Genomic DNA, 109,161 nt, shown 5'->3' with positions numbered 1-109,161 from the left:
GGTAGGCACAGACACCGACCCAGCCAGTGTGTGCTTGTGGGCCCCATTTTGTTTTCGCTCAGGCTAGTTGTACTAAAGGGGCTTTGGACCCCAATGGAGCTTTTGTAAAGGACAACACATGTTTTCTAAATGCAACCCATGCCAGCAAAGCAAGTTGGGTGCCTTAAGTAAGATATAGCTTGGTCTCAAATAGTTATTATAACAATAATTATTTGATGGTTTTACACATATAGTGCTTATATGGATCAAAATGTTTTCCTAATGTTGTTTTGGTTCAACCCTCTTATCGTGAGGTTACCACACAACACACAAGGGTTAGAAATAACTTTATCTCTTAATCTAAAATAATGCAACTCTGGTTGCTTTGTGCAGACTTTTTGCAGGTACAAAATGGTGCCATCTAATGAAAGTGTTTCGTAATGAACGTGCTAATTTGTAGAACCATGGGAAAACAATCAATGACTTAAAGGTTATTTTTTATATATTACTTAAAGTTTACTTATAGTTTACTCCACTAAATATTACCTATAAGATCACTTTGTTCTATTTTGGTTTAATCTGGGACGCTACTCATATCCCAGATTCAGTCCATGTTCAAACTTATATGTGTCCCATACATAAATGTAGGCTGGGTGTGAATGCAGTAAAGAGAAAAAGCCTATATATAAATGGGTTTTTTTTTTCAAGGTTTATTTTCTCTAAGTTTTTTTTCAAGTTTAATTGAAATTAAAGGGAGGGGAGAGTATTGTGTATTTTCCTGGCACATTGTTCAATTTTATAGCATGATCAAATAGCTATGTCATCTTCAGTTATTATAACAATGCTGTATATCAAACATAGCTTAAAAGAAATTTGACTTTGCAATTTAACGCCTTGAAATTGCGCCTCTGTCTCTTTAAGAATCTGTTCTTTCAGACACTCATCACAACAATGCTTCTCATTGTGTAATTTGTTGGACTGGAGTGTTGGACTGAAAAGTAGCTCGTATGATGAGCTCAGCAGACGTGCAGTTCCACTAGGTGTCTGCTATTGCTGCTGCTAATCTGAAGGATTTGAGTGGGGAAGCTGCAACTCCAAGGTGGAGCTGTGGGTAAATAGGCGGTCCGTCGTAAGATCAAGTGTGTAGGTGCCACCAAATGGTTGCCACTGGAAATGCAACACTCCAGGATGTTTTTGATGAGGGAATAACATTATATAAAACTCACAAAGTCAATTTTGCATAATACCTCTTGTTTAAGTTAAAGCCAGAAAAATGTAATGCAAGTTACTGATATCACAAAGCACCCATGTTGATATACACAAAGGTTTGTGATTCTGGGAGTAAAGGAGCCGAACAGGCTTACAAAGATTTAGTTCATTGCATGTAAATCCAGTCACTAAAATCAAACACAAGTTGCATTTTTAGTCATTTGTACACGTTTAATATACAGGGGATTACACAACAGTACAGAATAAACAAGATTGATAATGTCTTGATATCTGGGTTTTGGTGTGACTTGCATGGGTAAAGTTATGACCAGGTTAACTGGGCTGCTGGGACATTTATGTGGAGCACATTTCACCAAAATGAGTCTAATCTCTGATGCTTTCAGGGAACCGTTAGATGAAAACATTATCGCTATTTGCACTGAAGAGTCAGTAATGTGCAGAAACATCCAAGCTGTCTCCAGCTGTTTGATGCTGGGTGCTTGTATGTCAGGATTTGCTTCTCTCCATTTACGCTAAGGTCACAATGTTCTGTTCACAGCACTGAAAGCCTCTGCGCCGTATTGAGTGCTGCACTAAAAGAGCAGGCACTGTTTGAATTGGCATCTTCGAGCGAGAGGCAGACACAGTTCATTTAAGGTAAACTGCACCACATCCACCTGCTGGGCTGTTTGGAAAGGCTCCTCAGTTTAGACTAAATTTAATACAGTACATAGGAGCCAGAATCTTTCTAACAAATCAGAGAAAATATTTTCCTCAAGCAGGGGCATAATTCAGCAGTAAATGTAAATCTATCTCATTATCCACTTACTGGATTAATGGTTCAAAGTTGAAGGTTAAAGCTTTTACTGAGCTGCTGCAAATACTAATTTGCTCACTACCATTTAATAATAATAATAATAATAAAAAAAAGATTAAGCACTTCAGAGAGAACCTTATTTAATGCTTAAGCAAATGTTTGCAGTTCTCAAGAGAAAACAAGTGGCCCCCTATGCCATACACATATGGACTGATAGACATGTAGGAAGCTGAGATAAAGAACTCAATTTCAACCCAAATAGGACAGTCACTTGGGCTAAAAGTCCACTGAAGGATTAGGTAGAGAGTCCAGTCTACCTGAAACAATCCCATGGCTGCTACCACAGCCACCGTACTTCGATAGAAACCGTGACTCTTCCCTGGGTGGTGATCGGGGGATATGATATCATTGGCCGGTGTCACGGTATTTGTTCGGCCCAGGAGCACTACAATGGTCAAGCAGCTGGTAACCGTGACAATGATCAAGGGCAGCAGGTGGCACAGCAGCATGATGAGGTATTTGTACACACAGTTGAGGATGGGACAGTAATTCTCACCACACTGAAAGAAATCCGTAGGGCAGCCTCCTCTGTTTTCCGTCGCGTTTTCCACGGATCCTCGAAAAGTAATGGCAAACATCGGGAGACTGAGGAGGGCGGAGAGCGTCACGCAAACTCCACTCAACGTCCAAGCAGATGCAATGCTGTCCAGGCAAATCGGGAGGCTGCCCCTGTGGTCGACGTCTCTCAGCTTCTGGTAGCGGAAGATGCAGATGACGACGGTGAAGAGGATGCTGGCTATTTCACCAAAGGTAGTCATGAACTTAAGCAAGCGACACCACCAGGCACCGGTAGTGGTGAAAACAGTGTCAAGTATGATAACATGATAGACGTTTATGCTGACAATTTCCTCTAGGTTGAATGAAGCGAGTCCCAGTAGAAAGAGCTCAAAGGATTTTATGTGGGACACTCGGGTCTGGAAGATGAAAAGGATGAGGAAGATGTTACCCACAAGTCCTATGCATGAAACAAACAGTCTCAGGCCCAGGAGGTCGACAGAAAGGTGAGACATTGCTCAAAGTGTGCCGGATCCAACAAAATCTATCTTTTTGTCTGTGCTCTTCTCAAAGAAACGAGGCGATGAACTATCTTTCCTGCAAGAAGCAAAGTCATGAAATTAATTTCGTCACAACCTTGTTATCCAGTTCTCAAAGAGGGCAGGAATCTAGGTTTTTGATTGGCTGTGTTGATTATGAAGGCAGGGCAACAAGAGGCAGTTGGAAACACCAGAAGGCTGGGAGTAATTAAAGTCTTACCTCTGAGCTTTTCAACACTTCATCTAGAGACCAATGTCTGACTTTAGAGAGCAACATGTTTTTTCAGCTAACTAGTCTTAAAAAAAAAACTTGTTTATAGCACTTGACGTTTTCTGCTACCTTGACATTTCTCGTAAAAGTGACATAATACTTTACATGACAAAACATCCCCTATATATATATATATATATATATATATATATATATATATATATATATATATATATATATATTACACTTTTAACCTATCAAAAAGTGAACATGTGTTCTGTATTGCCCTGTGATACAGATGCCGCCTGTTCTGGTTGTATCCCACCTCCCACCCACGGACCATTTGGGATAGAAACTAGCCCCTCCACCAGTCTGCCTGGATAAAGCAGGTATTAGAAATGGATGGATTCAGCTTAATAGAAGCAGGTAACTCTTCCTAAATTTGTGGACATTTTCAAATTGAAAGAACCTGTTCGTTTTAAGTAGAAACATGAAACATTCTATGCTTCCTATAGGAATACAACACACACTTCCACTACGATATAATAGCTTGAACAGACAATAAGTTGTCCTGTGAGCTTGTAAGTTTTACTGAATAAAAGAGAATGGCAGTTTTACCGCACGTTCCCTTGTGTGTGCTGTTGTGAACAAACGGAGGAAGCACTTTAATGGGACAGGGGCTTCTGGACCCTTGGTGTTGGCGCAGGACCAGGTCATGTTCCAGCTTGTCTCTTTTTGCGTTTGGTACTGTCTTGTTAGTCTTCGTTTTCTTTAACTAAGCCCTGCATCCTGATTCAGCTTGATTGTGAATCCCAGAGAGCGCCTGTAACTAAGGAAAAGCTCCACACTGGCAGCAAGTTGGTAATCTGTGTGTGTTGCACAATGAGCCTGGACAGTGGAGGAAGTTGTAATCATTTTACCACAGGTTTAAACAATGGACTGTTATAAAAACTTGATACTACAATGATAAACTAAAGTATCTGTTACTTTGTATCATGCTTTAGTGTCTTTTTTCCCCTACCAAACATTTGATGGATTGTATTGACGGAAATGCCAACAGCCACGAGGTTGCTGCACAAATTGTTTCTAGGGTTGCAATCAAAAATTCATTTTGGGTGTTAATGTAAAAATTGAAATGCAAAGAAAATGTTCAGAGTTTTGTGCATTTAGGCAAAAAGAGTCAAAATCCAGATAGCCTATTTGGCAAAGCTAAATCCACAAAATAGCATCCTAAAAATTGATAATTCCTTGACACTATTCAATATTTTTCATTTTCTCCGACTTAAACATTTACTGACAAATGGGAAATATGTACTTCCTTTTACATTGCTAATCTGAAGCAGAAGTTACACATGACATTTTCTAAGTATCTGTTGAAATATTTAATTTGGTCTGAAACTGCTATGCTCCCACGTACACTTTAATAAAAATGTTAATCTGGAAAGCCATTATTAAATACATAGTTTGCTATTCAGCCACTGTAGAAGAAGTCACTGACTGATGGAAGGATTACATTTTTAATGACTGACTAATGAAAATAAAAGATGTCTTTGACTCTTATGATTATTTCTTACCTTTGTGGAGGCCAGTAAATAGCTTACTGTTGATGTTATTTAGGATTGTGACACAGCGTTACAGAAAGGACATAAATCAAATATATGATTTATTTTAATTTCACCAAGACAAATTCTCATAAGCCATCATATTTATAGATCATATTCTACAATAGCATACATAAATAAAAGCTTTAAGAAAACCCGCCATTATTTCCTCTTACCTAAATTTCAAGCAACAAACACCAAGATTACTAGACTATCCTCCAAAGTTATAGGCTGAATTGATTCTGAATCATCTTCTTTAGGAAGCAGCATCTCCAGATGAGGGAGCTCCTCGTTTTCTTCTAGTGAGTCCAGTCGTCTTATGAAGGATGCTCACTTTGGCTGCTTGGATCTCAGTTGCAAATTCAAAAGACAAATCGCAGATTGATTTTTGAAGTCTGTATCTTTCTTTAAACAACTGATAAATAAAAATGTAAAAAAACCCCAAAACTGCAGTGCGGTTTCCTACAGTTGCACTCATTTAAATATAGGCCTGTGTAGTTTTCTTGCTTTGTGTCTTGACAAACAATGTAAAACTCACACGAATAAGTCATAGTGAAAGTTGTAGTGATAAGCTGTCTGTTAGCGCCGCTGATGGTCTCGGTAAACCAGAAGCTCACATGGTGTGCTGGTGTTCATTCGTTAACGAGTTCCTAAAATGCTTGGGAAATCTATTGTTATCGATGGCACTGGTTTACAGCAAAAATGCACTGAGGTTGGGATTGATGTAATTCCCAGATCCAAGCTCTGTCTTGTGAGAAAATCGTGTAATCATCCAGGTTATTTAATGTTGACCTTTTGTGATTTCAAGTCATGGAGGATACCAGTCATTTCTAAAACCTCACATCTGGTCTCTATGACTGGAAAGAAAAACGTTTTAATATTGCTATGTTTTCTAGTTCCCCTCTTTGAATTGAAATATTGGAACAAAAATAACTTTTTATTTATATATTTATATGCACCTGTTTGTATATGGATCTGATGCACTGATCTACCCTGAATAGGCTCACCGGGGACCCCCTACGCTTGTAGGTTTTCGGGGTCTAAGCTGATGTAAAGTTGGCTTTCATTTCTGTTTGAGACACGCTGATGCCGCTGAGCTTCCTCATACCAAAAAAAAAAAAAACCCAAAACATTTCCAATTGACACGGCGCATCCTTCCCAGAAACTAAAGAGGGAAACCTATAGGGTCCGATGATACACTCACCCACCCGCCTGCGATGCCCCTTTAAAAACACACACCATGTTGCCATCACATGCTTCAGCTCGAGAGAAAAAAAGAAAAAGAAAAGTAGGCTGTTGATGTTCTGGTTGTTGCAAAATGAAACTCGCTTGTCACTTATATTTTTTAAAAGAAGCGCGTGAAGACCTTTTCTGTGGATTTCTGGGCTTCGCGCGGCAGGAAGCGGGACTCAGCCCACCCAGCCTGCCAGCCAGCCAGCCGTGTTGCACCGCCGCCGCCGCCGCCGCTAGTTGTTGTTCAGTAGCTGGTGCGCAAACTGAAAGCTGCGTGTTAATGCTAAGTGGCGGATATGAAGCGACGTGTGCCGACCTTCTTCGAAACGGGAACTCTTTAAAGGTTTTTTTTTGTCGGGAGAGTGGACGGGATAACGCGTGAGTTGGTGGGGGGGGAGGGAAACACCAGCAGAGCTCGGCTCTGGAGGGGAAGAGAGAAAGAGACAGAGGGGAGGAAAAAAAAGGAGTGTTGCCTTCTCTTCTCTTCTCTTCTCTCTTACGGGAACTACTCAGTTGCTGGCTCTTTTCAGCTGAGGCTGTCTCTCGAGTGGAGCTGCGAAACATCGCTGATATCTGAGCTAATTCCCTTTACCGGAGCTGCGTGGACAAAACCAGTCGGATGAGGGTTACCTTTATGCATAAATAAGGTGTTTATTTATTTATTTTTTCCCCCCTGACGCCTGCGAAAACAAGGAGAGGTAGTGGAGCCACATAAACCCACGTTCGGGTAAGTAGCGACTGCTCCACATTACCTTCCCTCTCGGCTGGGCTGCTTTATTTATTTGTTTGCTTTATTTGCCAGGATAAGGGTTGCGCGGCCAGTCTTGTGTATTTTCCTAAACAGTGATCGCAAGGGCAGATAATATCCAGGATGAAAGGGAGTCCAACAAGGTCAACTACTGGGACCCCAGCTACTCTGACTGATGTTTGGATCACCTGAAAGGATGCATGGCGTGTTTCCAGTTTTAATGTGTGTCTCTGCTTGTTGTTTGGTGGGTGGGTGTGTGGGCTGGTGGTAGGAAAGTATTGAGGTGGATAGGCGGTGCACGTTCACGTGGGATTGAAACTTTATGGTGCATATAGAGTGGTTTGTATAGAAGTATTGAACTCTTTCACATTTTGCCCCTCTCCAACCGCATACCTCAGCGTGTTTTATTGAGGTTTTTATATGATAGACCAACATAAAAATGGTGAAGTGGAAGGAAAATGATTCATTCGTTTCCTTCACAAATGAAATTGGACCAAAAAAATGATTTGTGTGTCAGAGACTCAGAGTGGTGGGGGGAAAAAAGTGTTTGCTCCCTTTCAGAGTTCTTTTTGCTTTTGGGCTTCTGTCGCTCTTAAACGTTTAAATATAAACACGAAACAGTTATCAAATTATGTAATAATGATGTAATTAAGAGACAAACTAAAAGTAATTCAGAGGCAGACATGCCGGTGTGCATCAGGTCATTGTCCTGGAGATGAAACTCGTGGTTCCAGCAATAACGTTTTCTCGAATTGTGAATAACGGGTGGAGACTTGAGTTACAACATCCCACCAATGTTTTGATGGAAAACGAGACCTTGCACGGGAATCTCTGGAATACGCATATTTGAAAACATTACGGCTCATTTGGTTAATAACAAAAACAACCCAAACCTGTTCCGAGGTAAATCAACCACATTCACCGAGACCCAAAAACTATCAATAAGTGTTCAGCTCAATTTGGAGTTGACAGAAATGAAAATAAAAACCCAAAATATGTACCTTACGTTAATTATTGTTTTTCTTGAAAACTGCATTATGGAAAACAAATACACTCTGTATCTTAGGGTGGAATTTGAAGCGACGCTAATGTTTTCGCATCGGCACTTTGTTGGTGGCATTTTCAGAGTGGGGTGTGCTCACTTATGTGACTCGCGTGGAGCCTTTAACGAGCCATTGTGAATCCACTGAACAAAAACCGGAGTAGCTGGATGCTGATTTAGCTCTCTTTGCTCAGGTGAATGAAGAGGCTTCATAAATGCCAGAGCAATTAGCCCACATTTTTAGTTTGTCTGTTCTGCCAGTGAGCTTATATAAACGGGTTGTGCTGTTACGAGAGATGACAGATAAAACCTCCGGGGGCCTCGGCTGATTCTCGGCACCGAGCGCAGAAAGTGATGTGTGGAGTTATTCCTTTTGATCACTTCGTTTTCTTTCCGGACTAAAACCGAGATGTGACCCAAGAGCTCTTTATCAGATCAGTCAAATCTAAAGACTACGTCTGCTGGTGTTCCCACTCTTTAGTCCTGCAAGAAAAATGCTTTGTCTGGTTTTTGTTGGCTGTTCCCTTTTGTGCAGTGACCACAGCAAATCGTCTGCCTCTCTCTCACTCCATCTCTGTCCTCCATCGAGCACAACCAGCTTCTTTTTAATAAAGCGAATTTAAAAATAGCATAAAAAGGAGTACAAATAAAACATATGAAACAGAAAAATCTGTAGATAGAGGGGAGTATGCACATTTTCACTCCATGAATCTGCCAGGTCTTTGAAAGCTCGCAGGTGAGGGTCACACTGGCTTGATTTGCGATTGATTATATGGCTATAAATCAGAATGGGGTTCGTCTTTGCAGGTATTTGACCCAATTGTTTTGTTACAGAGGGTAAGGAATGGAACTGACGGGCAGAACTTGCAAAAACTTAGCAAAGGCCCAAGAATCGAGCCCTGCGGGATCCCTTGAATGGCTTAATATGGTCACATTAATATTCTATCCTTAATCATTACATCCATAAACTTTCTCTGCAGCTACATTTTCAACCTGCTTTGTTAATTATGTCTGGCTTTCTCAGACATAATTAGGGAAAACAGAGTTGAAGTCCAAGGTACGGTTTGGTCTCTAACTGGGATAATAGCCAATGTGACTTTGCAAAACTCCAGTCAACTTTCAGTTTGTAAGCAGAACTGTATGACTGAATAAAAGGTTTAGTCTCGGTAAAGAAAGCTGGCAAGTGAATTATGGGAGAGAAAAGTAGAGAGAGAAAAAACATAGTTTAGGCTGATTGTGGACTTTTTAATTCAATTTTTTTGACTGATGTTGGGACATTTGAACATTTAACTACTGTGAGATGCCAAGACATATTTTGAGAAACAAAATGATTTTTGTGGAGCTGTTTAGGTCCAGAACTTATAATCAACAGGCATTGAAATTTCTTTTTGAACTGATTGTTGCTTAAGCTGTTCAGCTGCTCAGGATTACATATAGAAAATTGTGATGTGGGGGATAATGTATTCGATATGACGGCAATCTGCTTATTGCATAAATGCAATTTAATGCGATGTCAAATTCCATCCATCCATCCATCCATTTTCTGTGCACCCTTGTCCCTAATGGGGTCGGGAGGGTTGCTGGTGCCCATCTCCAGCTACGTTCCAGGCGGGAGGCGGGGTACACCCTGGACAGGTCGCCAGTCTGTCGCAGGGCAACACAAAGACATACAGGACAAACAACCATTCACACACAAACACACACCTAGGGAGAATTTAGATAGACCAATTAACCTAACAGTCATGTTTTTGGACTGTGGGAGGAAGCCGGAGTACCCGGAGAGAACCCACGCATGCACAGGGAGAACATGCAAACTCCATGCAGAAAGACCCCGGCCGGGAATCGAACCCAGGACCTTCTTGCTGCAAGGCAACAGTGCTACCAACTGCGCCACCGTGCAGCCCCGCGATGTCAAATTATTCTCCTAATTTCCAAATAGTTTAAATTGTAGATGATTAGGCGAGATTTTGACTGTTTCATTATTTTTATTTTAAAGTACAAACTAATACCAGAAGCATTTATGCTCCTTTTTTTATACACTGGAACAGCATTGTGTAAGCTGTCTAAAGCTAACAGACATTTTTTTTTTTAAACAGAAAAGTGTTGGCAAAATGTACTAAAGGATTAAAATTTTATGCTTACTGTCAATGAAATTTGACATTTCTGAGGAATTGTGGCAGTTTCAGCTATAATAGTGGCTAGACAAAGGTGCTTGAGGTGGATTTTGTGGTCCGTTAAGAAAAGGGTTTGACTTGTAAAGGAAATTTGCTCTTTTTTCTTTTTTTTGTTGGGGGGCAGAACATTTTCTACGTTAAAATTATGCATAATTAATCTTTTGTTGCCCTATAGCTGTTTTTAAATTAAGACCTTAGAGAGGTTTAATAGAAAATGATTATTTCTTTTGGTGGGGCTAACGAGAGAACCTTGGCATCATCCTTATTTTGCGATGTTGATTGTTTGATAAACCACGAACAGGTGATATCTACCACTTTATTTATGAATTGTGGGTCATACTTATATCCTCCCTCTTTTGAGAGGATATAATATGACGTAGACCTCTTCTAACTTCTAGTAACTGCAATTTTTCCAGTTCAATCTTCGCAATCAATCAGATTTGATGGAGAGCATCTGTGAAATGCACCTTTCAGGTTTTGTCACTTTTCTTCTATTTTGGATTTTGGTTTGACTGGGCCGTTGCTTTCATTTGTTTCTTGTTCTATTGAACACTAGAAGGTTATTATCCAGGGGTAACTTATGTTTAGTCCACAGTGGGCCAGTGTCCCACATTTTACATGTCACCCTGGGTCAAAACACCTTAATCAAGTGACCGGTAAACCTTGGTTTAGCTCCATCAATCTTCCCATCCACTTTGGCCATCTTCCTTCTCTTCACAGCTTCTTATATCTACATCAAGAGCATCTTTCACCATGGTGATGCTGTATTTTGGGTGATGTGTAGCGTTAGTTTCCACTAGACCAGGAACATTTTTGGTCTCATCTGACCAGATCTCCTTCTTGGACCTCATATGGCTTTCTTTCTCAAATTGTTCTAAAACTCTTGCATAAATTTCAGATTGCTGGAGTGCATGAATATTCGTCAATGCGCTACATTGTGTTGGTATGCCAAAACAAACAAAACAAAATCCAGTGAAATACAATGTCTGTTATTAAAATTGTCCTCCCTCCCTACGCCTTGTCGGACTCACTTATACCAGTTGTAAATTTAATTCATCTGAATTCTTTTGCTTCTCAAATCAGATTCCACAATGTAATTTGATAAACAAAGAAAATTAGCCAAAATGTAAAAAATGTGTTTGGAAAAACTATGTACAGTCTGACTACTTTCATTGGGGTTTCAAATGAAAAGCAGCAGTTAGTTAATAATTAAATGCTCCGTCATCAGGAGTGAGGATTTTGATAAACGCACGAGTTTTGTTAGGTTACTGATCATGTGTGCCACGCAATGCCAGGATGGATAGATTTAAGTTTCCTAATGTCACCTGCAAAGCCGTCTGTGTGACAGTTGAACTTTGGTCATGCAGCTGCACAGTTATTTCAAGCATAAGAGCATTTACCTGATTGAAATCCTGGAGTGGGACAGTAAATGAGCTGTGCACAAACAAGAGTGGGTCCAAAACTCCTCCACAACAAATTGGAAAAGTTATCTTAAATATGTGGTTTTCTGGACAGAAATCCATTTACTTAAGCCATTGCTGCTATAGGTGGCTAGCATGGCTTTTCTTTTTGGCTTTGTTTTTGTTTAATAAATAATGACAGGGCAGCCTTTGCTTTGTGTGAGTTGTCCTGATATTAAAACCCTGGAATCTGAAGAGTTTCAGCTCTTTTAGCATGACTTGTAAGTTCTTTTTTTGTTGTTTTTTTGCCAAATGTAGTTTTCAGAACCGATATGAAACAGGTTTACGTTGCACTGATCTTGGCAGGCCAACCCTGTGTCACACATCTTTGTTGTAGTTGAACATTAATCTTTCAGCGGTATTGCTTGCTGGCTTTTTCTTCACCACATAGTGAATCTTTACCAAATTTTCACTTTGAGCCAACAGACCGCACCCCATTTTACTGAGCTGTCATAAGTGTCGTAAAATTTAATGCGGAAGTCCTCTAATGACTCACGCCTAGGACCTGCCATTTAATAGCTGTACTGGACTAATGAGTGAGCCATAAAGACAATCTGCCAACACACAAATTCAAAGTTCAAATAAAATACAAAATAGTGTAATTAGAGTCGATTCTGACTTGTTATGTTAAAGGTATTTAACATGGGTTTATTTTTCATTTCATTTCCCCCAGCTTGTTGTATAGCTTTATAAACCTCAACGATAGTTTGGATTTGGCAGCTGTCCACATTTTTATCCATACAAGGTGGTTGAGAGATGTGGAGTACATATGGTGCAAAGGTCCTGGGTCATCCTTCATGTTGTTTCTATTTTGCTTTGAGATGGACTTTTTTTGTAAAGGGGTCTTTAAAGAGACCAAGTCATTTGTCATTTTGTCTACCGTATTATGAGGCTTATAGTAAGCACACCTCACTATAAGCCGCACCTACAAAGTAAAAAAAAACAGAAAAAACTGGAAATGTACATATATAAGCTGCTGGTATCTCCGCCGCTCTCGGTTTTCCATAAGGATGCAGGTTGGGTCCTTAATAAATCTGCTATTAAGGTAGCAGCCCTCCGTCTCCAACACCGAACCATGGATTCGTTCACGCCGAGCTTACGTGCAGCGGCTCTATTTTCCTCCTGAACTGCCAGATCGATAGACCTAAACTTAAAAACTGCATCATATGAACTTCTTCGTGTGGTTTCCATGGTTTGAGTTTGAAAACATTTCTCCGTCGTGCCTGCTGCTAGCATGTGCTTGTTCTAAGTGAAAATTTGTGTTTTCTTCTTTGGTTTCCAATTTTGACTTTCAATGATTCACTTCCTGCTAAAGAGCCCCCTGGTGGTTGGAAAACAAATCCACAGAAAAGCTGCACCGGGCCGTAAGCCACATGGTTCAAAGCGTGGGGAAAAAGTAGCGGCTTATGGTCCTAAAAATACGGTACATAAAACATATAAAAGAAAATGGCTTCTGTGTTCTTTGGAGGATATCGATGAAGTATTATGTTTCTATAGTTGTAGAGGCTCAAACAGCCATTGGAAGAGAGCCGATTGTATCACAGCTTTCTAATATAACGGTTTTACACAAAGAGCTTACATTTTCAATGCAACATTCGTTGATTGCAATTTCAGATGTCTCTTATTTCCCTCCTTAAATCTCAAATTTTCCTCAAAACCTGCCTTGTGGAGAGAAATGACCAACCTACTTTGGTTGCTAAGGCAACCTTGGGTTGCCAAGGCTGCTTCTTCTTGTCTGTCGATGTTGTCGCTGCCAGTTATGAATCAGATTTACACTGCCCTCTAATGGCAGCTACGACAAATAAAAATACAAATAAAAAAAAAAAGGTTTGCAATGTGGAGCTGTTGTCAGTCAGCAGTTCTCATGGTTAGACTTTGTTTGTTTGCCATCACCTGGATTAAATAAAACAAACGCACCCTAAAGAAGGCAGTAATTTGCTGTGACTATTACTAGGCAGAGTTAGCCTTTCCATCCTTATTTGAGCAAAAAGGAATTAGTGAGCAGATGATAGACTTGAGTGAGCAGATTTAAGTTGCAGAGGCAGGAAGTTTTGAGTCCAACAAGAAGAGTAAAAAAAAAACAAAGTGGAAGAAAGCTTTGATGAAAAGTGGTGCATATTTGTAAGCTAGAAGGATGTTTTAGACTGCTTGGGACGTTTAGATTGTGAGCAATAGAACATTTGACTCCGAAAACACGGACTGCTCTTAAATTAAAAATCTTTGTGTTTGGGGAGGGGACATTTTCAGTAAAACACCATCACTTCCATTAATAGTTCAGATTTTACTAAGACACAATGCATCTGGAAAGTATTTACTGCGCTTCACTTTTTCCACATTTTATGTTGGAGCCTTATTCCAAATCAAATTTAGCCAAATTAATCTGTTTCCTCATAACTCTACACACATCCTATTCGTCACACTCAGGACAATGTGGGGGGAAAAAAGAGCTTACAGCCTCAGTTTTTTTTTTACAGAGATTTTGCAAGCTTGGCTCACTTCGCCCATTCTTCCTTCGTGTTTCTCCTCCTCCATCAGGTTGGATGGGAAATGTCTGTGCAACTGTTATTGGATCTCTCCAGAGATGTTCAATCAGATTCAAAGCTGGACTCTGGCTCTGGATATTCACATAGTGGTTCTAGTGGGGGTTGGTATTGGCCTACTGATAATTCGTTCTCTTGACACCAAAAAAGTTCAATCTTTGTCTCTTAAGTCGTTTTGAAGTTCTCTTCTGTTCTGTTCAGAATGATGGCACTGGACCAAGTGTCTTTTTTAAAATTTTTTAATTAAGCAGTCATGTGGAGAGACTTTTTCCAACAAAATATGGTCTGGAATTATTGTTGAGGATACATTTGAAGCAGAATTGTTTTACTTTTAACTGCTGCCATCCATACCCACCAAGGTTTTTGCTTCAAGGATATAGCTATGTTTAAATAACTTTACATTAAGGTTTCTTCAGTAGCTGTCAGATATTTCATCCACCACTTTTATATTTTCTTTCAACTACTTGCTGGTGTTTGAGCAGCTCTGTACACAGACACCTCTTGATGAGGAGCAAGATTACTGTCACGGTTGCCTGATTTCATTGAGAAAAGATTTTTCTTATCCGTTTGCCCTTGTGCTCATTAAGTAAATCTGATTTCATCTGTCAAGCCCTCTTTTGCAGCTCCAGTTTTTACCTTGCGAGTGTTGGCAGCTGGCCTCTCGGTCATGTTCTTAACAGGGACGATACTGTGTTTTAGCTGTAATTTTGTAATTAACCTCCTGCGGCCTCTCTAGTATTAAAGCTCTGCTCCGATAGCGGAAGTTATGTTCATTGCCCTGCCAGGTCCGGGGGGCTTCAGCACTGTCACACCTGTGATGAGGTTCAGATCTGTAGGTGAGGTTAAACTGAGTCTGTTGGGCCAGAGATCCCTCTCTTAGACTTTGAGTCTTCCCTGGGTGTGTCACTTTTTTTGTGGCTTATGTGTCTTTGCTCTCCTTTGGGGGGGGGAGACACTACCTATTCTTCTTATAGTATACTCTCTGTAAGCTATAAACCTGGACTCTGATTTGCGTATTTCATGCCACCAAGTGGACAATTAGGAAAGACCCAGGACTCAAAGTAGACGTCTGCGTTTTGATTCCGTTTCGTCAAACGCCATTCTGAGTATTCTTGGGAGTTCTGTGATACGAAATGGTAATTCAGGTTTCAAATGAGCCGTTGTGAAATAACCAAACACTCAGACGAAGATTTTTATTTTTAGTATTTTTTCCGAGCAGATCTTTAGAAAAAGAGATTTGACGAAAGCATATGTCTACGGAGGCTGAGCAGCTGTTGCGAGTGTGGCGTACTTTGTCTCTATTAGCTGCTCTGACTGGTGGGAAATATGTTAATCAGAGTCAGTGACAGACTAAAGTAAGACTCTTAGCTTTGAACTGACTGCTCCTTACAAAATCTGTCTTGTCTGTATGAAACATCCTGCACCACTCTGTTTAATCAGTAGCTCTAAAAAGCTGCAGCGGCTGCATTTCAGCAGATTTTTAAAAAATACCTGAGTGCATAATCTGTAAATTATATTGGTATGATGTTTTTAAAAGGGCATTTATTTCTCCAATATGGACACTACTGTTGCTTTTCCTGCTTTAGCTGCATCGTTGGTTTACAGATCCTTTAAATCTGTCTGAGGTATCATAACTAGCACACTGCTGCTGATTTGTTTGAGAGGCAGCCCTATATTAATCTGAGCTTTGAAAAACATGAGTGAATTTTGACTTGTATAAAAGCACAGGTTTTTATACTTTTTATCTTTTGAAACCATTCCTAGATATCTGGGGGGGGGAAACGACAATCCCTTTTGGTCAAACGGCTCCTTAAAACCTGTCTAGCCGAGCAACTGCTTGAGGGCCTTCACATCAAATTTTAAAAGGTTAGGAACGCATAATTTCCCCCCCAAATTAACAGTTTTTACAATATTTTGTAAAAAATTTTAAAAAAGAATTGAGATTCTAAAAATGCTTTGGATGAATCTACACAGGCTTAATGAAAGAGAAACTTTCCAGAGTTTATGAAAACTTTCAACTGCTGGAAAAGATGAAGAATAGCTGCCTACTGTGTACATGACTAATTAGCCAGATATTAGGTTGTTATACCTGCATTAGTCCATAAAGAACAGAAGGAGAAAACGAGTAGCATTTTGTAAAATATTCAAACTTTTGTAATTTTACGCAAGGGTGCTCCACTGGTATTTTATTTTTGGTAAAAGAGTTACTGTTGCTTCATTGGACATATTTTTTCCTCAAAAATAGCTCAGAAGAAAAACAAGCTGGATTCTTCAGTAACAGGGACCACAACACAGACCTTTTTACCCTGGGCACCGGGGGCGCGCCTCTAACTATTGTAGTTTGATTTCGTTTGATCATGTTTGCTTCAGTTCGGGCTTCTAATTTATTGGAGAAAATGTGCTGTCATGCTGACCTTTTCACAGTGTCCTCTTCTTGTTAGAAGACCATTTTTTCCCATCTGTAGCATGCTTCTGCTCCCTTGTGCCAGTAGCTGCCTGCAGTGACAACACCATTACCTTCCTAATAAAACATAACCAATAGCTATTTCTAACCCTCTAAATATCAGTTGTTGCGGCAGAATGAGTCCCGAGTGTCATTTCTGTGGACTTGAATATTAAAAACAGACTGAGCTGTACAAAAAAATTGACATTCCGTTGACTTTTTCATGTGACTTATCTGCTCTTTTATAACCTCTTGTTATTAATAACCCTTCGAATTCACGACTCCAAGTTCGAGCCAGTTTCGGCAGCATCTTTCCCAGCAGGGGTTTAGGCACAGCGTGTCTGTGGTCCGGGCTTGTGGAAGACAGGAGCGTCTTTGACATGTGGCAGTTTAAGGAAGAAAAGAATGGATTCACCTGTGGGCTGAGGATGGGGGCTGATTGGATGCTATTTCCTCCTGATGCAGCACAGTTCGAAAACGTTGCAGCATGGGACAGGGTGTAATAGTCCTCTAATGATAGGATTCCGGCTCGCTCAGTATCTGGGCGGAAGACGGCGTCCAGACACAAATTGATGGTGTCTGTTGTAATGAAAAGGTAATGAAGCGTTTTGGCTGGCAAAGCCGGACATCCAGTTCAGTATTGTGCGAGTCCATCGCTAAATAAGCTGCGCTTTTAATGAGTGGATGGTTATCTCTTGTCTTTTCTTGTATATATAGTTGTGTTTGGTAAGCTTAGGTAACACCGTTCAGCAAACACTTAGTGCAATAACAATTTATCCACACACCGAGCGAGTCGGAATCCTATCATTCAGGATTTCTCTCTCGGTGTTAAAACAGTTATTTAGCCTTTCCAGTACAGCCGGACAAAAAAATAAATAAAACTGTCAACATTCCTATTTGGCTTTTTTTGGTTCGTTTTCTGAGGCATTTGGGCATCTCTATATTTACTTGGTGGATGAGCAGAGATACACAGAGAAAGATTGCTTACAAAGTTTTGCTGGAAATTGTGGAAAATGTCCCAGTTTCCATAGTTTCAGCGTTTTGTTCAGCTTCAACCGTTAGTGGCGGCTCATGGGGGAAAAAAGAAAATTCTTGGTGGGGCTGATGTGTCTATAAATTTCACCGCCTAGTCTAATACAAGCACTCAAATGAACAGTCGGAAAAATAACTACACTTCCACAGTGATAATTTCATTTCCTTCTCCAAATCAGCCAGTGTCACAGATTAAGTCGATAAAAAATTTAATAGACTCTATTTACTCTTTGGAAAGGAACGAAATGAAGCACAATACAATACTTGTGTCCTTGAGAAGTTTGTATCAAATGTATTATTTCAACTCAGGCTAACCAAATCAACTGTGTATGTGTGTGCATCTGATTCTGAGGTGAATGAAATGTTTCTGTGTGAGAGAGCGACTATGAAATGAGGTGTGTGTGTGTGTGTGTTTGGGTTCTGAGCTAGGTGTATTTCTGTGAAACAAAAGGGAGAGAGGGGGAGTGAGACAGAGTTGACACTGTTGTGAATACAAACTATGACAAGACAGATGCATTATTATTGCACAGTATAAACCAAAATAGTCTGAGAAAACGGGAAACATCTCCATGTGTTTTGACGTTGGAACAAAAAAGAAGCCTACGAATACAATTAATATAAAACCAGACTGCGTGTAATGGTACAACTGCTGAAGACCAAAGATGATGGCATTTAAAATGTTTTCAACAGCTCTGTCATCAATAACTAACATCAACAATCACTATCATCTGCAAAAGGATAGCTTCAGCTTCAATCGCGGGACTCATGAGTCCATGTGGACTGTTTCAATCAGCCTTAATGGAAGCGCAACATTCTGGTTCTCATTTTAATTTCCACTGAGGCCGCAGCCTACAAGCGCTCACCGTTTTAAACATTTACTGACTCTAATGTTTCCTTATGAACTCCCTAAAATTGTTAACAAGAATGTTTGGATGAAATAAAAATCACCTCTAACAGATACGCTGATAGGATTTGTGCTTGCTGTAGCGCCGGCGCCCAGATTGGGACTCAAGGTTGTTTGAGACGTATTTACAGTACTTGCTAACACTCTTGGCACCCCTGCTAAAGAAGTTAACCTTAGCCTTTAGAAAGTTTTTGTTTCGTGTCTGACCGGGTGTTTGTGAAAGAAAACCTCCTTCACAGTGCAGAGGTACTGGAGATGTGTTACAGTTTACTTTTTTGCATTGCTTTCTTTATATTTAGATCTCGGAAAAAGTGTTTACGGAGGTAGTTGATAAGATTAGCTATATTTGTTTTTTTAAAAGGTGAATACAGTCATTAAATGAAAAAATATCAACTATCTTTAAGTCAGATATTTGACGACAATTAATGGCAGACTTTTGGAAAACTGAGTCCAAATCCAACTCTATAATCAGTCAGACATGTAGAGTCAAGAAACCCTTTAAACAGAATCAGTCTTATAACGTGACGTAGGCTAAAACATCTCGAAAAGCAGCACACAAGGCCCTGGTCTAAAAAAAACAAACTGATGAAACAAGGTCTTTGGCATCTTTCAGTTCGGAAAAGTAACTTCTAAGGCTTTGGGACTCCAGCAAAACTCAGTGAGAATCATTATCCACAAGTGGAGCAAACATGAAACCGTGGGGAACCTCCTCATTAGAGACAGGCCCAGATTTACTCCAAGGAATAATGCACTGACAATGCATCCTCCTTTGCCTTCGTTAAGACCAGCGATTATCCTTGATCAGTTAGACGTAGAGACGGGACAAAAAGTGCTTCCAGGAGAGTCTCCAGTCCAAAACTACTGATGACCAAAAAGAAGACTAAAATGTTTCACATTCGCCAAAATAAAATCTGGTTTATACCCGCCACTTTTTGACTTTATGCTCAAGAACACTTGCGTTGCATAGCAAGCCCACAAACGAATGGCTAAAAGCACCCAACCACTAAACAAAAACGGTCCAAAGGTTTTGGAGTGACCTAGTCCAAGTCCAGATTTCTCCACAGTCAAGTAACGTTGTTACTTTTCCACAAATGACCAGGTCGATTTGGATAGCTGATTATTTTTGTCTAATCGTAAAATTAGTTAAATGCCCTAAAACAAAATAAAAGTGTGCGTGACAAAAAAAAAAAAAAGCAAAGACAGAAGAAATTTGTAAAGTCACAAACTCTGTTTCACAGCACCATAGCATCTTAAAACGTTCCTGTTCAGAGACCTACTTGCTTCGAGGCAAAAGCGCTGGCCCCCAAACCACTGTGCCGCTTTTGTTTTTATCTATTTATATGTTATAAAACGCCTAATTAGATCAGCTTCTGTAAAGAATTTGACATGTTGGTTCGTTGATGTTGCACAATGACAGAATCACTCAGACTGCTTCCCCCCCACAGCACTAAGAGCTCAGCCTACACTTTGTGGATCGAGTTTGAATTGATTCAGTCTGAATACGTTCAGGTTCATGCTGCGTGCGTATGCAGCTTGGCCCCTTCAGCGTGTCTGATTTTTCATCACAATGTTTTCCATTTCTAGTCTTGAAAGAGGTCTGGTGTCGGCATAAAGTGGCAAAGTGGCTGTGTCATTGATGGCGGGGTCTGATTCTTTCAGATTACATAAAAATTTGCCAAAAGGACAAAAAAAACGGCTTTTTCAGCATTTGTGGCAGGCTGGATGGAATATAATCAATGGCTGTATATTTTTAAGAGGTTACATATAAGATTTGGGGTTTAAAAAAAAGTGACGATTCAATAAAGATTAGTGCCACTCTGTTTCTAAAGTTCATTTTTGGCAGTCAAGATAAATATGTGTAAAATAAATTAACCTTTTACTGGATTAACATTGTAAATGTATTCAAATGGAGTGGAAATATGTTCAGAAATAACTGCATCCTAGGTGCACAAAGGAACATTACCACAGACCCTTCCTCCCAGCAGCTGTAAGAACAAAACCCAAAGGGTCTTCATAACTGCTGTTATTTGCACATCCCAGCTGTTTGCAAAATTTCTTCACTTCTTGTAAATGGTCTGTTGTTGATTTTAATCCACCGATATGTCCATGCACATCTTGCACATTTTTCTTCTCTAAATTAACCAAATCAGCTGCACAATACTTTTAGTTTGAGTATGCTGTTTTTAAATAGCTACACGATATTGTTTTTGTAGCTCCTGTGACGCCAGAATTTCACCACTGTGGGGAAAGAAAGCATATATCTCCTCTATTTCTATTCTGGTGCAGCAATTATCTGAACCCTTAAAAATGAGTGCAACTTTTATTATTATTGATATTGTATTGAACCTTTTCACATTTTTAAAATTAATAATCCATAAATGTTTGCCTTTGCATCAACAAATAAAACTTTTCATCCATATTGACAGTCAAGCAGAAAAACTCTGTTACTGTTGTACTAATGGTAATTTTCAGTAATTAACCTGTTTTACTTAAACTTATAAAGTTTTATATTGACTAAAAACTTAAGTGAAAGTGATATAATTTCATGAAGACTGTTTAAACTACAACATTTAAATGAGTAAAACCAGTGTTGTATAGTAACGAAGTAAAAATACTTCACTACTTTACTTAAGTATATTTTGGAGTACTTCATACTTTCCTGGAGTATGAAAATTTTTGATGACTTTCACTTTTACTTCACTATATTTCCGAACTTAATTGCGTACTTTTACTCCGATACATTTTCAATGTGTGGTTTAGTTACTCGTTACAAAAAAGCGAGAGAGAGAAACAAAGTGTTTTGACCCCACCTACTGATTAGCAAGTAGCAAGCAGGCTACCGAACAAAGTCCGGTAGCCTGCTTGCCTGGGCTTGTTCATCACCACCAATAGGATACACCTTCTTCTTCTTCTTTTCTATTATGGCGGATCACAAGCAACTTTAAGGTGCATACCGCCACCTACTGTACATGAGTGTGTAGAAGCATTACTTCACATCTATTAAATTCTATTTTTTAATTTTGTATTCTTAAGATAAATAAACAATGCTTTCCTTAATTTGTGAATATCTGTTATGTTTCCTTCATTTCCTAATATACCTTTAAGATTCCATTCATGCCCCATATTTCTAACTATTCTCTTTAATTCTTCCCTTTCGAGTTCATTTGACTTACAGTTCATCAAGATGTGTTCTACATTTTCTTTCTCTCCACATCTCTCACATTTATCATTATTTTTCCTCCCTATTGTATAAAGCATGTCATTTAAGTAGGTATGACCTACTCTTAATCTACTAATTATTATTTCTTCTCTTCTGTTTCGTTCATTAATGCTTCGAATTTGAACTGACTTTTGTACTTCATGTAATCTTCTTCCTTTCTTATCTTCATTCCACATTTTTTGCCATTTCTTGATTCTTTACTTTTAATTAGGATACACCTGTTTCGCTTCTCCCATTAAACACAAAGCAAGTCTCGCAATCAGTAGCAGTCACATGGAAATTCTATCTTACAAAAACTCCCCGTCCAACTTGAAGAAACACATCGAGGTAACTTCTTATGAAATGGTTATAATCCTCCTGTTTCAGTAACTATAGCTTGGTCACTAGGCACTACTGTGTTGTGAAATCTTGACCATAAATGAACTTTGTTTGGCATTGTTTCAGTTCCACACGTGGTGTATTTAGCTTAGGCCTAATGTTGACTGTATCAGGCTACCTAGACTCCTCTGTTCAAGGGGGACAGAAGCCATAGCGATAGCAATTTAGACTAAATTTAACGAATATAGGAAAGGCATGCAAGTTCAAAACCAGGTTTACAGATGCCAATAAGCTGCATTTCCCTCCCAATTCTTTTTTTCTTTTGCATAATGACCAGTTGTGTGCACCACCTACTGATTGTAGGATTGACTGATTTGTGAAGTAGAGTAATCGTAACAGCTCTTTTTCTTCATGTTGGCCGCATTTTCTGTACTATTTATTTTTCTCATTTTCAGCACTGACCTTACTTGAAGGGAAAACTTAAGGTTTACAAAAACTTTGTATTTTCTGTCCTGGAGGGTTTACTAAGAAGCTGGTTCAGTTGTAAAGCAGGTTAAGTTAACCTTGTGCTATTGGTAAAGCACCTAATTTTCTTAACTAAATGATGCCTGCAGGTATATCTATTAGCAGGTTTAATTTTGCCTGCACTTGGTTGGGTACATTATTTTAAGTGTATTTGACAAGTTTACCAAAATATAAAAAATGTCATTCAAACTGCATTTGCTTTGTTTTACTTTTTACTTGTACTTTTCATTACATTACTTGAGTACATCCATTTTTACAGTAATTTCCATACTTAAGTACAAGAAGTTTCAGATACTTTAAGACTTTAACTCAAGTAACATTTCAGTCAGTGACTTCGACTTTTACCAAAGTCATATTTTGGAGAGGTACTTGTACTTTTACTTGACTCTGAGATTTCAGTACTTTATACAACACTGAGTAAAACTGAAAGCCTTTCATTAAGGCTCACTTTATATGGAACATGCGTGAATTTTACGTCACACCTTCATTCATGTTGCGCACATTTTGAATGTTTTTGAATATGAATTTGAATAATAGAAGAGAAAGTCTGGCAGAATAAAACCAAGCAAATCTCACGTCATTATTTTTGAACACAGATTTGAAGATATCGGCTGAGATTCTAACAATGTTATAGGCGATAAAATTCCAATATTTCATCAATAGTGTTCATGGTTTTCCTAATCCCTAAAGTCCTAACCTCCAAAGTGCCACAAATTTAAAATAGTAATCCGTCTTTGTTTCACCTCTCCAAAAGTTTTGAACATCTTTTATAGCTTTTCATGTCTTGGATTTTACAGATGTTCGTTCAGTTTTAAGTCATTTAAAACAGGCCAATTAATGATTTGAGCCCCAAAAAAAGACACTTTATGCGAAACATTTACAATTTTGTGTCCGCACCAAACAAATGTAATGAAAAAATTCATTTTAAATTGCTCGTTGGACAAACGTAAAACATTTGTGAACATTTTGTGTCTGCGGTTGGTGTAAGGTTAACGCGTGGAGGAGAAAACGGGAATTTTTGTTTTATCCTGGAGAAGGATGAAACAGAAGAATGACAGTTGTTGGAGAATTTCTTATAAAATAGGAAAAAGTGAGAAAAATTGTTGTCTGTTTAGTTTGTGTGAAAAAGTTGAGGAAATTTAACTAAAACTGTATAACGTCATAACGTTCTGATTGTCACAAAGTACCTAAAAAGTACTATTTCAACGGTAAAAGTACAAAACTAAACAGAGAATCTAATAGAAAGCCTGGAAAACTCTATGAAATAATGGCTTCTTGGAAGCAAAGAGGAATTCATAGCTCCTGTAATTCTTATTATTTATTGCTATTTTTTTAGAACAGCAATGCAGTTTCCATTGGTGAAATTCTGGAACGAACAGATGCTCCATTCAGTTGACCAAAGATCTTATTCTGAAATTTTCCCACTGTTCTGCTTCCAACTGGGAGGTAAAACACTAAAATCAGATTTTATTTTCTATCCACAAAGCGCATCAAAACTACTAAATCTCTTCATTCTTGGGCTATAAACACATCAAACAGCTGAATTTTCTTTGATGTGCCTTTTATTTGAATGATAATTGGATAAGGGTTAGACACATATGCTTAGATGCAATAATGGGGATGACCTTGCAATTCCCTCTTCTTCTTCTTCTTCTTCTTCTTCTTCTTCTTCTTCTTCTTTTGGTTGGATTTCAAACAATATTGCCATCAAAGAAGCTGCATCACATTTTGTTTTCTCTCTTACTCGGAGCCGGAAGGGGTTTGCAGCTCTTGTGATCATTCTTGCAGCGCAAGACATGTTAGCAAAAGTGTGGAAAGAAAGAAAGAACTCGTTGAGTTTCGCTACATCAACACAGCAGTTGAATTTTCCTTTTACAGAAACTCGTCTTGGTTTGGAGATTTAGTCGTGGGATTTTTTTTGTTTTCGATGCCAGCTTATTGTCGCTCAAATTAAAGGGAACGGATTGGCCTTCATTAACGCTTACAGTAAAATAGCACTGCGCGGAGTTTCACACGCTGAGACACCAGGCGCCTTTAAATCTTCCATGCATCCACCACATGTGACACTGGTAACATAGGACTAAATGTGTTTTTCTCTGGACGTGTTTTCGACACTGGTGGTTGACTCTCAGTGGTTTGGTCGCGACGAAATGACAGGGTGAGGCTTTGTGTAGTTGTGCAGGGGGGCTTGGGGGGGAGAATGGCCTGATACCAATCATCCCATCATGTAGCGCAGCGCTAAATCGTGGAGAGGAACCGAGAAACCCGCACATATTTAGTTCCCCGTCGCCCCGCAACTCCTGACCCTGGAACAGCTGTTGGGTCGGTAAAGCTGGCGCGGTTGCCTTTAGATTAAGTTTCTGCCATTCTGCGGAAGCCCAACCAGGAAGAGCAAACATTCACACACACACACACACACACACACAAACAGGGGAAAGGGAGAGAGGGAGAGAGGGAGAAAAGATCTCGCAGGCAGCGCCACCGACCGTCCTCTCCGCTCCACTCCTCCCCAGCTCTCCCAGTTTGCGGAGCTCCGCCGCCGCACCAGTCCCGACTCCCTCCACCTCCACCGCCTCGCCTCCCTCCTTCCCTGCGGATTCGCTCGACGCTTTTTTTTCCTCCACTATTCCCCCCCACTCTCCTCCTCTGCCTTGTTAAAAAAAAAAAAAGAAGAAGAAGAAGGAGGAGGAAAGGGAAGGAGTTAACGCAGCTCGGTGTATCGCGTCGCTGTCTGGATGTTTGAAGTTGCTCCGACCGCCAGGAGCGGAGAGGAGTGGAGAGGAGCGGAGCGGAGCGCGGAGCCCATTTTTCCGCTTCGTGCAGCAGGAGCGACACACGGGGCTGCCGCTGCCGAGCTCCGCCAGGACCGCGACCGCACCAGCCGCCGTGTGAGTAATACTGAACCCGAACAATAATAAGTGTGAGACCAGAAGAGGGGCGACTGCCCTTTAGTTTGTGTGTGTTTTGGTAGAGCGCTCTCCTCCCCACCACCACCCCACCGTCCTCTCTCTAACCCGTATTTAGAGCCTTGCTGGCTACTTCAGATGGGCAGCTATGTCAGGCTGTACTGTACTCTCCATCCTGCTGTAGAACTGGGCCTGTGCGTCTGCACAATTTCCACACTCTAAATACAAACGTGTGAATGTCTGTGCCTTGTAGCCCAATCCGGATCAATGCTGCAGAGACAGACAGTCCCGGAGAAAACCGGAGCGGTGACCTAATGTTTCAGGTTCTTGCCTCCTCTGGGTTCAGGCTCGGTCGGTGTGTGTCAGGCGAGCCAGCCAGCCAGCCAGCCAGCGCGGCGGCTCGGGTTCAGCTCGCCTGGCACGGAAAATGTGAAGTAAGAAGCTCTCAGCAGCCTCACCTGGGCGGTTATTGATTTTTTTGATGCGTGCGTTGCGGGTGTTTGACGTGGCTCCACATGAAAGTCTGAAACTACCGGGCAGAACCGAGCAGATGAGGTTTACTTTCAGGTGTAATACTGGGTGATGATGAGGGTGGCGTGATAGCTGCCAACTGTTTTATGGTTATTGTTCTAGTCGTGCAAACTATTCTGAATATTTGGTGGCTTATCGCGCGTTTTTTCTTCTTTAATGAAACGGAAAAGTGATTTTTCTCTCACAATAAATGTTTTTAAAAAATTAATAAGAGGTAGAAGAAGGATTTAATCAGAGCCAAATATCTTCTAAAAACAAAAATCAATTCCAATATGGGCTGATTATGAATAATATGAGGTGACCCACAAACATCTGACTGTGAATGTCATGTTCTCTTGTCCTTCCTATTTTTAAGAATGGATCTCTCTGTCTGGTCATATTTGCATCTCAGGAAAAACAGAAGTCACGATTAGGAGCTCCTGGAAAGTCTCTGAACTCAAACCAAAGCTGATCTATCCAGGCTCCTTCACCACATCACAAACCTTTAACCTATTCCTTCACTAGCCACTCTTTAAGCTTAGCTTCACGTGCCTCACACTGGGAAAACCTGTCATCTGTTAAGTTAGACTGAAATTTACCGGCTACCATTAAAAATGCGATCTCTTAGGTGTTGCTACCTCACAAGACTGAGGTTTTTAAGGTTTGAACCGGCTACCAGCTGGGAAGAATCTGCTAGATCTCTTGGCCTGGCATTGGGTTCCTCTGAGCTCTTTTGGTTTCTGATTTCCACTCCAAAGACATAAATCAGACTGGGGCTCAAACCGCGACTCTTGATTTGATTCAGGCACAGGTGTGAGTGTGAGCAGGCTTGTCTTCCTTCGTCTCTGCTTTTCTTGGACTGCATCAACCATGGTTGGGCGATACCAAGCAATCCCCTACAGAACAACGGTCATGCACAGTATAGGAAGGATAGAAATGTAACCCAGAGCACCTAAAACTCATATTTGCTTTCAAAATGATGGAAGTGAGTAGCATGTCTGGTAGTAGGACAGACTTAAAATATCAAAATACACTTGCCAATTTCAATTTTAGGCATTAAAATGTCTTAGATTTTCCATAACACACTATAAAGTACATTTAGTCTGTCTTTCTTCTTTCATTGCTTTGTTTACTGTGAGAAACACACTGCCAGCCTTAATTTGCTCTCTGCTTTGTTTTTATGGAAATAGAAGTCCGGTGTTGTTATGCTATAAAAAACTACAAGACCCATGATGCACAGTAGGAAGCAGCTCTGCCAAAGGAATTTATTAATGTGTATTTAACCTTGTCTGTGAACCCGTGATGGTATTCTGCTCTTGAAAGTTGCTTATTGTAGTTTGTTTAAGGAATTCAAATTTAAAAAATATATATTCTTGGGGTCTTATCCTCTACTACCAGTAATTTTACTTTTGTGAGATTATATTGAATGTTAGAGTACGGGGATGTCAGAAATACTGCACTGTAAGAGGTCATCGCACACTTCCAATGTTTTAACGTTTTGACGCAACAAAACCACAGACTTTGATTTATTTTATATAGGATAAATAAATAAAAGTGCATAATTATGAAGCGTAATAAAAATATTTATAATAATGCCTAACCTGTCTGTTAGGCTGTGTCTTATCTGATTATTAGAGGTTTAAACTTGGGAAACTATTTTGTAATTTAGCTTTGCTTTAAACTTTTCTAAATATTTATCCATAACTTTCATGATAATGTTTAATCTTGTGTATTAAACCACTAACAAATATTTTTCAGATTATTTTTTCATGTGTAAAAATGTTGAAAACTGTGGTATCATTGTCCTAACTATCTGCTACCAAAGTTGGTGGTTGAGATATTTAAAAAATAAATGTAGATTTCAAACCAAAAATCTGCCATTGAAATTTCCATCCATCCATCCATCCATTTTCTGTTCACCCTTGTCCCTAATGGGGTCGGGAGGGTTGTTGGTGCCTATCTCCAGCTACGTTCCGGGCGAGAGGCGGGGTACACCCCGGACAGGTCGCCAGTCTGTCGCAGGGCAACACAAAGACATACAGGACAAACAACCATGTACACACACACTCACACCTAGGGAGAATTTAGAGAAACCAATTGACCTGACAGTCATGTTTTTGGACTGTGGGAGGAAGCCGGAGAACCCGGAGAGAACCCACGCATGCACAGGGAGAACATGCAAACTCCATGCAGAAAGACCCCGGCCGGGAATCGAACCCAGGACCTTCTTGCTGCAAGGCAACAGTGCTACCAACTGCGCCACTGTGCAGCCCATCCATTGAAATTTCTTTTTGCAATTTTCCAAATGGATTACTGTAGCTGGATTAGATTGTCAGTCTAAATTTAAATCACAATGGACTTAAATATCTTGAAAATGGTGTGAAATAAAACAATAAAAAGGCCTTTAAAAAGCCATCTCAAAGTTTTTCATTCATTCATATAAAGAACAGAATTACAGAGTTACTCAAAACATCTTCTCTCATTGAGTCGATACATGAATAATTGCTGTATTTTAAGTATTCTTTCCAGTCACAGTTTTGAATACTGTCCAAATTGTCGTTCAAAAACAGCAAACATACCAAATCCCATCTTCCTGCGTTTCTCTGCCTCCGTCTAGATTTAATCATTCACTTTCACTAAGTCCACATGTTCCTTTGGAAACTCTCCACCGCCTCCATCTATGGCACTTGTTACTTTCAGTGTCATTAATGCTTACGGCTTTCTGCCGGGGGGCCGGTCACAAGCGTAATCTGAGGGACGCTGATTTTATAAATGCAGATGATCTTTATTTTGCTCTTTTAAAACACCAGCATGCTTTTCCGTCCCCCGTTGCCTGGCAACCTCTACCTACACAGGACGGGGTCTGGGGAGCTCGACCAGGACTTGTTACCCTGACAAGAAAATGTTCCCTGATTGCTCTCCTTCTTAAGAACTTTGCTGTTATTAAAGCTGTGTGACCATGAGGTCATCTCGTGCAATCTGTGCGAAATGCGCACACACACACTGCATTTCTCCTCTCGCTTGTCAGAGTTTAGATGTATCTCTTGCTATCCCACTCCCACCCTCTGACTTCTAACTATAACTCTTATGTGGTTTATACTCCATATATCCTCTGTAGTCTCTCCTTTCCCCTGCTGTTGCTTCCTCTTTTGTTGAGTGAGAACTAACAAAGGGGTGTGCTGATTGATCGGTCAGCCATCTTTATTGGCAGATCTTTTATTTTGATCAATTTTTCTCTGAAAAGACTAACCAGAAGAGACAGTTGTGCTTTTCTACCAAAGCAGAACTGATTTATCTATATCTATTACAGTCTAAGGACACAATACAATGCAATCACTTTGCATGGGCGCTCTACAAGAGGTCAGTGTACCTGGGGATGCGTTTATGGGCAAACCCGTCGTTGTACGCAAACCGAAGACCCTTACTCAGCATGAGGCTGTTTCTTTTTGTGGCGCTTACAAACGAGATTTCAAGATGTAGTCATGGAGAAGGGGGGCGCCTTGTTCAAGAACCGTAGGGTTTCGCCTTTGCTTTCTGGTTCTGTTGGTGTCGTTAAGCCATGACTGCCGGGGTGGGACGACGCAGTTCACAGCTGAGTGCAAAGCAGCTGGGATGAGAGTCAGCAACGGTTCTCAGTGTGTGCTATATTGCAATATCAAACGACTGCTTGGATGCAATACTTATTAGGATATTATATTTCAAGTGTCACACTAGATATATTGATAATATGCTTCTCCAGACGGATGGACTCTGAACATATGTTTTTAATGGCTAAAACTCAGGGAGAGCGTTTGAAGCCGTAAACGCCTTGTATCCATTAATTTAATTTCCTTAAATTAGAATTTAAGGAAAATGTTAATAGTTGATTAGTTTTCACAGTACAATTCAATATGCAATGCAGTTGAAACCAGATGTTGGTATGCAGTTTTGTTTTGTTCTTCATTCTGGCATTAGGTCTGGCTAGACTTTCTCTGGACTCATTTTGCTGAGGATAATCGACTTCTCTCACCAGCTTCAGTCATTATTTTCACAAGGGGTTTTTCTTCTTTGCCCTTTTACTGGGGTTGATACACAAATTTCACACCAAAACACATTAATCTCTGAACAGAATACTGTCTGAATAGCATAATCACTGGAAGTTCCCGTGCTGTTATTTTGATCAGATCAAGTTGGCACCTTCAGAAATCTCGAAATTTGATAAACCGGACATGTGAAGACTTGTGGGTGTCCACAGTTTTCTGCTTGATATCTTTTTTTTCTTCTTTTCTTCTATGTAAAACTGGAAGCAGTTTGTTTGAAGGGCTGCATTAAATAAATATTGTTTTTTGTGTGTGAATCGATCAGGGGCAACCCTCCAATGCCAGGATGTCATTGTCTGTGCTCTCTCATCAGCTTTAAAGTCTGTTAATCTCATTGTATGTAAACATATCAGTTGGATTTTTCTGTCATTTAGCTCTTGAATTAAATGTTGCTAAATCTAACTGATCTGAAACAGAAAAGATTAGCCTGATGCAGTGGTTCCCAACGATTTTGTGGGCCCCGCTATGGAATACAATAAAATCCCCCTAAAAAAAGAAAAAAAAAAAATCAACTGTGCACACACATCGTTCAACCAGACATAAACCTACACACATATTTTGTTTTCAAACTCCACTGAAGTTTATTTCACACTTCAGGTTGCATCAAAACACTCTACAAACCAATATCTATATCTCTTTGCTATAACCCCTTATAGTCCATACATACATAGTCTTGTAAATAAATATTTATATCTTGTAGAGCACTTCTGGATAGATGCAAACTACATCTCGTTGCTTGTACTTGTGACAGTGCAATAACAATAAAGTTGAATTCTATTCTATTCTATCTTTACAGTGAAACACATTTTTTTTTTTCATCCATACTGCTTCCCGTTCCCCCTCCTGCAACGGCTCCCCTAGGGGCGGCGCCCCACACTTTGGGAACCGCTGGCCTGATGTAACCCAAGAACACGAGAAAAAAAAGTTCTAGTGTGTTTTTTTGTTTACTGTGTATGTACAATTCTGTAAAATCTCAATTTGAAGTGTTGAAATTAGTCACATGGGGGAAAAAATCGATGGTTTTAGTAAGTCTTGACTCTTGTTCCTTTTAACAGCTGCTACTGAAGTCATGGTGATTTTACTGTGCATCTCCGCTCTAATCATTTAGTTGAGCCTCCATCCTGGTAAGCACTTGAGTTCTGTTATGCACTGTGTAGGCTCAGTGTGCACATGTCATATTCAGGTCAGATGACGCAGATATAAACCATAGAAACCAGAAAATGTACACTCACGTAGTATTTTAAACACAGCAACCAGCAGATAGATGTCAAAACCAATATCAGATTCGGTTTAATTCTTCACCTCTGTGAAATTACAGCTTTTCATTTTTATTGCGTGAGCCGGCGGTGCATTACGCGTACAGTGTAGCGACGGCTACACGAGCTGACGGCAACCTGCTGCGCCACCATGAGTCCAACAGGCGGGGGTGACTCTCAAATCAATAATGGACAGATGTGGAGCCCAGATGTCTGTCACTTTCTCTTAATTCGCTGAACCTGAATGAGGAGACGGGATGGTTGACGCGCCGCCGGCTTTTGGCTTCAGATCCCATCATCGGATCACAGAGCAGTTTGAAGTTTCGTGTTTTGAACGTCTGACGCCGTTTGTCTTGAAGTAGCTGCTTGTGTGGATGCCGAGCGATGGAGTTTCAAACAAGACGGAGATGCAGAGGGACTGTTTTTACTCAACATTAGAGGAAAGTAGTTCAAGCACTATTTATTGGAGCCTCTTGTACAGATGGGTAAAAATACTTAAAATAAACTATTTCATTATAAAAGGATAACGTTGCAGTTACAATTGTAGAAAAATCCAACACTATAATTACTTTTTTCATGTGTGTAGGGACTGAGACGGCCAGGAAAGTAGATTAATTCTGTGTTTATCGATATCCATTCCTAATCCTCAATATATCTGAACAAGCAACTATAATTTTCCCAAATAACATACTTTAGCGATAGCTGGGAGATAATTTATACACTTTGTCTTTTCATCAAGACAACTCCAAAGTGATTTAAGTTTATTTTTATTAGCAATTCTGTGCTAACATTTGGTAAGAGAGAATTGCTCATAAACAACCTTGACCATGTTCCTGTGGTTTCATTGTATCTATCCCAGAGTTTCCCTCAGTGTATTGTAAGCCTGGTGGGCCTCCAGGCTTTACTTGTGCTCCCACCCGGCTTAGCATTACTTATTTATTTAAGTCTTTTTAAAATGTTTGCATTTTTTAAGAATTTATAGTTTCTGTTCAGGTATTAATTTTTCAATAACACATAACTATCAAGTGATATTTTCAAATTTTCTATCAACTTTAAAAAAAAATGTAATTCAAAAACACAACGGGCCGCTGGATGAATGATTGCCCTCGCGCCCAACCACCGGGCGTAGCAAGTTTTCTGGGGGAAACCTTGTATCCATTGTCTAAACCTGCTTATATGTGACGTTGTTAATTGACAAAACCATACTAAAGCTCTTCCATTCTGGCCATTTTTAAAAAATTCTGCAACATATTAAAACAAATTTCTATTATTTTCAGAAAATATGAACATTTTGTGTTCAGATTTACCTCCTGAATCATGCTTTTTGCGTACCATTTCACCCGGCATGTATGGAGCTCCGTAGAACTAACTAACCCGGATGAGTTGGAAAGCTTTTGTAAACGTGTCAGTTGGTGGCTGCGTTTTAATTACTTTTATCTGCTTACTTGTTACTTTATGATATTAAAAATGGAACAAAAAAAATGTCGACAGCTTGTTCAAGAATCCTAAGACGGTTCTTGTGGAACAGCAAAGATAAGGACTAACAGTAAAACCAGAAGGCCTTGGTACGATTTTTATCTCCAGAAACTTACTGTTAGTATAATTTTTTTTTTTACACATTTTGTTTTATTTGTGGCTGTTATTTGATCACATGGGACGTACTTTATGACAGTAGAAAAATCTCTAAACCACCCACTCTGTTGTAGCCAATCACAGGCTGTAAGAAAGAAGTTCAAACATGATTTTTATGTCTGAATTTATACTAAACATGTTGCTTTTGTTTTTTTTAGAGAATATGCTAAATACTTTATCATAATTATTTCTACCGTGGTTTTAACTTATGATCAAAACACCTTAATCTGTTAAAATGAAATGCTTGTTGTTTATAATAATCCTACCCCTTAATATGCAAATTTCCTACTCGTTTTTGTTTCGTAGTCGGTCTTTACTCAGATTAAATCCGGACCTCCCAATCTGTCTGAACATATCTGCGATGAAACCCACATATAAATACCACATGCTTATTTATTAATGACATTATATTGTGCTGTCCTTTGTGAAATATTCATGGATTCTGTGAATGTACCAGATAAACTGTAGACGTTACAGTAAAATGATAAAAATATATAAAAAAATGTTAATAATGGTCCATAATGAAAAGTGGGGTGAGGTACTTTTGCATTGTTTTCATCTACCCCTGTGGAAGTCGTGTTTTGATTCTTTTTGCTTTCATTATCATTGCAATAATCAGAAATCGGTGAGTTTTCCTAACAGAGGGTCCATTTATCATCGAGACCATTAGATCTCAAGTGGAGTCTTGAGAAACTGTGTTGAGCACAGCAGAGGAGTCCTGGTGCGTCTGCTGTTTGATGCCCTGAGAGCATCTAATGCTCCGCTTTCTAACCAATTAGAGACGGAGCACAGGGTCATTGATCTTCCCATAAAAGGGAAATTACTTCCTGAGGATCACCAGGCCCAACTGTGTTTAAAGAACTAAATTGCATTTTGGTCAGAGAGCCTCCACACAAGAGAATACCACGCAGGGGGTGAGGATGTAGCGTGAAATATTAAGCTGCACATGCATCCTGATTGGCTCTGCTGGACGGCGGATCGCTGCGGTCAGGGTTTAAAAACGGAGTGATTGATTGGGTCGGGCTCACACTGGAAATTGGTGATTGACTGATATGTGAGAGGCTCTCGGAAATAACAGAGGATGATGGGGCATTGATTGTTCTGGTGCCGAGAGTCATTTATCTGGCAGGTTATTTAATTAATTTTACAAGAAAAAGAAAATTAAATGCATCTTAAAAAATGTCTTTGAGACCCGAATGTCACTCTCAGCCCACAAAGTCACACCACTAAACTAGAGAGCCTTGCAGAAATGTTTATTCGCTCTGATGATTTCACCTTCTATCATCTTACAACAAACCTCAAGGCAGGTTGTTGGGATTTTTATGTGGAAAAATCAACACAAAGTAGTGTATACCCGTAAACAGATGTGGGTATTAATTATATTGTTTATTATTTATCATGATAAATTACTTATAAAAACTTAGATTTATCATTGTCACAATAAATTCCAATTAATAACGTTTTAAAAAAACAAAGGTGTCCACATTGTTGGTATTGTTAGTTTTACTTTTTTCTTCAAATGATTGTTCAGTGAGAGAATCAATAAATATGAAAATCTGAACAAGTTCAGTTACTGTAGGGAGGTTATTGACAAAATGTCACACGTTATGTGTCTGGTGTCCTAAAAAAGCATAAAGAATAATTTTATAAATGGGAATGTTTTTTTTTTCAATAGCAGTGATGGTGTGTCAGCCACGCAATGACCTACAAAAGAAGTAACAAGTAGTTCTTATCGTGACTTTTATAGTTACCACAAAATACCTTGACAAAACCTTGAGTTCAAATCGCTCACTGCCGTTTGTGAAGTGGAAAAAGATTTTCAGAATGATGCTCCCACCACCGTGGTTCACTGTGGAGCGCTCAGCATGTTGAGCAGCTTTTGTTTTCTTACACATCCTGTTTTGCATGCAGGATACAAGGCCGTTGGACTCAACTTCAGCTTCTCCTATGACTTACAGCAAACTGCAAATCAGATTTCTGGTGTTTTTTTCCACACCCCAAACAACTTTCTTCTTGCCACTCTTTCATAAAGACCAGGTTTTACGAGTGCACAACCAGTAATTGTCTTGTCAACAGATTTTCCTAATGAGCTGCAACAATTTAAATTTTACGTTGGCATACTTTTCCCATGTGCTCTATTCCTTCTACTTCCCGTTAATGTGCTTATTTTAAAAATTTTTATGACAAAACCACTCAAAATTCCATGAGGTGTGAATACTTTTTCCACATCTTGGCCAAGAGGTAAAAATGTCATTGCTACAAAACTGCTTCAACCTGTACACTACCTGTTTTTTTGTTTATACTCATAAACACTCAGAAGAAAAGCTTTGCGAGGAGATTGCGAGGGCATCGTTTCCCGAAGCTGTTTTGGTATTGTGAACATTTAGTAAGGTGGGGCACCATGCAGACGGTCTGGGATCTCGTCGGTTCAGTTTCAAGCCCTCCGGAACAACCTGGTTCAGAAGCCCTGCGGCTAAATATTCACCTCGCTTTTTGCCAGCTTCGCACATTTACGCCGGACTCATCTTGTTCAGGCTGCACAAGCCCGGTCAGATTGGAGCGGACAGAATCCAACATGTCTGAGTAGTCCTGCCAGCGCTCGACTCGTAAAGAGCTGTCTTTCCAGCTGGAGTTGTTAGCCTGTAATGTGTTTACACTGCAGACAAATCTGGATCCGCTGTGAACTTTGAGCAGTCGGCAGCTCTTGGCCTGCTCCGCCGCAGATAAAACTCCTGAAACACAATGAAATCCTCTTCATGATTCTCTTTGGTTCTTAACAGTGGCGTGAGCTAAAGCTCATTTAAGCAAATTTTAACGACAGCATTCGTATCTGCTCACATTTCGAACAAGGGGGGAACAGAGACGAGCATGAGGATAAAAATGCATGTCAATTGCCTGTATGGGGGAGGATTTCATTATCCTATTGAGACTAATTATGGAACATAATGACATAGGACAAAAAGCTCTTGTAAGTTGGGAAAAAAGATAATTAGCCAGGAGAAAGTAGAACGAAGGTACATTTCTATCATGTAGAAAGTTTTTGCTTGTGGTTCAAAAATCTGTAAGTGACTTATAGACTGGTAAAAGGTCTGCAAACGTACAGAGGAGACAGTCGGTCCGTCCAGTGGAAGTCGCTATTCCAATTACAGTTAATTAATATTTGCATAAAATCATTAAAAAAAATTATTTTTAATGTCAATATGCAGTGCAATCAAAAAGAAGTGACACTAGTTGACTGTTTTTAAACAATTTATTATGTTACAGTCACTATGTTGGATGTGTTTTGTTGAAGTTTTATGTGGTAAAACACGAGGAAGACGCTCTGGTCATGTTAAATTAAATTCAAACCTTTTGGGCTTCATGCAAAAAGCGCCTCAAACCCTTCATAAAACACGGTAGTGGCAGCATCATTCTGTACGGATGAATCTTTCCACAGTAGAAAAAGACAGATGAATGAGGCCATAGATAGGAAGTTTAGGGCCGGGCAATAAATCAATAACAATGTATATTACAATGAACACGTGATCAATATCAATTGACGCTTTCAGTGAATGCTGATGCAGAACCGCACAGCATTCTGGGGGATGTAGACAGAGGAAAGGCTTTAGCTGCTCAACCTCTACTGGTTAGCTAAGCAAGGTTGGCGGTATCAACTAACTCACTCACTCTTTGGTTACCTAGCAACAACTTGTTGAGTAACTTGTTTCAGGTTTTACGTCATAATTTCTCAAAAATAAAAAAAAGCAAATAATGGCGTGGAATGTAGGGAGAAAATTAGTACAGCAGCTCAAGAAGAAACTGGATAAAACAGAAAAAAATCACGTTGCCAGCTTTGCAGTATTTCAGTTATTTAAAACAAAAACTGATTGATATCAAATTATTGATATCAAATGATATGAAACAATTATCTGGTAATAGGTTTTTTAGCCTTATCGTTCAGCTCCAGGGCTGAAGAAAATCTGTTGGTGGCTGTCAAAGACTTGAGACTGGTGTCGAGGTTCACCTTCCAGCTGGACAACAAACCTTAGCATAGTGCTAAGGTTTGAGTTACAATTGAGTAGTTTAGATCAAAACTTATTCATCTGTTAGAAAGGCCTAGTCAAAGTCCAGACCACATTCTAGTAGAGAATCTGTGGCAGAAGCTGAAAGAGTCGTACTGCGGGAGACCTGTAGCTCCAACTGCAGCAAAGGGCTGAATATATTTACACACCGCACTTTACAGATTTCCAAATGAATAATTTTCTATCTATTTCACAATTATGTGCTATTCTGTCTTATTAATCCCCAGTCAGTGTATTTAATAATGAGGTGACAAAATTGAATTGTTGAAAAGGAATGAATGTTTCTGGAAGGTATTTTAAAAAATAGCTTCTCTCGTGACATTACAACAAGAGTTGGGGTCACACAGCTCTGTGAAAACAGGCCCGCTGCTATTTCACAGCTGTGTTTGTAAGCGACTGTTTCCTTAAAGCACATAAATCTTTTACCCACCAACTCTCTGGAAGCATTTTCTTCATTCTAGTGTTGAACATTTCTCTCCTTGAGATATTTAAAACACCTACTAACCAGTTGGTCTTTTTGCTATCTCCACCCACTAGCGCTTTTTACCATAACACAGAGCAGATGGGCCTTTTAATAAGAGTCGGACCTTACACAGCTCAAATTAAGCTTTTCAAATAGAGGCAATAAATGTGGCGTCTGTTCTGAACAACAAAGCATGAAATCCTGTTCCAGTGCTGCGTGTGGAGACGATCTCTTTAAATTCATTTACTGGCAGGTTTGTCTCAATTTCTGCATTGTCACTTGAAGGGGACGGACTTCAGTTTTTGTAATTTCCCTCTAGAGCGAAGACAATTGAATGAAAATAATAGGAATATCAGGCTGCCGTCAATTTTTTGATCGTTTTCTTCATATCCCAGACTTCCTTTATGGTTTTTAGCTTTAGGTGCTGAATTTCCGTGACAATCTGCAGTGGTGTGGATTTGGCTGGCCAAAGTCACACTGGTTTGGTTTGGTTTGGTTTTAAAAGATATTTTTGGGTTTTTAAAAAATAAGATTCTGTGGAGGTAAGATTTGTAGAGTAACTCTACTCCAGGCAATCCTAGAAATGATTTCAGCCACCCAAAATAAAAATTTAAGCAACTGAAGTCTAATATGTACTCAAGTAACCCATCCATCAGTATGTTTAAGATTAGTCAATTGTTCAACAATATTTGTAATTTGTTTCTACTTCCTGTGAGCACGCTTTCTGTTTTCGGTAGCGGTTACATGTTTTACCTCACTTTTCCGGGCGTCAATATCAACAATATTGTATAAAATCTCAGTAATTTAAAATGAAAGATACAATTCTTCTCATTCAAAGTCTAAAATGACTAAGAGAAGTAAAATCAGAAGTAGATTTTTCTTTATGCTTCATTTGTTTGTGAAAAACAAAAAACGGTCATGTCGGTGCTTTATTCATTTTTTTTAGACCACGTCCAGCAAAACACGCATTTTAGCTGAACTGGATCATCATAAAATCTTAATGTTTCTACATGTGTTGTTATAAAAAGTCACTGTTTTGTGCAGAATAGTTCACATCCAGTCCTAAACTAAAGCAGTTCACAATAAAAACAGTGAAAAAGTGTTTTGCTCTGGCGCAGCCATCATTTATTAGGTAGGTTATTTTTTAAATCAAAAATCATTATAATGCAAACAAAAAAAAACTGAATAAATGCATACTATGGAAAAAGTTCATCTTTTATAAAAGCACCGTAGGTCAGACGCCAGTTTTAGTGTTTTGGGTTTTTTTGTTTAGTTTTTGGTTTTTTACCTCTTGTTTCACAAAATCTAGAAAATAAAACTACCAATGGCTGGAGTTCATTTATTTTCTTTTTGTTTTGCTTTTTCCTGATTTAGTGTACGTCACTGTGTGTCAAATTGTGTTCGTCCCTGTGCTGAAAATAAAACATGTTAAGCATACAGACTACCGGAATAAACATAGGGTTGTGTAAAATAAATGAATCGAAATTTTCAGTGACTAAAACAACATTTTGCAGATTTGACCAGTCTTCAGCTGGACTCTTGAGTTTGCTTAAGACAACGCTGCCTTCTGGTAACAACTCCCCAGAGCCTCACTTGAAAAATCTGAGCTGTCCCTTTAAGATGAATGAAATAGGTGAGCCTACTTACCCAAAGGTGTTTTGTATAACAATGCCGTTAAACAAAATGAAAAAGGAAATGACGGTATTGATTAAATTAGATTACCAACAATGTCAGCTTTTGTAACAATGTTCACTCGTCTTAAAGCATCCCATTTGGCTGCTAGGCAACCAACCTTTACAACCTCCACTTTATGACTTCACTTTACCTTCTACCCAATATTAAAGGATTGATTCACGAATGGGCATTATTTATCTCTTTTTCAACAAGTCTCATAATTTGTCTTGTAGATCCATTGCTTAGTTATTGAAGCTGTTTTTTTTATATGTATATCTTTTGTAAGTTTTTAGTGGATGTAATTTATTTTGATTGTTGGCACCAGAAATGTGAAACCATTTAAATTTGCTTTTAGTCAGCTCGTTTGTTGGTCTCAGTTATCTCCACTGAGAGAAATTATTTGAGGAAGGATTTTCTTTTCTTTCTTTTTGTTTGGTCAATCACTTATCACAATAAACATTTGAGACTAAACAACTGGTCCTAACAAGCTGTTGCTTTACATGCTGTGTGTGTATTCTGGCTAATAACAAAATAAATATAAGAAGGGAGTGTGTCAGATTTCGCACCATAAGCATAGAAATCAGGACCAGAAACATTTTAATAGCTGGAGTTCACTATGCAGTCATGTCCAAAAAATCATTTTACTAAGCCTCTTCAAGCACTCAGTCATTTGCTGCTGTTGTTTACATAAAACTGTACGAAAGGCCTTTGTTTTGCTTTTGTTATCTGTGTCTCTCAACAAAATAAAGACAAATCTTTCCCCTAGCTTTGTATATTTTGGAGTCACGGCAATACAGATACACTGTAAAAAAGTAAATAAATTCTTTGAAACTTCATTTATTCCAGAAATTAAAACCAGTATTTAAACCCCTATATAAACTCATTACACATGGTGATATTCAATGATATATTTCAATAATTTTTATTTTTTTATTTTGATGATAAAATAAAAAAATATTGTAAAGCTAAAACAGAAATGTATTTCAATTACAACTACTTTAACTAGTTCACAGAGATGCATTTGTGAAAGTTATCTGATATGAAAAGTTGTCCATCCAGTCTCTGACTGATTATTTTGTATTGCTTCAACTCTTTTATATCTTCTCTTTAAGAAATAAAAAACAAGTTCTCAAGATATATAAGCCGAATGTTCAGTTGTATGTGCAAAAAGTTTTAACTTAACCTCTGCTTCTTTTCTTTAGGCGCTTTGGAGAAACATGTGATGACCCACGCAAGGCAGACCGCTTCCCTCAGGCAGAACCAAACTAATTCTGACTGGTGGGACACCAGCCATACCTGGCCTCATGGTGGCACTATGGGCGGCGACTGGCCTGAGCGTACCTTACGTTTCGGCAGGACAAAGAAGATAAGTGGGGTCACAAGACAAAGGAAAGACCAAGAGCCCAAGAGGATGAACGAGAAGAAAGAAGGAAGAAGAAAGTCAGACGAGAGCAGACAGCTTGACCAAAGGCGAGACAAGAAACGGGTCCGAAAGTTGTACCCGCTGCGTGGTCGGGGTGGGAATCCAGAGGAGCTCAGCTGCCATGTTCTTCTTACCCGATTGGAGGAAGGCTCACGGGAAAAGGGCAGGTCTAAAGGCAAAGGAGGAAAAGACGGGTCCAAAACCAAACCACAAATGGACAAAACCAGAGACAGGATGAAGGCAAAGTCACTACCAAAAACCAAACTAAAATCAAAACACAAAGGTCTGGCTGACTATCCTGAGCTGAGAGACTTGCAGCCACGCAAGCGCAGACTGGCGTCTCTCAATGCTGAGGCAGTGAATAGTTTACTGCTTGAAAGACCCACCGACGCCCAACCAGTGGCCAAACAGGCCAGGAGGCAGGAGGATCCTCTGGATGGAGTGGTTTCTTTGGATACAGCCAGAAGTTTTTTGCCTGGAAGTCTGAAAGCCTCACGAGGCAACATTAGTAAAGTCTCTCCACCCAACAAGGTTGAACTGTGCCAAAGTCCTAAGCCGAACAAGAAGGCTAAAACCAGCCGGGGCGATGAAAGAGTCTGGATGAGTCAGGAGTGTTTAGACGCACCTGCACCAAGACGACTAGCTGGACTCAATGCTGCAGCCCTGCTGAAGTTAACAAGCTCCTCAGCCACCAGTAAGCAGAGAGTAAAGGCAGCACCCACCGCAACGGTTACGTCCAACTCTACGGCTCTTGCCGCGGCCTTCACCCCAAAGCAGCACCACAGCGTCAAACTCCAAAACAAGCACCACTTGCAAAAGAAAGGCAAGAAGCCTCCTCCACCACCAAGTGGTTGTTCAGCCTGCAAGAAAAAAGCGGACTTTGAACCCAAGGTGGAGTGGGAGACGAGTAACTGCACCCACCGCCTGACCAAACCAGGGTATCAGTCTCGTAGCATGCTAGGTTTCCCGCTAAAGCAGGTGAAGGAGGAGCAACTGGAAACCGAACTGAGCCCATACTACTGCTGCCCCCCAGAGGGTTCTGTGGAGTACTGCCACCGCTTGGCCTGCTTCCTCGGCCAGCAGCCGTACGGAGACTCCGATGACCAGTCTCTAAACTCAGCCATGACCCCCGTGAAGCCAGAGTGCCTAGTAACCTCGCCATCTCTCACACATTCCCACCCACACCGAGCACTTGCCCTTACCCCGCATCCATGCCTCTGTACCGCTGACCACTGCTTCCCCGGCTACTACGTCCACATCACCCACCCAACGCACACTGGACAGACTTCAGCAGCCCTAGCCACGCGGCCTCTCAACTTCAGCTCCACCGGCTTGTACCCCAGGCGCATTACCGGATCCAAGCTCCTGGGGGGTCAGGTGTCGCACCCATCCGGTTTAGGCCACCCCGCCTTCTGCAACTCTGTGGCTTCCCCCTGTTACGGAGATGCCTGCGGGATCAGTGGCTACAGCTACAGAGCACTGCCTCCAGTGACGGCCAGCGGTTGTTCTTTTAGTGCAGGTTGTACCGGATGTACGCACAGCATCAAGACAGGTGAGTGAAAAAACAAAAACCGATGAATCAGCCCGGATTTTTTTAGTTTTGGGTAGTTGGTGATCGGCCAATACTTAAATGTGAAACCGATCTTGTCCACCAATCTTATCTGCCTCTTCAAAGGTCTGGAAATCAGCCACTTTTGCCTTTTAGTCTGCAATGACAAAGGCCTGACTGACATACCCACCCACCAGGTCACCAGGTTAACAGATACTGTTGCCAAATTTGTACTTAGTGACTTTTCAGGCAAAATCAAGATGAGCATCTCAAGCTTTTAAAAGATCAGAGATAGGCCAGAAAACTGCAATTGGGGACATTAAAGCAAACAAAACTTTTCCTGCTTTATCCAATTAGAATGACCAGAATTTATTAGATTTTTACTGAGCTTTTCTCAAATTTAGAAGTTAAGATGTATTACAATTACCTTGAATAAAAATGTTTTGGTTTCACAAGCGTCTCATATTAGTTTACTGAAATTCTGGGCCAGTCCTCTTGACAGAATGGCTGTGATTGAGTCTGATTATTGGCCCTCTAGCTCACTGAGCCAGTCTCAGCTCTGCTCACAAAATTCAGGGCTTTGTGATGGCCGCTATAAAAGATTGACTTTTATAGCCAATATGTCTGCATGCTTATGGTCTTGACAGTTTGGAAGGCAAATTTGGTCCCAAGCTTTAACGTCCATATTTCCTTATCCTTCTAGGACTATTGTATTATATGTCAAGTGCCAGAAAAAGGCATCGCAGTAAAACATAGAAAATGAGGAAAAGTATAATAAAGCTGGTATGATAAAAAAGGTAATATCTTGTTATTATGCGTTTGGTTTTAGCTTTCTGTTTTTACCTATGATAAGACAAAGTAAGTGGTGTTGTTCCATAATCCTTCAGGATCCCTGAAAGTCCTTCTAGGTTTTTCTTTAAACGTTGGCAGCTTTTTAGCTGCTTTTTTTTTTTTTTCTACTCCGCCTCTCTGACCATGACCACATTGTTCACAATAAAATAAGGAAAGCTGCTGTTAGTTGTGGTCAATGAGGAGAAGTTAATAAGCCACTTAAAAAAGAGGGGAGCAAATAGTTGGGCATATATTTAAAGTTGTATGTGTAATTTTGAGACTAACAATAAATTTAAACCCAATTCTAGTGTTTTTGTTGTTGTTTGTTTTTGGTTTTTTACATCATCAAAATAATCTGACAGGAAATCTGTAATAGATTAAAATTAAATTAAATGGATGGAAGAAATGTTGATGACCGCCTTAAACCGTCTTTAATTCTGTGAGAGCCCAAAAAGATTGCAAGTCTGCCGTCTTGAACGTAAAATCTACCACGTTTTTTCCACCACGTCTTGTAATAAGACGCTTTCTTTAAATCTGTCAGGTTAGGGGGTTTTCTTCAACATGGTAAATCAAGATGCGATCCTAGCACACTTCAAAACAAAAGCAGACTTTTTGTAGATGCTTGCAACTGTCCGTGTATGTGTTGGAAGGAGAACGTCGAGCCTTGAGCAAATTCACGGCCGTGCTCCTGTTAGCTGATAATGTTGGACAGCAGGTTGTCTTTGCCTGGGTCAGAACTGATTGCTTTGTTTTATTGATTGGACCAATTCAGCTGCTCAGGGATTTAAAAAAGAAGAAAAAATTGCATTAAAACAGCTTTATTTGTCATTAAAACTTGTATTAAAAGTCCATTAAAATGGTCAACTTTGCATTAAAAGCGTCATTATTTACATTCAGCAGTCAGACATTTAGACTTAGACTTAGATTGACTTTATTGTCATTTTGCATGCACAGGGTGTATACAGAACGAAATTTCGTTGCATACGGCTCAGGACAGTGTTTTGAGGTTCCAATGTTGTGAGGTTACTCCAGAATAAAATAAAATACAGTATAAAATATGAATATAAATCTAAATATAAAATATAAAGTGCAGGACTGACAGTAAAATAGAAGTTATTTAGCTCTGTACATGTGCAAGGTATAAAGTGGAGACCAGATTTTAAGTGCAGTCCAGTTAAGAGTTCAGCAGTCTGATGGCAAGTGGGAAAAAGCTGTTTCGGAACCTGGTGGACCTGCACCGGATGCTGCGGAACCTCTTTCCAGAGGGCAGCAGGGAGAACAGTCCATGGTGGGGGTGTGAGGGGTCACTGACGATGTTTCGGCCTCAGGACACGCAGCGCTGGGATGAAATGTCCTGGATGGAGGGAAGGGGGGCCCCGATGATCCTCTCTGCTGTCCGCACCACTCTCCTCACGTTCTTCCAGTCGGAGGCGCTGCAGCCTCCACACCACACAGAGAGGCAGCTGGTCAGAATGCTCTCTATGGTGCTTCTGTAGAATGTCTTGAGGATGGGCGGGGGCAGGTGTGCTCTTCTCATCCTCCGCAGGAAATACAAACGTTTCTGTGCCCTCTTGGCCAGAGACGTGGTGTTCACAGTCCAGGTGAGGTCATTAGTGATGTGCACCCCCAGGAATTTGGTGCTGCTGACCATCTCCACAGCCGAGCTGTTGATGAGCAGTGGAGCGTGGCTGGGCCGGTTCTTCCTGAAGTCGACGATCATCTCCTTCGTCTTGTCAATGTTCAGGATCAGGCTGTTGTCTCTGCACCAGTCCACCAGCTGCTCCGCCTCCTCTCTGTAGTCCAGGTCGTTGTCGTCTCTGATGAGGCCCACCACCGTTGTGTCGTCCGCGAACTTCACGATGTGCTTGGTGGCGAACCTGGGGGCGCAGTCGTGTGTCATCAGAGTGAACAGCAGAGGGCTCAGGACGCAGCCCTGAGGGGAGCCTGTGCTGAGGGTGATGACATCGGAGGTGTGTTGTCCGATCCGGACTGACTGAGGTCTGTCGGTGAGGAAGTCTAGCAGCCAGTTGCGCAGGGGGGTGCTGAAGCCCAGGTGTTCCAGTTTTCCTGCCAGATGCTGTGGGATGATTGTGTTGAACGCTGAGCTGAAGTCCAGGAACAACATCCGCACATGAGTGTTCTTCTCCTCCAGGTGAGCCAGGCTCAGGTGTAGGGTGGAGGAGATAGCGTCCTCAGTGGAGCGGTTTCGGCGGTAGGCAAACTGGAATGGGTCGAATGTGGGGGGGAGTCTGGAGACGATGTGTTCTTTTACCAGCCTTTCAAAGCACTTCATCATGATGGGAGTCAGTGCCACAGGCTGGTAATCGTTGAAAGAGGTGACTTGAGGTTTCTTCGGCACCGGAATGATGGAGGCAGTTTTGAGACATGCTGGCACTGTGGCTTGGTCCAGTGAGGTGTTAAAAATGTCTGTTAGGACACCAGCCAGCTGACCTGCGCATTCCCTGAACACCCGCCCAGGTATGTTGGAAATGGAAATTTCCTTGAATTCTGTTCAATGACAATAAATGCTATCTAATGTTGTCGGGGCCTGGGGCCTTCCGTGGGTTGACTCTTTTCAGAGTCTTCAACACATCGGCTGTATCCAGGCAGAGTGCCTCCTCTTCCTCGCTGTCTTCCTGGTGGGGAACAGTTTTCTTTGCCGGAGTACTGTTCAGTGCCTCGAACCTCCCAAAGAAGTTATTGAGTCCATTTAGAAAGTCAGCATCAATTTCACCCACTGGGGGGGAGGATGGATTGTAATCTGTGATCGCCTTTATGCCTTGCCACATACTTCTAGTGTTGCTGGTGTCGTGGAAGAACTCCTGCATTTTTCGACTGTGGGTTCGCTTTGCTAACCTGATAGCACGGTTCAAGTTGGCTCTCGCTGTCCTCAGTGCCTCCTTGTCGCCAGACTTGAAGGCTGAGTTCCGTGCTTTTAGCATTTCCCGTACCTCCTTAGTCATCCAGGGTTTTTGGTTGGCCCGGGTGATAATGTTCTTAGTGATGCTGACGTCCTCTGTGCACTTGTTGATGTAGGCTGACACAGTCATGGCGTACTCATCGATGTTGATCTGGTCGTTGTAAGTGGCTGCTGCCTTGAACATCTCCCAGTCAGAGCACTCAAAACAGTCCTGAAGTGCCTCCATGGCCCCCTCAGTCCACACTCCCCCCTGCCTCACTGTAGGTTTTGTTCTGATCAGCAGGGGCTTGTATGCAGGAATTAGCATAACAGATAGGTGATCTGAAGAGCCAAGGTGGGGGCGGGGGGCTGCTCTGAATGCTTCTTTGATGTTGGTGTAGGCCAAGTCCAGAGTATTTCCTCCCCTGGTTGGAAAATCCACATACTGGTTGAAGTGAGGGAGAACAGTCTTCATGTTGGCCTGGTTAAAATCCCCAGCAATGATGAAAACGCCCTCTGTGTGTGAGGATTGCAAATCACTGATGGTCCGGTAGAGAACATTCATAGCCTCTTTAGTGTTAGCACTGGGGGGCACATACACAGCAGTGATGCTAACAACAGTAAACTCCCTGGGCAGGTAGAATGGTCTGCAGTTAACAGTCAGAAGCTCGATGTCCGGGGAGCAGTAACTGGCGACAGTCATGGCATTTTTACACCAGTTGTTGTTGATGTAAATACACAGCCCCCCTCCTCGGGTTTTACCGCTGAGAGCGCTGCTGCTGTCTGCGCGGAATGTAGCGAACCCCTCCAGGCTAACAACGTTGTCCGGTATGGACAAGTTGAGCCATGTCTCCGTCAGAATGAAAGCGCAGCAGTTCCTCAACTCTCTCTTTGAAGACAGTTCTAGTTGCAGATGGTCTATTTTGTTGTCCAGAGAGCGAACGTTGGAGAGGAAGATGGACGGAAGCGGCGATCTGTGGGGGTTAGCGTTTAGCTTAGCTGTTAGTCCACTTCGACAGCCGCGCTTCCGCTGCCGGTCGCACCGCCTTCGCTTTCTCCTCCTCCGGCTAGTGCTGCTAGGCGAGTCCGCTGCGCTGCGGGCCGCTGGATCTTGCTTCCGTAGCACTCCGAGATCACGTAAACACTCCAGAGTAGTCGTATTTATGAGTCCGAAATCACTTCATGATCGTAATTCCAGCAGACGCTGGCGATCATATACTAACTTACTGAGTGGATGCAAAGTTTGTAGCGTTTTAGGCGGCGTATTTTGCTCAAATACTCGCAAGTTGTCGAGAGCCCATGCAGCCGCAGCCATTTTGGGCGCTGCCTTCTTGGGAAAAAATAAAATAAAATAAAAAAATTTATGAAGACTGCTTCACCTTCATGTGAAGGTGATGTTTATGTCACGTTTATGAACATATGTCAGTATGCCGCATCAAATAAAGTGTTAAGGTCTGTTGGTAATCCATCCATCCAACCTACCCCTTTCTATCCCTTGTCCATACTGAGGTTGGAAGGTGCTGGTGCCTATCTCCAGCTAACGTTCCGGGCGAGAGGCGGGTACACCCTGTGACACCAGTCTGTCGCAGGGCAACACAGAGACAGACAGGACAAAAAACCATGCACACACACCTAAGGAGAATTTAGAGAGACAGTCATGTTTTTGGACTGTGGGAGGAAGCCGGAGTACCCCGAGAGAACCCATGCATGCACAGGGAGAACATGCAAACTCCATGCAGAAAGACCCCGGGCCGGGAATCGAACCCAGGACCTTCTTGCTGCAAGGCAACAGCTCTACCAACTGCGCCACTGTGCAGCCCTGTTAGTAATCATCCCATCAAATTTGCTTAATCACAAATGATGATGATGATGATGTAACAATAGGGGTAATTGTGTTCCCACATAGGTCCAGCAGGGTTTCCCCCAGTGTATTACAAGCCTGGCGGGCCACCAGGTTTTACTTGTGCCCCCACCATGCTTAGCATTACTGATTTATGTAAGTCTTTTTAAAATGTTTGCATTTTTTAATACTTTATATTTGGTGTTCAGGTATTTATCTCCCAATCTTTCAATAACACATAATTATCAAGTGACATTTTCAAATTTCCTGTCAACTTTAAACACTTTTTAACTCGAAAACACAACGGGCCGCTGGATGAATGACTGCCAAACGCCCAACCACTGGGCTTAGCAAGTTTTCTGGGGGAAACCTTGGCCAGGTAGATTTGGAAAATCCTCAGTTTCACGCAGACTTAAAAGTTTCAGCTCATCAAACAAAATTATAACATAAATAATCTGAGCAAATACAATAGTCAAACAATTGAGCCAAAAAGTAGGAGAAAGGGGAAAAATAGTTTATATGGTACTACAAATGATTTCAGTCAAGCTAGTCAAGATCCAACATGGTAGATGATTTCTAGGTTAATCTGGGTTCTCTGTTAGTTATTCTTGCTAACATTGTTCGAGTTAGGATTACAATCATACCAGACCAGCTAAGTCTGTACTATAAAACTCTGAGGTGAAATTAAAAAGCACTTGGATGGATAATAAATGTGTGCTTCCATGCTGTTTTCCAGAGGCTTACACAACCCCACAGGGCGACCACAGTCCTTCCCTTCTGGTTCCCCCCACCATGCCAATCGCCCAGTGTCCACTGTCCGGTGTGCCCACTTCCACACAGACTAAAAGCCGCCTGCTGACCCCTCTGTCTGGCCTAGATCAGCCCCAGGCCATGTTAAAGCTAGCTAAGGAATGCCCTCAGAGCACAAAGGCCTCCAACGGCTCTTCCGTGGGCCACACCCGGCTCCTGACGAAACAGGCGATCCCGGTGCCCAGCCTCGGCAGCGGCAAGCAGAAGAAGATCAGCCGCAGACGTGCAACGAACGGCTGGCGGCCTGTCGGCATCCCCACAGACAGGGAGGTCTTCGTTGCGGTAAGTTGCTTGCCTCTCGGGAGAAAAGTTTGTAAATCTTCCCACATTCTTCCTCTTTTGTAAAGTAAATTCTACGCGTTTGTAATGCCAGGGAGAAGATGAGGCTGCAATGCGGAGGTGTTACGAGGGAGTCGAGCGGGACGGCGAAGTGATCCGTATCAGAGACACTGTATTGCTGCGATCCGGTCCCAGGAAGAAGTCCCTGCCGTATGTTGCCAAGATATCAGCATTGTGGGAGGACCCCAAAACAGGTAAGAAGTCAGAACAGGTTATCCATAAATCACACAAAAACAGAGCAGAGACTTGTTCTAATCAGAATTACAATGTCAGGACACTGCGGCGGATAAAAAACAGTATAGGCCATGAGCCAAAAAGAACAACAACTCACATAAACGTATACAACCATGATGATGAACCCCATCTTGATGCAGTTGAACACTGTGAACAGGTGTGCTGGGATAGTGCACACCTGCACTATTCAGAAGACTTGTCTGGTCCACCAAATTCCCTTCATTTACTCTCATACACTTTGAAAAATATAGCTAAAAAACTCTTAACAATCCAAAAAAAGAGCGAATACATTTAAATATTCATATATCTCAATTTAGATCAGCTGACTGTGTCACATCTGTAAAGGGGTTCGTCTTTTATAGACAAATCTGACGGACAGAGGCGGAGATGACCGACCGGTTCAGTGATGTCCTGTGCGAGAATGTACGGCAGAGTGTGTTCAGCCGATATATGTGTGTTGGTCTTCCTCAGGAGAGCTGATGATGAGCCTTTTCTGGTACTACAGACCCGAGCACACCCAGGGAGGCCGAGATCCCAGAGCACACTGTGAGGTGAGGCGTTCGGCAGACTGCAGCTAGGAATTAATTTCTCCCAGTGGGACGGTGACGGCTGTGCAACCTGTTCTGTGCCACAAATACATCTATTGTTACGGGACGAGCTTAATGCAGTACATATTGTTTTTTTTAAGTGCTTCAATATACATTTTACAAGTAGCAGCGATATGGAGGAGAATGTTGCTTACACACAATAGCGTGGACAGTGGTTGTTGCTGCCTTCATTATCTTTGCCTCGGCAGCCTTGAGACTGTTGATAGCTCTTTGGTTCCTCAGCTTAACCACACTGCCACAAAAAAACAAAAAAAACCCGATGGTATCTCTTCGACCTCAGCCTTGGAGAAACCCTAGAACAAGGAGAGGGACAGTTTCACTCTCTTAAAATGTTTCCAGTGAAAGTCAGCGGCAGTGAGAGCTCACTGGAGCGTTTTTTTTTCTTCCTAACATGGTAAAACAAATACACCCCAACAAATCTCTCAGGAACAGTTGTAGTTTCCTTTCTGCTCACTGCTGCAAAGTGTTGCTGTTTCTTGTGTCGTCTTTCGGGGCACAGCGAAAAAAGAAAACACTTGTGGTGATGTGACGCTGTACACCCACTGTTGGTTTCAGAATGAGATTTTCGCCTCTCGGCATCAGGATGAAAATAGTGTGGCCTGCATAGAAGACAGATGCTACGTTCTCCCTCTAGCCCAGTACTGTCGGTGAGTAAAAAAAAACACTGACGAGTCATTTGTTCCACGTCGAATATCGGCGTCTCTTTCCTGCGACAGATTTGCTTTCACATCGTCTCGTCTCACTGTTTCGTTTGCAGATTTTGTGCCTTGGTGAAGCGGCGTGCCGAAGGCGCCCCACCTGGCAGGGCCAGCATGGTGCCCTTCCGGCCCGACTTCGCCCCTCCCTCCCACCGCTGCGTGCCCATGGACGTCGACCCCGAGCTGGTGTACCTCTGCCGGCACGTCTACGACTTCCGATACGGACGCATCTTGAAGAACCTGCAGTAGAGCGGGAGCCTCCCCCGTCTCTCCCCCGTCGTCGCACCTTTGAATCAGTCGTCGCAATCGTCCGCCTTCGCAGAGGAGGGGCAGCTGAAGGACTGAAGACCTCCACCTAACCCTCGTTCGTGATCAGTGTGAAAAGCGGGGTGACTGGGGGGGGGGGGGTTGCATGTACACATTATGAAGCACAGATCCCTTTAGTTACATTCTTAGAAGTTAGAATGTCGTAAGGAATCTCAGCTCAGTCAGAGAGCTAAACTCCATCCAGCCGCTCAGATTTTCCCCCACCTCGCCTTCCCAGCCAGAAATGCCGAGCACCAGGTCGAGCGGCGCGCCAGTCAGAACCGCGTCTCCTCCCCCTGAAGCACGTTAGCGCAACAATCATGTTTGTTTCGTTTGAGAGCCGCCGGCGCAGCGACGGTCCGGCACGCCACTCCGATGCTTCCAGGGAAACACGAGGCTGGCCCTGTCAGCTCCGCGTTAACGCCGCTCGACAGCGGTTTGACATTTAGGAGGCTTCTAGGTAATCAAACCAAGCAAGAAAGTAGCTTTAGATGAAGTGGAGCGGGTTTCTTTTGTTGTTGTTTTTTTTTCCTCCCGCTGAATTGAACATTTTCACATCGAGCAACTGATTGGGCTTGAGGGCAAAGATCACCTTGTATTCCTGATAACATATGGTTATTACTTATATGGTGAGAAAAAATCCCAGTCAGTCGAGTTTGTTAATCGACTGACTGAAGAAGAAGCGTGTTGTGCTTATTTGAGGTAAATAGCGAGACCACGCTGATATCAGGCTGCGCATGACGACCCATGTTTTGACTTTATGCACGTAATATAATAGACCAGAAAGCAGAAACAGTACCTTGCAAAAGTATTCATTCCCCTTAAGCATGTTCCTGTGTTACAAACCGCGGATTTTAATGTATTTCATGCCGGTTTTAATGCGTTAGACCAACACAAAGTTGCACATAATAGAAAAGCTGTCATGTAAATGTAATTTTTTTACTAACTAAAAAAACAGCAGCATTTACTCCTGGATGTTTGCTAATGTTTTTTTTTTTGTCACTTTTCCTTCTTTCCTTCATTTGTGGATCAGGTGACTTTCAGATGTGTTTGGAAAGCAATTTGTTGCAGGGCGTTGAATACAAATGGTCAACTTTTGAGATTTCGGTTGTGAGATAAATTTGACTTATTTGGCACTACTGCGTGTTGGTCTTCCACTTACAATCAACGTTAAGCACGTCTAAGTTTGTGGTTGTGACGAGACGTAAAATTTGCCAATACTTTTGCACCGTACTGTATTTCAGTTCATTTCCAGTCTCCACGTTTAGGGCAGTTTTTATGTCGCCAACTCTTGCCCGATTCCTAATTCCTGCAGCCCGTCCAGGAGGAACCAGAGGATGTGGCGCAAATTTCAACGCCCCGAGTCTCCGTCTCGTTGTCAGCACTTGTCCCCATGTTTTGTTGCACTAAAACCAATCCCTCATGAAAACATGCGATCACCTCTTTGTTTTGTGACGGAGCTGCTGAGACATTGGCGGGACGTGAAAGGCGGGGCTTACTGTAGCGCATTTGTTCGGGTGTTTTTATTGCGGAGGAGACCTTACGGATGTAACGGTTTGTGCAAACTGTTCGTTTTGATGACCAGAGACGAGTCGACCAACATGTTTGCCATGGCAACCTGACGCTCTTCGTACTGGATGAAATCAGAATGGATCCAGAGTCATTCCTTTCTCTTTTCCCCCTCACATATAATCCTATAAATACTCGGTATATATTTATGTATGTATTCACACTGTTAATGTGACTAGATGTGCAGAAGGCTTCAGGATTCAGTCCTGTCTTGCTGTGCAGGCAATCGTAGCACTGTGATAGATGTGTGACTGGACTGAAGGGGTGTTTCCATGCTTTCAGATGAAGCTTTTGCCGATTACAAACCACGCGCCCTCTCATTGCCTCCAAACCTGCCATTTTATTCCCCGTCGGCGTGCGTTCGAGTTCCAGCTGTAAAAGATCGCCACGCTCTGAAGCCATCTTTATCTCCCCCCCTCTTCTATTTGAAGCGCATCAAAACTAAATCAAACCCTACATCTCCTTCTTTTCCCCGCTGGAGTCTTCAAAAAGGACATGGATATAACTATACATTACAATTCCTCCTCCTCCTAAAGAATATTTTATTATGTCGATTTGCTAAGATGACACATGTAATATATTTTTTAGAATTACTATTTTTGAAGAATGAACTTAAAAAATCTTGACAAAGTATATGCATTGCTTTTCTTTTCTTTTTTTTGTCCCAGTAGATATCGGGTCGGTCTTGAGTCGATGTTTGACCAAACGAAAGAGAAATATAAGGAGAACATATCTAAACCCCAGGAAGCACGGGGCAATCTTTAAACAAGCAGACAGCCAATGCAGTGTAGAAATTATTATTATTTTTCCCTTGCAAGATCTGTAATAATTATATTTAAAGTATATTTAAACGGAGAAAACAATTGAATATATTAAGATGTCAGTTTTAAGTTATTTGGGACTAATTATGTAGATCCTGCATATTTGTGCTTCAGGATAGAAAGCAGTTTTTTTGTTTATTTGTAATCTTAGAAGCTTAACGAGGTTTAATAGCAGAAACGTAACCGTAGGTTGGCTTCGTTGAGACCAGAGCAATTTTCGCCGACAGAACCTTCGCTCTGGAGGAGCTCCGTTTGGTTCCCGAGTGGCTGAACGGAAACCAGACCGACTTTAACGGGGCAGTTCGGGACTTTTTCTAACTGAGGTTCTGTAAATGTTACGAGCAGTTCATATCTTGCGACTTTCAACCTATCCCTATCCCTTTAGGCGTGTAGTTTGGGAGAAGTGTCACCGGAGCTTTCATTGACAAGCTGAAGTCAAAATGAGACAAACGGGGGACAGGAAGTTCCTCTGAGGTCCTAAGCTGAAACCAGAAACCCTGGTGCAAAAGGTTAGATGTCACTTGCAAAAAATGTAAAGTATTATTGGATGTAGGCTGACAGTATTTCAAAACGGTTGCTCTTTAAACTCTACAAGGAGCATCTCTTTTTGTTTTGTTCAAGTTAATTGGTGGATTGGCATAGAGGAAACATTATGCTAACGTTAGCATAAATGATATCATTATCATGTTGGCTTTCCCTAGCTGGATGGCTAGCATTAACTCAGCCCATTCAGCAAGTCAGCTTTTGCTTTAAAGTCAAAATTAGCATTTAAGCTAATGCTAGCTTAATCATTAATCATAAAGATGTCTTTTTGCCCCCTAGTGGTCAGGCAAAGCAAGATTACAGATGCTGTCACACCAACGTCCCTTATCTGTTCGCCGGCCAGATGCAGGCGAGGAAAGCTCAGACAGCCATGTGCTCCCCTTACTAGTGCTGGCCAGCCTTGCAAAACGCATGGACTTAGATAGCCTGCTGTCATTCAATAACCTAATCAGCCACAGGCTATTTGCATGGAGACAGTTGTGTCCTTATTTCCATGACAACAAGGTTGAGCAAGCACTCAGGAATAAGAAGTTTCAGCGATCTATGATGTGAAACACTGAGTAACCTTCGCTGATGTGTGTGTGTGCGTGTGTGTGTGTGTGTGTTTGGGCGTGCGTGCGCGTGTTCACTCCATTAGACAAAAGCACCCGACCAACCTGTGAGATTCAGCTTTCTCTGTGGCCTGTATTGATGCTTATTGTTGGCATATATTTTGATATATTTGGAAAATGTGGGATATACAGTTTAGATATTTTTGAAGTAGAAAGAGTTATGTGTATCAGATCACTGTCACTTTGTCATGCTCTCTGAAGATCTCTTGGATTTTTTAAATTTTATTTTATTTGAAAGACTATATCATCCTAACTGATTTAATGTAATGTTGAGAGAATATTTATAAAATTTAAGTCCTTTGTGAAAACGGTGACTGCGTTGTTGTTTTTTTTCGCATGTTGCTTGTTGTTTAACCAACAGTCAGTTTGGCAGATCAGACCAAATGGTACCTTCTTTTAATTTATTCAATTTACTTTTATTTGAAAAAGCAAATCTGCTATTTGTAATTATCGGAACATGACTGTGGACGTAGACAGAAAAGGGAACCAAAGGTCACAGCATGAACATCAACAGGAAGTGGGTAAGTTTCCTTCCAATCAGTTGTAATAATGATCGTGTCCACGTGAGGGCAGTAGTGAGACATTGGCAGCAGATGGCTGTTTAATTCTCTCCTGACCTCCCAACAGCCTGAGCAGTTCATTAGTTAGACTTAATAATACAACTAGACACGCCCTTTGACCTGAGATGGCTCCAAACACACGTTTCTATGTTCAGACTAAAATGTCTAGGCTCTTATGATGCTGTTTTATTAAGGTATAGCTAAAAGAAAGAAGTCATTGTGAACTGGACGAAGACACGGTTTTCACAAAAATTATGTGTAAAAACTCATGCTCTATGAAGATCCTAGTGTTGTTTTTTTTCTCCAGAGAACATTAGTTCAAAACAATAAAAATCAGGGAACACGGCAGACAGGTGAAGAGGTTTAAAGGGTTGATGAAACAAGATCCCAAGCTTTGACTACGTCACAGTGCGCTGTTAAATCCTTCATATGAAGATTGAAAGCAGAATGGCAAAACTGTAAGCCATCATCTGACTCTTGTCAAAATGGCAGGCTCGTGTTGTCTGAATATTTCCCGACGAAACCGTATTCTGTCAGCACAGATTGTGAGCTGACTTAACAGGAAGTCTGATGATGAGAAATGATGACTGGGGAGAACGGACTTTCATCACAGCGGATGAGAAAACGTGAGCGTGTTAGGACGCCAAGACTTTATTGGATTAGACTCAATAATACAAAGATGAACGTGTTTGTTTCTCATTTAAAGTTTCTCATTCGTTCTTATGACTTACGACTTCCTTCGTGAAACCAGAAAGCCTCGATGCATCAGCAAACGGACACATCTGCTGGAGAAAGAATCAATCCAATAAACTGCAAAATAGACACAAAAAAAAAACTTGTCTCACACCAGGGTGGGGGGTAAACCTAATCGCCTAACTAGCTTTTCATCTCGCACTGTTTCTTTCCCCTGTCAGTCGACAGTAATTACAACATCCGGCTTATTGTCCTCCTGATGACTGTAATTAATCAAATTCTGCTCCCTAATCTCTGGATCTCGTCATCCTTACAGTAGGCCCAGGCTGACCGCGCCGGATGGCGGCCTTGTGTAAGCTCTTTTTGGAGGAGTGTGTGACTGTGTGCTTGTCGGAAACTTTGCATGCAACAGCAGATTCTCCAGCCTCACTCTGCCACGTTTCATTTTTCCGTCAGAAGAATGCTGTTCTTCAGGACGGAGGTCAGGACCCCTCGGCGCCTCCTTGAACTGGCGGTTGTGTGTTTGCACCTGGAGCTCTTGACGGGAGAGTTTGTTTTGTCATTCCCACCAACATTTTCCACCTACTAAGAAAATAAAGACTCTTGCACACTCCTATCCTCCCTTTGAGCTTCAGGTGGATTAACAGGTCTGTAATCTGTCCTTTGAGTGACATCACCCTGTGCTCATACTCCTTACAGGATATTAGGGGGAAGCAGGAGGTGGGAACCACTGCTGGACTCTGGAAGGTGAATCAGCTCTCCGGGGAAGTTCAGACCAAAATAATCTTGCATCCTCAGTCAGGGACATGCAGGCAATCATAGCAGAAGAGGACGCCAGCATGGAGGAGCTGGACGACCACAACCTGCAGATGGAGGAGACGGCCCAGGGCCTGCTGAGGACACCTTCGCTGAAGGAGAGCTATCACAGCGACACTGATTTCATGACAGGTAAAGACTGAGAGGGTTTGAGGGAATTCAGATCCGTCAGATAAATCAAACCCGTTTGGTTCCTTCCCCTGCGCCTCCGTGGAAGGACGTGAGGTCAGTCGCTTCGGTTTGTTTCCAGGATCGTCAAAGAGAGCAAGAGACGGCGTATTCATACTGACAAAAGTTGCACGCTCATGTGGCCAGAAGCTTTCATTTTGGTTTATTGCACTTGTGATTCTTCAGAGGGAAAAAAGGAGGAGGAATCAAGTAGGACACGTGGGTTTTAAAAGGTGAAAAGTGAAATGCTCAAATCTCCTGAAATTCAAGTCCTCAGCAGAGCGGATTGAACACTTCTACTTTGAATATGGTTAATCATATTATTTGTTCCCTGCATATTGATTTATTTCAGCAGGAACCCTAAAACACCTGATATTTTCATACTCTGCATATTAATTCGTTGATGATAAGTCTCGTCTCATGTGCCACGCCCAGCTAAAGAAACTATGTCAGATGAGATGACTTTGAAACATGTCCAGGATTTGCATATCAGTGAAATGATAAATGAAGGATGCTTTCGCAAAAATGCCTACGTCTGTTTTTTTTTGTTTTTTTTGCAAAGCTGATGTGGGAAGACAGATGTTCTGTCATTTAAATGACACCATCTGCAAACAGGGATTAAAACACTCACTATGTCTCCGTTTTAAAGGAAATCCACATGTACAAATGTTTACATGTAAGTTTACATGTGCAGTAATTGCGTTTGCAGGAAATGCACCCGAGACGCCCGACTATATACTATTTGTTGCTGAGTTATAGGGCAGAGTTTGAGCTCGGGGGTTCACTAATTCTCTTTTACAGCAGCAGGATTATTGTGCTATTCTAATCCCAATCCCATATGGAGAGTATGGACGTGGCACGAGGATGAAGTCACGGCCAGGACAGGAACAGACACAGGAGATCACGGGCCAGCAGAGGATCACAGCCCTCAGTGAGAGGCAGATTACTGCTGGCTGAATGCTTTAGTAATTATATGTGAAGTCCTCATATGCAGCAGGTTATTACTAGGAGGAAAAAGTTCTGTCCAAAGAGTGGCACCAAGAGGGTGGATAGAAAGACTTCTAACATTTAGGATAATATGATCTAACATCTGACCCTTCATATTTCTCATTATTCATGCAGTAATTAAATTTCTTCAGTTAGCAATGAACCATGACTGTTTATGCACACACGACTTTATTCAAGTGTTATTGTGCTACTGCTGTTGTTATTTTTGAATATTTCTTTTATGTACAAATTATTTATTGGATTAAAAAAAATCCAGTTGTAGCACTTTGTCAGAGTTTAGATGTTTGCTTTGAACTTGGAAATCTTAGCGGATTTTTAGCTAACACTTTTAGCTAGCTTTTTAGCTAACTTTATGGGTTGTTTTTTTTTTAGATAATTTACATTTATCTCTTTATTACTCTTGTAAGCATATGCTCTTAAAATAATCCAAACTTTTATCCAGTTACTGTAACTATGCATCCAATAATTTATTTTAGTGTTAGTATTCAGCTTTCTGTTTAAACATCAAATAGCTACTTTAGCTAAACAACCTTCAGGGCGTCCCTGACCGAGTTTCCAGATGTAGTTTTTGTCAAACTAAACTTTCTGTTTAATTATGTCAAACTTTTTTATAGCACCTTGATAAATACAAACATTTTTCCAAAACTACTAAGAAAATATTCTTACTACAAGCCTGCGTCACATTAATATTGACAAGCTTACATTTTTCACTTGGAAAAGTAACTGAAAGGTCCACGTTTTACGAAGCTGATATTATAAAACTTTGTGTTAGGTGCGGGACATAATAATAATAATAATAATAATAATAATAATAATAATAATAATAATAATAATAATAATTTACACTGGAGACATAACTTGTTATGATTTTGTATAACATATTGGCTGTTCAGTAGTCACAGATTCAGCTGTTCGCAGCCTACACCTGTTCTGTAGAGGATATTTTTAAATGAAAGAAAATGCGTGGTGCAAAGCTTCCTGGATGCCACCAGGTGGCGTTTGCAAAGCAGCCAATCCAGGAGCGCCAATAATTTTTTCTTGGTGCTGATTGGCTGTATCCATAAGTACGGAAATATGGGAGACTGAAGATTTTACATTCAGCAGCCGTGCTAACACCGCGTCCACTGTGTGTATAAATGCAAATTAAGGTATATTTGGTATGTGAGCTATTAAAACATTTATGAATTTTAACTATTTGTCAGCTGCTAAGCCTAATGGATACTGGGGGTCCATTGTAGTAGTTAGTGTGGCCACAGGACAATTAGCCCACCTGAGTTCTCTTCACACTACTGGAATACAGTTAATTTGGGTTTGATCATCACGTTGTCCTCTTCATCACAATCTAGATGCACTTAGTTTGAAAATAATTTATAAGAAAAATATCTTGTAAATCACCACCCCAAGCACCGGGTGGTCTTTGTTACAAAGTTTGAGAACTTTGGTGATTGGTGGATTTGCTACTGTTTAGCAACTGTGGATAAAACCTAGCCCTGATTCAGATCATTGTGAAAAATCACAATGAAAAAGGAATTATGCTTCCTTTTTTTTACCCAAATCAGTGAGAACATGCTCTAGTCTACATGTTTATGTTGATCCCCTTCATGACCATGCAATGTCACAAAAACCTTTGTGACGTGAAATCTCAAGTTGTTTACATCTCTGCAATGTACCTTCAGGTCTAGCTCTGATGTTTCTACTTTGTCCCTCCCTCATATAGTGACATGGGATTATCTGTGTGGGCGGGGTCAAAGAGATTAACTTTGGGATTGGGATTAACATTGTACTCTCCACTCCCATGCACACACGCCCACACACACACCATCAGACTCATGCAAATCTGTGTACTCATGGGCAGGGACAATTCAGGTCGAATTGGATGACTTCTTAGTTTTTAAGCATTACCAACCCCCACCTTTATAAACACACATCCTTAGCTGGAGGCTTAACGCCTCACCAAATCACCATCGAGTCCTAGACTGAGCCAGGCACCGGGACGGCGGTACCCTCCTTTAGCTGTAGCGACAGTCGGATGCTAGAACCTGAAAACTGTACAAGCCGCAATCTGTGAATGCCACAAGACTGGAGTGGGAGAGATGAGACCGTAGTGGGTAAACGATAAGATGGAGGCGCAACAGGGCGGCAGAGGAGTGCAGAGGACTGAGAGGGTTTGTTCGAGAGAGGAGAAAAAGAGGAGGAGGACATCTGGGCTGGTTGAGGACAGAGCCAGCGGTCAGCAGAGATACCCCAGCTTCTCATCGGCATCCAGCAGCTCATATGGTACCCGCCTCTGACTTGAGCAACAATTTGTAGCAGAAAAATGACGGCGGTGGAAAGAAATTTTGCTTGATGTTATTGTTGCTTCCGTGCTGCTGAGTGTTGACAGTGTTGAGGAGCTGTACAGTTCAAAAATTAAGGGATTTTACGTCTTAAACCTTTTTCATTATGGATCTTTTTTTGGCAAAGTAATTTGGTAAAGTCTTCAGGATAAATTCTGCAAGTTTGAATTTTATTTTGGTCAAACAGACGTTTTGCATGCTGTCAAATGTTCTTTCTAATGCGGTCGCTATCTTGTCTTGCTATGTGAGATATAACAAATGATAGAGAATGCGTGAATCTCATTCAGCCAGTTTAAAGATTGCTCACTCTCTGGGCGTCCAATCTTGCGTTCATCTTCCTGATTTCACCTTGGTCCCTCTCAGACGACCGCAGCTCGGCAGCCAGCGGCCTGGACGTGGCCGACCGGCTCACCTACCTGGAGCAGAGGATGCAGATGCAGGAGGATGAGATCCAGCTGCTGAAGTTGGCGCTGGCTGACGTCCTCAAGAGGCTCAACATTTCTGAAGAGCACCAGGCAGCTGCCGCCGCAGGAAGGAGAGCTCCGGGCGCCAAAGGTGAGCAGAGATGTGTGTTTGGTCTTTAAGATGAAGGCTTTAAAGGTTGCCATCTATTGACAAACTGTTGTGGGACTGAACCGCACTGAGCTCTAGTTTTCAAAGCATGTATTTGGAAGCTCATAATCCCATTTTAAAAGGATTCCTACATTTTCCCATGATTAAAGAATGGGTTTCTTCCCTGCTTTTTTAAAAAACGTTCCTGAAATATTAAGTGTCCACTATTGAAAACCCATGACTTCAACTTCTGTCTCTTTAAGACCCTCTCTCCATAAAAGCCTCAAATTGCCCTGCTCATCCAATACATTGGAACAGTTCGGGACCAATGTTTAAACCTACATACCATGCATAAAATAAGACACGACATCTCTTTACCTCCTGTGCAGTGCCGAAAGTTTATACATGTTGATGCAAAAATGTGTACTTTTGTCTGTATTTGTAACTAGATCATGGTAGAAATAGTGTTAAAGTTTGAGCAAAGTTTCTCTAAAACAATGTTTCTCTATGCTGCAATAAACACTTATAATCAATAGTAATGATTGCAACTTATTGGGGAAAGTTGAAAACTGAAAGTAATCCACATTTAAATCAATCGTCTATAAATGTTTGCCAAACTTATCCAGGCATCATTTTGAAATATGACACACTAGAGGTGTCTTGTCACATTTTTTGTCATTTCTTGTTCTTTTTTATGCACAAAATACACATGGACATTTTGTAACTTTTTTTTTTAAATACCGTAATCAGTTGCGGATTGCTTTTCATCACTCATTTTCAAGAAGTGTACTGCATCATTTTTCTTATGTTATACATTTGCCCTCGAGGTCTCTTTGAGGGCAAATGTACAAATACCTGCAAACTATTTATCTTTAATGTGAAATCGAAAAATGAATAATTATCCCTCACTGACAACCTGTGATGTCCGTGTCTCCGCAGCCAGGCCCGTCTCCCTGGCTTTGCCCCCCAGAACCTCCACGGCGACTTCCAGCTCCACTTCCCTCAAAAAGAGCTCCACAGTGCCCTCCAGCGCCACGGCGAGGAATTACAGCCCCGCGCCGCCACCTCTGAGGTAAAGCTGCTCATTTCCTCCCCTTCAGAGCAGCACGATGCAGATGATGAACACAATTAGAGCAGAGAGAGGAAGCTGCAACATACATCACTGATTCGAAAGCGCCCCAATCAGAGTGAGGCTTCGTTCTTCATTATGGAAGGTGCAATCAGCAGACACCCTTCATTATCTCAGAGACACCGCACACGGAGGCTCGGTGATTATCCCCTACGCTGGCCTTTAATTCCAAGCAGCAACCTCTTCCTCTCAATTACCTTTCAAGCGATACTGACATTAGATAGTGTTAGTCAGAAAAGCCTGATGGCCTCTCTCCGCGGTACCTTAATCTGCTGTCGCCGTATCTGTGCTGTTCTGGAATAATTACACAGAGAGAGGTAAATCTCCACTCAATTAAGGCTTTCAGTGTCTAATTACGATGGAAAAAAAAAAAGAGAGAAAAAACTTATTAGCAACCACAAATTGATTTCATCCCCTCTTCTTGGGATTTCACGTCACTTCTTCTTTTCTGTTGGACTTTTCTGTCTGTTCTCTCCAGCGGTGTGAAGAGCCCGCCAGGCGGTGCGAAGGACAGTCCGTGTAAGATCACCAAGCCGCGGCCCGCGTCTGCAGCCTCGGTCTGCAAGAAAGTTCCTGAAGAGTAAGAGAGTATCAGTCATTGTGAGGTCATGTAACTTGAGTTGCAGCCACATATGTCTTACGGCAAGCGCAGGGCTTTGCAAAAGTGCTACTTAAAACTTTCTCATACTTTGTCAGGTTGCACCCACAAACTTCAGTGCATTTTGTTAGGATTTTTAGATCAAGTCAAAGTAGCGTTCGATTGTGAAAAGGGAGGAAAAGGATACATTGTTAGCACAAAATATTTTCTACAAATAAGAATCTGAAGAGTGTGGAGTGCAGGGGAGACAGTAAATCTAAGTAAGTGAGGGGGAAAGGAGAACTGATCAATCTTTTGTCCTAGAGGCTCTGAACACAGCAACCTCTGGACTTGTGCTATCAGTTCACTCCAGACATTTCACATTGTTTCCTAAAAGTACATCTTTGGAAACTTTGCATCATTTTCTGTCCACCATTTTCTTCCCTCTTCTTAAATTTGTTGTTGGCTCTTCCTGTAACAGATGCGTCTATGAGACAATATTTAATCAGGTTTATTTATTTATTTTTTCTGGTATTCTCAGTTCTTTTCACCAATTTTCTCGTTTATTCCTCATTTTTCTGTCAACACACCAGAAGCAACAAATCCAGTGAGCCCGCCGTGAGCGTAGGTAAGGAAACACTCCTGTGTGCTTTTAATTGTCTGATCAGGGAAAAAAAACAATAAAATGACAGCGCCGCTGGACAAATAGAGGAAAAATTGACTCAAAAGACATGTCACAGAATTAACGACGTTTCTGTGTCTGTGGCGTTTTGGTGCAGGAACAAGGCGGGTGACGCATTGCAAAGGTAGGCTTTGTCTCTTGGAGCAAAAAGACTTTGGTTTAGAAGAAAACGCCATAGTTAACAGAACTGTGTGTGAGCTCTTCTTTTTGTTTTTCATTTTTTTGGTCACATCATACCATAACTGTGTGCACCATCACCCCATTTCTTGCGTCCATTTCTGTCTCTCTTCTTCCCCATTTTCTCTCTCTCGCCGCCTGGAATGTCCCTTTTTTTCCCCTGTCTGTTCTCTGCGTCTCCTCGCCACATTTCACCACTTCACTTAGTGACTATGCAGATCTACCTGAGTCCTCTTGCAAGAAAGACTGGGTCTTCTGAGAAGGCCAAGTTGGCGTCTGTGGTGCCCGCCTACAGGGGGCCCGTGGCCGGCCCCGGGCCCCCGCTGACCAAGAGGGGCGGCCAGCCGCAGAAGAAGAAGTCAACCCCGTCCTTCACCTTGAGCCTCCAGAAAACCGTAACGGGCCAGAGCTCAGCGCAGGAAACGTCCAGCTACATCAGCCCGGTCAAGTCGCCCAGCCAGTACTTTCAGATTTGCTACTGACGCAGACAGACACTCCAAACTCGTCTTGAAAGAGGTTCACGCTGATTAGAGATTTCAGTTTTCAAAATCTGTCGGCATTTTTATGGCAATCTCCTTGCAAGTGAGTTAATAAAACTCCTAAAGAGGCTCACCAAACCACTTACCTGTAACTAACCCATCTGACTGCATCAAGTATCGTGATTTATGTTTATTTCTTTTGAACATTTTCTGCCTTTTTAGTTTCCTTGCATACCACATCCTAGCGATAGCTTTACTGGTGCTTAGGTCTGTGCATCGTTTTCCTGAACTTCTGCCTCCTCTATGAGAGCACTCTCAGTGACGTACATGAGGAAGCAACTTATTGTCAAGACGACTGGATTATCTGTGTGCGCCGATGTCTTTTTTTTGTTGTTGCGTGTTTGATGTTAGTTTCCACCTCAAAATGTCTGTTCTTACTCAGAAAAGACAATAAAAAGTGTTGATCTCTGTGTGAGGTGTTTCCGCAGTGTCTTTTTATTACCGCGGACAGGTGTTAAGAGATAATGCTTCTACATGTTGATGTTCCCGCTAAAGCCTTTAGGTTTTTTTTGCCCCGATTTTCCCTTTAATCTTACAACGTCCTGCAGTGTGTGGTGTGTTACGTGGTGGTGTGTTGAATATGCCCGATCTAAAATCGGGCATATTTAACATTGTCTCTCCACTATTATCTCAGCCTGTAGGGTTTCTCTGACTGGGAGCGAGGATGCATCCTGTTGAACTTAAGAACGGAGGGGAATCCCAAACAGTTGACATGGCAACTGAGAGTCCAGTGGACATCAGAGGTGATATGTGGAAATGTTTATTACTATATGTAAAGGTCAGTTTATATATGTTTATTATACACTGCCTGGCCAAAAAAAAAGTCGCCACCTGGATTTAACTAAGCAAATAGGTACAAGCCTCCTATTGGATAAGTACTGCATAGGCGATTATCTTTCAGCTGGCAACAAGTTATTTAACCCCAGCTGATGCAATGAGTAACTCCTCATTTCTTAAACAACCATGGCAAAAGACACATCCTGTGGTCGTGGAAAAGACGTTAGTCTGTTTAAGAAGGGTCAAATCATTGGCATGCATCAAGCAGAGAAAACATCTAAGGAGATTGCAGAAACTACTAGAATTGGGTTAAGAACTGTCCAACGCATCATTAAAAACTGGAAGGATGGTGGGGAACCATCGTCTTCCAGGAAGAAATGTGGCCGGAAAAAAATCCTGAATGATCGTGATCGGCGATTACTTAAACGTTTGGTCAAATCAAATCGAAGAAAAACAACAGCAGAACTCAGGAGTATGTTTAATTGTGAACGCAAAAGCATTTCCACACGCACAATGCGAAGGGAACTCCAGGCGTTGGGATTGAACAGCTGTGTAGCCGTAAGAAAACCTCTAATCAGTAAGGCTAACCAGAAAAAAAGGCTTCAGTTTGCTAGGGAGAATAAAGATTGGACTCTGGAGGAATGGAAGAGGGTCATGTGGTCTGATGAGTCCAGATTTACCCTGTTCCAGAGTGATGGGCGCATCAGGGTAAGAAGAGAGGCAGGTGAAGTGATGCACCCATCATGCCTAGTGCCTACTGTACAAGCCTGTGGGGGCAGTGCTATGATCTGGGGTTGCTGCAGTTGGTCAGGTCTAGGTTCAGCAACATTGTGTGCCCAAAGAAATAAGGTCAGCTGACTACCTGAATATACTGAATGACCAGGTTATTCCATCAATGGATTTTGTCTTCCCAAATGGAACGGGCATATTCCAAGATGACAATGCCAGGATTCATCGGGCTCACATTGTGAAAGAGTGGTTCAGGGAGCATGAGACATCTTTTTCACACATGGATTGGCCACCACAGAGTCCAGACCTTAACCCCATTGAGAATCTTTGGGATGTGCTGGAGAAGGCTTTGCGCAGTGGTCAGACTCTCCCATCATCAATACAAGATCTTGGTGAAAGATTAATGCAACACTGGATGGAAATAAATCTTGTGACACTGCAGAAGCTTATTGAAACAATGCCACAGCGAATGCGGGCTGTAATCAAAGCTAAAGGCGGTCCAACAAAATATTAGAGAGTGGGACCATTTTTTGGTGGCGACTTTTTTTTGGGCCAGGCAGTGTATGTGGTTATGTTTATTGAGTTAAAAATGTTTACTACGAAAAAACATAACTCGCCTCCAAATCATAGTGCAGCAAATAGAGCGGCTGCTCCCGCCATCTTTTATCAAACGCCTTTTCTATTTGTTTCGTCTTTTATCGCTTAAAATGAGTCCACAAACTATCACTGCTGCTTCTACATTGTCATCCGTGTTTGATTATTCTAAATTCACGTTTGGTTTGTTGGGGGGGTTTACTGGATTTTCTTCTGGAATCAGGATGTTCATGAGTGGAATCGGTTCTTGCGTGGTGTGTTGCTCCTGCCGTGTATCTGGACACACGAACCGATCGAACCTGTTGGACTTTTATCGGCTCTGTGGTCACAGAGGTTTGGTAAATCGGCCGACAATCCTTAAATCGTGCCGTGTGCTTGGTCTCTAGAAGCAGTTTGAAGCTTCATTGCCTCATTAACGAGCCGGTCACCATATGAAGGGCTTGGAATGTGGGAATCACCTACTGGGATAAAACCATTCTCCTGTCTCTTCTCTGGGCTTTTCAAACTTTCCAAAGACATCTGACCTGTTTCTTACTCATGTTGCTGCTTGTGGCTCAATGTTGGCGCAAGACGTAACCGAGAGAATCCGGTTAAAGGATTTTCAAAATAAAAGATCCTCCAGACTCAAATAATGCAGAAATCGGAAATATGTAATTATTTCTTGCGCGGCCCGGTACCAATTGGTCCACGGACCGGTACCGGTCCGTGGCCCGGGGGTTGGGCACCACTGTCGTAGAGAGCCTGATGAAATGTGTCACAGTGACTCGACTAAATAAACAGAAAACAAAAGCCTACTCGATGTATATCTGGTGACTTTTAAAGCAGGATTGCTCGGCACAATAGCCGGCTGAACAAGCCAATAAGGCCTTCGGAAATTATGCACAGTAACGTATGATCAGCCGAATCAAAACAAAGGACGAATAAACGAGAAAGAGTTTCCCACCAAATAAAGCTGGAATTAAAATCTTTTCGTATAATGGAAAATCACACTTTTTCCCAGAGTAAACCTGTCCTACGTTGGCTTTAGTAAGAAGTTTATAATTCATCCTTGAAGTACATCAAGTTAGAAAGAAAGACAATGAGAAAAAACTTAAAGACAGAATCCTGATCCATAGCAGAGATAAAAATCTAAAAAAATATTTAATAAATATGATTGATTGATTCAACAGACTCGTGGTCCGCACAGGCATACAAAAACAAAGAGACATCATTCACAACAGCAACAAATAATAAAAAAACATATACTAGACATCCACACCAGTGTTTCCACAAAGGCCAATGCCAGCTTAATGCACTGGCAGGATATGACAACATTACATCTAAAAATATTTTTCTATTTAAAAATAAATGAATAAATAAATAAATGCTGAAACCAATTGATTATTTTAAATACACTGAAATTGATATTTTTATAGTATGATTATCTAGCCAAGGAGGACTAGCATGCCCCCTCTACCACCTATTGATGGCGCCACCACTTTCATGCAGTTCCTCCGTCGGCGGAGAGAGGGCGCTTCCGTGCAACACAAACCCACCCTGCCATGAATATTTCAGACGCTGAGCTCCTTTTGCCCCCTCCCACCACCACCACTTCACCACACCCTCACCCTCCCGTCTCCATCCATCCAGCCTCCCTCCCAGCGGTCGGAGGCAGGGAAAGATGGCACCTCAGAAGCCTCTGTCAGCCACTCCGCCCGGCTTCTTGTCTCTGGGAAAGCGGCGCGCCTCCCTCTGAGAAATGGCTCCCACCGACCGAGCAGCCCTCCTGACACACGCCCGCACCATGAGCCGTCATTTCTAGGAGAAAACCCGTGGAGATCCGCGCAGAGCCGTTTCTCCCCACACACACACCCTGACATCCTCCAACATCTGTGCACACGCTGCGCTCCTCTTCTCCGCTTCTGTTCAAAGCAACCAGACGTGCGCGGCCGTTGTTGGATTTTTCATCTTTATTACTACTATTATTATTTTTAGAGGTTAAAATAACGACTCAGAGAACTTGAAACAGAGGAACATAATTCAGTCGGACAGCGGCGGAAGATGAGGTAAGGAGCTACAATTCAGCTGCACAGACATCAAATATTGTTTGGATTGTTTTGCAACATAAATCAGATGAAATCTACGCGGAAACATATTTGCGGTTCATTCCGAGGCCTGTCTTCCTCGCCACAGGTGCATCACCGGAATTTATTGATCAGCACATCGACCTTTTAGCCAACAGAAAATAGTAACAAGCTGGAGATTTTTCTTTTTCTTTTTTAAATGCTACTGTTATTATTAACATGAGATCAGCTGTCATTGTGTGTCACATGGAGGCTGTCTGCACACAGAAACCCATTAATATCGTGGAAATCAGACAGCACGTGCAGATTGCTCTCGGGTTGCTTACATGCACGCCCATTTTTCATTTCATAGCTTTGCAAAAGCAGTCGCCAGCGCTTCTAATCAACTTAAAAATAAAAATAAAAAAAAGAAAAAAGAAAAGAAACATATGCGCATGCATGGACTCTTTACACACCTCCCAGGCTGGCAGCCAATCACCTCGGAGTATACTCCTCTGTGCACGGAGACACCTCTGTCTCTGGGATGCAAGCGCTGGGTTTACTGGTTGCCAGTGAGAACCTATCAGCTGGAATGTAACTGGGAGCCAAATTCTCCACCCAATCAGCTGCAGTGCTGCTGCGCGGACGTTGGGTGGGGCTGAAGAGCTTAGCTGCGAAGGAGTCACCACCACGAGGGGTAGAATAATTAGGAAGGAACTGTTTAATCGGTGTTTAGTTGTGCAGAGGCGTATTTTTGAAACCTAAACTCGGAAGGCTAAAGGTCATGGATGAAGTATCATATGCCTCGCGAGAAATATCCACACCTCTGGAATCTTCTCACATTTTAGAAAACTCATAAGTGGGAAGTGAAAGGAAAATAATTCATCCATCCGTCGTCTGTATCAGGGGTGTCAAACTCATTTTCCATGTGAATATTCTCAAAAGGGGCCGGTTGTGGCAGAATGTATTGATAAAACCCATCAACAAATTGCTAATTGTTGCTCATCTTTCTCCGTGCAGCAGGCCGCTGTGATTTATGGCAGTCCTGCACTACATGCAGATGTTCTCTAGGTGGCAACACCGACTGCGCCTCCCAACAAAACACAGGCAGCTTCATGTGGGTCATCTGAACTCCTGCTAGTTTGAGGTGCCAGGCTTTATTTCGTCGTAGCTGGCGTCTATATGTCGGCGTTTTACAGTGTTTTGCTATTTAATACGACTCTGACTTTATACCTTAAGTTGTTGAGTATTTTCCATAAACTCCAAGTAAATTAAATGAATTATGTTGTAGTAGTTTAAATAGTTAGTATTCTGCTGCAGTTATACAGGCCTTTTTCTCTTCTGACCACATGTGACACTTTTTGAGCAGTAAACAAACTCTTTGTCTTTATCTTTCATAAATTTGTATTTATTGACAAAGTGTCGCACAAAGGTTTTCAGGTGTGTTTCTTTTTTAACTAACCAAGATAAAAAAAAAACGCGTTTGGTTTTAGTTAGCCGAGCTTCCTCCCCGCCGTGGCCTCCGCCTCTCATTGTCGATGCCCCCAAATGGTTTCATTCTGGGTGGTTTCATGAAGCTTTAAAAGCAAAGTGTGAAATGTATTGAGCCGGTTTCAATGGTGGTGCTTGATGCGTATCGACGGAAGCAGTTGGTGGTATCTGTGTGTGTGTGTGTGTGAGTGTGACCTACTGCCCAGCGACCATAATTGGTAAGTGTTTGCTGAATTGATATCGGACCTGTTCTGAAAGACAGCCTGGCCTGCGCTCTGTAGAGATGCACAAAGTACCAGTGAAGTAGGATGACTGGGAAGAGAGTGAAAAATGATGTGGCGTGGATTAAGGAAAAATAAGAATGATAATAATAATAATATGAAAAGTGTGACACTCATTTGTATTATGTCCTCCACATCATATCCACAAATGAAATACGGTGAGATCAACATCCCTCAGATGTTTGACCATTAATGAATAAACAGCATTATGTTCTACTTAGTGTTGTTTCTTCACATAAAATACCAATACAATCAAAATTTGTGGTTAGTATGTGGCAAAATGTGAACAATAATTGTTGCAGGAAATATTGCCGTTTGTCTCGATATTCGCCAGTAGAAATCAGATTTCTCACTCAGAGATGCAAATAAGTTTTGCGTCAAACTTTATTTATTTGACATGTTGAATATTCATTTTAAAAAGTATTAACTCAGTGTTCAGTCATGGAGGTGATATAATGACTCACAACATATCTCCACTGTTAATTTAGATAGATCAATAGCTAGCTAGCTAGCACTAGCTAGAATGTATCTAGCTAGTTAGCTATCAAGTTAGCTAGCTATGTAGATAGATCCTCAGGAAAATTGTCATCTTCGTCTCCCATACAGCACTCTTATGTCACTCTTAGACATTTAAAAAACATTTAAAACTTTAAACACTTTTAGTTTTACTGTTAATTAAGAACTGTTTGTGAAAGATAATCAGGCCAAACTGTGTCAGATGTCCTATTTCTGTGCTTTCTCTCTGATGCCTGGGCATGAATCTGAAGCTACAACACACCTGTGAGTCACATCAGACACATTTGTCCAAAATCAGTCTGGCATGTACCCAAAAATAGAGAAGGATGCCTCACATTACCCTGCATCCGGCGGCAGGCGTGTGTGTGTGTGTGGGGGTGTGTGTGTGCAGGTGTACACATACACGTGATGAAAACGTCTCATTTTGGCTGATAGCAAGCAGCCTAGTTTGTGAGTCATAATTAAGCATGCTGAGGCATCCAGAGGCAAGCTGATCAACACAAGTGTGTGTGTGTGTTGTGATGTTTGAAGAGGGATAATCAAATCTTTGTGAATGAGAGGGAAAGCTCTCCCACCTCCTTTGCAGCAATCTCCCCTCTTTGGTTGTGTGGTGTAATTATTTAAAAAAGCACACGTCTCGTCCGAGTCGCAGAGTTTATATTCGCTCGCACTCGCGTTCAGTCCCGAGGCGCGACGTGAAGAGTGTGTGTGACAGAAATTGTCATCATCATTTAATCCGCCTCTTCCTCCTCATCACTTTGCTTACGGGTGGATTCACAGAGATGAAGGGATGAAAGGCAGATTACGTCATGTCGAATTGCATGGAACCTGAACAAAATAACAGTCCGTTGTTTAATTCATATTTTGTGTTTATTGGGATTTTAATTTAGAGCCTGAAGGCCCAGTCACAGCCTGGAGTTAGAAGATGCTTCAGTTTTGCTGGTTAACTGTGTTAACCAGTTCTTGTCTATTCCATCGAGAGCAGCTGGAGGTAGTTAAGAATATTTGATCAAATCAGCCAGAACAACATCTAGAGATGTGAAATATAATGTTTTTTGACACTACTTTCTACCAAAGAGGATCGCTATTGTCAGATAGGATTAGTCCCTCTACAGATTTCTTCCATTTCAGATAATCACGTTTATTTGAACGTCATGCCAGACTGAGTAAATTAAGTAAGGAGTTTTCCAATTGAAGATTTCATTTATTAAGAGAAAAAGAAACTACACACACCAACCTGCTCTTTTATGAAAAGCTATAAAATCTGCCTGTTTTTTTTAAATGATATTGGTATTGGTATTTTCTCAACCTATATAAAAAGAACCACAGACAACGTTACTTAGCTTTCAACCAAATTCTTGCAAGAATTGAGAAGGCACAGGGGATCGGCTCCTACAAGCCGACCTCCTTGCGTTCTGCCATCCTGCTGCAGAACTTGTCTTTTTATTAGCAGAGAAAGGGAGTGAATGGAAAGTGAGAGAGTGATCTTAACAAAAAGGAGGGCAACCCTGATAACAAGGAAGGGAAACAGAAGCTAAACTCTACACACAGACAATTAGAGGCAACTAAGGAGTATCTCAGGAAGGCCCCCTAAAGAAGCACCTGTGAAAACATGCTTGAGGTGAAAGAAAGGTTAGTTATGTCTTACACACAGTTTAACAAGTTCCTCCTCTCTGGGGTGAGAACACTAAACCTTAAAATATAAAACGCCTAGTAATATAAAACTACTAATGTAAGAAAGATAACAAAACATAATAATTCTAACAGATCCCTTCCCAAGTCCAGCCCCACAGGAACCACCACCGTGTTTCACAAGGAAGACGATGTTCTGTAGATTTGTATTTTTTCCTCCAAAACATGAGCAACGTTTCAGTCGGTCTCATCTAACCAAAGGACATTCTTCCAGTTTGCATAATCTCTCTCCAGGCTGTTGTTGCTATCCTTCAGTCTGACTTGTTGGAGGAGTCCAATCTCTGCAGGAGTCTCAATAGAAATTAAGAGTCTATTGATATTTTAATTTCCAGCTTGGATAAGCGTTGTGAGCAATAGCTTCTTTTTCTTTTTCTCAAGACTAAACTGATTTCTACAACTTCTTTGCGTGATTCTTTCTCCACCGACTCTTGATAAAGGTATTAATTTATGTGTAAACCAGGAGAACAATTTCAGGTTGAAATACGTTTTACAAGCTCTTAGCACGGTAAAAGCTTCATCGCACAGCAGCAGCTTGTGTTGGTGCTCAACAGAAAGGTTAGTAATTTTGGGGCCTAACAATTTTGGGGGAAAAAAACAACAACATATAATCAATTTAATAGACCCTGAAATATCCCCTACCATGTTTCATTTGCCTTAATATACAGAAATTGTTTACTTTTCAGCATTATAACCTCGTTATGATTCATCCATTCATTCACCTGAAGGGCGATCACGTTGGGCTCATGTGGAGAACCATCCCACCCACGCTGTGTGTCAGACAGAAGGCCAAACGCACTCCCCACTGCGCGCTAATAGACAGGTTAGAGTCGCTGGCTGTAGTGCACACATGCTCACTCGGAGGGTTGTGTTTACTCACTCCATCAGAGTTGTGCAGTTTAATATTAGACTCCAGCCTGCTGCTGGCTCTGACCTGGCAGCGCGCGGTGGGGGATGGGCGCGCGCAGATTGAGCCCGACGTCCCTTCTACCTTCATCTGCTTCTCCGTTTTCCTGGTCTCACCCTCCCTCCCCACTTCGTCTCTCCATGCGACTCACTTCCTCCTCGCTGAGGCGCTACACCGTCTCCTGACCTGACCTTCCAAAGCTGCACTCTGTTTGGTTTGTTTTCACCGTAGCGTTTAAATAATAATGAATCAGCCGTGCTTGCTCTTCTGTCTGCCAGCAGTATGTTTTATATCCCCTTTCTCAACTTCCTGTCAAGATTTTATGCCTCTTAGACTTGCGCTGCATTATGATATACTGTACATCGCTTCACAAGGAAAAAGAAGTAAAATGATTTACTTTGAGGAGAGTTGCAGCTCAGCCGCTGTGGCCCGTATGGTTTTAAAGTGTGTGCTATTGCAGTCGGATCATTTTGTAAGATAAATAGAGGTGAGGTGCTGCTGTTAAAGTTTCAGCGATTTCAAATTTAGTCTCTGTATTTTGGACTTTCTTGTGCTACTCTGGTCTTTCAAAAGATAAGAAAATAGTATTTTTTTTGCCTTTCTGATTACCCAGTTGCGTAGTATGTTGTTTTTTGTTATGATTTGTGACCGGCGATCTATGTACATGTCGATTGGATTAAACCAGAGGTCAACACGATGGACAAACAGAACCATCAGGAGAGCATCGTATTTTGAAGAGCATCAACCCTGTTGGCAAAAACCTAAAAAAAGGCCATAAGTGGTTCAGTTTGTGTGGTTGAAGAGGAAGTTACCTGCCTCCAGAGTGAGTTTCTGTTGACTTAATTGACTGTCTCGTAAATGGGTAGTGGGCTTTTTGGTGAGTTTGTTTACTGCTCAAAAAGTGTCACATGTGGTCAGAAGAGAAAAAGGCCTGTATAACTGCAGGAGAATACTAACTATTTAAACTATTACAACAGAATTCATTTAATTTACTTGGAGTTTATGGAAAATACTCAACAGCGTATCCATTTTTTGTTTACCCCTCCAGGGGCTCTTTTTTTTTGTGTCCCTTATATGAAAGTAGGCTGACAGGAAAAGGGGGAAGACATGCGGCAAATATCATCCGGGAGTCGAACCCGCGACGGTGACTCAAGGCCTCCAAACATGGGCCGCGCTATCCGCTACGCCACCACGGCACGCCCAACAACTTATGCATTTTAAGAGTATTTCTAATTGTTTATGAATTTCCATTACTTCAGCAATCAAATCCAGCAAATAGCTTCACAATTAGGATTGCATTAGTGCGATATATCTTTGTTTCTTACATTAACAGAGGAGGCCAACCCAAATAATTCACACATAAAATATATTCTTCACAACTTATGAGATCAGTTTAACCAAACGGCTTCAGTTTAACGACTCCATCTCATTTCTTTTCAATACTGTAGGAAGACACGCCATGGGAAAAAAAGCAAAGAATATCAACACAGCATCGCCTTGCTGTGTGTTTTGGACGCTAAAGCATAAATAATTTGATTCCAAACTAAGGCAGGCTGCTGTATTTGTTTTGGAGTATTTGAAAAACTCAACACACACCATCAATACCCAACACGTTAGGTTGAACTATAAAACCCGCACAATTAAACACAAATATCATAACAACGATACACTGATGAATTTAGCTGTAATCTCTTGCTGCACTATAAAGATGCTCCACTCACCTCAGCATCCAGAATGTGTGAAACTAAATTGCTAAATTAGCAGGTAGTGCAAAATCAGCTAGCGCTAATTGCTGGTAATTTAGCATTTACTGATAAATTATTGAATAGAGACATCAGCTCAAGAATGGTATTGTTTCTTAAGCTTTAATTCAAGTGTTGCAGGTTATTCATGTAACTTATTTGATGTTTCTTTAGAAATGTGGACTGTGGACGCTGACTTTAGCGTTGGGGACGTCTTTGCTGCAGTTACATGGCTAGCAATGAGATTCTGTTTCAGGTAGTAGCTTCGGTGACAAGCTAACTCCTTTTAGCACAATTCAAACATAACAATAGTCTTTTCCAGCGTATCATCAGATCAGTTTTTGAAGCAAAAATTAATCAAGAGAAAAGAAGTGGCTTTTGTCGTCCATTGGATGTCGCTTGTGCGTCACATTCACTGGCGTACGAGAAACGTGAACACAAAAGTTCCGGTGGGAACCTTTGATTGGGGGAAAAAAAAAATCAAATAAGGTAACTGAAATGTTTTAATGTTTTTCTTTTTTTTGTGTGACCACAATTTTGAGTTAAAAAGCCCCCAACACAAATCGTAATGACTCAACGCAGAAATGACCTTGCTTTCTAATTCCTGAACTTGCCTTATAATTACTTAATTCAAAGCAAAACTCTTGGCATTCAGGCATTTGCAATTACGTTTATGTAAATATACAAAATATCTGGTTGATGCTCTCAGGATTTCCAACCTAACTGAAAATTTAAGACACCACAGTTGGGGGTGGCACCCTGCTAAATTGTGCTGTCCGCTGCACATTGATTACGGCACAAAACGTGTCATCCAGCAATTCCACGCCATCGACGGAAACTCCTTCCGGCTGAACGGAGCGGGACACATGTTGGTGATGTGAAACAAACCTCGGCTGGGTCTACTTTCTGGGCTGTACAGTTCATATGGGAGGGATTGATTGGTAAACTGCTTTTATTGTGTGAACCTGTCAAGGAGATTGGAGAATTTGTCCGGAAAGATGCAACAGAATATAGAAAGCGTTGTTCCTCTTTTCTTTTTTAAGCTCTTACCGATTAATTATTAATACAAGCCATATCCAACAGGGTTTTGATTGCTTACACTTAATATATGAAGAGCAGATGGACGTGTTTAGTTTTCCCTTTCCACCTGCGTCACTTTAGGTTAATGAACATCAAGCATAAGCTGCTGGATCAGAGTGTGTACATACATGCTGGTCTGTGGGGGTGTGTATGCGTGTGTGTGTTTTCCACCCCAGCCCGGCACGCCACGTCAAATCATACGCGAGGAAGCGACGAGGGCCCATCAGATGAATTAAAATCTGTTGCTTGTCCTGTTCGCCCCTGCTTCTTCTCTCCGTCCGGGCTTACGCATCCACGCTCTGGCCAATCAGGGGCCAGCAGCCTCCGGGGCTGGTAGCCCGTCTCCCCCTCCTGTCACAGCTGGGAGGGGAAGGGATGGGAGGATGGGAGGGGGCACCGAAAGGGAGGAGGTAATCCAATGAGACGGAGAGGGGAGAGACAGCGCGAGGGCAACGCCTCACAACACCGGGAATCTCTCTCTCGGTCTCCATCTCTTCCGCTTCTTCCCCTCCCTCTACACCCTCCTCTTTCTTCTGCCTCTGAAGTGGAAAAACCACCAAAGGACTCTCATTCCCCATCCAGTCTTCTGCATGTGGCTGAGGAAGTGCCTTCCTATTTCAGGCAATTCTTTCATCCATAATTCAGCTTTTTCTTTTCCTCCCCTCATGTCTTCTCCTACGGTTGCATCTTTACCCTCTAAAGGATGACTTGGTGACTGGAATCCGACGTTTTGCCTCTCGATTCTTTGGGAGACAGCCTCTTATAGAGGAGCTATCTTTGTTCTTGCGCTCACAGCTGCTGAGTGTACAGTAGCTGCTAGTGGGGAAATAGGTTAGTGTGCCTGTTCGGTGGCAGACAGCAGAGGTGACTGCGTGTTCAGTGCGTGGAGGAGATGAAGGGGAAGGGGTTGCCTTTCTGGGGGTAGCGCTCGCCAACCTCTGCAGCCGTGCACCGAGAAGGTGACTGGAATGTTCCCGACCTTCAGTGGGAGTATCAGCGACTGATTTTAGGACAGACAAAGAAGAGAGCGCCTGAGACCGGACGTTTCTTTCTCCTTTTTTATTTTTGGTTGTTGTTGTGCACATAACAGGACTTTACCTGCATCCTTCGCCATGGACATCAACCTTCAGTCGCATCGATTTTACTTCCCCCAGATCTACTGCGCTGAACCCGGCGTGCAGCCGCAGCTCGCCGAGTTCAAAGTCAGGTAGGCTTTCAAACCACAAGAAGCTGATTTTCTGTGAACGAGAAATCTGTCAGTTATTAACGATAAATCCTCCACACGGCCCTCTTCTTTTGGCTTTTCGTCGCTGCCGCTCGGTTTTCATTTCCATGCAGAATTTAGTTAATGCCACATGATTGTTTTGTTTTTTCCCCCCAACAGATCCTCCAGCTGCTGCTGCAGCATATAAGGCAGTTCTGTGTGTGATGAGTGCTGCTGTGAGTGCCTGACTGGCCTTGCAGGGGGATGGGGCTGGATGCTCTTCTGTATTAACTAGCTGTGCAGAAAAGTGTTAGCGCCCCGGAAGAACCAGGGGGTCCATTGATCGCCTGTGAGGGAGCTGGCCAAGTTCACAACAGAGAGAAGGATAGTGCTGCGGTTGGGTTAGATTTGCCATTAAAGGATGTGCAGTCCTCCTTTTTTTGGGTGGGGGAGTCTGTGAGGCTCTTTTGTTCTCTCTCTCTCTCTCTTCTTTTGTCAGTCTTTCTCTCCAATCGAGGCTGGAAGTGTTCGGGGCGGCTTGTTGCGTCCGACGGCTGCCGTCATGCTCGCAGGGCTGCTGAGCACGCATGCTCAGATCAGCAACAGCTTCCCCTCTCCTTTGTCTTGCCGGGATGCAATTGTGCCGTCGCGCTCAGGTGTTGCTGAGACGTCATTCTTTGTGACGAAGGGGGAAAAGGAAAAAAAAAAAAAAACCCGGTGGTTTTCTCTAGAGATGCACCCATCAGGCTGATACCGGTTCACGGTTTTCTGTGATTGATGATTGATTGATGCTAATTTTGAATCAAACAGAAAGTGAGGGAATTACAGCATTTATGTGATTTTCATGAAACTAAAGAAAACAAAACGTTGGTACGCAATCGTCAATGTGTTTACAGGTTGAAAATAGTTAAAGTTGTCAACGATTCATTTACTGTTTGGAAAAAAATATTTTTGTTAGCAATCAAAAATCTTGGATTATAACTATTCACTTTTACTTGAGTAACTTTTTTTTGAAAAGCTGTACTTTTAGAAGTATTTTAATGCTCCACTTTTTACTTTCACTTAAGTAATTTTATTATGAAGTATAACTACTGTTGAGTAACTTCTACACTTTGTGAGTAACTTCACTGAATGACGAACAAGCTTGTTTTAGTCAAAAATTCACCAGACACGGACACACCTGTAATTTTTGTTAGTTTCATATTGAAAGAACTTGATTTGGAAAGATGTTTTATTTTGTCATTTTGTAATTATGTTGCATGAATAATTTTCATTTTGCTCTTTAAAATTCCAAAAATGTCTACATAACTTTATATTTCGTTTAGTCTGATGATGTCATTTGTTTTGAAAAGTTACTCCAGTCGCTATTATACCAAATACTTTTTTTTACTACAGTATTACTTGAGTAATTTCTTGGACGGCTTGAGCAAAAACACATTGATGTGGTGCCGCTCTTACTTGAGTGCAATTTTGGAGAATAATATTTGCACCGATAGCTTGGGATGTCCTCGTAATCCAATACGAAATACATTTGACTGTTCCTCTTCTAACAGCTCTGATTAGTGCAGCTTTAAGGGACTCAGCTGGAGTTTTGCCCCACTAAGCAGCTTTAAGGGCGACCAGGCCTCGTTGCTGCTAAAGCAGCTATTTTGGGTTAAAGCGTGTCACTGTCACGGCCTGGCAGAGTTCCCTGATGGCGCCGTGGAAGTCGCAGCTGGACCAACAGGAGGAGGGGAGCCGTCTGCAAAATGAGTCAGGATTTCAAAAACGGGGAGGGATGTAAGTTAGACGGAAATTCATCCTTCAACACCAAACCATATCTGCGCGATCTCAGGAGAAACATCTAATATACTTACTACTGCGGACTTATTTGCAACCTTCAGTGGAGCTTTTCAAACGGTCATGACGTTGAACGTGTAGACTCGAGGCTTTCACATTTCCTGCTGCGCCTCACGCCACACTAACACACCGGGAGTTATTTGTGTGCCTCTGCAGAGATTAAATATCGGATTCCACGAAACTAATTCAAGCAATCGCGTTTAGCAAATCCGATTTACTGCAACGGATACTGATTTGGAGCAGAGACGTTTTAATTCAGACGGATCCTTTAAGCAGGTTCATCACATTATCTGCAAAATAGGTGATCTTATTTTTTTTGCTATGTAAACATGAAAGGAGTCGGGCAGTTTTATTCAGCAGGACCAATGTAATACAGATAAATTATTAAGATTCGTGCCACATAGTGATATAGTTCTGGTGTTCATTTCTGTTCATTTACTTGATAGGGTTTACAGCTAACTAAAATCTGTTAATCCTTGTGCATCTTCCGCATTTTTTCCTTTCACTCAACTTTTCATATCTTGCTTTTATGGAGATGTTTCACACAAAACATTGCCAAAAGATATGATATTGTTGCATAAGAGTGCGGTATTGTACCTCAGACTAATGCCATACAATACTTTTTTAAACATTTCCTTCTTAAACATGTGTTTCTGGGGTGGTTTTATTTTTGTGGGACTTTGGTTGCAAAGTCTCGAAAGAAACCAAACGAGACGGGGAGGTTGAGAAGAGCAGATGACGGAAATTACATGAGAGGGAGGAGGGGGGAAGAAGAAAACAGGGGTGGGGGGTTGGATGGTGAGAAAACCAAAGCAAAATGAAGAGAAAGAACATCTACAAGACAGACAGAGGTGAAATTAAGGAAGCAAAAAGAGGAAGGTTCGACTGTGGAAAAAAAATTATAAAAACTGACGTTTAAACATGGATCTTGGGCGTGCCATTTGTCTTGGAAAAGGCTTTGGGAGAATGCTGGGAAATTTGCACCAGCCAGGGGCTCCATGGTTACCACAGGATCACCACATGATGGCTTGAAAACCATGACAACCAGCGTTGGCCAATCCACTCAACCACAGCTCAACATATGGCGGCTGTAAGTACAAAACGCCACACAGGGACTCTTCCAGGAGCAGTGAAGGTCCGTTTATTTAACGGACTAAGTCACATTAGATAAAGAAATGTGTCCGTTTGAAATTTGGTATTGATTAGATCGAATTTAATTCAATAAAACCGATTTCACTGATTTATTTATTTTTTTCTGTTCTAGTCTAGGTAACGGTTGTATTTATTTCAAGTCAAATCAATTAAATCCATCCATCCATCCATCCATCCATCTTCTTCCGCTTATCCGAGGTCGGGTCGCGGGGGTAGCAGCTTCAGGAGGGAGGCCCAGACTTCCCTCTTCCCGGCCACTTCTTCTAGCTCTTCCGGGGGAATCCCGAGGCGTTCCCAGGCCAGCCGAGAGACATAGTCCCTCCAGCGTGTCCTGGGTCTTCCCCGGGGCCTCCTCCCGGTGGGACGTGCCCGGAACACCTCACCAGGGAGGCGTCCAGGAGGCATCCTGACCAGATGCCCAAGCCACCTCAACTGGCTCCTCTCGATGTGAAGGAGCAGCGGCTCTACTCTGAGTCCCTCCCGGATGACTGAGCTTCTCACCCTATCTCTAAGGGAGAGCCCAGCCACCCTACGGAGAAAACCCATTTCGGCCGCTTGTATCCGCGATCTCGTTCTTTCGGTCATGACCCAAAGCTCATGACCATAGATGAGGGTGGGAACGTAGATCGACCGGTAAATCGAGAGCTTCGCTTTTTGGCTCAGCTCTCTCTTCACCACGACGGACCGGTACAGCGCCTGCTTGACGGCAGACGCTGCGCCAATCCGCCTGTCGATCTCCCGCTCCCTTCTTCCCCCATTCGTGAACAAGATCCCGAGATACTTAAACTCTTCCACTTGGGGCAGGACACCCCCCCTGACCCGGAGAAGGCACTCTACCCTTTTCCGGCTCAAGACCATGGTCTCGGATTTGGAGGCACTGATCCCCATCCCGGCCGCTTCACACTCGGCTGCGAACCGCTCCAGCGAGAGCTGCAGATCACGATCTGATGAAGCCAAAAGGACCACATCGTCTGCGAAAAGCAGAGATGAGATCCCAAGGCCACCAAATCGGATCCCCTCAACACCTTGGCTGCGCCTAGAAATTCTGTCCATGAAAGTGATGAACAGAATCGGTGACAAAGGGCAGCCCTGGCGGAGTCCAACTCTCACCGGAAACGAGCCCGACTTACTGCCAGCAATGCGGACCAGACACCGGTCATACAGGGACCTGACAGCCCGTATCAAAGGGCCCGGTACCCCATACTCCCGGAGAACCCCCCACAGGGCTCCCCGAGGGACACGGGACAATTAAATTTACTCAACAAATAAGCAACATGACACGTCTTCAAACGGGTCCAGTTCACGTTTAGTTGATATAAATGGCTTCAGTCCAATTTCATGTGAACCAGCTCAGTTTATTCCAGTTGAATCCATTTACGAAATCAGATTTTTATCCGTTTGCACACACAACAACTCAATCCAACTGTAACACGCCGTTGTGTCCAGGTTGCATCTTTTTGTCTAGAAAAGAAGCATCACCATGACTACCATTGCGTTAATATCTATAATCATAATTTGTCTTTATGTTCTTCAATATGTTACTTGCTGCCAAACAGGCCGTTTCACTTGTTGATATGTTGATAATTAAGTCAAAACCAGCAGCGTGTTGGACAAAGACTGGTTGATTTCAGTTCCTTATATGGAAGCCCATTAGGTCCAAATCTGCTGTCTGAAGAAGATCACAATAGTAAATAAATCTCCATAGAATGCCACCAAGTCGGCTCTTGTTTATGCTTTGTTTAGCATTTAAAAAAAATAACAACTTCTGTTATTTAATCTGCCAACACCCGTTTTAGCTGAGTCAAATAGCTCTTTAAGAACTACAAAATAAGAATACGTAGTAATAGTATTTTTTACAGTCTTGCTATTGTGAGTGGTCGTTAATTATTGAAAAGATCTGATTTTAGAGTTTCTCACCAGCCAGTCACTGGTTTAGGGCTCAGCATACCAGTTTCCCCCAGTTTCCTTTGACCGAAAAGCACCTTTTGTTGGTTCTGCTCCAACTAACGAGCACTCTGTAAGGAGCATATGCTGGGTTTCCGTAGATAGAAAGATTTTTAAGCCACTTTGAGTAATTAATTGAGCTTATTGTACTGTTTGATAACGGGGATCAATTGGAATGTTTGTCTGATTGAATTAAAAAGATTTTTCTTTTTCAAAGTGCTTTGATATGACATATTTTGAAAATTGGTACTATATAAGTAAAACTGAATTGTATTGAACTGTTAATTTCTCACTGCTTATTTTAGATTTATTCAGAAAAGTCTAAAAAGATTAAGATCATACAACATAGCAAGCTACTTTTTGGGTGAATTTTCAGTTTTGGTTACTTATTTGGCTGCTACTTTCCTGATATACTCCATCATTTTTTGCTTTGCGTTGTTTTGAGTGTTATAAAATTTGCTTCTTGTGCTAATTAGCTTTAGCATCATCAAAACACAACCATAGCACCGTTTCATGTATTTGCAGGACAAAACGCCCTGGCTGCTCCTGGGATTTTACTCTCCGCAGCCTTTTCTGCTCATTCACCTTAAAAGCTTTCGACTTAAACTCAAGAGCCGATACAATGTGAGTTACTGCTTGAGGATTATGCCGGGGCTTTCGGGTTTTTAGGACTCCCAGAGGAGGCCGAAATTTCCGCATTATCTTTCCTCACCCCTCACTGTGCCGTGGTCTGACAGATTAGAGATGAAGGCTGCCGTGAATGTATGTCAAACATAAAGAGAGCGCCGCTGGAAATCTGTGAAACATTCTGGGTCATTCGATGCAGTGACCGATGGTTTGTAGCACCAGCAGGAAGGCCGGCGCGTCCGACACTGGGGCCTTTCTCGGAGCAGGAGGGGTCGGAAACCCCTCCTTTAAGGACTGTGTGTTTGGTCTTTGAAGGAAAACACTAAATCTAATCGTCAGAAAATGTTTAGCTGTAAAACGGACCATATAGGAACTGTCTGCATTGTGTGTCTGCGTGCGCGTGTGAGGTTCCACAGTAAAAAGCACAGTTAAATGGCCTCCCAGAGAGGAGCGCGGCCCCAGGGTGTCTCCCAGCTTTATTTGCTCCCACCCTACATTTGTTCCTCATGTTCTTTCTTAAAAACAATCCAAGTTTACTGCTCCCGCTGTGTTCATGGTTGGGACATTTTCTTCTCTTTTCAAAACAAACGTGCATTCGTTTTACCCTCCCTGCTACAACTACTAAAACTTCTCCATCCGTCGGCCCGTTCATTTGGTTCATTAACCCATGCGTGGTTTGATTGGGACCAATCGACCGATCGTTCTGGACTTGTGCGCTGCACGCTCACCAGGGCAGGTTTGATTTTTGTTCTTTTTTTTCTGTGATATGTTTAAAGCAAAGACGTCACTGCCTCAGCTGGACTGACGAGGACGACCTGAGGGGTCTGGACGCGGTGTAAAACGTCCTGCTGAAATCTAATTCAGGCGAGATTAAAGTTGTAACAAACAACAAAGCAGAGGAATGTCTGGCTACGACGAAAAGTGGCGTTCAAATTTCCATGAAAGTGTAGTGTTTTATTATTTAGCGTTTTTGAAGAGAAATTGCTTTGCGGTAACATTTGAAAGTAGGGTTTCTGGGAAGATTGGCGCATTTAAGTTCATACAGTATTGTAACATTTGTCTTTACTCTTTTTAGTCTTAAGTAAAGAAATTCTCCAGATGGGACTACTGTAAGTCAATTTGTTATACCCTAAACTTATTGGACGTAAATAAACTCTAGAAGACGTTGTACTAGAAGCCTTCATTCAGAGTTACTAGACAGGAAATGGGCAAAGAGAGAAGGGGGGCACACCACTCCTCCGCCACACCTTGCGACGCCCCGAGGACGTCTTCGTATTGAAGCATTTATGCTCACAGCAGGCCTCCATTGTTGTGAAGCCGTCAGCAGACTTCCTGGTTCTGTCTTCGGTGGAACCTTATTTAACAAAGAAGCTTGGTTCCCTTTGTGAAAGTGGGGGCAAAAAACCTAGAACTATAAAAACTAAATCGGTTTGACAACAAAAACATATATTTTAGTATCCCAAATGCGGTAGTGGATCTTGGAAGTGTACGCAACTCTTTTAAAAACCCAAGTTTGTGTGATGTAAACAGCTAAGACCAGGATAAATAATTTGAAAACCTTGTTATGTAGCAATATCAATGCTTAACCCAATACACCCTTAATACTTTTTTGAAGAACATTTTGGTCAGATTTTTATATTCGGTCCATCATCAAGTTGGTATTGTTGACAATGGACTTCCAGAGAACTAAGTCAACACTGTCTCCCATCACCATCCTCAGCAACACTGTGGATCACTTCCTAGGAACCTGGATCCTCACACATAAACACTGTACTTCCTGTAGCAACTCAAGAAGTACAACCTACCACAGGAGCTGCTGGTCAGCTTCTACACCGCCAATATTCAGTCTGCCCACATGTTTGTCCATCACTGCGTGGCTTGGTTTAGTCACAAAAACAGGACAACAAGTAGATATGCAGAGAGGATCATGCAGCGTTTTCATAGGTCTAGGGTCAGAAAAGGATAACTTTCATCAGACCATGCAACCACAAGGTTTTGAAAGAATGTATCCATGCCTTTTTATTATTATTTGGAAGAAAAGGCTTCTGTCTTGCAATGCTACTCCTTTCCCCCATCCAGATGTACAGTATAGGGAATACAGGAAATTGTTTTCGTAGAAGACCACTAATACCTGTTTCCTCTCCTTTCCTGTTTCCTCTGTGTTTGTCTTCAGCCTCTTGGACTCATCCTGCATGCTCTCTTTTCAAACGTGCAGAATATATGCCATATGTAGGATTAAAAAAAAAACATTTACCGTACTTGAAATGATTTGCCACTGCTCTTTGGATGCTGAGCGTTAGCTCTATGAGGTAAGAACTCTCCTAAATGCCTGATGCAATCAAGCGCAGCAGCAGTAAAACCCACCCTGTCTAGATGCACACTCTTCATGAGCTTTCAGCTGGAATTAAACTATAAATTCAGATCTGTTTTATGGCGCCGAAATGGGCTCTTCTACCTTTTTGGCAATCCCAGATAACCGCTAAGGCAATGAGCAAAACCCGGAGAGGAGAACCGCAACACACCCAGCACAGAAAAGATGCAGAAACAGTTGAGACAGGACGATGTGCAGTGTTGTGAGAAACACAGCGGAGTCTATAATTAGGCTGTGTGCTGTCTGAGGCTGTCTTTAATTCATGTCTCGCTGCTCATTCATCTTTTCTGCATAGCCATATTTTCTAGGCCAAGCTAATATCCCACTCGAGTTGTCATGCCAACAGATTAGCATGCCGTAGCGCGGTTCCACCAGGCTGCAGGAGAAACTGGGAGCATAATGTGAGTGTTTCTCCTCCGCTGGTCATTAGGTTCGGAGCAGGCTTTAAAAAAAGTACACAAGTTGATATCAAAGAGAGTTTTTGTATTCAGCTTGACATCAGTATTCCCACGGTGATGTCTGTTTATTTACCCAAACAAAACACACGGATCTGTTTAGCATGCGGAAACTATGCAGTAGATTTGTTTGTTCCAGTGGTTTAGGGCCCAGGCTGCTTTTTCTACTTCTGTTTAGCTCAGCGTAGCTGAAACTATTTTTAGCGCTGCTAATGCTAACAATTAGCAGCGCTAAAAATACTCAACTTACTTGCACACTTAAAGTCAAAATTATCGAACCATTAGAGACTACAAATCGCAGCCAACTGTTTACCCTCATTTCTACTTTATGAAGACTTTTTATAGCATAATGATGCTTTAAAAAAAAAATCTTATTTAAAAAGTTAGCCGGATGTAACTGGTTGACCCCTTAGCAGCTAGCCTGCTAATGGGACTAGACGGAAATTAGCCATTTGCAGTTACCGTAATAATTTTGATTTATTTCTTTCTAACAGCAAGAAAAAATGTAATCAGTACAACAGAGACAATATGTGCATACATAACCAGGGCCAAAATAATTTGTTTACCACTACATTTCTGTTTGAAAAGGAGTAAGAAAAAGTGAACACTTATTAAATCCGACCCCTTATCTCAATTTAATGAAAAATATGACTTACTGACTAAATAACTATCAAAATTTGTAATTAAAGCCATGTTATAATACCATGTGCCAACATACTGTGCTAAAGAGCCAAAAAATATTTTACATTACAAGACAAAATGGTTACAAACTGGCTCATAACAAGACAAGAAAATCTACGGATAGTAATAATAACATGTATTTATATGTAAATGTTAATTAATATGCAATGTACCATTTTTTTTAAAAACATGGACTTGACACTCCAAAAGACACATCTGTGTCCTCTAATGTGGTCCAAACCGTGCAAACCTTAAAAGAGTCGGTTCAAAACCCTGTTATGCTATTAATCTGTGGGATCATATCCAACATTAATGAATGTTGCTTCGTCACACTCTTTCAGTCCTTTGCTCGCAGCACAAGCCTGTCCACGTTTCAGGAGTTTTCCTGTCGTAGCTCCGAAAATCACCCAGCATGATTTGCAGACCTGGAACCTGGTTCAGCCGGGGCCAGTTTATTTTTAGACTCCTTCTCTGCAAGTTGACCCATTTGGTTTGTTTTATAACTGTTTGCACTAGAACAGACTGGCTGTGTAAAAGTCAGGCTGTCGGCGCTGGCACATATATATATATATTTTTCCCCCTGTCTCTCCAGAGTTTTCTGTGTTGCTCTCATTCCCACAGATCAGCACCAACGCCTAAACATCAGAAATACAACACAGCAGACAGACTGCTTATGTTACAGGCCACCATTTTGCGTGATGGTTTACATTCTTTTAAGTTTGGCCTCATGAACAACAGGATGGTTTTGTCCCACAGGACAGGAACATGTAAACACAAGCTGTTACGCCGCGCCGATTTATCAACTCGTGTATGCGTTTCACAAAGGTTTTTGGGTAATTGCTGCCTTTTAGTTCAAACAATGTCAGTGATTTTTATTTTTATTTTTTACCAGATCAGGAATAAACCGTGGAAGGACAATAATTCACAATTTTCAAAAATATTAACATATAAAATGTACAAAATATGGCATTTTATACGTCTGTATTCCCCCTCACTTGAAAATCTAGAGCAATTAGTTGCCTTCAGACGTCACGCAGTTAGTAAATAAAGTCTATCTGTGTGCAATGTTTGGTACTGACAGATGCTCTCCATCCACTCTGAGTGTTTTGAATAGAAATGCTGGAAGAAACATTTCTTCCAGCAAATGTTGGAAGAAACTTAAGCCAGAAGAGGTGCTGCTAAAAGTTCCCAATTATGCACCTTCTGTTGGCTTGTAATGTAAAAATCGTGTTAAAATATACTAAATGTGAAAATCTTGGAGTGTGATTACTTCCTCAAGGCATTGTTCATTCCAGAGATGCAGGAAAGGTTCTGAAAGTGAGCTCTACTTTTGCATCAACTGCAGAAACTTTCATGTAAATTCATGTTTGGGTCAGAAGTTAATCAAGGCATTCTTAAATGTTACCAACTTGCCCCAAAGTTTAGGACTGCAGACACATTTTAACACAGTTTATCCCACTTTCTGCAGGTTTAGCTGAGGTTTCCGTCTTGTTGCCTTTGCACACTTATAAATCTTTAAGCTGTCAGCTGCTCTTCTTCCTGCTTTATGCAGCTTTGATGTTTTATGCAGTCGGCTCTTCACAAACGCAGAAATATACACACACGCATACTTACTCGCTGGCATGCAGAAGAAGTTTCACTGCGCCACATTTCTGGCCGCTTCCCAGTGCAGAGGGTTCTTCATCATTGTCCTGCCGTCTGCAAAAACAGAGAACATTCTGCGAGGGACTGAGATGAAGAGACAAACAATTTATGGTGCCGATTGTTCTGTCCGCTCACTCTGGAGATTTCGCTGTTTCCCTGTAAGCAGCCGGCCGGGCGCGGGGGGACACAAAGGACCCCTCTGTGATCTGGCTTTTTCTCCTCATCCACAAATTCTGGAAAAAAGAAAAACTTTAATGCATTTAGATGCATATAGTTAGTGCATATAAATGCACCGACAGAGCGTTATTGATAAAGGAAGTTACACTATATTCTCTTGATCAGCCAAGTTATAAAATTCGGTTGTTCCAACCACTTCCGTGGCAACAGGTGCATAAAATCCAGCCGGCCTTTTCTACAGATATTTGTGAGTGAATGTTGTTGTTTTTTTAATGATTATTTTTGTAAGAAGGAATATTTTTTTGCAAAGTGCCTTGAGGAAACATTTGTTGTGAATTGACATTATATAAATAAATGGAATTAGACTTAGACTTAGACTGACTTTATTGTCATTTTGCATGCACAGGGTGTATACAGAACGAAATTTCGTTGCATACGGCTCAGGACAATGTTTTGAGCTTTCAATGTTGTGAGGTTACTCCAGAATAAAATAAAATACAGTATAAAATATGAATATAAATATAGAATATAAAGTGCAGGAATGACAGTAAAATATAAGTTATTTAGCTCTGTACATGTGCAAGGTATGTACATGTACAGCTTTCAAAGCTTTCAAAAGCTTTGAAATTGAATGGATCACTTTCAAAGCTCAGTGAGTTTCAACGTAGTTGTGCAATAAATTCAGTCTTGAGTTTCTCTCTCTACTAAATATCCCAGTCAGTTGTTAGGATTGTTGCAACTAAGTGTGATTGAAAGCAACTCAGGCTTGAAGTGGTAGGCCATATAAAGTGACTGGGTAAGTTTCGCAGTCCTAGCGTGTTTGGGTGTTTGTGTCCATTATTATTGCTATACTGGTGGTTTTGCTATGTCATTAGCATTCCCTTCTAGGTCGTATGTGTTCGCTCCTTTGTATTTAGTTTCCTGTATTCTTTTATGTTTGTATTTATCTCTCTTAGATTATTTGTCAGGCTTTCCCCCGTGGTTTTAGATCCGTTGAGTTCCTGCTCAGCCCATTCGTAGTTTGTACGAATTCCATTTGTAGTCGGAACTTGGAAATTCCAACTCTCACTCGGAAATTGCAGCAAACTCTGACGGCCCCAGTTGCGATCTGTAAGGCTCGGCTTTGTGTTTCAATGTGGCCGCTCCTTGCATCGACAGTAGTAAGCTGTGGTGGAAACCTGTTTATTTTACAATACATGTTAAATGTAGTGCCTGTAACTCCAAATTGAAGAAATTAAAAGTGGTGTTTGCTTATGGGAAGTGAAACTTAAAACAATGTCCGTAAAAGGTTCTGCAAACAATGGCTACTTGGGCGTCTCCATGTTGACATCCCGGCTTCTCCGAATATGTCGAATCCGACTTCAGCATTAAACTCTTGAATGTTCCCTGAAGTGAAGTTCAGCAGGAGATTCCTTTGGAATGAAGTAAAGCCTTCTAGTCCAACATCAGTGTTTGACCTCAGAAATGCCCTTCCGGAAGGATGTTCAGAACCTTCCAGAAACACACTCTCTATGGAAAAAACGTTTGAAGCTCTTAAAGGCTGTCATATTAAACCCAATGAATTGAGAATGAGAGGAAACTGATCTAGGCAATTGAACTTTCATATTGCCCCTCAATATATTTGCACAGTGCTTTCAATGCTTTGTATATAGGAATTAAATAATCTCTTTGAAAGTCCATTTTGTTTGAGACGGGGTTCTTTTTGGTTTTCTGTTTTTGTGAAATGGGTCAAAGTCTATGAATCCCACAACTACGCAGGCCTCCGCATAACCGTGCAGCATAAGCTTGTTTTGAGCCGGGGCAGAATCATTAACCCCAGCAGCGTGCTGCAGTGACTCACTGGGTCGCTCGCTCCAACAGCTTCACTCAACTCAAGGCTTCATAGCTGCAGTTCACACATTAAACAACTATCTGTTTTTGGAACAGATAGATTTGAAGCTCCGATGCTTCACCTCTGAGTTTTAGCGGTTCTCGATGTCTACGAATGTCTTGGCCTCGAGGTTTTTTGTATTTGTTAAGGTCGTGTCACTTCTACCGAACTGCTGCTCCGTTTTGTAGACAATGACTCAGTGGGTTTGTTTGAGCCAGTGACTCATATTTTAGGTTTTGTTGAAGGATGTATTTTTTTTTTCTTCATGTTTTTAATTTTGTTTAGTTTTGTGTTTCCTCTCTCATCTAAAGAAACACAACACTGATTTCTTTAGCTTAGCTAACGGCTGCAACATAAGGCAACAGCCAATCGTTTTGGATGACATCAAAGAAAGAAAAATGTACAACCACATCAGAAACATTTTTTGTCTTCTAAAATTTGCTTTGTTTTCATCTTAAATCTTAATCTCATTTTTATCTTAATTGGCAGGTAGCACATTTCTGGGTTTTCTAGACTCAAATACAGTTGCTAACTTTAAACCTGTACATAGATTTGCCATGTTTTGCCTATTGAAAGTCCTTTCAAGGTATCAACCCGCTTCATACTTGGAATCTCGGAGATTACATTATTACTTCTTGAATCATTATTAAGTCTCTATTTTTATCTTAGTCTGGAAGTTTGTTTCGACACCAACTAGCTTTCCGATGCTTTGCCAGTCCTAATGCACCAGAACCGGAGTGCGTAGATATGCATCTCAACTTGGCTGAGAACAGAGATTAGCATACAGTGGTGTGCGCTGCTATTTTAGTCCAATTCGTCTTTGTTGTCTGCGCGCCGCTTGCCTTGAGCAGCATGTCCCTCGGAAAGTGGAGCAACAACAGAATGGCTTTGATGCCGTGATGTCTGCAGGACAGCGCCGCTGTAAAATCTGCTGCAAGGGGCTATCCTCTCATGGATGGGCGAGCCTCCTACCAGCGCAGATTACTGCAAGAAACATGGCTGAAAAATGTATAGGCCTGAAGCTACTCACACAGGCAGAAGTGCGCACACAGTGCTACTGGAAAAGTATTAACACCCCTTTGAATGACTCACTTTCCAGATTTTATTGGGCAAAAATTGCGTACTTTTCCTTTCACTTCACTACTGTCATACAAACTCCCATATCTTATCATTTTTAAAGGTATAAATACTTTTGCAAGTTGCCGTAGTTGCATGAGCCAAGACTACATAGTAAAAAAAAATAATAATAATTTAACAGAACTGCTCTCCGCTTTAAAACAATTCAGAGACGAGTGAGATTTCAGTGGATGCCTCTAAACTAAGCAGACGTGAAAAGAAGAATCAGCCTCCAGTCAGACCATTACCAACCAGATATTGTGGGCAATTTCAAATTCTGCCTAATCATCCACAGAAGGGAAGATCAAAGTGCTACTTATATCTCCTGCTTCAGGGTTTTCTTTCTTCTTCTTCTTCTTTTTTTTTTTTAATGCATGCAGGTTTTAATTACGTCTTCATTTTTTTTTCATTCCTGTGATTTCTGTGAATCAACAGCATATTAGTCTGACAGCTCATGGCTGCGCTGCTCATTTCAAATCAGGAGATGATGCCGGAAGAGGACATTTTTACTGCAGCCAGACAGGAAGCACCAGAAACGCTTTGACATGAACAAATGTGACAGGACCAGGTGGCATAATCAGAGACTGAGGGTAAAAAAACATACATATTTTTACCAACATGTTTTGCTATAAGCAGGAGTAATTTATGTAAAAACAAAAGTAAAAAGGTTTTGACAAAACACCTGGAATCCCCTGAAACGAGGAGAACAGAAGCTCAGTTGACCTGTTGTGTGTGTGTGTGTGTGTGTATAATAATCTTTCTGCTTCTGCCTCAAAACCATGTGCGAACTTGAGGAATTGTTTAAAATTCAGCAATCTGAATGAATAATTCATATATTTATCATCACAAGCCCTCGTTAACCAAACTCCAGACTTCTAGAGAAGCGGGTTAACTTGTTTCATGGTTTTAAAAAAAAAAAACCCTGTCGGTTCATTAAAATGAGTTCAGATTCAAACGTTGATTTTTATTTACGCATTAAATACTTTGTGAAAACAGACTCTCAGCTCCGATAGTTAATGGGTTCATTTTGAGTGGAAGAAAACGCACGAAATCTCTGAGCGCCTTCCGGAAGTAAATCAACATTATGATGAAATTAGCTGTATTTTGTTTATTCTCTGGATATGTAAGATCTACACAGCATTGCCTAAACTATCACATACTCATAAGTACACAATTGCTATTAAAAGAAAACTTCTTCTATTGTCTTGAAACAATCAAATGTTTAAAAGAATGTGGGTCCATTTCACATTGTGGCTATAGTGAATTTTGGCGGATTATGCTGAAATTCCTTCCCTGGTGTTGGAGATCGATCATCACGTTTTCCCTTTGGAGAGAGTTTACTACATTGGCATCTTCAGAAAGAGATCCAAGCATCAGACACCGTCGATGTGTTTCCCCCGTGGAGCTGCTTTCTGTTTTCATCGTTTTGCGTGTGCGCGGCCTGTGGGCGGCGTCGTCTCTGCCCTCAAGGTTATGGCGCTCAGGCTCTCAGAGGAAGCAGATTACGTTTTAATCCAGACCGGAAAATAACACGCTCGCTCAAAACTGTTGTTATGCAAAGGAGATTTTATTTATTTATTTATTTTTATTGAATATCTGACTGGAGGAAAGGATTGTGTCCCAGTAGGCTCGGTTTTACTGTTGCGCCATTTGGCAGCGGACTGATCTCGGATGATGGCGTTTCTTGAGTTCACACGCATGTGCGAGTGCACAAATGTGCGGCGTCGTGGTAAATTCATAAGTATTTAATGCATTATTCATGCTCTGCACTTCAGTTTGCTGAACGTCGCACTCGTATAGCGTTATACGAAGTCTTCCTGTTTGTGTTTGTAGCCGTCAGTCAGAATCAAACTCTCTTGTTTTGCTTCGTCTCTATTTTTTTTTCACCTCCAGTCTCTTTTAGCACAAGAACCTGATTTATAGGCCCGCAGTGCCTACTTTTTCTTTTCTTTTTTTTTCTTTTTTTGGAGCCAGCTGCCTCGAACGCTGTTTTAAAAAAAATAAATGGCCTCGGCAACTTAACCAAAAATAAATTAAACGCATCACTGCCCTGCTGGAGCCGATCTCGAGTGCACTGGCGAGGAGACAGCGAGGTGTAAACCGGGAGACGTTGAGCTGAGCTTGATTCTGGTTCTGTGTGTTTCTCCAGCCGCTTTACTTGCTAAATGAAAACCAAATTATTTCTTCTCAATTTAAAGCCTGTGCTTTCTTTTTACTCATAAAGCAACTTCCAGATTGATTAGCAAACCCAGTAAGAGTTTGCTAATCCTTGTAAATAAAAACAAGCCACCCCCCGCCCCCCTTTTTTTTCTTTTTTTTTTACATTTAAACGTTTAAAAACCAGACCTTTAATTGCACTGCATTCACTATTTCATTGAACAGATTTGATTACAGATTTATTGGAAGATATATGTCAAAAAAGCAGACTCCATAGGACTACTGAAAGTGATTCGACACTTTAATTTCAAATTAATAAAGCCAAATCTCTCTGACCTGTGAGTGGCAGAAACTTGCAATCATTGCTTGAAGTTTTGCAGGTAATCCAATGAAATAGGCTCAAATATTTAACAGATATTCAACCGGTTTCATGTATTTATAATGTTTTTTAAATTTCACATTTTATGGAGAAAGTGAGCTGTAAGTGGCCATTTTTGTTGTATTTTTCAAACTTTTTTGTGTGTTTTCAAAACAAAATGCAGTCCTGATCTACACGTTAGACCAGTGGTTCTCAAATGGGGGTACGTGTACCCCTGGGGGTACGTGGAGGTACTGCAGGGGGTACGTGAAGCTTTTCAAAATATCTTTAAAAAATCAGTAGGCTCCTCATAATAAGTCTTGGGAAAAATTATTTTGTGAAAAGTTCGATAAAATATAAATGTGTGTTCATGCACTGAATTTTATATTCAGTATTTAGTTTCAATATCCTTTAAAATAAAGCGGTTTGACTGGTTTTATACCTTCCTGGTGGTCACCTTCTTCTGTTTTTCTTTTTTGTTTAACCATGCAATGTTTGCAATATGGATGTATTTGTCAGGTTCACTGATATAAGTTGTTTGGCTTTAATAAATCAGACAGTGATTTTACAGCACTGTACCTCTTTTTTATTCCAAAAATGTTTTGCCTGTGTCAGGGGGTACTTGATTAAAAATATATTTTTAAGGGGGTACATCACTGAAAAAAGTTTGAGAACCACTGCGTTAGACCATTTAGGTAGCCTCAAACCTGCTTTATAGTTTTTAATGAAATGTTTTTTATTATGGAAACACAGAGATATGAAAAAGATACTAATATAGTGATAGTAATATAAGTAAATAAGTGTGGTTATTGCTAGTCTATTGGCACACACGATCCACATTTATTCCATCCAGCTTTACCATAGGCTACAGGTTTATGAAGCCAAGAACTTTTGCTTTTGTCCTCCCTCTTTACTAGAAAACTATGGGTTTCAGCTCTTTTTTATTTATTTATTTTTGGTAGCTTTAACCGTAACAGACTTTAAATCTGCTCTCGGCAGCGGAGACGAGATGAGACTAAATCCTACAGTCAAAATAAGAGTTTTTAATTCAGGCATGTGACTGTGTTTGACCCAATCCCCCTGATATGTCTGCTTAGCAGATGTTATGTCTGGATGAAAAAAAAGGCACTGAGAGAATCAGTGTTTTATTTTGTTTTTTTTCTTTTCACACGCAGTGATGTGAAATAATTACGACGCCTTTCAAGAGCCTGTTAATTTTTCCATCTTATTTGGTACAAGTGGATATTTAATTATTGGCTTCAACAATGCTTGGAAGGTTAAGTAATATAGCCAACCAGTTACGACCAACTTTTTAAAACTAAACTTCATTTAGGAAAATGCAGTTTTTGGTCAGGAAGAGATTAGGACACCCCTTCAATTTCAAAATTGAAATATTTTGAAATGTTAAATCTCTGTTACTAGCATATAATGCTGTTTTATTTGCTTACAAATACCACTAGGAAGTGTTGCCCTTTGCATCATTACACTCATGGCAGATATCCTACTACTTATAACCCCTACAACGACATTGGGCCAAAATAGACCTTGAAAACTCTGAATCTTCCAAAATTAGATTCAGTCTCATGCATATTCATAAGGAGACTGAGAAGCACTTAAATAACCCTAAGCCTTTCGTTCCTCTCTCCGTCCCTTTGTCCTTGCCAGTGAGCAGAGTATCTGCCAGGCGCGGGCCTCTGTCATGGTCTACGACGACACCAGCAAGAAGTGGGTCCCCATCAAGCCGGGCCAGCAGGGCTTCAGCCGCATCAACATCTACCACAACACTGCCAGCAACACCTTCAGAGTGGTGGGCGTCAAGCTGCAAGACCAGCAGGTAACCTGGAGAGTGACGCTTCTGACGCTGCGGGAGGAATGCAACACATTTAGACCGTCCTGGACTCACACCGAGAGAGTCCTCTGAATTGCTGTGATATAGACATTTGTATTGTAGATACGTAGATGCATATTTACATGTGTTTGTAAAGAAGGAAAAAGTACATTGATCCACATTGTTGTATCTTTTCTGCAGTCGTGGAGTCCATCATTTTTATTTTAGTCAGACCTTTTGGCTCTGGACACTTGATCTTAGATTGAAATTATTTTAGAAACTTGTACAAGCCAGATTATTTACATTCTCTGTTTTTATCTCCCCACTCCTCCAATGTTGCTCATAAATAGCTTTCTTTCCACTCCTCTCCTCTTCTTTTTCCTGCAGGTGGTTATCAACTACTCTATAGTGAAAGGCCTCAAGTACAACCAAGCCACCCAGACCTTTCACCAATGGAGGGATGCCAGGCAGGTCTACGGCCTCAATTTTGCCAGCAAGGAGGAGGCGACCACCTTCTCCAACGCCATGCTGTTCGCCCTTAACGTACTCAGCGCTCAGGATGGAGGTGTGGTCTCCCCTCTCTGCATCACACATTCACTTTGCACTCAGACGGGTTCGCTGCCGGTGCCCAGATGAACTGTTGTTTGAGCACTTTTCATTCTGGAGGAAGGATGTCATTCTAGGAATACGTAGTCTGGACAAAACAAAGTTAGTTAACAATCTTATCGATTGTTGGACCACATTGAATTTGTGGTTTTCTGATAAAAACACATTTTAAAACTGTCTACAGTAACTTTATTACCCTAAATAGGAAAAAACTTTTCTGTCCTACATAGAAAAGCATAGCCCATTATTTCCGTGCTAGCATAAACTATAGCTATAGTTTGTAGTCTTAAAATGCTGCAGTTTTGCGGCTTTGGTCATTGCAAGATTTTATGGCTTCAAGATACGTCGCCATAGAGACACACAAACACTAAAAAGCTTTATTTTAAAATCTGATTCATGCTGATTCTTGCACGTGGCTCTCATGTCACTAGAAATGACTCTACTTTTATCCTTCAAGTACACACAAGTTCTTTAGTCTATTATATCTCTCTTATAATAGACTGAAGACTTTTTTATTTGCTATCAGCAATATCCTGAGACCTTAAGCATAGATCAGTGAAACTCCTGGAACATCTCCTAGCTGCTGCCTGAATCATGACACAGCATCCTCAGCAAATGGGCAATAAATGCTGACCCAAGCAGTTCAGAGCAACCTGTTCATGTGTGATAGTAGCTGTCAAAATGCAGCTGAGTTAGGCAACAGTGCCCTCTAAGTCTAACAAACTCTGGCTAATGGGTTTTTTATTATTCACATAACAGAACAGAGTGCAATTGATAACATTAGTACAAGGTTTGGTTATACTGGGAGTCATCAGGGATTCATTGGAGCTGGAGTTAAGTCCTATTTTTAAAACACTCCGTTAGCATTGCATGAACACGTAAGATGTGCAGTTTGTCCTGCAGTAACTCTATTCATGCCCGAGTTAGTCACAAAGAGAGAGAGAGAGAACGAGACGGAGACAGAGTGACTTTCACAGCTTGCCACTCATTTCCCCAGCAGCAGTAGCAGTGTGTGTCCCCCGCCGTCCCCCTCCAGCCTCTTCATTTGAATGAGTCATTGAGAAGATCTCCCCTGGGTCCCGTGCTAGAGAGCAGACTTTTTCATCTGCCTAATGACGTGGGGCGGCGGCGCAAAGAGGCTCGAGTGGCAGCAGCCACCGATAGAAATTACACATGTACACACTATACAGAAAGCACAATATGATTTTTATAGCCGCATTTTTGCACTGGAAGCAAAAAGAAGACATAAACTCATTGGCCTAGCACGAGTGCTATAATACGAGAGTTATATATATATACAGTATATACAGTATATATATATACAGTACAGACCAAAAGTTTGGACACACCTTTTAATTCAGTGAGTTTCCTTTATTTTCATGACTATTGACATTGTAGATTCACACTGAAGGCATCAAAACTATGAATAACACATGTGGAAATATGCACTAAACAAAAAAGTGTAAAACAACTGAAAATACCCCTTATATTCTAGTTTCTTCAAAGTAGCAACCTTTTGCTGTGATTACTGCTTTGCACACACTCTGCATTTTCTTGATGAGCTTCAAGAGGTCGTCACCCGAAATGGTTTTCACTTCATAGGTCAACCTGCCCTGTCAGGTTAGTAAGTGGGATTTCTTGCCTTATAAATAGTCATGAAAATAAAGAAAACCCATTGAATTAGAAAGGTGTGTCCAAACATTTGGTCTGTACTGTATATATATATATATATATATATATATATATATATATATATATATATATATATATAAACATGTTTCTTTGCTGTCCAAACAGGTGTGTCTGCTGCGCCCTCTGGTGGTGAGGTGGGTTCAAGCGTGACCTTGGGTCTTCACTGAGTTTGTGATGGATTTACTTCATGAGTCGAGTTTAATAAACCCACACAGACACCTTGATTTGATTTTATTCAAATAAGATGCCACAAAAATGTTAATTATCTGAATTAATTTACAGCTAGTTCTTTATAAGCTTATCTGCTTAACTAACTAGGACCTCTTCTTTCATGTTAAGGGGGGAAAAAGATGGCGGAATATATTGAAACCTGTACTTTCCAGGGAACTTAAAGGTTACATTTCTGATTTGTAATTCAAGAAAACCAGTAAGGACCTGGTCATTTCCGTAAAAGTATGCAGTAACCAGTTCGCTTCATGAAGCAAGCAATTTCAAATTTCGAGAATGTGTCAAGCTTTGCAATATAGCATATACGTAAGTTAAACTGGGTGTATTTAATGAATATAATGCATTTGACTGTAAATCAGTTTGCAAAAATAATTTCAAATAATTCAATTATTAAGAAAAACAATACTGGTAGTTGGGACTAAGACTTTATAAAATTACTTGCAACAAAAGTATTGTGTGGTAAATATAGCTGTAAAATGTTTTTTGTGGATGAAAAACATAAAGCAAAAGTGATCAAATAAAAAAAAAAGATGATCTTCCATAAATTCTCAGTTCTCAACATTTTCTGTACTATTATGTTAATTTATGCAATACATTTTGAACATTCAAGTCTGCTAAGACGTGCATTTACTGTGAAATATTACTGAGTTGGTCAAATATGCGTAGAATCGTGACGTTGATACATTACATTTCTTACTCTAAGCAGGTTGAGTTTAATTTTGGAAACAAAAAATGATGAGTGAGATGAAGCCCATGTTATTCAGAGAGGCCGGGTCTCTATGCGCCTTCACTGCTCAGCATAGAGAAAAGCCGACCTTTTGAAACATTAACCCGAATTGATCGCTACGCGGCTGCTGCTGCTGCCGGTGTCATTTACATGAAGATGACAGACGATACCGTTGACTCAGTGGAGTAGATAGGAGGGCAGGTGAGGAGAGGAAGAAACGTGGGTAGGGAGGTGATGGATGGGGACGATGGTGAGGATGAGGAGGAGTAAAGGTAGCTTAAGGCAAGAGATGGTCAGAGGAGAGTGTGTCTGTCGGTGTCTCTGTCTCTGCTACGGCCGGTTCCTCTTCTTCAGCATGTCGTGTAGGTAAAAACAACAAAAATGTGCCTGCTGTGTTTCTGTCTGCGGTAAAAGCTGTGCTTGGTTTGTGTTTTTAAGCTTCCTTGTGTTTGTGTGGGGGGGGGGAAACAAAGCAAAACATTGGTTTGTGAAGAACCACAGCAGAAATTATTTACCAGAAAATGCCAGTAGATCCAAGTTGACATTTGCCAAAACATTTGGATAAATGGTACGGTTACCTAATTAGAAAGTAGTAATATGAAATCCTCCGATTTCTTATTAAGCTTCTCATGACTAACATTGAGTCAAAGAAACATTTTCAGGCCTCAACTAAATCTGTTAAACTATGGTCCTCAAAGTTGCAAGAAGTAATTATTACTACCAATGATTTGCAAAGTGAATACAAAATAATAATAATAATAATATATAATATATAATAAAATAATAATAATAATAATAATATGTAGAGTTGGTAAGCGCCAACAGCCAAAAAGATGAATTGCTCAGATAAATTGTGAAAATTGTGTTTGGTTCAACAAAGATTAAAGGAGGAGAAAATTATGAGAACTTCCAGTTTAAAACAGCAGCAGGGAACAGAGAACTATTAAGACAAAGCTGGTGACACGTTCTGCTAAAATGGATCAGAGAATAACATCAAACCCAGTTTAATTAGATTATAATTTCCTGTTTAAAAAACAATGGGATTAGTTAACTGATAATTACTATTAGCAATACAGGCAACATCATTTCTTTGGATTTTTGGATTTTTTTCTTTGAAACACTTCCCACGTGTTCACAAAACGGTACTGTGTTTGTGAAAATGGGATACAAACAAGTCAATATGTTTTTTTAAGACAGTTACTAATAAGCTGCCGCTAAGCACAAGCAGCCATATTGGATTTAGAAGTCCGTCCTGGCCGGAAGAAAACTATATCCTTCAAAATGTAACAGAGGATGTGCAGGCATTCGATCAAAATGCTGACGAAGGGACCAACGGAGGCAGATTAAAATATTCCAGTGCTTAACGTTGTATGACACCCAATCAAGACACCAGCATGTCATCAGCATGCAACCTTACTTTTTCATACTTTTGAGAGAGACGCCAAAGAGACTAGAGCAGAGTACATCAGGCGGGACGTCAAAATGATGAACATGTCAGTGAGGGTCAGAAACTCATTTGTTGTGTGTGTTTTAATAGTAAATCTTTAACCTTTAATTGAATATGTGTATCTAAAAGTAAACTGTTTGGCACTCTGCTACACTTAACATGCAGAACTAAGGGGAAGAGCTAAGTCTTGGTGAAATGGGACTCACCTGGTGTCAGTGGGTCCATGACTCGCCTGATAAAACTCATTTTTTGCCTGAGTATTTTAAGGGGAAATGCGACACATGCTTCAGATGACTGTGGCAGTAGATGTTTGATGTTTTGACGTCACTTTCGAATCGTTTGATGTGTCCGTCTTCTGTTGGACATTAAATTAAGCGATTAAAAGTGTTGTCAATGAGGGTCTATTCAATTTTAGACTGACTCCTTTACAAAAAACAAGAGAGCTATGTTTTGATGTTTCTGTCTTAAAAAAACAAGAAAGAAAATGACTCCATATGGATAAATACAAAGTTCCTTGTTCGTTTCTAAGGTAAACACTAGACCTACTGTGCTCACATGTCTACAAACGAGTGAATCACCTGACACCAGGTTTGACTCGCGTCCTTTAATTCAGCCTGTGTTATTTTCGGATCTGTGTTACTTGATCAATGGCAGCCATTAGCCAAAGCCGCTTTCATCAGAGAGTAGTGACCGTGAAAGCCGTAGCGCTATTACGTAAAGCAACACTTTTCATTAGACGAGGACAGGATGTGGCGAATGTGAACAGTTTTTTTTAGTTCTGCTTTGTTTCACGGCTCTCTGTTGAAAAAGAAATCCACCAGATCACAAAAGAGAAACTGTGAAACACTTAATGATCCAACGATCACAATCGTACTTCATCCTAATACTCATTTCTTTATAGAAGCACTTTACGTTTATATGTACGAATGTCTTCTTGATTCTTCGGTGACACATTTAATAACACTGCTGAGGGAGTTCAATCAAACTGGAGGCTTCATTGTAAAAAGACGATGAATCCCTGTGATTTTATTGTAATCCCTCAGCTTGAAGTGGCTTTTGCTCCCATCTTATCGCGTCTTGAAGTAATCACCCTATCTGGTTCTCCATCTGTAGATCTCCCTAATGGTGTTAAAGGGATTACATTGCAGGGGCCCTGCAGCGCAAACTGTAAGAAGACAAACAGACTTTTTAGTCTTTTTCGTCTTACGATGCAGCTCATTGCAAACGTATTCATACCCCTTGAAGTTTTTTTTTTTTACTAATGTACAACCACAAGCTTCAAGGTGTTCAAATGAGATTTTATGTGAAGGACCGACACAAGGTTGTGCATTAATGTAAAATGGAAAGTAAATGGTAATCTCCTCTCTGATTAATACCCTGTTAGCTTAGGTGGACGGCTGTGTCTTCGTAAGCCTGCAGTTGTGCCAAACCCTGTACTGTCATACTCCATGTGAACTGGAAGCCACGGATTGTTTCCCTTCCGTTTCACGATCGTCTACCGCTTTGTGTCGGACTATTGCAGAAAATCCCAGCGGAACAAAACAAAGTTTTGTTGGTGTGACGCCGAAATCCTTTTGCAAGGCGTCTCGCACTGCGGAACAAAAAAAGCCAAAGAGCACATCCCTCTGGTGTTTAACTTGCCTTCACAAGAACTTGATGAATCAATCTGCGCTCATTTAAACTGCGGATTTGTATGCTTTTCACCCAGGATTAGTCAGTACCCCCACAAAGAGGTGACATAATGGTTAACTCCTGCTTAATTCCCCTGTCACTTGGGTGGTTAATTGTCTTGACTGGCACTAATTACAACGAACATCCAAGGCGTTAGTAATGGATTGTTGAGCACAGCGTTTGCCTCATCCGCGTTTCTCACTCTGCCTTTTTGCTCTGGTTTGATTCTGCAGGTCCAGCTCTCCAGCGGCAGGTCCAGAACGGCCCCACTTCGGATGAGATTGACGCTCAGAGAGCGAGGTGAAACACATCCACTCGGACACACACTAATGTCAGCGCAGCGCGTCAAAACATAACACCTCTGGGGTTTGGACTTGCTACTTGAGGCAAAAAAAAAAAGACAAAAAGAAAAATCTTATAAAACTTACACTTTGTTTTTAGCTCCTATTTTATTAGTGTGTTTAATTGAGTCAAATTTCTTACTTGCATGAAATGTTACTGTGTGTGTGTGTGTGTTTTTTCTCTGTTTAATCAAAACAGGTCTGCGTTGTAAACGAGGTCTTGTTAAATCTTGTTAAAGTTACACAATCCATTTCTTTCACTGGATTATATTGATAAAAGGAAACTTGGAGTCTGTTTTTTTTATGCGTTACTTGTTTTATCATCATTTTTTGAGATGCTGATTGATTCATTTCACACTATTAAAACAGAAAGGCGACCGAAAGAGAGAGCAAAAAGATATGTCAGAAAAATTCTGATGTAATTCCCCCCCTTTTTTTTGTCTTTTTCTAATTAAAAATAAATTCAAATCACTCTGCATGACACTAGTGCGTTCCTAAAATTTTACGCAACTTTCTACATAAAGTTTTGGACAACAGAGAGGTAATTATTAATTTTTATTTATTTATTTTTTTGCACTAGTGGCCTTTTTTTGAACTATAATTTGACAGAAAAGAGGCTGGAAAGAGAAGCAGTGTAATCCAGGACCAACATAGTCACCTGGCGGCCATATTTGAACCATTTTTAATCAAGAATTAGATTACTTAAATATGCCTAAAGAAAGACCTTTAAAAAAGAGAAAGGATACAAGGACGGGACATAAAAAGATTCCTTTACCAACTTATACATGATGCAAATTTGATTTAAAATAAAGAGAATTCAAACTTTTTTTCTTTTTTTTTTTTTTTGCAGCTGGTCCCAAAATTTGTTGCGTTAGATGTCATGCGGCAAAAAGGAATAGGAAAAAAAACAACGGTTATATTAAGTGGAAAAGTAAACTTGGATGGTTTATTTTGCAGGCGCCTCTGTGAGGCAAAGGTTTGAAAAATATTTCAGGGAAAGGACTCAAATCTTTCAAGATTTATCAGACTTTGTATCTTTGACAAACAGAAACATGAAGCCTCTGGATATGGGCAGGAAAGTGGTCTATATTATCAAGATTTGGTCAGAAGAATCAAATCATAAAACATTTTCAATTTCTTAACAACTAATAAACACATTCAGCTTTAACTGTGCATTCTTCCATTCACTCCTCCGCAGTTACTTAGCTTTAAACCTGATCAGGTTATCCATCCATGTTCCATGCACACTCATCCTTTCAGTTATTTATGTATAAATTCAAACGATAAAGTATAAGACTAAACGGGAACAGTTACACTGAACCAAGACACCAGCACTGGTTTACAAAAGGGTTGATCTAAAATACGCTTTTGCGCCATGACTAGTAAAAATATTGACATCACACAAACTGAATTAGTGAGTTTAGATGTGATTTTGCTGACAGAAATGAGCAGCGCTGACATTTCCTCAGCTTTGTGTTCATGCTGCAGCTCCGCTCTGCTAATAGGAAGCTGCCGTCTCCTGAGGAGAGGAAAACAGTCAGAGTGACACGGAGAAAACCGAACTGGAAAGGAAGAAAGGGTTCCTGGCTATATTTAGAGCTCTGCAGCAGTGTTGTGACATTTGAGGCGCCGATATCTGAAACAGTTGCAGCTCTCGGGTTCTGCTGGCGTGCACCGCCATCGGCTTGTAATAATCGCAATTGGAAAAAAAAAAAGGTGGAAGGGCGAATGAGCGATTCCTTCTCTTCCTTTGCAAAAGCACAAGTGGCTCTTTCGTTTCAGTTTCAGTTCCCCAGCTCGCTGGCTGATCCGAACGCCAGATCCCAGGTTTTAGAGGGACACACATTGTAGAAAATGGAGTGGCTCCCATGTCCGCTGAACTATTCCCAGGGTCGGAGCTGCGCTCGTGGCGGGAGATTGTCTCTGCTGTCACATCAGACGCTCTGCTGTCTCAGCTCGTCTCCCGTCCAACTCACGGCTGGATGACTCTGCTTAACTTCCCACAAGCTGTCTCCTTCCCTCCCCTCCTGGGGTGTGACATACATATGCTTTGTGCATTATAAAAGAGCGCATGTCACAAAAAAGAGGGAATGAAAATGTGATTTTCGTAAGGACAACTGTGGAGACGTTTCCTTGGCTGCCAGATGTTTTCCATGTGATTTAAAGGAACCTGTGCGGCCGACTGGATGTTTTGAATCACCTAAATGAATGTTTTCTCCAGAATGGTCGAAACAGCATCTTGCTTGTTTAAATTGCAAACAGATTTTTATTATTTTTTTTAACACCAAAATCAGGACGTTGCAGAAATACCTGGACTTATTCAAAGCACTTCTGCGTTGGTCCTTTAAATAATGTCTGTTTTGTTTCAAATGCATGATTTATGTATTAGTTGTTCATCTTTAACGTGTTTCTTTAACCCAGTGCCAAAACAATGTGGCATTAGGTAAAAATATATATATTTTTTTCACATTAAATCGACTTATCAAAAGATACAGGTGGATAAAATTAACAACAGATAGACCGGGAAATTATTTTTGGAGGTTTGTTGGAGAACAACAGCGTCGTGGCGGCCAGGAAATAAAGCGGATGGGTCAGGGAGGAAGTAGTGGAGACTATAAATCTGAGATAAGAAAATAAAAATCCAAATTTGGAACACCCTGTGGAGCTTTGCTCAGTCCATTATTGTCATCATCAAACTCTGCAGAGTTTAGCCCAACTGCAGACCTACCCTGAAAACACCATCCCCGCAGTAGAACATGGTGGTGGAGGCATCATGCTATGGGGATGCCTCTCTTTTGCACAAGCATTGAATCTAATTGCAAAAAGCAGAAAAGCTGTTAAACTGGAGCAAAGTGAAACATGAAAAAAATTCAAGAGGTCTGAGTTCAGCTCTAAAAATCCTCAGCTGTTTGTGTGAAGTGGTTGTCTCAACTGTTTTGGTGCTAGAATTGAATCAAATATTCAATGATTATGGGGTTGTTTGTTTTTTTCGGATGCTGAATTAGCAGCTGTGTTTTCTCCATTTGCCTTCAGGCAGATGATGGAACAGCAGCAGCAGATGCAGGCGCACATGGAGCGGGAACGACGGTCCTCCAACTCAGGTGCACACACCCAGGACACTTAAAGTTTCTACTTTCTCACTCACACACACACAAAAAAAAATGAATTGAAGCCATCATTAGCAGCATCCTGAGGTAAATAAAACATCTTCTTCACCTTTGACTTGATGTTTCCAGGTTCTCCTTTCCAAGGCCACCCTGCTGTGCTCTCCGTAGCTCCACCTGTAGTACCTCCACCTTTAAACATGGGCGGCCCTCCCCCTCCTCCGCCGCCACCGGGCCCCCCGCCGCCATCAGCAGCGGCCCCTCCTCTTCCTCCTCCACTGCCTATAGGAGGAGGCAGCCAGGGGGACGAGGGCCCCGCACCAACCGGCCTCGCTGCAATGATCGCTGGAGCCAAACTTCGCCGTGTCCAAAGGGTAAGAGCATGACGTATTCGTGTTTTTTTTTGTTTTTTTTATGACACATACGATGAATTGTTCTTTTGGTCATGATTGAAAAGCCGTCTAAAGTAAGTTCTGTGTGTCAGCCTGAGGACGGCTCTTCAGGTACCAAAAATGAAGCCAACCGAACGAGTGGAGGAAGTGGAGGACTGATGGAGGAGATGAACGCTCTCCTGGCTCGAAGGTCAGCGCAATCGACCCGAAAAAAAATCCTCCTTTCTCTTTCCCCCCCTCCTTCTTTCTTTCTTTACATCCCTATCTTTCTTCCTTTCTCTCTTTTTTTCTCAATTCATTGGTCTCAAGTGGCTTTTATATTTCATGTAGTCTATACAAAAAAAAAAAAGCTAACTGCAAATTGTAAAAAAATGTTTGAGCGAAAACTCAAACAATCGCAACATACGTGATGTTGCGGAGGAAAAAGTCGACACAATGTTCACTTTAATGGTTCAAGTGTTTGTTTTTGTTTTTTTTGGTGATGACCTGACTGTGTTTTTCTCTCAGTGGTGTTTTAATAATGTGTTTTCTGTGGTTGATGGTCAGTTCGATTTTAACTCTGCGTTTATGTGAATCCTTCTTAGGGCGTAAAATTCTGATGTCATAATGTCTAGTCATTGACAAGTAAATGTGTTTCTTAATTTTTTTTTTTTAAAGGTTTCTTTCTGTCTTTCTTTCCTTCTATCTGTCTGTCTATCTTCCTTTCTTTCTGTCTTTCGTGTCCACAGTCTGTTTGACACACAAAATTGCCATTTATTTATTTATTTGGGTGAAATATGTCATTCTTAATTGAGGCTTCTTCTTTCCCCCAGAAGGAAAGCGGCTTCAGAGAAGCCTGACGACAGCCAAAACGTAAGTGAACGAGCAGCAGTGATGGATTGAAATTGTTCAAAATGTCAGTCAGAGCTGGACGCCTGATGACGATGGTGGTGATTGCACAATCAAAACGGCGTCACTTGTCAGTACTTGCTGAGATAAATGTAATTTCAGTGCAACAAAGCTGAAAAACCATATTCTTTTTTCTCCCACCTTTTACCCCAGGATGATGCAAACTCTTCGTCACCCAACACTCGGGGTGCGCAGAATTCCACAGGTGGGAAACGATGTTGGAGCTGCACAAGCTGCTCATTCGCCAATCATCTGATTGTCCAGCAGCGGGGGGAAAAACAATAAAAAATCACATTCTGCTTTTGCCACACAGACGGAGCGAGGAAGCCCTGGGACCGAGCGAACTCTGCAGACAGGTCGATGGTTTCAAGGTGAGAGCCGGGGAAGCTCATTTCACACGAGGCCTAAGAAGGACAGCAGCCGTCAGTGAAACAGATGATTTCCTAAAAAAACAAACATATTTTATCCCACAGGTTACGAACTGCAGGAAGTGTCAGCGACGCAGACTCGTTAGATCTCGACAGGATGAAGCAGGTGAAGTGAAACCGAACTGCTCAAAACTGCATGGTAGCACGTTTGGTAAACCGATGCAATGTTAAATATGCTGGTTTATATTCACAGCAAAAACTGTCTGTTCGCCACAGTTTTTACTTTTAAATGCCAACTGATAATCTACGCATCACCTCGATTACGTGACGAGTTCTCATTTGTTTCCTGTGAACTTCTGTTTCTACTGTAAATAAAGAGAACGTCAACTTCTTGTTCTACAGGAAATCTTGGACGAGGTTTTCCGTGAACTGCACAAAGTGAAGGATGAAATCATTGATGGTGCGTTTCATTTTTAACACCCTTGCCATTGGAATATTACACCCGGTTGATTTGCACCAGTCTAGCCACTTATGTGCTTTTGTAACCACTAGGTTGCACTAGATACCTAGAAAAGTAAATGCAACAATTCCAATAGATTGGTCTGAATGCTTGCAGTAATACATGTCATAAGATCAAACAGATGTAATTTTGAGCAGAGTTGTGGTAGTTGGATAGAAAATCTGCATTTGTAATGAGCAATAAATAATAAATAACATGTTCGAGAAATCTGTATGAATACATAATTAATATGGGCAATTAACCAATAATGTTCAGTTATTGTTTAAACCTGTTATATTGGCACATTTTAGTAAAGACATGTAAAAAGTCGTAAAGGTATTTGTTTTATTCCAGCTGTATTTCCCACTGAAAAATTGATCCAGTTTGCTAAAGCGAGATTTGGAGATTGATTTCATCTCCATTATCGTCCTTCCACTGAGAGTCATGGCAACACAGACTTAGGGCCTCATCCATTTTTAAGTTTTGAAAATAACTACATCGACACTAGATATGGACAGGTTTAGATGAATAACTATCTTGTTATTTTCCAGTCTCATGAAGAGCAATATAAGCGTTTTAGCCCAATGGTGCGTTCCCTTGTCTTTACCGATAATAGTTTGTTTTTTTTAATTTTCTGATAAACTAAAAATAGTAAAGCATAAATTTAAAAAGTGCTTCAGTTTCATTTTTCTTAAGAGGATTTTTAAGGAAGCTAAGAATCGTGGGACCACAAAAAAAAGAGAAAAACAAGAAGAACAATTAGAGATGTTGTTTTTCCTGGAGGCCGAAGTTAGCTGCTTCCCCAAGGCTAGCAGATTTTTGTCATCACATCAGCGTCCATGTCGCAACATGTTTTCACATGAAACATTGTTCCATAGATGCCTAAAGTCAAGCAGTGATTACAGTTTTGTAGAGGTTTATTAGAGAGCGTTTCCATAAACAGGTAGGATTTTTTTTCCTTTAGACTGGAAGTAAAATAGCAGGTTCCCTTTAGTCTCACTACATCTCCAGATGCGAGGGAAACGGTTTTATTTTTACTGAAACCTCTTCGAGAGCAAGATCATCATATGCTGACTGCACATGACTGTCCCGTGTCAAAACATGAGAAATGTCCCTCTAAATTCGATTGTATCTGTCTCTACAGTAACTTACCTGCCTGCAGTTTAACCCCAACTTATTTCCCCGTCTTCTCTCTCCACACAGCCATTAGAAATGAACTCAGTGGAGTTAGCACGACATAAACTTTGAGAGCTGAATCGCTTTTTCAAACCATTGCCCCCTGCAGCCGCTGCTGAGGCCCTGAAGACGAGGAGGATGAGGAGGAGAAGTCAGGAACAGAGGCCCAAACTGTGACATCCACGCGTCGTGTTTGGCGACGCGGCGCCTTTACTGTAGCGCCTCGGCCGCGTCTGCGTAACATTTGGTTTGTTTGTTTCTACCGTGAAAGGGCCACATTCTCGCACTGATTGCTCCGTTTTGTTAACATGTTTCGTCTTGTTTGTCTGCCCGTCTCTCCTCTCTGCCTTTTGGTCCAAAGGAAATTTATGAAATATAAAATTATTTTATTAGTTTGTTGTTTTTTTTCTTTTTTGGAATTTATTTGAAATATTTTTTGTTAATATAATTTTTCCATGATTATTATTATTATTATTATTATTACTACTACTATCATTCTAATGATAAAACAAGATGGAATAAAATAACTGTAATGGAAAAATTACGACAGTACTGATAGTAAAGATAATGTTTTATTGCACATCAATGTAAGTCTGGGATTTATTTTGTATTTTATACATTGTTTATATTTAGTTTTGTTTGATTTACATTCACAAGCAGTCCCTTTTTTTTCTTTTTGCTTTTCATCACCTGACCTGAAATATTATAAATACGTTTAATTTTTCTTTTTTTTTAGTTATTTTTCCCTTTCACCAACACCAAGTACATTTGGACCCACCACAGAAACTTAAACAAAAAAGGGTAGAAGAAAAATAGCCTACAACGTGAAACCAAGAACAAAAATAAACTTCTTTTGATAATGCAATCTTCTGAGGTAAAAAAAAAACAAAAAACAAACAAAAAAAAACACCAGAGTATTTGTGATCATGTTGTTAATAAAAAATGTTTATTGGCTGCAAAGATACAGTGAAGTATTGTTCATTTTATTGTCTCCCTTTATGACAAAGTGCTTCCTAGTTTGAGGAGGGGGAAAAAACAAAATGAGTTTCAAATGAATTCAAATAAAACTGTGAACAATGTCTTGGATAAATCAGAGTGTCGTGTTCTTTTGTGCGTTTTGTTTTGGTGATTAAACAGGGATCACAAAATTAAACCTGCTGCAAATCGGGAATGAAGGCAACAACTGAGCTACTCGCCTTTTTTGTCTTTAATATTTAAGGTTGAAAACAGTTACAATGCAGTAGCATGCAGATAACTTACATCAAATATAAATGAAGAAATAGGCTACCTGAGCCAAATACA

General features: G+C 41.2%; 4 protein-coding genes across 10 annotated transcripts; 3 read left to right on the top strand and 1 right to left on the bottom strand.

Annotated features, from left to right (window-relative positions):
• Positions 1–2,145: 2,145 nt before the first annotated feature.
• On the bottom strand, positions 2,146–3,132 carry ora6 (olfactory receptor class A related 6). The gene has a single exon (XM_028040740.1). The coding sequence runs from the start codon at positions 3,073–3,075 to the stop codon at positions 2,146–2,148; it is 930 nt and encodes a 309-aa protein (XP_027896541.1). The 5' UTR covers positions 3,076–3,132.
• Positions 3,133–6,183: 3,051 nt separating this feature from the next.
• On the top strand, positions 6,184–54,522 carry LOC114158729 (bromo adjacent homology domain-containing 1 protein). Of its 2 annotated transcripts, none has more exons than XM_028040512.1 (7): positions 6,184–6,871; positions 40,334–42,106; positions 48,410–48,765; positions 48,857–49,016; positions 49,528–49,607; positions 50,220–50,311; positions 50,422–54,522. In XM_028040512.1, the coding sequence occupies exons 2-7, from the start codon at positions 40,354–40,356 to the stop codon at positions 50,609–50,611; spliced, it is 2,631 nt and encodes an 876-aa protein (XP_027896313.1). In that variant the 5' UTR covers positions 6,184–6,871; positions 40,334–40,353; the 3' UTR covers positions 50,612–54,522. The 2 variants fall into 2 exon arrangements, with proteins under 2 accessions (XP_027896313.1, XP_027896312.1); XM_028040511.1 differs by lacking the exon at positions 6,184–6,871 and adding an exon at positions 24,215–25,438.
• Positions 54,523–54,578: 56 nt separating this feature from the next.
• On the top strand, positions 54,579–63,864 carry LOC114158730 (echinoderm microtubule-associated protein-like 1). Of its 2 annotated transcripts, none has more exons than XM_028040514.1 (7): positions 54,579–56,413; positions 60,157–60,348; positions 61,285–61,417; positions 61,953–62,054; positions 62,645–62,679; positions 62,831–62,857; positions 63,118–63,864. In XM_028040514.1, exons 1-7 carry the CDS (start codon positions 56,272–56,274, stop codon positions 63,390–63,392), a joined length of 906 nt encoding a protein of 301 aa, XP_027896315.1. In that variant the 5' UTR covers positions 54,579–56,271; the 3' UTR covers positions 63,393–63,864. The 2 variants fall into 2 exon arrangements, with proteins under 2 accessions (XP_027896315.1, XP_027896314.1); XM_028040513.1 differs by lacking the exon at positions 54,579–56,413 and adding an exon at positions 58,264–59,734.
• A 3,281-nt stretch (positions 63,865–67,145) lies between these two features.
• On the top strand, positions 67,146–108,949 carry evlb (Enah/Vasp-like b). Of its 5 annotated transcripts, none has more exons than XM_028039850.1 (13): positions 67,146–67,594; positions 94,558–94,726; positions 95,108–95,285; positions 101,325–101,391; positions 104,466–104,533; positions 104,669–104,910; positions 105,021–105,118; positions 105,741–105,780; positions 105,970–106,021; positions 106,130–106,187; positions 106,290–106,350; positions 106,587–106,644; positions 107,969–108,949. In XM_028039850.1, the coding sequence occupies exons 1-13, from the start codon at positions 67,590–67,592 to the stop codon at positions 108,034–108,036; spliced, it is 1,164 nt and encodes a 387-aa protein (XP_027895651.1). In that variant the 5' UTR covers positions 67,146–67,589; the 3' UTR covers positions 108,037–108,949. The 5 variants fall into 5 exon arrangements, with proteins under 5 accessions (XP_027895651.1, XP_027895649.1, XP_027895646.1 ...); XM_028039848.1 differs by lacking the exon at positions 67,146–67,594 and adding an exon at positions 75,719–76,504 and having other exon boundaries at positions 105,744–105,780; XM_028039845.1 differs by lacking the exon at positions 67,146–67,594 and adding an exon at positions 75,720–76,504.
• Positions 108,950–109,161: the final 212 nt, after the last annotated feature.

This window comes from Xiphophorus couchianus, chromosome 15 (assembly GCF_001444195.1).
Source record: "Xiphophorus couchianus chromosome 15, X_couchianus-1.0, whole genome shotgun sequence".
NCBI lineage: Eukaryota > Metazoa > Chordata > Actinopteri > Cyprinodontiformes > Poeciliidae > Xiphophorus > Xiphophorus couchianus.
Note: the sequence above shows the minus strand (reverse complement) of the source record. Positions and strands in the feature narration are given on the sequence as shown.

What these genes read in the sequence shown, in the direction of transcription:
- ora6 (XM_028040740.1), bottom strand. Translation starts at nt 3,075, where the DNA reads ATGTCTCACCTTTCTGTCGACCTCCTGGGCCTGAGACTGTTTGTTTCA.
- LOC114158729 (XM_028040512.1), top strand. Translation starts at nt 40,354, where the DNA reads ATGACCCACGCAAGGCAGACCGCTTCCCTCAGGCAGAACCAAACTAAT. An exon ending in ACAGGGAGGTCTTCGTTGCG is followed by an intron (nt 48,766 to 48,856) that starts GTAAGTTGCTTG and finishes TTGTAATGCCAG; the next exon opens with GGAGAAGATGAGGCTGCAAT. An exon ending in ATCCCAGAGCACACTGTGAG is followed by an intron (nt 49,608 to 50,219) that starts GTGAGGCGTTCG and finishes TGTTGGTTTCAG; the next exon opens with AATGAGATTTTCGCCTCTCG.
- LOC114158730 (XM_028040513.1), top strand. Translation starts at nt 59,578, where the DNA reads ATGGAGGCGCAACAGGGCGGCAGAGGAGTGCAGAGGACTGAGAGGGTT. An exon ending in CCCGCGCCGCCACCTCTGAG is followed by an intron (nt 61,418 to 61,952) that starts GTAAAGCTGCTC and finishes TGTTCTCTCCAG; the next exon opens with CGGTGTGAAGAGCCCGCCAG. An exon ending in TGCAAGAAAGTTCCTGAAGA is followed by an intron (nt 62,055 to 62,644) that starts GTAAGAGAGTAT and finishes TCAACACACCAG; the next exon opens with AAGCAACAAATCCAGTGAGC.
- evlb (XM_028039845.1), top strand. Translation starts at nt 76,410, where the DNA reads ATGGACATCAACCTTCAGTCGCATCGATTTTACTTCCCCCAGATCTAC. An exon ending in ATCTCGACAGGATGAAGCAG is followed by an intron (nt 106,351 to 106,586) that starts GTGAAGTGAAAC and finishes CTTGTTCTACAG; the next exon opens with GAAATCTTGGACGAGGTTTT. An exon ending in GAAGGATGAAATCATTGATG is followed by an intron (nt 106,645 to 107,968) that starts GTGCGTTTCATT and finishes TGCCCCCTGCAG; the next exon opens with CCGCTGCTGAGGCCCTGAAG.